A 126372-nucleotide genomic window follows, 5' to 3' on the forward strand; every position below is an offset into this window, starting at 1 on the left:
CCTGGTGCTCACTCTGTAAACCAGGCAGACCTCAATCTCACACAGTTGTGCCTCGTTAGTGTTAGAAATACAGATGTGAGCTAGCACACGTCTGTGATGTTTGACTATGGAAATGGAGGCTTCCAATCTTTAGGAAGAGACCAGAGCTAAGGCAAAGGCTTTACTTAATAAAAACAAACTTCTCTTTTGCTGGGTCGTGGCTCATGCCCACAGTCCTGCACTCAGAAGACAGAAGCTGGAAGATCAGAGCTCTGGGTCAGCTTTGGCTACATTGTGAGTTTTAGAGCAATCTTTGACCTCAGCACCCACTACAATTTCAGAGGACTAGAGTTTGATTTCCAGGAACCACATAGGAGCTGCTAACAACTACTTGCAACTCCAACTTCAGGAGATCCAAATGTCCTGGTCCCTGCAGGCACTCATCCACGCGCGCGCGCGCGCGCACACACACACACACACACACACACACACACGAGCGCAATTAAAACCTAAAAGTAAAACCTTTTAACAAAACAAAAAGTGTTCATGAAAATTATTATCTCTCTCTTTTACATAATTTATTTGTATTTTAGTTTATTTAGTTCATTGGTGTTTAGCCTGCATGTGCGTCTCCCTGGAAGAGGAGTTACAGATGATCGTGAACCACCACTCGGTTGCCAGGAACTGAGCCCTGGTCCTCTGGAAGAGCAGCCAGTGCTCTTAACCTCTAAGCCATCTCTCGAGAACCCCTGAATCATCAAAAGAAAAGAAAACAACCCCCCTCAAAAAAAGGACAAACGAAAGGGGGAAAAAAGGAAAAAGGAGAAGAAAATGAAAATGAACATTTTTAAGAATCCTGCTGTCCAGATCTCTATATTTTTGTGGACTGGGCTTATTAGGGGAGCTTTCCTCTTAGCTGGGGAAACTAAGATAGCTGTCTATGAAAAGAAAGGCCATGAGCCAGGTGTGGTGGCATGTGCCCTTTATCCAGGACAGGCAAGGCTACACAGAAAAACCATGGCTCCAAAACCAAACAGTGATAAACTGGGGGCTGCAGAGATGGCTCAGTGGCTACAGGATTTGTTGCTTTTGTAGAGGACTCAGCTCCCAGCGCCCACACGATGCCTCACAATCTGTAAGTTTAGTCCCTGGGGGTCTGACATCTTTTGGACCCCGCTTCCACCAGGCATGCACGTAGTACACAGACATGTTTGCAGGCAAAACACCCATTCAATTAACCTAAGTTAGAAACTGGCCTCAGACGGCATTTTCAGGTTGTCTTCATCTCTAGATAGATTTTCTCATCTGAATGTCTGCTGAGTTTCTTTCCACGCATAGGAAATGTTCCCACTCTCGTGCAGTGTGCTATGAAAAGAGGTGGTGGGACGCTGCAGGGGAGTGACACCAGGCTGGGCTGAGAACAGAGCAGGATTCAGGCTGATATTCCTCTGAGTCCTGGCTTTGCTTCTTCAGAAACCCAAAACCAAACTGCCCCTTAAGCTATCTCCATTGGGCCCCATAACCTAAGTATGCAGTTGTGCAAATAGAATTCTTTAGAAGTGGGGATACTTTCTCTGCTGTCCTCTGTTGCTTTCAAGTGGCTCTACGAGGAGAACCCTGGCTTTGTTGGAGCTGATGTCCACCGGCTCAGCCAGAGCTGTCCCCCAACAGCCAGGTCTGAGCTGAAGACTGCAGCTGCCTCGCGGACAGCTGCTTAAGCCCGAGCAGCTGCAGCAGCTGGGACTCATCTCATAGCCACCACACGACACACATCCTTCCCTGTTATACTCCTTGGCTAGCCCACCCCATCTCAGAGATTTTGTTTTCTCGGGGTCTCATTACGTAGCCCTTCTATATAGCCCAGCCTGGCCTTGAACTCACAGATCTCCTCCTGTGTCTGCTGGGATTGAAAATGTGTACCACCATGCTGGACTTAAGATCATCTAAAGTCTTTTAGAGTGGGTCGTAGGAAGTTTTATTTTTTAAACTAAATGAGCTATGTTTCCTACCTACTTCTCCCTGGTATCACTGGCCCAGCCCCCTTGGACCTCAGTAGGAAGCATTGCATGAGTTTGCCTGAGTCTTACAATTTCCCCTTTCCCTCCCTCTTATAAACTCATAAAAATGGAGTATTTTAGTATATGGTGTAAGAATGGAGTTTGGTTTTCAGTGATAAACTTGCCTAGAGGTGAAAACTCTGCCTGGTAGGATAAGAAGGTAGGTTGCATTTCTGTTCCCTTCAAAGACCATGCTAAGTCCTGGAAGTTCTCTTGGCAGTGTCTGGGGGAGACTGGGCACCATGCTAGAGGTCCTCACTTTTAAACTGGTTGCTCTTGGTGGGATAGTGATTATGCATCTAAAGGCAATAGAGCGGTGTGTACTTTTATATTTTTAGGTTCTTGGCTTGTTTTTAGTTTGTTTTTTGAGACAATGTTTCTCTTTGTAGCCTGAGATCCCCCTGCCTCTGTCTCCTGAGTGCTGGCATTAGGCATGCATTGCTACATTGCTATCGGCTGCCTCCTCTATCACCTCTGCCCTGCATATGTCTGTCTGTCTGTCTGTACATATTTATTTATTCTGTACTTTTAGGCTCTTCTCCAACACTTGTGTCCATAATGAAATCACTTTGTTTGGGGATGCCTAAGGATATGGTGATGCGCTGCCAGGAGGCTGGAAAGAAAGTACTGGTAAGATTTAAACAATTAATTAAACAATTTAAACCAAAAATGTGAATTAACATGCAGGAAGAGATCAGATCTGGAGACTTGCCTCTCCTTGCTGCAAATGCTTATGAGGCTGCAATTGCTAATAGGTGTCACCCTGCACTAAGGATATCCACCTGTCCACATTTCCAGCCACAAGACGGTCTTGGCGTCTTGCCAGCCTCCAGCACCTGGCTCCACCTGGGCATCAGTGCACCACCCCTGCCTTAACCCCAATAGCCGAGACTACAAGTGTCAGCTGCCATACTTGGGAGAAACTATATCTTTTCTTTCTTTCTTTCTTTCTTTCTTTCTTTCTTTCTTTCTTTCTTTCTTTCTTTCTTTCTTTCTTTCTTTCTTTCTGTTTTTTGAAACAGGGTTTCTCTGTGTAGCCCTGGCTGTCCTGGAACTTACGTTGTAGACCTGGCTGGCCTCGAACTAAGAAATCTGCCTGCCTCTGCCTCCCAAGTGCTGGGATTAAAGGCATGCGCCACCACTGCCCAGCTCAGGAGATTTTCAAAATGAAGTTTTTGGTTTTTTGTTTTTTTTAGATTTATTTATTATATGTGAGTACACTGTAGCTGTCTTCAGACACACCAGAAGAGGGCGTCAGATCTCATTACAGATGGTTGTGAGCCACCATGTGGTTGCTGGGATTTGAACTCAGGACCTTCAGAAGAGCAATCAATGCTCTTAACCACTGAGCCATCTCTCCAGCCCCAAAATGAAGTTTTTTTTGAGTAGGTACATTAATGCAATTAAGTTTTAGGTCTGGGGTGGGGGATGGTAAATCAAACTTGAGCTTTAAAAGGTTCCAAGCTTTGTTTGAGTCCCAGTGTGGTGACATGCCTGCTCTTTCTGCTGTTATAGAATCAGGTGTTCATGGACCTGCTCAGGAGGCTGAATCTGAGCAATCACGGGTCAGGCACCTTGGGGCTGTAAGTTCAAGGCCAGCCTGGTTACCTTAGTATGGCCCCGTTTCAAGTCATAAATTTAAAGATCTATTATGTTTATTTTATGAGTGTTCTACCTGGATGCGTGAGTGGATGACATGTGTGTGCTTGGTGTGAGCAGGGTCCAGACTGCAGCAGACTTCATGGTGCTACAGTTAGGGATGGCTGTCAGCTGTGTGTGGGTGTTAGAAACAAATATCCCTGAGACTGAATGGAGACTTGGGAGGGAGCTAAGATGTGAGTGGAGAAAGGGTAGAACCGCAGAGATGTTTTCTCATCGGGCAGCAACAGAGATGGAAAGAGTACAACAGCCGTGAACGTGGATTGGCGCTATAGCTCAGCTGCTAGAGTTTTAAACACTCTACCCCAGGATTCAATCAATCATTAGCAGCACAGATCCTCCCAGCTCTCTGGAGTCAGAAGCAGGAGCATTGCAAGTTCAACAGGTTTATTTTCCTGCACCCGTATGCATGGCAGCTCACAACTGTGAGTCTCATTCCGGGGTCACATGCAGGCAATCCATCTATATACAGTAAAAAAAAAAAATTTAAATAAAAGTTCAGGCTCATCCTGGAGGATTCGAGGCTGGCTATCTGAAGCTATCCGTTATTTTTGCAAGGCAAGGTCTTGTTATATGGCTCAGGCAAGTTGGGAACTCATGTTATTTTATATGTGGTGGCTGTGGTCCCTGGATTGAGCACTTTCCTTTAGAGGAACTAGCCACTTGCCACTTCCAGGGCCCAGAGCCCAAGAGGCCCTTGCCTTCTTATGCATTTCTACCTCCCTGTGGGAAAGTTCAGGCTTGATCACTCATTAATGAAAGACACATGAAGGGAGTTGGGGGTGGGCAGAGGCAGAGACAGAGACAGAGACAGAGAGTCTGACTCAGCCAATAGTCAGCACACAGGCCCAGATACTCAAGGTCCTTCTGGACTTTCTACTTCCGTTGAGACTTCAACCCCAGGAACAAATACAGGACAGGAAACAAGAGAGCTGCTAATTTCAATCACAGATCCCCGAGAAGGCAATCACTGTTTTCTGGGTCAGCAGTTGGAAGGAGAGGCAGGTGCATCTTTGTGTGTTCGAGGCTAGTTAGGGCCTATGATCAACAGTGCTTTAGGCCAGCTAGGGCTACATAGTGCCTTAAAAAAAAAGGTAAGAAAGCTTTTCTGCACTCACCTTTATCCTAGCACAGGAAGGCAGAGGCAGGCAGATCTATGTGGTTTCAGAGCCAATCAATTCCGGGAAAAGTCAGAGCTATGTAGAGAGATCCTGTCTCAAAAAAACCCAGACCCAATCCAAACAACAACAAAATACAAAAACAAGAAAAATCTCCCCAAACTCCATACTGTTTTAACCCATAGCTACTAAGTGATAGTGTTTATTATTATTATTGGTTTCTTGAGACAGGGTTTCTATGTAGCCTTGGCTGTCCTAGAACTCACTCTAAACCAGGCTGGTCTTGACTTCACAGATCTGCCTGCCTCTGCCTCATGGGTCCTGAAATTAAAGGCATGTCAGTGCTGTTTATGTAATGATGCTTGTTATACACCAAGAAGGAGGTGAATTCTAAGCTGTGGAAAACAAAGAAGTCCTAGAAAGTATAGTGTTAAGTCAAAAAAATATTTTTAAAGATTTATTTATTATTATATGTGAGTACACTGTAGCTGTCTTCAGACACACCAGAAGAGGGCGTCAGGCACATTACAGATGGTTGTGACCCTCCGTGTGATTGCTGGGATTTGAACTCAGGAACTCCGGAAGAGCAGTCAGTGCTCTTAACCACTGAATCATCTCACCAGCAGCCCCAAATCAAAATTTTTTATTGCTGTGGCCAAATAACTGAGAACAACACACTTCAAGGAGAGAGAGAGAGAGAGAGAGAGAGACACTCCTCTTTGGCTCACAATTTCATACAGCTAGTCTATAATCACCCGGCTCTAAGTTTGTGCCCGCTAAGATGCAGTCTCCCAGATAGTGGAGCATATGGCCGACGGCAGACAAAAGCAGGCATACAGGAAGGGCCCAGAGTGAGCCAGAGCCTCAGGAGCGCCCTCCACCAGTGGCCGACTCCCTAGATTCTAGTTCAAAGGGAGGGATGAAACCACTCACTGATTAACTTGAAGCTGTCTGTGACATACTTGCCGCCCTAAGGTTCTGAGTGTGTTTGTGTTCTGGGCACCGAAAACAAGACTGGCTTCATGCAACTCCGAACTCCGAATAAATTTAAATGCCAGGAAAACAGATGTCATATTTATCTCTTTTAGTGAGCCTGCAACACTGTCTCGACCAGAGCATGTAGAATGTGGGCAATAGCCTTTCTCCTTTTTCTAAGACAAGATCTCTCGGGCTCAAACTCACAGTGTAGCTGGGGCCATGGAAGTTTGGATGCCTGACCTTCCTGTCTTTGCCTCTTAAATTCTTCGATTATAAACCCAGGCTTTTCTTTTCCTTTTTCCCTGTTTTTGGGACAAGGTCTTGTGTGGCTTGATCTTGTATAGCCCATGCTGGTCTCAAAGTCACAGCATCCTCCTGCCTCAGTCAGTATTTGTTGAATAAATGAGTGTTCCGGGTATGATAAGGAAACCTGAGACTGAACACACACTGAAGCAATTTCTCCAAGAACAAGAGAACCCCAGTTCTGTGAAAACAGAGGCCTAGAACCCCCGACCCCACCCCGCTCCTGAGAATGGTTTTCTCTGTGTAGCCCTGGCTGTCCTGAAGCTCACTCTGTCTATCAGGCTGGCCTCAAACTCTGAGATATGCTCCTCTCTGCCTCTAAAGTGCTGGGATTAAATCTATGCTTCAGAGGCCTAGAATCTTTTCAACAAAACCTGTAGCCCAAAGCCACGTGTGGTGGTTCACCCCTCTGATCCAGTGGGGGTCGTAGGCAAGTGGATTCCTGCGAGTTTGAAGCCAGCATGGTTTATAGTTATAGGGAGAGCTGTAGGTCAGCCAGGTTACACCAGCAAGACCCTGTCTCAAAAACAAATAACCACAACGGAAAATTTTCCTTTTCGTTTTGTAATTTCACAACAGGTGTTTCCCATCTGAGATTCACAGCTTCTTTGGCTAGGCAGCAAGTACCTCTAGGACCCCGAGTTCCTTTCTCTTTATGAATGAACAGGCTCAGGACTACGCATGTGCAACTCCCAAAGATCCCGCTCCACGTGAGACCCACCCTTCCCTCCTGTGGGTGACTCCGCCCTCCTCCGTTCTAATAGACCAATGGGGAGCATCGTGTGGGGCGGAGCCGGGAGCCGCCCGGCTAGGTATCCAGCTCCTCTTGTCTCCTCTCCGCCCGCCCCCCCGCCCCCCCGCGCCGGGCTCTCTAGCGTACAGCCCCTGTGTTATGATCACGTGGGCTACCCGGGGCGCGCGGCTTGTTTTGGTTTTCCTTGAGCTTGCTCAGTGTAGCTTCGGTGAGCCGCTGTCCTTCCCCGGGTCCACCTCGGCCTGCATCTTAGTTGATCTTCGGGCTCCCTTGGCCCCCACTCTTAGAGCCTCGCGGGGTGGCGTCCTGTCATGCCGCTGGTGCGCTACAGGAAGGTGGCCATCCTGGGGTACCGCTCCGTAGGTGAGTCCCCGCCCTCCCGAGAGCACCGTGGCTTTGTGGCCAGAAGAGGCGCGCTGTCGCGGAAATGTGACACGAGGACACAATGTGGCTTGGGAAGAAGCAGGGTTTGCAGCCAGGAGATGGAAGGGTGGAGGGATGCTGGAAGAGGAGCGCGCAAGGGTTAAGTGTACCGGGCTGAGGTTGCACCAGTCCCCGCGTTGCTCTGGGAGCGGGGGTGGGATCAGTATTTGAAGGCGTGGTGGAGATATACGCGAGGTAGACAGTCGCAAGTTTCCTTGACCTGGTGCACTAGATCCTGGGTAATCTTTTCCTAAGGTTGAGATGGGGTGTGGCAGGAAGGGCTTCCTGCGGCGTCACTGAAAGCATCGAGTAGCCAAAACGCTGCGGAGTCTACTTGTAAGGATGGTGGTAATAAAAGACCAAGGGAAAGCATTGCTTGGGAGCTCCCACAGTCTGGGACGCTGATTTGGGGTGCCCTTTGGCCCTGGCCACAGTCAGGACAAAAGGTGTGAATATGGATGGGTGATTGTATTACAACAATCTCTGGTCCTTAAAGGGAAGACATCTTTGGCACATCAATTTGTGGAAGGCGAGTTCCTGGAAGGCTACGATCCTACAGTGGAGAATAGTAAGTAGTTGCCGGCCCTCCCCTCCCCCGCTTTTTGTTTAGGAGACAGGGTTTCTTTATGTATCCTTGGCTGCTAGAGCTAGCTCTGTAGACCACCTTGGCTTCAAAATCAGAGATACTCCTGCCTCTGCTTCTGGAATACTGGAATATGCCACTACCACCTGGCATGAGTAATTTTCTTTAGTGTGAAGTGGATGGGACCTAGATAGACCGGGTCCCCTCTCTAACTCCATAATCTAAGATTTCTTTGTTTTGCAAAGAGGCTGGTTTATTTATATGTTCCTCTAATCAGTTCTGGGAATCCTGTTCTAGGGTCTAGAGAGTGGAGTTTGCCAGGTTCTAGTACAGGATAGTATAGATCAGTTGTTTTCAATCTGTGAGTTGAGAGACCCCATTTGCAACTCTGTACCTCCAAAACTATGCACATTGCGATTCAAAACGATAGCAAAATCATGGCTATGAAGTAGCAACAAAAATCATTTTATGGTTGAGGGTTATCACAACTCAAGGAAGTGTTTTAAAGGGTCATAGCATTAGGAAGGTCGAGAACTATAGTTGTTGATGAAGACTATAAGGCTGTGTGTGTCCCTCCTGGGGTCAAGAATATATATATATGTAGCCGGGCGTTGGTGGCGTACGCCTATAATCCCACCACTCTGGGAGGCAGAGGCAGGCGGATTTCTGAGTTCGAGGCCAGCCTGGTCTACAGAGTGAGTTCCAGGACAGCCAGGGCTACACAGAGAAACCCTGTCTCGAAAAACCAAAAGAAAAAAAAATGAAAAAAAAAATATATATGTATTAAGAATGTATATAGGAATGTACATCACTGGCATGACAAAGCACCTCATTGTTTGTTTTTCCAGCTTACAGCAAGACAGTGACTCTTGGCAAAGATGAGTTTCACCTACATCTAGTGGACACAGCAGGGCAGGTACCAGTTGTGGTAGGGTGCCCAAATAGTATAGTTCAGCCCTATATAATGTTTGGTGGTGTGCGTGTGGTTCATGTGGGACATAGTATGAAAAGAAAGGCATTTAGTGGGGCTGGAGAGATGGCTCAGTGGTTAAGAGCACTAACTGCTCTTCTAGAAGTCCCAAGTTCAAATCCCAGCAACCACACAGTAGCTCACAACCATCTGTAATGGGATCTGACACCCTCTTCTAGTGTGCCTAAAGTACAGCTACAGTGTACTTACATATAATAATAAATAAATCTTTAAAAAAAATTTGTATATATCTGGAGAGATGGCTCAGAGGTTAAGAGCACTGACTGTTCTTCCAGAGGACCTGAGTTCAATTCCAGAAACCACATGGTGGCTCACAACCATCTGTAATGGGATCCGATGCCCTCTTCTGGTGTGTCTGAAGACAGCGACAGTGTACTCATATAAAACAAATAAATAAATCATTTTAAAGATAGGAGAAAGGCATTTAGCTGTTAGCAGTGTGCAAGGCTCAGCAGAGCTGCTTCATAAAAACTCGTTTGATGGAGGAGACTGGAGGGAGGAGTGTCCCAGGGAGGGTCACTGTGTGCCGTGCCACCAGCGTATGGCGTTTGAGGACATGGGTGTAAATACCTGTGCTTTTGTGTGCTGCTAGGATGAGTACAGCATTCTGCCCTACTCGCTCATCATCGGGGTCCATGGCTACGTGCTCGTGTACTCGGTCACTTCTCTGCGCAGGTATGTGACTGAGATTTTGAGTGGGGGCTTGTCAAGATGGAACAGTTATCTTAGAACTAAAACCATAGCTCTGTTTCTTATGTCTGAAGCTTCCAAGTCGTTAAGAACCTGTATCAAAAACTACACGAAGGCCATGGTAAGACTCGGTAAGTAGCCCTGGGACACAGAGACACGAGGGCGTAGAAGAAAGCAAAAGGGAGACCTCTTCAAGGAGGCTAGACGCAGGCCATGGCGGCTCGTTTGGAAAGTGTCTAGCCTTGCTGGAGTGGGAGTAGTTTGGGTCCATGGAGCATGGGGAAGGGAATCGTACAAACATAACTGTGGTAACTAACCTGCTTTCTCATCCCAGGCTGCCCGTGCTGCTTGTGGGGAACAAGGCAGATCTATCTCCAGAGAGGTGGGTAAGACTGCTGCTCGGGCAAAGGAAAGTGACTTGTACCGGGGATCAATCAAACTGTATTTCTCCCCAGCTCCGATGCTTGACTGAAACAATTTTACATCTTGATTGGTTTTTGGAGACAGGTTCTTCACCACGTAGCCCAGGCTGTCTTTTTTGTTTGTTTGTTTTTTGTTTTTTTGTTTTTTTGAGACAGGGTTTCTCTGTAGCCCTGGCTGTCCTGGAACTTACTCTGTAGACCAGGCTGGCCTAGAACTCAGAAATCTGCCTGCTTCTGCCTCCCAAGTGCTGGGACTAAAAGCTTGTGCCACCACTGCCTGGCTAGGCTGTTCTTTAACTCCTGATTCTCCTCTAGCTTTCCAAATAGTGCTCGCTGGTAGGTCACCACGTCTAGCTGTCCCCCCCCACCCCACCCCGCATGCTTTTCTTCCTTACTTTGAAGGTCACTTAAGGATAATCCTATCATAATTTATATTTCAGTCTTATATATATTTTCTCTTTCTTCACCTCCTCAAACTGTGGGGGAGGGGTTGTGAATCATCAGAAGGAATCTAAACCCTAAAAAATTTTCAGAGAACTTGCTATCTGCTCCCCATCTTTGTATGTTCCAAATGTGCTTCCAGGGAGGTGCAGGCAGTTGAAGGGAAGAAGCTGGCAGAGTCCTGGGGTGCAACGTTTATGGAATCATCTGCTCGGGATAATCAGGTGCTGAACGGAAAGATAAGACTCTAGCACCAAGGTTAACTGTGTCTACCTTACACACCCTTGGCCATGGGCATAGTTAAGAGGCCCTGTGTTTGCCTCGGGGCTGGTATTGCCTCTGACCCAACTGACTGACTGCCGATCTCATTCCTTGTAGCTAACTCAAGACATCTTCATCAAAGTCATCCAGGAGATTGCCCGTGTAGAGAACTCTTACGGCCGGCCGGACCGCCGATGCTACCTTATGTGAACCCTTGACATGGAATAACCCGCCCTGTTTCTGCCGCGGGCATTGTCCAGCCTGCAGCAGTGGGGCAGACCCTCAGGACTTAACTGCTATGGTTGCTGTGTCCCTCGTCCTCTGGGCACACAGTGTGGCACCCTCATTTTTGCACACTCATCCCAGGTTCTGGTAGCCTGGATGTTAATGTTTACAAAGGGGCAAGATGTCTCAGGGACACTGGCTTCTAACGCTTGTTTGCTTGCTTCCTTCCTTTCTTTTTCTTTTCTTTTTCCTCCCGAGACAGGCTTTCTCTGTATAGCCCTGGCTGTCCTGAAACTCACTGTGTAGACCAGGCTGGCCTCGAACTCAGAAATGCCTGCCTCTGCCTCCCAAGTACTGGGATCAAAGGCGTGCGCCACCAACTCCCAGCACACTTTGGTTTTCTAAATAAATTTTTATAGTCTGTACAGTTGGGATACGAGCCTTGGGCATTGATTTCCCAGGACCCACTCCTGGGTGGATTTTAGGTGTTTGTTGGGTAAGGGTGTTGGTTGCTTGGTATTTCTGAAGTAGAGCTGTCTGCTGGGGTAACAATGTATATTTCCAAATAAACTGAGAAATTTTTTGTTGTCTTTTTTGTGTCTGGGGGAGCTGAGGACTGCTGTCTCCCATGGACTCTTGTCTTACTCCTCACTAAGGACCCCACCCTAAGACTTAACTACTCCTACTTGCCTTTTTCATCGATTTTGGTGTTTCTTTTTTGTTTGTTTGTTTGTTTGTTTTTTTACTTCACCAAGTTCTATTGAGCTGCCCCACCCATCTAAGTTTGTGGGTTCTAAAGATCCCCTTAACTACAGATACACCGCCCTCTAGTGGCTAGTTGCCATATGCTGATTAGTTGTTGTCCTGGGACCTTAGCATTTGGGACCCCTCATTTCTAATGTCATGAGAGTAGAGGCGGAGACTAAAAGTGTGTGATGATCCAAGAAAATTGAGTAAAGAAGGAATGTGCTTGGCGTCCATGCCCTCTGGCAACCTTCATATACCTAAACCCCCCTCTTTCTTACCCCCTACCCTCTCCCCTCTGCGGGGTTTCTCCGTGTAGTCCTGGCTGTGCTGGCATTCATAGGGATCCCTAAACACTGCTTTATAGTGAAAGGGACAGACCTTGTCCCTTTGGAATTGTGCTATAATTTTTAGGTGTTAAAGACTTGTTTTTGTCCTTTCAGAGCCTGAGGCAGTAGGATGGCTGTTTGCTAGTAAGGGGCAGGTCTTCTTTTTAAATTATGTGCTTGCATGTGAATACAGGTTCCTGAGGAGGCCACGGGCATCAGATTCCTTGGAGCTGTCACAGGTGATTGTAAGCCACTGAACATGAGTCCCTACTGCTTGGCAGTTCTGAAGTAGAGCTATCTGCTGGGGTGACAATGTATATTTCCAAATAAACAGAAATCTCTGTACACGGGTCCTAGGCACAAGCAGTGTGTACTCTTGATAATTGCTGAGCCATCTCTCCAGCCCTCGACTATTCACAGTTCATTCTCAGAGTTGTAAGGGTGACCTAAGAACTGCCACAGCATGGTAGAGGACAAAGACCTCTGCTGACTGGGAGAAGTTGACATTTCCAACAGGCCTGTTTCCATTTGTGTAGTATGGTTGAATAGGCTTTAGAAGCGCACACATAAACACACACACACCCTGTATTCCTAGGGTTTGAAGGCTGAGGCAGGAAACCATCCTGAGCTGTATGTAAAGAGGTTACATGCTAGCCAACTATTCTACCACTGAGCTATAGCTCTAGTCCTTTCATAAAAGTGTGTATGTGTGTGTGTACCATAGCATTTAAATGGAAGTTAGAAGGCAACTTGCAAGAGTTGATTTTCTCCCACATGGTGGGTCCTGGGGCTCAGACTCAGATCTTCAGGTTTGGCAGCAAGTAGCTTTTAGTCATCGAGCCATTTTGTCAACTCTTTAGAGAGTTGTGGGGTTTTTTGTTTTTGTTTTGAGACAAAGTTTCTCTGTGTAGCTCTGGCTGTCCTGGAACTCATTCTATAGACCAGGCTGGCTTCAAACTCAAGAGATTTGCCTGTCTATGCCTCGCAAGTATTGCAGTTAAAGCCCTGTGATACCAATACCAGGTGCCCCACTTTTTTAAAAATAAGATTTGTTTGTTTATTTTGTTTATATAAGTAAATTTTAGCTGTCTTCAGACACACCAGAAGAGGACATCAGGTCCTATTACAGATGATTGTAAGCCACCATGTGGTTGCTAGGAATTGAACTCAGGACCTCTGGAAGAGCAGTCAGTGCTCTAAACTGCTGAACCATCTCTCTAGTCCCAGACTTACTAATTTTTTTTTATCTTTGAGTGTTTTGCCTGTATGTTTGTCTGCACCATGAATGTGCCTGGAGCCTATAGAGTCTGTTATCCATTTGGCCATCTTTGTGCCTTGCACACCCTTGGAATTGTGTTATATATTTTTTAAGTGTTATCAGAAGAGTGCATCAAATCCCACGGAACTGGAGTTATAGACCATTGTGAGCCACCATGTGGGTGCTGGGAATGAATCCCAGGTCCTCCAGAGAAACAAGTGCTCATTAACCCCTGAGCCAGCTCTCCAATCATAAACATATTTTTTTAAAGATTTATTTTTAAGATTTATTATTTATTATATGTAACTACACTGTAGCTGTCTTCAGACACCCCAGAAGAGGGCGTCAGATCCCATTACAGATAGCTGTGAGCCACCATGTGTTTGTTGGAATTTTAACTCAGGACCTTCGGAAGAGCAGTCAGTGCTCTTAACCACTGAGCCATCTCTCCAGTGCCTTAAGATTTATTTTTAGCTAGTCTGTGGTCGCACAGGCCTTTAATACAATTATTTGGGAGGCAGAGGCAGGGGGATCTCTGAGTTTGAGGCCAGCCTGGTCTATAGAACAAGTTCCAGGACAGCCAGGGCTACACAGAGAAAACGCCTGTTTTGAATAAACATTTTTTTTTTCTGTGAATGGGTTTTTTAGTGTTTTTGCCTACCGAACATCTAAAGACCACATGTGAGCAGTGTCCTCTGAGGCCAGAGGAGAGCATCAGATCTCTTGGAAATGCAGTTAGGGATGGGTGTGAGCCCACCCAGTAGGTTCTGGGAAGCAAACCAAGGTCTGCTGGAAGATCAACGGGGAGTGCTCTTAGCCACTGAACAATCACCCCAGCCTTTGAAGGTACTGAAATAGGGTCTCCCTAAGTTTCCCAGGCAGGCCTAGTCTGCTGATCCATCTTTCCCCTTCCCAGTAGCTGGAATTACAGATTCCCAATTGTGAATCACAGATTGTGAAATCACAAGCATGGTGTTTCTTTTGAAATTTTTGGTTGTTGATGAGATTGTGTGTGTGTGTGTGTAACAGGTGTGCTGTGGTGCAAGTGTGGAGGTCAGAGGGCAACTTTCAGGAATTGGTTGTCTACATCTACTATGTGGGTCTTGGGAGTCAAACTCATAAGGCGTGGTAGCAAACTACCTATGGAGCCACCTCAGCTCAGAGGGTGACTTTGAAGCCTTCCCATCCCAAGTGCTTGGTCACAGGACTGTAGTGCCAGACTTGGCATAAGAGCTTGGACTGAAGGAGTCGTGGAGCTCAGTGGTTAAGAGTGCTTAATGCTTTTGAGAACCTAGGTTTGGTTCCCAGCACCTACACAGTGGCTCACAGCCACCTGTAACTCCAGTTCTAAGGGCTCTGATGCCCCGTTCTGATCTCTGGAGGTTCCTGCATCTATATAGTACATATAAGTTCACAGAGCTACACAGAAATATCCATGTATTGTAAACAAAACTTTTAAGGCAGTCCCAAGAGGATTAAAAAGGGAAATGAGGGGCCAGGTGTGGTACTTGTCTTTAATTCCAGCTCTCAGGAGGGAGAGGCAGCAGGAATCTCTTGAGTTGAGAAGTAGCCTTGTCTACATGTTGGATTCCAGGTCAGTGTTACATAAGACCATTGCACTCTTCCCCCCATGCAAATTGAGGTAATATACCCAATGTTAAGGACAGTCCATCATAGATTAATTAGTATTATCTTCTAGTGGGGTGGGGATCTGCTTTTCATTTTTGGGTACAGGCAGTGGGGAGGTGCCTTCTTTTTCAATTCCTAGTTAAGCTTGGACTATAGCTGAGACAGCTGTGGGATTACCTGAGGTTTCTTTTTTAGAAATTTTGTTGAAATTGGCTTCAGTGATCAGACTAGAAACTTCGATGCTATGCATAGATAGCAGGATGTGTCTACTATTGATCTCTCTTACAACCATGGCCAGATCCACAAGGTCCAGGTTGGAAGATAACACATGGTTAGGTCTAACATGGTTATAATTAAGTTACTGAGTTGCACCACGTTTCAAAGTATTTGATAGCTCCATGTATCTAATGGCAAAGTTCCTGTAGATATTGCACATTTCCACAGAAAGAACCACGCTGTACTTTTCCCGGGAAAAAGTAGCCTCCGACCTAATTTGCAGCTTCATCCTACTCTTTTCCTCTTAAATCTTTTTTTAAAAATTACGTTTATTTTATCGTGTGCGTTTGTGTGTAGGGGCATCTTGAGCCTGTGAAGGTCAGGGAACAACTTAGATCCAGTTCTCTCCTTCCACTATGTGGGCCACAGGGATGGAACCCAGGTCTTAAGCCCTAGCAGTAAGTGCCCTTTACTCTCTGGGCCATCTTATAGGCCCTTAAATCTTTTTTCTTTTTTAATCTATGGGTGTGTGTGTTCCCTTTGGTTTGCATCATGGGTTAACGTCTCAAGAGTGATTCCTTAGGCGATTTCCTCTTGTTTAGCCTCAGCCTTTTCACCTGTAATATGGAGATAATTCCACAATGTTGGTGAGGAAAAAGGGGGCTATAAAGTATCGAGTACACAGTTAATTTGTCTCAACCTGCTTACTCCATGTATACAGTCTATGCAGAAAGGTAATTCTAGTCTTCCTTTCTTCCAGACTTGGGAGTGAGGGAGCTTGACAGGGTCTTATTCAGATTAACAATATTCCAACCAAGTAGCAGAGTATTTAGCTTAGTTTAAGGAAGAAAAAAAAAAAAGACGGGCTTAGAAGATTTTCGGGAAAATTAAATATGGGGTGGGAACACTCTACATTGATGTTTTGGTAGGGAAGTGGTTGTTTGGGGATCGTGAGGACACCGAGAGTACTTCTGCACCAAAGGGTCTCGGAGTTAGAAGACCTGAGAGTCGTCCAGCTTTCTTCCGGCCCCCAAACGTGGCAAGAACCCACCCTTTGCAGCGCCAGGCACCGTGCCTCACTTTCTCCATTTGCGGACTCCAGTTCCCAGGATGCAGAGCTGCAGCCAATCTCCAGGCTCTCTTTTCACCCCTCACCCCCCCTTGGCAAAGATTGTCCCCAGCCAAAGCAAGGAGTTCCAAGGGTCAGTGACTTTAGGGAACAGTATTTAAAAGTGGCCAGAATCCTAGCTTTACCACCCAGAAGGTAAAGGAGGCAGCTCCTGGGCCGCGGCGTAGAAGAGGGGGGCTTTATTCCCACGTGTCTGCCCGGCAGCCAGCCTGGCGCAGTCGGGGTTAATCTGCGGCGGAGGGATCCCGAAGCGTGTGCGTAGAACTGCAGAGTCACAGCCTTTCCTCCAAGAGGGCTGTACCCCTCCGCCGCCCCGCTCCAACACAAAATAGGGCCTCCTCTTCTCCTTTCTCCCCTCCTTGAGTGGGGTTCCCCAGGCAAAAGGCGCCCCAGGATCTTGCGCCGGACGCTCCACGAGTCTCTACGACCGCTGCCCAGATCCAAGGCGAGGAAAGAGCTTCTTCGCAGGAACCACCCTACCGGCCGAGCAGGAGGCGGAGGGGGGAGGCGGAGCGGCGCCGCGCTGCACTACTTTCCTCTCCGGTTGCAAATGGCTGCCTCGTTCCCCACTTTCCGCTCAGTTTCCTGACCCCCCGGCGCCGGGAGCCGGGGTTGGACCATGCACCTCTAGACCCCCCGCGATCAGAGCCTGCCGGGGGTCTAGGGGGTGCTGCGGACCACAGCCGGCCAGGCCGGGGGCGGGGCAGCTCCCGAGGCCAAAGGGGAAGGGAGGCGAGCGCTGGGCCTGGAGCGGCCGGAGGGGAGCGGGCAGAGGGCTCGCACCGCCCGCCCCTTCCTCTTCCTCGCCCACCAACCCTCCTCCCTTCCCCGGGGGGAGCAGAAGGTGGGGGGCTCGAAGCCGCCGAGGGGGGACGCTCGGGGTCGCGGAGCCCGGCGCTGGGTGTGTGTCAGGTTCGGCCCCGCCGGCTCCGCGTCGCCGTAGCTCGCGCGGCCCCGGGGCGCCGGCCGGGCGGGGAGAGGGGCTCGGCGCGGCTGCGAGGGGCTCACGTTCCATCCGGGCCCGGCGCGCGGCGCGGCGCGGCATTCCTTCCGGGCTGCTGGGGAGGCGCCTCGACGTTCCATCTGGAGAGCCTCGACGTTCCGCCCGAACCCGGCGCGGGCGGCCGGGGCGCTGGCCGGGCCCTAGGACTGCGAGGCCGCCCCGCGACGCGGATGCGGAGCCTGCTCGCCCAAGATCAAAGCCACCGGTGCTCTCTTTGTGTCCGCTCGGGATTCGCCGCCCTGGGGCTGTTCATGGAAACCTAAACTGCTGGAACCTAAGGCAGAGAACCCCTCTTGGATTCTTGCTTTTTTTTTTTTCCCCCGGGGGAAGGGTGACCACTCCGACCTGGATTTACCGTTCTTGGCCTCCCTAAGCCCCCCCGAGTGGGGGGCGGCTGTGCTCGCTCTGGCGGTTGGAGGTCGGGGAGCGGCCCGGGCTCTGGCCATGTTCTCGGATGAGGATTTCTGGATCGCCCTGTGAAGAGGTGAGTGAAGTCCGCCCGGCCTGGGCCCAGAAAGGGTTGGACTGGGGGCACAGCCAGATGGACTATCTTGGCCGGTGCTGGCCTTTAGGTTGGAGAAAGGGGTGCCAGAGCTGGGGAGGGTTCCTTTGGCAGGGTCTGTCAGGGGAATCTGAGCCAGTTGCCACGGCAGAACTGAGGCCTGGTTTCTTGGGGTGTGCCTCTTTAAAGATTGGGGGCTCAGGGAACTACAGGAGTTTGGGAATATGTCCAGATAGCCTCTCTGCCTGTTTATTTTTGTGTTGAGGGAGTTCGACCAAACTAGGACCCAGGCCCTGATTGCCAACACCAGTCCTAGGCTGCTGTCCCCCACCCCCACCCCCTGGGTTCCTTGGGACAAGCAACTTGGTTGGGGGGGTGCCACTGCCAGGTCGGACTTACTGCTAGATTGGACTTTAATGCTGTTCCTACCTAAACGGGCACCCAAAACAATCTGTGGGAAACTCAAGGAGCCCTGGGTCCTTCCCCAGTGGGAGGGTGGGTGGAAACTGGTGCTACGAAGAGGGGAGCTGGGGCAAGAAGGAGGTGGGATTGAGGCAGCTCTACCCCTGCAGTTCAACTTAACTGCCTCTGCCTGGCAAAGTGACCCTGCAAGGCCTAGTGCTGTCTTAGGCTGCTTCGCTGCCCCTCCTCTGGGGATGGACATAATCTCCGGGGGATTATAGAGGAGGCCGTTGAGATCTGTTCTCTATGAATGTGGGCTGCAAAAAAAAAAAAAAAAAAAAAATGGCTTTTGTCTCTTGCTTTCCCCGGGCCTAGTGTAGAGTTAGCTGCCCATGAGTCTCTGGCCAATCCTGAAAGCCCCCGCCAGATCTCTACAATGCTTTTCTGGCTACTGAATGGTAAATAGTTCTCAGGTGGTCTCCTAGCCCTGCAGAATAGGGTTGCTTGGACCCCTTTGATGGAGACATGGCTTCATTTGTGCTCTTTTCTGCTGGAAGCCAGTGTTTCCAGCCCTGGTAGGAGGTGCTGGGGAGAAGGGGTGTGTGTACAGCAGGAAGGTGCGCCTGAGCCTCCTGCCTCAGCCTCTGAGCCCTGGGCTGGGACAGCCTCTCACACCTGTCATGTTGCCCAGCAGGGATTTGGCTAGTGCATTTTGCTCCCTCATTCCACCCCCTCCAAAATACACTTGCTAGGTCTCCTTGAGTCTTGTCTCAGAAAGGGGAAAGTAGGGGGTTTGCCCTTGAAAGATTCCTGGGAGATGGCATGGAGTGTGGAGTGAGGCGAGCTGTCATCTCTGGTCGCTGCCTGCCTCTCTCGTCAGCTCTTAGATAACATCCTTAGGTGGGACTGTACCTTGTTAGCTCTGGCCCCCCCAGGCTATGCAGGGACAGTGTGTTACCATTTGGATCCTTCCTAGAGGGCTGACCGAAAATGGGGGTGGAGAGAGGTGTGGTTTGATTCTCTAGCTGGGAACCAGGAAGTCCTGAGTCCCACTGAAGAGCTGTTCACTCAAGGGCCTGCTCCAGCCTTTCACCCCTCCAAGCCTCCATTTCCTCCCTTGCAGAGAAAATGGAGTGAAGTCTGTTGGTCTCGGGTGAACACAGGAAGGAGAGTGGTGGAGGGAATCTCTGCCACCTCACTTGCTGGTTGGGGTGTTTTTAGATGTAAGACTCGGGGGTGTCAGCTCCCTAGCTCAGAGCAAGCCTGGCCCAGGTATTAGCCTAGTTTCGATCCAGGGAAAACCCCCCTGGGATGTATGTGTGTCTCTGTTTACTGTCTGTGAATGATGGGACGGGGGAAACTTTTGCCTTTATTTGCTCAAATGCCTCAGGGACTTGATGCTATGGCACTTGGTATTTTGGTATAGATGCTGGGCTGAAAGCTTGCGTAGTTAGGGGCTAAGGTTTCAGGCTTCTTGGAGATGTCCCTGGGTTCTTTATGGTACAGAAAAAGGACAGTTTGCTGCTCAGTCTTGGACCTTCCATGACTCTGTGAGTGGGGTGCTATCTTTGCCGGGGTTTTTACTCTGACCCTCAAGGCTAGGTGAAGACGGTAGTGTCTGTACCTTCTTGGGCAGTGCTAGCTTTAGCAGCCTCGCGAGAGAGCTGTGCTTGGGGGAGGGCCGAGGAATGTGTCCCTCTGGCTTGTGTCCGGCGGCCCTCCTACCCACTGGATTATCACTGTTGCCTTCTATTTGTTGCTGTTTGTGGCTCCCTTGGCCTCAGCTCTAAGAACAAAGTTGGTGGAGGATGTTAGGGAGACACGGTTAGATGCAGACGTGTAGAAAACTTTAAAGTCCCCTTGGACCTTCGGTGCACCCAGGCCTTGAGTGACTGAATAGGTCCTGGCTTGAGCCTTGGCCGCCCCCCTTCCCCCAGTTCCCATTTCCCACAGGTGGCTTGTCAGGGCCTCTTGAAGTTCAGAGCATGCTCTGTAAGCTGGCCAGATAAGCATCCTGCTTTCCTGCAAATGGATTGTTGTGCATGAGGCTTGGGAAGAGGTGGTTTGGGAATGGTGGTAATAGGTGTCAGGTGGTGCTGGTGCTCTGTCCCTGGCAGGTTCAGAGCATTAGGGGGAAAGGAAAGTGGCTTTTTTTTTTTTTCTTTTAAACTTCTACATGGCTCAAGAGGGATTGCCAACATTTGGAAATGGAATTGTGAGCTTAGGGAAGGTAACTGATTCTGTGTTGACTGGGAATTGATTTACTGATCATCGGCACTTTGAGGGCTCTCCTAGTTATTTAGCCCCATGTGATTGACTGGGGTATTTGCCTCCCAGTTTTAGAGGACGGGATTATCTGTACCCAGGTTGGTGTGATCACTGACTAAACAAGGGGAGTGGAAAACAGGGGATATGGAGTTCTCAGACCTTTATCATTTACAGTTGTTAAGGGAATCTTCTTACCTCACACCACCTTTAGAAGCACTAGACACTGGTTGAGAAGAAGGCCCACCCTTCTCAGCAACAGCTGCAAGCACTAATCCTTCTCATCTTTCTTATGTGGGGTTGCTTTCCTATTCATAATCTTGGGAATTCTTGTCTGTTTAAACAGTTTCACTGTGGAGCTCCGGTTGGCCTGGAGCTTTCAATGTAGACCAGGCTGGTCTCCAACTTGCCTTTGATCCCTCTGCTTCTGTCTTCCAAGTAATGGTGTTGTAGGTATCTGCCACCAGGCCTAGCATCTCTGTAATTCTTACTCTTGACTCCTTTTAGTCTTTGTTGTACTCAAGTGTGCTGCCTTGGAGGTCAGGGAAAATACACTCAGTGTTGTGTAAGTCTTAAGCTTTCAGATGTAGCTTTAGCATGTTTCATTTGATTTTGAGATACACTAGACTTTATGAAAAAGGAAGGAGGGACCGTTAACTCTTCGAGTATGAGTATTTGGAAACCCGGCTTGGCTTAAGAGGAAGGAAACTATTCTGCTCTGTTAAGTCCTGCCCCATTTAGTCCTCCTCCAAGTAGCAATGTGCTTCCTGAGACTACAACTCCCAGCATGCTTAGCCCTGGGCCTGCTTACACATGCTCAGTAACTCTTAAGGCCCACTTCTGTTAACTACTAGGAGCATCTAAGGAAGAAGGGCAGTTGGCGTTGCTAAGGGCAACAAACCTGAGGCCTTCATGCTAGGTGAGACCCAGGGCTCATTTAGGGCTGAGGCCAGTGGTGGTCCTGAGTTTCATATGCCTGGCAATTGAGGTTCTTCCTGTTGAATTTGGGATATCCTTGTTAAAAGCAGTGGAGATCCATTCACAGCTATCCTTTAGTTTAGTGTAGTGTTGAATCTCTTGCAACACCCCAGGTCTCTCTTTGCGAGATAGACTTCTGGGTCAAGTGGGTTGCTACTTTCAGGCCTGTAGGATGGTAGCGGACCTGAGATCTAAGAATAAAGGCCAAGGGATAGATAGGGCCTGGGAGTTAAGATGAAACAATGGATGTAGTTTGAGTTGGAATGATTGCCCTGGGAACTGTTACAGAGGAGGGTAGAAGTGGGAAAATGGAATAGATGCCTGAGAAGGAGGTATGTGTTTGGAGAAGTGGGTAGCGGGCTAAGAGTCAGAAAATGAATTCCCTAGTCATTACGACAGAGGTTTGTGGACAGGGTTTGTCTCTGATGTCTAAGGGTCTGCTTACCATTAACTGACTCCTTATAATGGGAAAAGGGCTCACTGGGGAAGCTTGGTGGTGGACATACAGGTATCTTTTGGTACCAACAGGTCTCCCCGAGAGGGCCCTGCCCAGTCGGAGAGAGGGATGGACAGCCAGAAGCCGCCTGCTGAAGATAAAGATTCAGACCCGGCAGGTGAGTAGAACACATTTCCCAGTTTGCTGACAGCTTTCAGCTCCTCATGGGTAGCTCATGTAGCCCTTCATTTCTGGTCCTGGCACAAGTCCTGGCTTGGTCTGAAATACACAGGTAATTGAAGAACTTTGTTCGAGACAAAAGTTTAAATGCCCTCTCCTGTCTGTTCACTCAGCTGATGGACTTGCAGCCCCTGAGAAGCCAGGTGTCACTGAGCAAGCCCTTCCCGTTCTGTGTATCGGGGAGGTCTCTGTCCCCAGTTCTGGGGGATCCCGGCTTCAGAAGCCTCCTCATGACTTCAGGTAATTTGTTTGTGGAAAACAGGGCTTTATGGGCACATGGGGATGTGATTGGCGAGGTGAGGGCTTTCCAGGAGTGTGAGCAGGATACATGGGTGTGCCAAAGCATGGGGTTATGGGGCTGGGGGGGGGGTGCTACCGCCATGGTCTGCTGCTGCTGATGTCTGCGTGTCCACAGTAGGGGTCCAGCACGGCGGTGTGCTCTCTGTAACTGTGGGGAGCCCAGCCTGCACGGGCAGAGGGAGCTGCAGCGCTTCGAACTGCCATCTGACTGGCCTGGGTTTCCAGTGCCATCCTCTGAGGGAAGCTCAGGTCCCTGCGAGGCAGTGCTGCCCAATGAGGATCTGTTACAAATTGGTTTCCCTGAGGGCCTTACGCCTGCCCACCTAGGAGAGCCTGGAGGTAAGTTGGTTTGGAAGCAGGGTAGAGGCTGGGCCGTCCTGAGCTGCTGGTCACAGTGCTAACCCATTCCTCCTGTTTTCTTTACCCCACTTATCAAGGGCACTGCTGGGCACATCATTGGTGTGCAGCGTGGTCAGCAGGTGTATTGGGGCAGGAGGGCCCAGAACTATGTGGTGTGGACAAGGCCATCTTCTCAGGGATCTCACAGGTATGGTTAAGGTTAGGATCAGATGATTGCGTCGGTGAGGGGAGTTGGCAGAGTGGGCAGGACTGGGGAAGGGCTAGTGGCTCACCTTGTCGTGAGAGCCGGCAGGCACTGAGGCTCTGTGGCTCTCCCTCCCTTGCAGCGCTGCTCCCACTGCGCCAGGTTCGGTGCCTCCGTTCCTTGCCGCTCGCCCGGATGTTCCCGGCTTTACCACTTCCCCTGTGCGACTGCCAGTGGTTCCTTCTTATCCATGAAAACCCTGCAGCTGCTCTGTCCCGAGCACAGTGACGGAGCTGCACATTTGGGTGAGGAGCAGATGAAGGCCAAGTGGGCCATAGGTTTTGGTACTCCACAAAGCCTTTCTTCATTCTCAAATGATGGTCTTTCTGTCCCAGTAAAATGGTTGTGAACTTTGTGAGTACAGGGCTCTGCCTCTGTGTGCCTGTATGCAGACACTCCGGCACCTGCAGAGCCTAGACTAGTGTCCGTGCCAGCTCTGCATCACTCCATACTGACCCGCTCTTTCCTTCCCTTGCTCCTGCAGAAGAGGCTCGCTGTGCAGTATGTGAGGGGCCAGGAGAGCTGTGTGACTTGTTCTTCTGTACCAGCTGTGGGCATCACTATCATGGAGCCTGTCTGGACACTGCTCTGACTGCCCGCAAGCGTGCTGGTTGGCAGTGCCCTGAATGCAAAGTGTGCCAAGCGTGCAGGTAAGAATGTAGCCGTAGCCAGGCGGTGGTGGTGCACGCCTGTAATCCCAGCACTCTGGGAGGCAGAGGCAGGCGGATTTCTGAGTTTGAGGCCAGCCTGGTCTACAGAGTGAGTTCCAGGACAGCCAGGGCTACACAGAGAAACGCTGTCTCAAAAAAACCAAATCCAAAAAACCAAAAACTAAACAAAACAAAGAGTGTAGCTGTAGCCAAGTTGGGGCAGGAAATGAGGCTAGGGGGGTCCCACACTGTACCTGTGCCTTTTAGGAGACCTGGGAACGATTCTAAAATGCTGGTCTGTGAGACGTGTGACAGAGGGTACCATACTTTCTGCTTAAGACCACCCATTGAGGACCTGCCTGCTCTCTCGTGGAAGTGTACGGTGAGTATCTTCGGTCCTTTAGCATCTCCGAGGTGGCTTGAGCTTAACAAGTCACATTCCTGCCTCTGCCTCCAGCTGAGATTTGACTAGTGCCTGGATTGCTTTCTCGGTTCCCTAGACATGCCGGATATGTCGGGCCTGTGGGGCCGGCTCAGCAGAATTGAATCCCAACTCTGAGTGGTTTGAGAACTATTCACTCTGTCACCGCTGTCATAAAGCCCAGGGAAGCCAGCCTGTCATTTCTGTCGCTGAGCAGCACCCAGCTGTCTGTAGCAGGTAAGTAGTGTCAGCTGAGATGGATCGAGACAGGGCATTGAGAGGGGTGAGACTGCAGGGCTGTGTTAGACAGGCGGGCCGTCAGCAGTGCAGCCCCCCGAGTGCCGCCTCATCCCCGTGGGCTGGCTCTCTAGGAGCTGTTAGCTGGAGAGCCACAGCGCCTGCTCCCCTTTACCCTCTGCAGGTTTTCACCCCCAGAGCCTGGTGAGATCCCCATTGATGAGCCCGGTGCTCTGTACGTAGCATGCCAAGGGCAGCCAAAGGGTGGGCACGTGACCTCTATGCAACCCAAGGAGCCGGGGCCCCTGCAATGTGAAGCCAAACCACTAGGTGAGTGGGGCTTGAAGGGTCCTGAGATCAATCCTTCGTTCTGGGGCAAGGAGCAATCTTTGCTTTGCCTCAGACCCTGCACTTTTTGTGAGTTAGATCTGAACTAGGTAGGAAGATGATATGTTGTGTCTACAGGGGGAGCAGGGACCCAACTTGAAGCCCAGTTGGAGGCTCCCCTAAATGAGGAGATGCCACTGCTGCCCCTGCCTGAGGAGTCGCCCCTGTCTCCACCACCTGAAGAGTCACCTACATCTCCACCACCTGAGGCCTCTCGCCTGTCCCCACCAACTGAGGACTCACCCCTTTCTCCACCACCTGAGGCCTCTTTTTCTCCACTGGAGGGGTCCCCCCCATCTCCTGCACTAGACACACCCTTGTCCCCACCGCCTGAAGCCTCGCCCCTATCTCCACCATTTGAGGAGTCTCCTCTGTCCCCCCCACCAGAGGAATTGCCCTCTTCTCCGCCACCTGAAGCATCTCGCCTATCTCCACCCCCTGAAGAGTCACCCATGTCCCCTCCACCTGAAGAGTCACCCATGTCCCCTCCACCCGAGGCCTCTCGTCTTTTCCCACCATTTGAAGAGTCTCCCCTATCTCCTCCACCTGAGGACTCTCCTCTGTCCCCACCTCCAGAGGCATCACGCCTGTCCCCACCCCCTGAGGATTCCCCCATGTCTCCTCCACCTGAAGACTCACCTATGTCCCCCCCACCTGAGGTGTCACGCTTCTTGCCACTGCCTGTCCTATCACATCTGTCGCCTCTGCCTGAGGTATCACGGCTGTCTCCACCACCTGAGGAATCTCCCCTGTCCCCGCCACCCGAGGACTCCCCTGCCTCACCTCCACCTGAAGCTTCCCGACTGTCCCCACCACCCGAGGACTCTCCTGCCTCACCTCCTCCTGAAGCTTCCCGACTGTCCCCTCCCTGTGAAGACTCACCTGCTTCACCACCACCAGAGGACTCACTCATGTCCCTGCCGATGGAGGAGTCACCTTTGTCGCCACTGCCTGAGGAGCTGAGACTCTGCCCTCAGCCCGAGGAACCTTACCTGTCTCCTCAGCCCGAGGAGCCGCAACTCTGTCCCCAGTCTGAGGAACTGCCACTGTCCCCACAGTCTGAGGAGCCATGCCTGTCCCCTGTACTTGCAGAACCGGGCCCATCTTCCCAGTCTGAGGAGCTATGCTTGTCCCCTGTGCCTCAGGAACCACACCTCTCCCCTCTGCCTGAGGAACCACACCTCTCCCCTCCGCCTGAGCAACCACACCTGTCCCCTCTGCCTGAGCAGTTGCAACTGTCTCCCCAATCTGAGGAGCCCTGCCTGTCCCCGCGGCCTGAGGAACTAAACCGGTCTTCTCAGCCTGAAGAGCCTCCTGAGGAATCAAGCCAGTGCCCTGCCCCTAAGGAGCTGTCCTTGTTTTCCCCAAGTGGAGAGCCACCTTTATCCCCCATGCTTGGAGAGCCATCCCTGTCTGAGCCTGGGGAACCACCTCTATCCCCACTTCCTGAGGAGCTGCCCTTGTCCCTGTCGGGGGAGCCAGTCTTATCACCTCAACTGATGCCACCAGGTAAGGAGGTGGTGATGTTCTCTTACCCTGAGGGCAGTCTTAACACTTTATGGCACATCTAATCTAAGAGCCTTTTTCTCTTCTCCCCCAGATCCGCTTCCTCCTCCACTCTCACCCATTATCCCAGCTGCAGTCCCCCCAGCCCTGTCTCCTTTGGGGGAGTTAGAGTACCCCTTTGGTGCCAAAGGGGACAGTGACCCCGAGTCACCATTGGCTGCCCCCATCCTCGAGACACCTATCAGCCCCCCACCAGAAGCCAGCTGCACGGACCCTGAGCCTGTGCCCCCCATGATCCTTCCCCCATCTCCAGGCTCCCCTATGGGACCTGCTTCTCCAATCCTCATGGAGCCGCTCCCTCCACCCTGCTCTCCGCTTCTTCAGCACTCGCTGCCTCCCCCGACCCCTCCTCCTTCCCACTGTTCACCTCCTGCCCTGCCGCTCTCTGCTCCCTCTCCACTGAGTCTTGTGCAGAAGGCAGTGGATGTCTCAGATGAAGCGGAGCTGAACGAGATGGAGACTGAGAAAGGTCCAGAACCTGAGTGCCCAGCCTTGGAACCCAGGGCCACCAGTCCTCTGCCATCTCCTATGGGGGACCTTTCTTGCCCTGCCCCCAGCCCTGCCCCAGCCCTGGATGACTTCTCTGGCTTGGGAGAAGACACAGCCCCTCTAGATGGGACTGATGCTAATCCATCACAGTCACCGACTGGACAGGTCTCTGGCAGTTTGGCTAGTGAACTTAAAGGTTCTCCTGTGCTCCTGGACCCTGAGGAGCTGATTCCTGTGACCCCTATGGAGGTCTATGGCCCAGAATGCAAGCAGACAGGGCAAGGCTCACCCTGTGAAGAGCAGGAGGAGCCTGGTGCACCAGTGGCCCCCATGCCACCCGCTCTCATCAAATCCGACATTGTCAATGAGATTTCTAATCTGAGCCAGGGGGATGCCAGTGCCAGTTTTCCTGGTTCAGAGCCCCTACTGGGCTCTCCGGACCCTGAGGGGGGTGGCTCCCTGTCCATGGAGCTGGGAGTGTCTACGGATGTTAGTCCAGCCAGAGATGAGGGCTCCCTGCGCCTCTGCACTGACTCGCTGCCCGAGACGGATGACTCCTTGTTGTGTGACACTGGGACTGCAACTGGTGGAGGCAAAGCTGAGGGGGACAAAGGGCGACGGCGCAGCTCCCCCGCCCGGTCCCGAATCAAGCAGGTGAGAGACTCTTGCGTACCTGGATGTGCTCAAACTCTTGCTGCCGTGATCCCAGCCCGGTGCTACCTTTGTGCTTGGCTTCCTGCAGCCTGGGCTATAGATCCGTCCTTTAGCCCAGCTCTGCCCAGCTGCCTGCTGTGCAGAGAGGAGCTAATGATTTACCCAGGTTCATGGCCTCAGACATACAACTGGGACCAAAATCTTGGTGCTCTGAAGTCATTTCTTGCCTTTGCTCTTCTTTTGCAAGTCCACTGTGCTGGTCTTGGAAGGCGAGGTTGTTCAGTTGTTACTCTCTTCTCACTTGTCCATACTGGAAACTTGACTTTTGTCCTGTCCTCCGAGTGGGACACCTGGGTCATTTTTAAAAAGCTGTCAAACTTGTCATTTGTCACCTTTCCCTCCAAGCCTGTGGGCCCAGCACACGCAGTCCTGTAATGGGCCCCTTCCATCACTTAGGGTCGGAGCAGCAGTTTCCCAGGACGACGCCGGCCTCGTGGAGGAGCAGCACATGGAGGACGAGGGAGAGGACGGGCCCGACTGAAGTCAACCACTTCTTCCATTGAGACACTGGTAGTAAGGACAGGCTTTGCACCCCAAGCGCCTCACACGCGCCTTAGAAGTTAAGCATGCAGCTGGGCGGTGGTGGCGCACGCCTGTAATCCCAGCACTCTGGGAGGCAGAGGCAGGCAGATTTCTGAGTTCGAGGCCAGCCTGGTCTACAGAGTGAGTTCCAGGACAGCCAGGGCTACACAAAGAAACCCTGTCTCGAAAAAAAAAAAAAAAAAAGAAGTCCAGCACACTTAGAATCCTGTCATTTCATTGTTTGCTAGCAAGAGCCTGACTCCTCGGCTCTGAGGATTCTTGAAACCTCTGCCACTGGGCCCCAGCGCGGGGATCCGAGTGTTCAGGGTTAGATCATCAGCTTAGCCAGGCACTCACACTTCTTTCTGAGTATGGGAAAGAGGGCAGCTTAGCTGAGGCTGACTTGTTTTCTTTACTTTGTACACCTCTCTGTTTATTAAGGTGGCTGATATTGATAGTTCTCCTAGTAAGGAGGAGGAGGAGGAGGATGATGACACCATGCAGAACACTGTGGTTCTCTTCTCTAACACAGACAAGTTTGTTCTGATGCAGGTACTGTACGGAGCTGGGAGAGAGGCATGCTGAGTGCACTCTTTCTCCCCTGCCTGTGTGTGTGTGTGTGCGTGCGTGCGTGCGTGTGTGTGTGTGTGTGTGTGTGTGTGTGTGTGTGTGTTTATGTGTGCTTGCTCTTGAGCTTACTTTGCTGAGAAGGTGGATGGGAAAAACCAGGGATCCAGTTTGCTTGGTGAGATAGCTGGTTAGTGAGGTGGTGGATTGTAAATGCTGCATTATGAAGAGAGCAGAAATGTAGCCCGGGGAGCCTGTAGAGCCCATACAGTCACCCCCAGATAATCTTGAGGCTACTTTCTTTGTTGTTACATATAGCTCTTACTGGACAAGTTTCTACCCTACCTGGTCTTCCTATAACTTCTTAAATTGGTGCTAGTCTATATTTCTAGTTACTAGATCAGACCGGGAAGATGTCCTAGGTAGGTACAGCTTCTCTGAGGGAGACTCAAGGGACCCCTGGGAACCTGGTGACTGAATGCTGTGGGATAGGCTTCTGATCGACTCCCTGGTCTTTGGCTGGGACCGGGGACAACAGACATGTTTGCAGGGCTGGGTAAATGGCTTTGGAGGAATGCTTGCTCTGTAAGCAAGAGGACCTGAGCTTAAATTCCTAGGACTTATTTAAAGCTGGCTGTGGTCAGACACCCCCCCCCCTCCCCCCCCCCCCCCCCCCGTACCAGTGTTGAGGGAGGAGAGAGGTAGGTCCCAGGAAGTTGTGGGCCAGCCAGCTTAGTAGGAATTGTGAACTTTGGGTTCAGTGAGAGGCTGTGTCTCAAAAAAAGGGGGTGGAATATAATAGAGGAAGGCCTTGACTCCCTCCATATGCTGTTCTCATCCCCCACCCCAAGACAGACAGACATAGGGATGGAGAGACAGAAGGCAGAGAGGCAGAGGCATGCTTGCACGTTGGGGTTTTTGTTCCTCTGCAGGACATGTGTGTGGTGTGTGGCAGCTTTGGCCGGGGCGCTGAGGGCCATCTCTTGGCCTGTTCGCAGTGTTCTCAGTGCTATCACCCGTACTGTGTCAACAGCAAGGTGAGCCCTGGGCCTGGAATGTGTGGGCGGTGGGTAGACTCGCTTCTCCATTACCCTAATCTCCCACACTATGTATTTTTATTATTTTACTACATTTCTCTGGTGGGGGAAGGGAAATACATGTGCCAGGATATAATTGTTGAGGCCAGAGGACAACTTGTAGGACCCTGTCTCTCCTCCCACGTGTGGGCTCCAGGTGTCACACTCAGGTCATCAGGCTTGGTGGCAAGGACATTCATCTGCTGAGCCACCTCACAGCCTGACATGTGGCTCTTGGACGTCACTGATCGGTTTGTCAGTCCTGTCAAACTCAGGGAAGGTGCTTTGGAATTTATAGCAGACGTTGTAGCTTCTTTCCATAGGCCAAAACTTGCCAGTGTAATGTAGTCCGTGTATAAATGCAGACCAATTTACAGTAGAAAACATGCTCTGTGGCCAGGAATGATGGCGCATATCTTTAGTCCCAGACAGAGGCAGGCAGATCTTTGTGAATTTGAGGTCAGCCTGGTGGACATAGTGAGCTTGAAGTAGCTAGAGCTACACAGTGAGACCCTGTCTCAGACAAACCAAACCATGGTACAGTCTACACAGTGAGACCCTGTCTCAGACAAACCAAACGATGGTACAGTCTGGAAGTAGATCAGAGACTTGAGACTGCAGCTCCACATGTACAAACAGATAGCATCAGCTTTAACCCAAGGTATAATCAGTCCTTTGGGTTTTTCTAAAAACTACCAATTTATTAATTAATGCACTAGTAACATTTACTAGCTTGTTTTAGTAGCAGGTTCTAAAAGGTGAAGAAAAATTGAGGGAAATAAACCTTGTTCTGTCATCAGTTCAGTGCCTACTTAGTGACAGCTGTGTTGTCCGCTCAGTGGGGCTGTGGTTGGAGGTTCTCTGTGCAGCACAGCTCCTGGAAGCCCCCGGAGAGGCGCTGTTTGGTGTCAGAGAGTGAGCTCTGTACAAGCCTCTCTGTGCTCAGAGGTCTGTCTTCAGCCGCGTAAGCGCTATACATCCTCCAGCTGAGGCATCTCCTTTTATCCCCCAGATCACCAAGGTGATGCTGCTAAAGGGCTGGCGCTGTGTGGAGTGCATTGTGTGTGAGGTGTGCGGCCAGGCCTCCGACCCCTCACGCCTGCTACTCTGTGACGACTGTGACATTAGCTACCATACGTACTGCCTGGACCCTCCACTGCTCACTGTGCCTAAGGGTGGCTGGAAGTGCAAGTGGTAAGGAGAAGCAGCCTGAGGTGGTCTGTCAAGCTGTGGGGCATGGGCCTCAGATACAGTTAGAGCAGACACCATATTGGATGCATGGTACCCTGTGTTAAAGGGTTCTCCGTGGGGGCACCTCTGCCATCCTAAGTTGGGTGCTGAATGTCTTTCTGCTTCCAGGTGCGTGTCATGTATGCAGTGTGGGGCCGCCTCCCCTGGCTTCCACTGTGAATGGCAGAATAGTTACACACATTGCGGGCCGTGTGCCAGCCTGGTGACCTGTCCTATCTGTCACGCTCCCTATGTGGAGGAAGACCTGCTAATCCAGTGTCGCCACTGTGAACGGTGCGGACATCTCTCCTCCTCTCGTCAGCTCCATGTGCTGCTGTCGGTGGCTGGGCCTGTGCTCACCCTCGTCTTCCCTCCCCCAGGTGGATGCACGCAGGCTGCGAGAGCCTCTTCACAGAGGACGAGGTGGAGCAGGCTGCCGATGAGGGCTTTGACTGTGCTTCCTGCCAGCCCTATGTGGTAAAGCCTGTGGGTGAGTATCGGGTTGGAGGAAGCTGAGGACGTGAGTGTCTGTCTTTGGACAGCGTCCTAAGCGGCCTTTGGTTTGCCCTCCTTCCCGTAGTACCTGTTGCCCCACCAGAGCTGGTACCTGTGAAGGTAAAAGAGCCAGGTAAGCCACAGACATTCTGATACTCAAACCATCTAAGACCATAGACCATCTTCTCTGCTCCAACCTCCAAACTTTAAAGACCCAGTGTAAATGACCAAGTCAGTGGCAAAGTTGTGATTAGAGCCAAGGCTTTCCTCTCCCAGACATGGCTCCTCTCACCAGGCACATCAGCTTTTTTACTGCAGGAGTCTCAGTCAGGAGAGCACTGCTTTCTTCTCGCAGAAGGGACAAGGCCATCTTTTCTGCCAGTGTGGGCACCACTCTTAGAAAGTATGCTGGCGCCGGGTGGTGGTGGCTCTCGCCTGTAATCCTAGCACTCTGGGAGGCAGAGGCAGGCGGATCTCTGAGTTCGAGGCCAGCCTGGTCTACAGAGTGAGTTCCAGGACAGCCAGGGCTACACAGAGAAACCCTGTCTCGAAAAAAAAACAAATCCAAAAAAACCAAAAAAAAGAAAAAAAAAGAAAGTATGCTGGCCTTCAGCGAGTAGCATTCTTCTGTCTCTTGACAGCTAGAGCGTCTGCCCGGTGACTGTGGTTAATAGGTTCTGGACAGAGCTAGGCTTTGGCAGCAGCAGGCTCATCTCCGGATCCCTCAGTCACTGGTAGAGCCTTCAGTGGCCTGCTCTCTCAGCCCTTAGAAAGCGACGGGACTTCTCTGTCACTGCTTGTGTCTCAGTTGGGAACATGGGTTGACATGTGGAGTTTTGGTTTCCCTGGGGCCTCTGTCCAGGGATCATATGTTCTTCCCTGTTGTCCAGAGCCCCAGTTCTTTCGCTTCGAGGGTGTGTGGCTGACAGAAACTGGCATGGCGGTGCTGCGTAACCTGACCATGTCACCACTGCACAAGCGGCGCCAGCGGCGAGGACGGCTAGGCCTCCCAGGCGAGGCAGGGCTGGAGGGTTCTGAGCCCTCGGATGCCCTTGGCCCTGATGACAAGAAGGATGGGGACCTGGACGCTGACGAGCTGCTCAAGGGTGAAGGTTGGGCTGGGGAGTCTCAGAGAAAGGCAGATAGCGGGAGAGACACGGCCCATGAGTCGGGATGCTGGGTAGGGACTGCAGAGCCACTCCTGTCAGCCTTCTGCTAGCACTTCGTCTTGCTCAGGTGGCACTGTGGCAGGTTACTGGGTTCCCTCTTGCAGCGTGACAATGATAAAAGGGCCCATTTCTCTGATCTGCCCGTCCTCTTCTGTTACATGCAGGTGGTGTTGAGCAGATGGACTGTGAAATTAAGCTAGAAGGCCCCGCCAGCCCTGATGTAGAGCTTGGCAAAGACGACACAGAGGAGAGCAAAAAGCGCAAGCGCAAACCCTATCGGCCGGGTAAGGCCTGGAGTGGGCTTTTGGGGCAGTCAGGGGTAACTCACAGGTTCTAGTGCTTTCTCATCATTATTTTTTAAAGATTTATTTAATTTATATGAGTACACTGTAGTTGTCTCCAGACACACCAGAAGAGGGCATCAGTCCCATTACAGATGGTTGTGAGCCACCATGTGGTTGCTGGGATTTGAACTCAGGACCTCTGGAAGAACAGTCAGTGCTCTTGACCGCTGAGCCATCTCTGCAGCCCCCACCTTCTCATTCTTAATTCTGCTTTCTCACAGGCATTGGTGGTTTCATGGTCCGACAGCGGAAATCTCACACCCGTGTGAAACGGGGGCCTGCTGCCCAGGCGGAGGTGTTGAGTGGGGATGGGCAGCCCGAGGAGGGTGAGACGGGTGAGGGCTCCCGTGGGGCCTGGGAAGAAGGTGGGGGTCACAGCACATGGGGCAGTGACAGTGAGGCCAGGGTGTGAACTAATGTGAGAAAGAAAGCAGGTGGAGAGGCGGTGGTTGGGGAATGAAGACAGGAAGAGTTTTCCAGCAGAGTTGAAGCATGCCCAGTGTCTCTTGAGCCTGAGTCCTTCTCTTTTGTCTGTAGTGATGCCTGCTGATCTGCCTGCAGAGGGCTCTGTGGAGCAGAGCCTCACTGAGGGGGACGAGAAGAAGAAGCAACAGAGGCGAGCGCGCAAGAAGAGCAAGCTGGAGGACATGTTCCCCGCATACTTGCAGGCAGGTTCACACGCCCCGGGTGAGGTGGGCAAGGTGGGCAAGGCAGGCTGGGGCCGGGTCCACAGCACCAGGAAATCATTCCTTTGACTTTGCCTGCAGGAAGCCTTCTTTGGAAAGGAACTGCTGGACCTGAGTCGGAAGGCCCTGTTTGCAGTTGGGATGGGCCGACCAGGCTTCGGACTGGGAACCTCAAAATCCCGGGGGGATGGAGGTTCAGATAGGAAGGAGCTTACGACAGCCTTGCACAAAGGTTAGTTAATACAAAGATGTAGTGTTCTGGGGTGTCCAGCCTGCCTTGTGCCTCGTAGCTGGCAAAGGTGTCTGGAGGTAGGGATGGGGTAGGCCGCCCCCCCTCCTCCTGGGCATCAGGCATCACCGGTCTGATTGGAGTGGGCTGTTGCTCATAGGAGATGATGGTCCAGAAGTTGCAGATGAGGAGTCCCATGGACCTGAGGCCACAGCTGATATACCAGGTGAGGGCTGCGGGGGGATGGGGTCCCATCTCAGTCTTGCTTGCTGTCAGTTGGCTCTGCCCTGAGCAGTGCCAGAGCTGGGACTTGACCCTGGTCTGTGCTTCCTGTGGTTCATGCCGGCCTGGGTGCTGTGTCACGCCTCCATACCTCTGATGGTAGTTTTCTTCTGGTATTATAGGGCTTGAGGATGGGGGTATAAAGGCATCCCCAGTGCCTAGTGACCCTGAGAAGCCAGGCACCCCAGGCGAAGGAGTGCTTAGCTCTGACTTAGACAGGATTCCCACAGAAGGTGAGGCTTGCATGGTGTCTTGTGTGTGTTGGGGTCCTCCATGGGAAGGAAGGCCCCATCTGGAGGAGGTCTGGACTGCTCTAGCATGTGAACCTCCGTGGCCACGCCCTGCACATCTGTGGTATTGTGTGAGCCTGTCTTACGCAGCTCAGCAGTGTGTGTACCTTTTCATTCCCCTTCAGAACTGCCCAAAATGGAGTCCAAAGACCTGCAGCAGCTCTTTAAGGATGTCCTGGGCTCAGAACGAGAGCAGCATTTGGGTTGTGGAACTCCTGGCCTGGAAGGCAGCCGTACACCACTGCAGAGGCCCTTTCTCCAAGGTGCTCATAGCAGAGTGCTTGTTCCCAGTCTGCCGCAGCCAGCCTTGTTACCAAGCCGAGTCGGTCGGTGGCTTCCTTCCCTCTGATCCTATTGCTTTTGCAGGTGGACTTGCCTTGGGCAATCTCCCCTCCAGCAGCCCTATGGACTCCTACCCAGGCCTCTGCCAGTCCCCTTTCTTGGATTCTAGGTTGGTATCTGCGCTGAACTGTCTTGGGTGGCCCCTGTTGTCCTTTCCCTCTTGTGGGTGCCTGCCTTGCCTCCTTTTGACTTCGAGCTACTAAAGAGACAGCTCTCTTGTCTGCCCTGCCTTCCTTAAGTGGGGCAAAATGGGCTGGGGTTCTGCAGTTTGTCTGGGGTGAGGCTTGAAATCCCTGCCCTGTGTGACTCTCTGCCCCTGCGCCCCAGGGAGCGCGGGGGCTTCTTTAGCCCAGAACCCGGTGAGCCAGATAGCCCTTGGACGGGCTCCGGGGGTACCACGCCCTCCACCCCCACCACGCCCACCACAGAGGGTGAGGGCGATGGGCTGTCCTATAACCAGCGGAGTCTGCAGCGTTGGGAAAAAGATGAGGAGCTGGGCCAGCTCTCCACTATCTCACCTGTGCTCTACGCCAACATTAACTTCCCTAACCTCAAGCAAGATTACCCAGGTATCTCTGGGCAAGGGTGAGGGAAACAGTCTGACAGGTGGCGGGCGTCTCCTCTGACTTGACCTTTCTGCTTCCCAGACTGGTCTAGCCGATGTAAACAAATCATGAAGCTCTGGAGAAAGGTTCCAGCTGCTGACAAGGCCCCCTACCTGGTAAGACCGCAGGGGCCAACTTGAGGCGTGGGGTAGAAGCTTCTAGTGGCTTACCTCAGGTCCTTGTTCTCCTGTCATCCCCTAAGCAGCTGGGTGAGGAAGACTGATGTCTGGGGAGGCGGTTTGATAGCAGGGATGGGAGCTGGGCTTGAGGCTGAGCATGAAGCCCTGTGTTGTGTCATGTGTTCCTCAGCAAAAGGCCAAAGATAACCGGGCTGCCCACCGCATCAGTAAGGTGCAGAAGGTGAGTGGGCCCCTATTGACTCCTCGGCCCCAACCACCCCCCACTGAGAGCAGCTGTGCCCCGCCTCCTCAGTCACTGCCCTCTGACCCTTTCTCCAGAGTGCCCGCTAGTCCTCAATCCCAGTCTAGTTCCCAGTCCCCCTGACTCCGCGCTCTAGGGCTGGGGACGTGGGTCCTGCCTGCAGGCAGCAGCTGACTGCCCCACCTGCTCTCTCTGCAGCAGGCTGAGAGCCAGATCAGCAAGCAGGCCAAGATGGGCGACACAGCCCGCAAGGCTGACCGACCAGCCCTCCATCTCCGCATTCCCTCCCAGCCAGGGGCACTGGGCAGTCCGCCCCCTGCTGCGGCCCCCACCATTTTCCTTGGCAGCCCCACCACCCCTGCTGGCTTGTCTACCTCTGCGGACGGGTTCCTGAAGCCACCAGCGGGCACAGTACCCAGCCCTGACTCACCTGGTGAGCTCTTCCTCAAGCTCCCGCCCCAGGTGCCCGCCCAAGTGCCTTCGCAGGACCCCTTTGGACTGGCCCCTGCCTACGCCCCGGAGCCCCGCTTCTCTGCGGCACCACCCACTTATCCTCCTTACCCAAGCCCCACTGGAGCCCCGGTCCAGCCCCCAGTGCTGGGCACCACAACTCGACCTGGGACTGGCCAGCCAGGGGAATTTCACACCACCCCACCCGGGACACCCAGACACCAGCCTTCCACGCCTGACCCCTTCCTCAAACCTCGCTGCCCCTCATTGGACAACCTGGCTGTGCCTGAGAGCCCAGGGGTAGCGGGAAGCAAGGCTTCCGAGCCTTTGCTCTCACCCCCACCTTTTGGGGAGTCCCGGAAGTCCCTAGAAGTGAAGAAGGAAGAGCTTGGGGCATCCTCTCCTGGCTATGGTCCCCCAAACCTGGGCTGTGCTGGCTCACCCTCCTCAGGCCCCCACCTGGGCAGCCTGGAGTTAAAGGCACCTGATGTCTTCAAAGCCCCCCTCACCCCTCGGGCATCTCAGGTAGAGCCCCAGAGCCCAGGCCTGGGCTTGCGGGTACAGGAGCCACCCCCTGCCCAGGCTTTGGCCCCTTCTCCTCCCAGCCACCCAGATGTCTTTCGTTCTGGCCCATACCCCGACCCCTATGCCCAGCCCCCATTGACTCCTCGGCCCCAACCACCCCCCACTGAGAGCTGCTGTGCCCCGCCTCCTCGGTCACTGCCCTCTGACCCTTTCTCTAGAGTGCCCGCTAGTCCTCAATCCCAGTCTAGTTCCCAGTCCCCCCTGACTCCGCGCCCTCTATCGGCAGAGGCTTTCTGCCCATCCCCTGTTACCCCGCGCTTCCAGTCCCCTGACCCCTATTCTCGTCCACCCTCACGCCCTCAGTCCCGCGATCCCTTTGCCCCATTGCATAAGCCACCCCGGCCCCAGCCCCCTGAAGTTGCCTTTAAGGCTGGGCCCCTAGCCCACACCCCGCTGGGAGCTGGGGGCTTCCCAGCAGCCCTGCCCTCTGGCCCAGCAGGTGAGCTGCATGCCAAGGTCCCAAGTGGACAGCCCACCAACTTTGCCCGGTCTCCTGGGACAGGCGCGTTTGTGGGCACCCCATCTCCCATGCGGTTCACTTTCCCACAGGGGGTAGGGGAGCCTTCCCTAAAACCCCCTGTCCTTCAGCCTGGTCTCCCTTCACCCCATGGGATCAACAGCCATTTTGGGCCTGGCCCCACCTTGGGCAAGCCTCAAAGCACAAACTACGCAGTAGCCACGGGGAACTTTCACCCTTCAGGCAGCCCCCTGGGGCCCAACAGTGGGCCCACAGGGGAGGGCTATGGGCTGTCCCCACTACGCCCCGCATCCGTTCTGCCGCCTCCCACACCTGATGGATCCCTCCCCTACTTGTCGCATGGAGCCTCACAAAGGGCAGGCATCACCTCTCCAGTGGAAAAGAGAGAAGACCCAGGAGCTACAATGAGTAGTAGCTCTTTGTCAGCACCTGAACTCTCAAGTGCCCAGGATGCAGGCATATCTAGCCTCAGCCAGACAGAGCTGGAGAAGCAACGGCAGGTGAGAGGCTTCCTACAGCTGGTCCCAGCGTGCTTCTACCTTCTCCACCAGCCCTGTGATTAGAGTGGATTGGACTGACTTGTCTGTTTTCCCCGACAGCGCCAGCGACTACGGGAACTGCTGATTCGACAGCAGATCCAGCGGAACACCCTGCGGCAGGAGAAGGAAACAGCTGCCGCAGCCGCAGGTGCAGTAGGGCCTCCAGGCAACTGGGGTGCTGAACCCAGCAGCCCTGCCTTTGAACAGCTGAGCCGAGGCCAAACCCCTTTCACTGGGTCTCAGGTAGGTAGATTGGCAAAGGGTGGTGGGGCCAGCGCCCTGAAGGTGGCTACACCTTCATCTGCTTCTGTCTTCTAGGATAGGAGCAGCATTGTGGGGTTACCCTCAAGCAAGCTAGGCGGTCCCATCCTGGGACCAGGAGCCTTCTCCAACGATGATCGGCTGTCCCGGCCACTTCCACCAGCCACACCTTCTTCCATGGACATGAACAGCAGGTGAGGTTCCAGGAAGGGGTGTGTGTGTGTGTGTGTGTGTGTGTGTGTGTGTGTGTGTGTACCATCACTGTATTCTGCCTCAGATCTTTTCCCTATCACTGATCCTCACTGTTTCTTTTGTCTTTCCTCACTAGCCTAAGCCTCTGTTCTTGCCCTCCCTGCTGATTGATTCTCATAGACTACTGCATATTTTTCCAGGCAACTTGTTGGAGGTTCCCAGTCCTTCTATCAGCGAACACCCTATTCTGGATCCCTGCCCTTGCAGCAGCAACAGCAACAGCAGCAGCAGCAGCAGCAGCAACAACAACAACTGTGGCAGCAGCAACAGCAGCAGCAGCAGCAGCAGGTGGCGGCAGCAGCAGCAGCAACCTCCATGCGACTTGCCATGTCTGCTCGATTCCCATCAACTCCTGGACCTGAGCTTAGCCGCCAAGCACTAAGTTCCCCCTTGGCAGGAATCCCCACACGCCTTCCAGGCCCTGCTGAGCCAGTTCCTGGTCCCGCTGGTCCTGCTCAGTTCATTGAGTTGCGACATAATGTACAGAAAGGACTTGGACCTGGGGTATCTCCGTTTCCTGGTCAAGGCCCCCCTCAGAGGCCCCGTTTTTACCCAGTAAACGAGGAACCTCATCGACTGGCTCCTGAAGGTCTTCGGGGCCTGGCTGTTTCAAGCCTTCCCTCACAAAAGACCTCAGCCCCGCCAGCCCCCGAGTTGAACAACAGCCTCCATCAGACATCCCACACTAAGGGGCCTGCCCTCCCAGCTAGTTTGGAACTGGTCAGTCGCCCACCATCAAGCACTGAACTTAGTCGTCCCCCTCTGGCTTTGGAAGCTGGGAAGCTGCCTTGTGAGGATCCTGAGCTGGACGATGACTTTGATGCCCACAAAGCCCTGGAGGATGATGAAGAGCTTGCTCACTTGGGTCTGGGTGTGGATGTGGCCAAGGGTGATGATGAGCTGGGCACCCTGGAAAACCTGGAGACGAATGATCCCCACCTGGATGACCTCCTCAATGGAGATGAATTTGACCTGCTAGCGTATACTGACCCTGAGCTCGATACTGGGGATAAGAAGGACATCTTTAATGAGCATCTAAGGCTCGTGGAGTCAGCAAATGAGAAGGCTGAGCGAGAAGCCCTGCTGCGGGGGGTAGAGCCGGCATCCTTGGGCCCTGAGGAGCGTCCTCCACCTGCCTCAGATAACTCCGAGCCTCACTTAACATCTGTGCTCCCTGAGGTGAAGCCGAAAGTGGAGGAGGGAGGACGCCATCCTTCTCCTTGCCAGTTCACCATTAATACCCCCAAGGTGGAGCCAGCTCCTCCTGCCACTCCCCTCAGCATGGGTCTGAAGCCAGGGCAGACTGTGATGGGCAGCCGGGACACTCGAGCAGGAGTAGGTTCGGGACCGTTCCCCAGCGGTGGGCACACAACTGAGAAGGGCCCATTTGGAGCCCCAGGAGGAACACCAGCTCACCTGCTCAACCCCAGCTCGCTGAGTGGCCCAGCTGGATCCTCTCTTCTGGAAAAGTTTGAGCTAGAAAGTGGGGCCCTAACCTTACCCAGCACACATGCAGCACCTGGGGATGAGCTGGACAAAATGGAGAGCTCCTTGGTGGCCAGCGAGTTGCCCCTGCTCATTGAGGACCTATTAGAGCATGAGAAGAAGGAGCTGCAGAAGAAGCAGCAGCTTTCAGCACAGACTGTGCTGCCTGCGCAGCAGCAGCAGCAGCAACAGCAGCAGCAGCAACAACAACACTCTCTTCTTCCCACAACAGGCCCTGCCCAGGCACTGCCTTTGCAACATGAGCCTGGGCCGCCACAGCAGCTTTCTCTGGGTCTTGGAAGTACCCGACAGCCAGGCTTGGGCCAGTCAATGGTGCCCACGCAGGCACCAGCTCATGCCCTTCAACAGCGTCTGGCCCCATCCGTGGCTATGGTGTCTAACCAGGGGCATATGCTAAGTGGGCAGCAAGCAGGGCAGACAGGCCTGGTGCCCCAGCAGAGTTCACAGCCAGTGTTAGTGCAGAAGCCCATGAATGCCATGCCAGCGTCCATGTGCATGAAGCCCCAGCAGCTGGCGATGCAGCAGCAGCAGTTGGCTAACAGTTTCTTCCCAGATACAGGTAACGTCACATTGGCATGTAGATGCTGCCACTTATCACCAAGTGGGCGCTGACTCTAGGTAAGGGAGGTGGGACACTGGGGACCCTGGCTAAACAGCAAAGCCCTGTAAATAGAAAGTTGGAGCTTTTTAGAAGAGAGATGGATGGATGGATGGATGGATGGATGGATGGATGGATGGAGCCTGATTAGCAGAGGCTTTATGTTTGGTTAAATTTGGGACTTGGAGAGAAGTACTAGGATATGCACTCCAGGTATATGAAAGGGTAAATAAAGCGGTAGAGGCAAGAGAAGCTGTGAAGAGCAGTGAATGGTGAGGCTGGGACTTCTGGAACTGAAGGCATTATTAAATAGTTACTGTGTCAGGTGCTATTTGCTACTAAACGCTTGATTTCATAGCAGAATCATGAAATGGGTCTAGTTGGCTTTGGCTATAGAAGAGGGTACTGAGGCATGAAAGTTAAGTAACCTGTATGAGATTATACAAGTAGGAGAGCTAGATCTGAACTTAATGCATTAACATTTCATGAGAGTGAGATTAATTAGTCCTTTACAAAGCTGAGAGTCAATTTTCTGAGCAGGGGATTATGTATATAAGTGTAGGCTGGGCATGGTGGTGCAAGCCATAGTACTCGAGAGACAGAGGCAGGAGGATCGCTCAGCTTTTTTTATTAATTAAACAGAGCACTCCAAAAGTGTAAACCAAAGAGTAGGGTTTTAGATTTGTTTTCTACTTGTTTTATGGGTTTGTTTGTTTGTTTGTTTGTGGGGAGAGGGGATAAGAGTGGGATGGCAGATGAGATAGGATCTCATGTACCCCAGGCTAACATCAAACTCACTCTGTGTATGAGGATGTTGTTAAATGTAGGATTTTCCTGTCTCACCCATCAAGTGCTGGAATTATAAGCACATGCCACCATACCTGGTTTATTCTAGTTTGGCTTGTCTTTTGAGGCGTGATCTCACTGTATAGCACAGGCGGGCCTTAAATTTAAAATCTTCTATGGTAGCCTCCATGTGCTAGAATTACAGATGTGCACCACTATGCGCTGTTAGTTTTTTGGTGTTTTAGTTTTTTGCTTCCCTCACTCCTAGACTAGCAGGACAGTGGACTGCTGGGTGATGGTTTTGTGTCACAGACAGCTGCTGTCTAAGGCTTTGCCACAGTGCTTCCACCTTGGGTAACTGGGCTGTGTTGGTTATAGAATACTACTTGCAAGAGTTCTGTCTGGCTCAGAAAGCATGCCTTTATTGTCACATGAACCTCTCTAACACCAGGAGGTAGGCAGAGTAGCTATCTTCGTCTCTCATCAAGTGAGAGAAACTGAGGCTTCAACAGTAGAGTGGTGCCGGCTGACTGAGCAGATGCTCACTGGTGCCGTTTTCTTACAGTGCAGTGACATGAGAACTGTGTTTCAGGAGCATTAGTGCCACATCACCAAGTTCCTGGCTTAGCTGAGTGGATTTGCCACATTATTGTTCTTTCTGTAGAAGCCAGGGCATTGGGAAAAATGGCCATCATGCTACGGAGTCTTGACTCTCAGCTTATTTCTCTCCTTTCCTTAGACCTGGACAAATTTGCTGCAGAAGACATCATCGATCCTATTGCAAAGGCCAAGATGGTAGCTTTGAAAGGCATCAAGAAAGTGATGGCTCAGGGCAGCATTGGGGTGGCACCTGGTATGAACAGGTGAGACTTGGGACTGGGGTGGGGCTGACTTTCCTATGACATCTGTTGTCCTGTTTCCTCCCAATATGGCCACTGCTTTGTGTGTGACCTGTGCCCTCACTGACACCGGAATCCCCTACGCTTTATAAACTGTAGGCAGCAAGTGTCCCTCCTGGCGCAGAGGCTCTCTGGAGGGTCTGGCAGTGATCTTCAGAACCATGTGGCACCTGGGAGTGGCCAGGTGAGGGGAAAGTTGGGACCCCTGTGCCATCTCGCTGGGCCTTTCTTAGGCCTGCCGTGGAACAATGACCTTCTGGAAATCTCTCTTACCACAGGAACGGAACGCTAGCGACCCTTCCCAGCCCCGTCCCAACCCACCCACTTTTGCCCAGGGAGTGATCAGTGAGTATGGGCAAGGGAGGAGGGTGCCAAGCAGTGGTTGGGGATCTGGAAGGAGGACACCGTTGTGTGGATCCTAACATACACGTTCCCTTCGCAGACGAGGCTGACCAGCGGCAGTACGAGGAGTGGCTGTTCCACACGCAGCAGCTCCTGCAGATGCAGTTGAAGGTGCTGGAGGAGCAGATCGGCGTGCACCGCAAGTCTCGCAAGGCTCTGTGTGCCAAGCAGCGCACTGCCAAAAAGGCTGGCCGCGAGTTCCCAGAGGCCGATGCCGAGAAGCTCAAGCTGGTCACGGAGCAGCAGAGCAAGATCCAGAAGCAGCTGGACCAGGTGGGGAGAGGAGAGTTCAGCTCAGAACCCCGAGGCCAGGGGAAGGGACGGCAGGGTGGGCAGTCTTCAAGCTGACTTCTCCAACCCTCCTATGTTAGGTCCGGAAACAGCAGAAAGAGCACACAAATCTCATGGCAGAATATCGGAACAAGCAGCAGCAGCAGCAGCAGCAACAGCAGCAGCAGCAACAGCAGCAGCAGCACTCAGCCGTGCTGGCTGTCAGCCCTTCTCAGAATCCTCGGGTACTCACCAAGCTCCCTGGCCAGCTGCTCCCTAGTCACGGGTTACAGCCACCACAGGCCCCTCCTGGTGGGCAAGCTGGAGGTCTGCGTCTGCCTCCAGGGGGTATGGGACTACCTGGACAGTCTGGCGGCCCGTTCCTCAATACTACCTTGGCCCAACAGCAGCAACAGCAACATCCTGGTGTGGCTGGATCTTTGACTGGCCCCTCGGGGAGCTTCTTCCCTGGTAATCTTGCTCTCCGAAGCCTTGGACCTGACTCAAGGCTTTTACAGGAAAGGCAACTACAGCTGCAGCAGCAACGAATGCAGCTGGCCCAGAAACTACAACAGCAGCAGCAGCAGCAGCAGCAGCAGCAGCAGCAACAGCAACACCTCTTAGGGCAGGTGGCAATCCAACAACAACAGGGTCCCGGAGTACAGAACCCAGCTCTGGGTCCTAAGCCTCAGGGCCTTCTGCCTCCCAGCAACCACCAGGGCCTCCTGGTCCAACAGTTGTCCCCTCAGCAATCACAGGGGGCCCAGGGCATGCTCGGGCCTGCCCAGGTGGCAGTGCTGCAGCAGCAGCAGCACTCTGGAGCTTTGGGTCCTCAGGGCCCTCACAGACAGGTGCTTATGACTCAGTCCAGGGTGCTGAGCTCCCCTCAGCTGGCACAGCAGGGTCACAGCCTTATGGGACACCGGCTACTCACAACTCAGCAGCAGCAACAGCAGCAGCAACAGCAACAACAGCAACAACAACAACAACAGCAGGGATCTATGACAGGGCTTTCCCAACTTCAGCAAGGAATGCTGTCACATGGTGGACAGCCCAAAATGAGTGCTCAGGCCTTGGGTTCTTTGCAGCAGCAACAGCAACAGCTACAGCAGCAACAGATGCTACAGCAGCAGCAGCAGCAACAGCTACAGCAGCAGCAACTGCAGCAACAACAGCTGCAGCTACAGCAGCAGCAACAGCTGCAGCAGCAACAACAACAGCAGCAGCTGCACTTGCAGCAGCAGTTGCACCAGCAGCAACAGCTGCAGCTTCAGCAGCAGCAGATGGGCCTCTTGAACCAAAATCGAACTTTATTATCTCCGCAGCAACAGCAGCAGCAGCAACAACAGCAGCAGCAACAACAGCAGCAGCAACAACAGCAGCAGCAGCAGCAACAGCAGCAGCAAGTGACACTTGGCCCTGGCATGCCAGTCAAGCCTCTTCAACACTTTTCTAGCCCTGGAGCCCTAGGCCCAACCCTCCTCCTGACAGGCAAGGAACAAAACAATGCAGAGACAGTGCTTCCTTCAGAGGTCACTGAGGGACCTTCAACACATCAAGGAGGGCCACCAGCAGTGGGGACTATACCTGAATCAATGTCTGTTGAGCCAGGGGAGGTAAAGCCCTCCATTTCCGGAGATTCACAACTCCTGCTTGTCCAATCCCAGGCCCAATCTCAGCCCACCTCAGTGCAGCTGCAGCCACCACTAAGGCTCCCAGGACAACCCCAGCAGCAGGTGAACTTGCTTCATACAGCAGGTGGAGGAAGCCACGGGCTAGGGAGTGGATCCTCCTCTGAGTCCCCATCTGTACCCCACCTGCTGGCCCAACCCTCTGTTTCCTTGGGGGAGCAGTCTGGACCTATGACCCAGAACCTTCTGGGCTCCCAACAACCCCTGGGGCTAGATCGACCCATTCAAAATAACACAGGGTCACAGCCTCCCAAATCAGGACCTGTCCCTCAGTCTGGGCAGGGTCCTCCTGGAGTTGGAGTCATGCCTACACTGGGTCAGCTTCGAGCACAGCTCCAAGGAGTCCTGGCCAAAAACCCGCAGCTGCGGCACCTGAGCCCACAGCAGCAGCAGCAGCTGCAGGCACTCCTCATGCAGCGGCAGCTGCAGCAGAGTCAGGCAGTACGCCAGACTCCACCGTTCCAGGAACCCGGGACCCAGCCCTCTCCCCTCCAGGGCCTCCTGGGCTGCCAACCTCAACCTGGGGGTTTTTCTGCCTCTCAGACAGGACCCCTTCAGGAGCTAGGGGCAGGGTCTCGACCTCAGGGCCCACCCCGGCTCCCTGTCCCACAAGGAGCCTTATCTACAGGACCAGTGCTTGGCCCTGTCCATCCCACACCTCCACCTTCCAGTCCCCAAGAGCCAAAGAGACCTTCACAATTACCTTCCCCCAGTGCCCAGCTAACCCCAACCCATCCAGGGACTCCAAAGCCCCAGGGGCCAGCCTTGGAACTGCCTCCTGGGAGGGTCTCACCTGCTGCTGCCCAGCTTGCAGATACTTTCTTTGGCAAGGGGCTAGGACCTTGGGACCCCTCAGACAACCTCACAGAAGCCCAGAAGCCAGAGCAGAGCAGCCTGGTATCTGGGCATCCGGAGCAGGTGAATGGACAGGTTCTCCAAGAGCCATCCCAGCTGAGCATCAAGCAGGAGCCTCGGGAAGAGCCGTGTGCCCTGGGCGCACAGACAGTGAAAAGGGAGGCCAACGGGGAGCCAGCGGGGGCATCAGGCACCAGCAACCACCTTCTAGCAGGCTCCCGCTCAGAGGCTGGCCATCTGCTCTTGCAGAAGCTTCTACGGGCAAAGAATGTGCAACTTGGTGCTGGGCGGGGGCCTGAGGGGCTTCGAGCTGAGATGAATGGACACATTGATAGCAAGCTGTCAGGGCTGGAGCAGAAACTACAGGGTACTTCCAGCAACAAAGAGGTGAGTGCTTTGGGTAGAGTGCTGTGGAGGTGGAGGTCAGGTGAGCAGGGCTGGGTCAGAATAAGTAAGGGCAGCTGCCTTCACGGTGCTCTCTGGTGTAGGACGCAGCCACAAGGAAGCCTTTGCCAGCGAAGCCTAAGCGGGTGCAGAAGACGAGCGACAGATTGGCAAGCTCCCGGAAAAAGCTGCGGAGAGAAGATGGGCTCAGGGCCAGCGAGGCCTTACTCAAACAGCTCAAACAGGTGATACCCAGGAGTCAGTCCCATGGTCTCCCTCAGCACAGGAGGATGGGCAGCCTGTCGTCCCAGTCTGACAGGTAGCCATGAATGCCGAATCTTACCAGCATTGTCACCTTGCCCCTCCTAGGAACTGTCCCAGCCTCCGCTGACGGAGCCCACCGTCACCGCCAATTTTAGCCTCTTTGCTCCCTTCGGCAGTGGCTGCCTGGTTGGGGGGCAGAGCCAGCTCAGGGGGGCCTTCGGAAGTGGGGCTCTGCACACCGGCCCTGACTACTATTCTCAGCTGCTCACCAAGGTCAGAAAAATGGCAATACTTTTTGGGAATAATAAAATTGTTGGGGTTGGAGGTGGGGATGAGAGACTGGAGGAAAATGCTGGTGTCATGTGGGGCCAGGAGATTATTCCAGTCTCCCTATGCCATCTTGCACACAACACCCACCCCACCCCCCCAGAATAACCTGAGTAACCCGCCGACACCACCCTCGTCGCTGCCCCCCACCCCACCCCCATCGGTGCAGCAGAAGATGGTGAATGGTGTCACTCCCGCTGACGAGTTGGGGGAGCACCCCAAGGAGGCAGCCTCAGCCCAGGACAGTGAAGGAGCGCCGAGGGGTAAGTGAGAGGCTGGTCTCTTGGGACTTGACGGATGAGTTCTGGACATGCGGTGGTGTCCTGCCACTCGGTATCAGAAAATGAAAGGGTTGCATACTGCCTTGTGCACTCACTGAGACATTTGGTGGGAAGGTTGTGGGTTTCTGGAGGCTTGCAAAAGCAACAGGGTGAATCTGAGGGAAGTTTATGAGAAGCAGCAGTCCAGTGTGCATGGATACGGGACTCCAGGCTGACCTACATCTGCACTCCAGCTCATGAGTGTATTTTGCTGTGATGCTTGGACCCAGTAACTTGATTGGCTTGTTCGAGCCATGATATCCTCCTCATGAACTGGACATTGTAACGTCCGTCTCATGGCTGTTAAAGGAGGTAAATATGGAGTGGTGGTGTGACTCAGTGCCATGATCCCGGTCGGAGCTGAAGAACAAAGACTAAAGAGTTGGAAGTCAGCTAGCCTGTGCTACATAAGTGTCCTGAAATGAGTGTGGCACACAAGAAAGGCTCAGTGTGCTGGTTCTCCTGCCTGGCTGTCAGCTGAGTAGATAGTTATCAGATAGCTGGTTGAACTGAGGTGCTGGGGACAGAGCACCTTTCTACACTCACCTTGACCATCCTCCCTCCCACCCCTCAGATGCTGCAGAAGTGAAGAGTTTAGACCTGCTGGCTGCTCTGCCGACACCCCCTCACAACCAGACTGAGGATGTCAGGTGGGGAACGGGGAGGAGGGTTTCCGTTATGGCTGCACCTCCTGGTCTCTGACTCTTGAGCGGGAGAATCCCTGAGGCTAGACCAACAGTTTTCATCCACCCTGCAGGATGGAGAGTGATGAGGACAGTGATTCTCCTGACAGCATTGTGCCGGCTTCATCCCCTGAGAGCATCCTGGGGGAAGAGGCCCCGCGGTTTCCTCAGCTGGGCTCTGGCCGGTGGGAGCAGGACAGCCGGGCCCTCTCCCCTGTCATCCCCATTATTCCTCGTGCCAGCATCCCTGGTATGTGCCTCTCGTGGTGTAGGCCCGGTACAGTATGGGTTAGGGTTAGGGTGGCTGGGTGTCAGCTGGGACTAGGGTGATGGTGGAAAGTGACTGACTCTGCACACTTCTCTCTCTGTCAGTCTTCCCAGATACCAAACCTTACGGGGTCCTTGACCTGGAGGCCCCTGGAAAGCTGCCTGCTACAGCTTGGGAGAAGGGCAAGGGAAGTGAGGTGTCAGTCATGCTCACAGTCTCTGCTGCCGCCGCCAAGGTGTGTCCCAAGGGTACCTTGGGTCAGAGGACAGTCTTCAGAGCTTGCCTGGATAAAAAAAGTTACAACTGTCCAAATATGTGTTCTGAGTACCTACTTTTTTTTTTTTTTTTTTTTTGAAAAGCTAGGCTAAGGACTGGGCTCAGTGAGGGAAGTAGGGCTCTTGTAGGGTTAGTTCATCTCCATGGATAAAAAGATGATCAGGCAACAGACTGTCAGGTGACAGATGCTGCAAGACCTCACTCCCAGTCACAGTCAGTGGCGCCTTGCTGTAGGGTTCTGTGGTCAAAGAAAGCTGGAGAACTGTTAAAACCACAGTAGCAGTGTCTGCAGTGGGCATTCCCATTCTCTCTGTGAAGCTCTGTGTACCTGCCCCGGAAGGAGAGCTTCAGTGGACCAGGGAGCTCTGAGCACCCGTCGTGCCTCGGGTTTGCTGGGTCCCTGCTTTACTGAGCAGTGCTCACCGCAGACACTGCTCACACCCTCTTCTGCCCCAGCAGAACCTGAACGGCGTAATGGTAGCAGTGGCTGAGCTGCTGAGCATGAAGATACCCAGTTCCTATGAGGTGCTGTTCCCAGATGGCCCTGCCCGGGCAGGCCTTGAGCCCAAGAAGGGGGAAGCTGAGGGTTCTGGTAAGCAGAGCAGGGGAGCCCTTTCAGGCCAGAGAGGAGTCTGGCAGGAGACTAACCCTTTTCCTTTTTCTAGGTGGGAAAGAAAAGGGTTTGAGTGGCAAGGGCCCAGACACTGGACCTGATTGGCTAAAGCAGTTTGATGCAGTGTTGCCTGGCTACACCCTCAAGAGCCAGTTAGACATCTTGAGCCTCTTGAAGCAGGTGGGTTTGGGGGAGGAGGATCTGTTTTAGGAAGAAGGTACTCCCAGGGCAGAGAGGTCCCAGGGCCACTCCCACAAAAGTGGCCTTTTGAGGGAGTGGAGTCTGGTGGAGAGCAGGAAGGGGCTGGTCGGCTGAAGAAGGGGCACTAACACCAGGGCGTTCCTGTAGGAGAGCCCTGCCCCGGAGCCACCCATCCAGCACAGCTACACTTACAATGTCTCAAACCTGGACGTGCGGCAGCTCTCGGCCCCGCCTCCTGAGGAACCGTCCCCGCCTCCGTCCCCCTTGGCCCCCTCTCCTGCCAGTCCTCCCGCTGAACCCATGGTTGAGCTTCAGGCAGACCCGCCTGCTGAGCCACCTGTCCCTTCACCTCTACCACTGGCTCCATCCCCTGAGTCTGCCCGCCCCAAACCCCGGGCCCGGCCCCCTGAAGAGAGCGAAGATTCCCGTCCCCCACGCCTCAAAAAGTGGAAAGGGGTACGCTGGAAGCGGCTGCGGCTCCTGCTGACGATCCAGAAGGGCAGCGGTCGGCAGGAGGATGAGCGGGAGGTGGCGGAGTTCATGGAGCAGTTTGGTACAGCTCTGAGACCCAGCAAGGTGCCGCGAGACAACCGCAGATGCTGCTTCTGTCATGAAGAGGGGGACGGTGCCACTGATGGGCCCGCCCGCCTGCTCAACCTCGACTTGGACCTCTGGGTACACCTCAACTGTGCCCTGTGGTCCACGGAAGTGTATGAGACCCAGGGTGGGGCACTGATGAATGTGGAGGTGGCCTTGCACCGAGGACTGCTAACCAAGTGCTCGCTGTGCCAGCGAACTGGTGCCACTAGCAGCTGCAACCGCATGCGCTGCCCCAACGTCTACCATTTTGCTTGTGCCATCCGCACAAAGTGCATGTTCTTCAAGGACAAGACTATGCTGTGTCCGATGCACAAGATCAAGGGTCCCTGTGAGCAGGAACTGAGCTCCTTCGCTGTCTTCCGGAGGGTCTACATTGAGCGGGACGAGGTGAAGCAGATTGCCAGCATCATCCAGCGGGGAGAGCGGCTACACATGTTCCGGGTAGGTGGCCTTGTGTTTCATGCCATCGGACAGCTGCTCCCACACCAGATGTCTGACTTCCACAGTGCCACAGCACTCTACCCTGTGGGCTACGAGGCCACGCGCATCTACTGGAGTCTTCGCACCAACAATCGTCGCTGCTGCTACCGCTGTTCCATCAGTGAGAATAATGGACGGCCTGAGTTTGTGATCAAAGTCATTGAACAGGGTTTAGAGGATCTGGTCTTCACCGATGCCTCTCCCCAAGGTGAGCACCACAGTGGGCCTGGGCAGGGTATTCCAGTAGTCACTTTACAGAGAAAGAAGCTGTCTGTATAGCTTTTATATTGTGGCCTGCCCCTATATAAACTGCTTAAGCGCACAGGATCTTAAAACCCCAGATAACGGGCTTCCGCCTTTCTCAGTCACTTAAATACCTTTGCAGTTGAAAGTGTTTTGTTTAGCCAAGCTTGCTGCCTCACGCCTGTAATCTCAGTACCTGGGAGATGAAGGTCGGGAGGGCCTCAGTTGAGCACCCTCCTCAGCCACCTAGTGAACTGGAAGTCAGCCTGGGAGACCTTGTCTCAAAATACAAAGTTTTGTATTTTAGCTTTTTTCCCATGACCTTGGTAAAGTAAATGCTGTGTGTGCATGCACATATAAAAGTGCATGTCCATACATGTGTGTGTGCACGCACCCGTGTGTTTGTGTGTATGGGGGGGGGGTTGTATGTATGCATGTGAATGTGTATGCTTTAGTTTTTGTTTTCTTTGTTTTTTTCTGAGACAGGGTTTCTCTATGTAGCCTGGCTGTCCTGGAACTCACTCTGTCGACCAGGCTGGCATCGAACTCAGAAATCTGCCTGCCTCTGCCTCCCAAGCACTGGGATTAAAGGCATGCCTGACCATCAGAATCCTTTTATCCCCATATATAAAATCTTTTTAGAGTTTTGTTTTTGTGGTGCAGGGGTAGAACCTAGGAATCCGGACGTGCTCTGCAATCTCACACCACTGAGCTACAGCCCTACCTCACCCCTGCAAACATTTTTTTTTTTTAATTTAAAACGTTTTTGGTTTTATTCTTTTTTTCTTTTCTTTTCTTTTCTTTTTTGGATTTGGTTTTATCGAGACAGGGTTTCTCTTGTGTAGCTCTGGCTGTCCTGGTACTCACTCTGTAGACCAGGCTGGCCTCTAACTCAGAAATCCGCCTGCCTCTGCCTCCCAGAGTGCTGGGATTACAGGTGTGCGCCACCACCGCCCGGCTTGGTTCTATTTTTCTAAACAGGGTTGTTATACAACCCTGGCTATCCTAGAAATAGTTCTGTAGACCAGGCTGGCCTTGAATTCAGAGATCCGCCTGCCTCTGCTCCCAAATGCTGGGATTAGAGTGTGGGTGTATGGGTGTGTGTCTGTGTATGGGTGTTTTTTTCCTCAGGTATGTCTGTGTGTTTTGTACATATAGTGCCCACAGAGGCCAGAAGTAGGTGTTTTGGATTCCCTGGGAGTAGAGTTAAAAGTTACTGGGGACTGAACCTAGATCCTTCAGAAGAGCAGTTTTTGTCCTTAGCTGCTGAGTCGTTCCATTTTATCTTTGTGTCTGTACTGATGATGACTAAGGCAGCAGGAAGTAGGTTTTAGTGAGCATGTGCTGTGTGTCGCGGTTGATGTAGAGGAGCAATTCCCACAGGTTGTTCTGTCCACTGCGACCTAGAAGGTGAGCCTTGTGACACGAGTGTAATGCGCACATGAGAGTCTCAGTCCCATAGCCATTACTCAAACTTCCACATACTCTATTCAACTCCAAAGTGTGTCTGTCCGTTCAGTAAGAACTGTGGCTTCAGCCAGGCGGTGGTGGCGCACGCCTGTAATCCCAGCACTCTGGGAGGCAGAGGCAGGTGTATTTCTGAGTTTGAGGCCAGCCTGGTCTACAGAGTGAGTTCCAGGACAGCCAGGGCTACACAGAGAAACCCTGTCTCGAAAAAAACCAAATCCAAAAAAACAAACAAACAAAAAAAAGAACTGTGGCTTCTTCTAGGTCTCTGGGCCCTGCTCTTACCTCTCAGTATCACAGGCTCTGTCATTTCCCTCCACCTCCACATTGAAACTTCTCTAGGAAATGAGGAGGTTCCTGAAGAGCCACAGGGCAGTGATGGCCTTGTGGTGGGAAGTGATCCCCAGGGGCGGGCTTCGGTTGGGGGTCAGGATGCCAGTGTTACCCTAAAGGGCACTGTCTGCCTCATACCTAGCTGTGTGGAACCGCATCATTGAGCCAGTGGCTGCCATGAGGAGAGAGGCCGATATGCTGAGACTCTTCCCCGAGTACCTGAAAGGCGAGGAGCTCTTCGGGCTGACAGTGCACGCTGTGCTTCGCATAGCTGAGTCGGTAAGCAGGCAGCAAGGAGCCGGGGGCACAGGGCCAGGGCACGGGGGCATCGGTCCTGTGTCTGAGGAGTAAGGCATGTCCCCTGTATGCACAGCTGCCTGGGGTGGAGAGCTGTCAGAACTACTTATTCCGCTATGGGCGTCACCCCTTGATGGAGCTGCCGCTCATGATCAACCCCACCGGCTGCGCCAGATCAGAACCGAAAATCCTCACGCACTACAAACGGTGAGCTTGTGCGGCTGGGCCACGGGCTATAGGTGTGGATGTGGGTAGGCTTCTCTGGCTGCATTCTGAGGGCTTGAGATGCAGATCAGAGTGGTTTCTAAGAACCTGGGGAAGCCCTCTTAGACCTGGTTAGAGGTACACAAATCTTCCTGGGGTATCCCTTTCCTCTTCCCTAATGAGCTCAGGTGTACTGGGCTGACCAGGGAAACAGGACAGATTACCCTTGGGTACCTGGGAATAGCTGCTGGGTGTCCTTAGTGGACAATGGCTAGATGGATGTGGGAGCTGGTCACTTCTTTCTTCTTTGGTTTTGCTTCCAGAGGGGCTGGCGATACTCCCAAACTTCAGACACCCTTAGTGACTAGGGCACTTTCACTTCCCAAAGCTGAGTTGCCTTAGAAATAAATAACTAGAAGTGTTATAGAAAAGCACTGCGACCTTCCATTTGTATAGCACTTTATACTTTTTCTTTCAAAGCGTTTTCACATCCATTATCTCATTTGATCCTCACAACAACCTTATGAGGTAGGTAGGGCAGGTGGTATGATTCCCATGTTATAGCTGAGAAATCTGAGTCCCAGAAAGACTGCGTGACTAGATAAGGTCACACAGCTGGGACTAGGCCCTCCTCTTAACTTGTGGGTTGCTGGTCTTTCTGTGTACCACAGTAGCCTAACCTTGGTCCTTGGGTAGAGGGAGGCAGAACCCATGGTAGCAGGCTTTCCATGAAGGCCTTTGGTGGCTTGAAGGCTGTCATAGAATGTCAAACACTCTACCCCTAGTTAGCCCTAGACCTTGATGCTCTACAACAGTGGTTTTCAAACTATAAGTACATGTTCCCAAAGCCCCAGAACACAGAAGCCAGTGGGCAGACTTGCCCTTGTGTGTGTAAGTACACCTTCTTAAGATTGGACTTAGCCAGAGGAACTCTGTTTTTACCTGTGGATTGGAGTTACCATCAACATTTTGCTGAAGAAAAGAATCTGCTAAATAAGACAGAAATGCACCTGAGTGTTTGAAAACCACTGCTCCGGGCAAGACCTTCCTAGGGTGGTGAAAGTCTCCCGCCAGGCAGCAGTCTTTCCCCTGCACTGAGCCGTCTGCACAGAGCCCAATGCTGTGCCGCAGAGCGGGATGGCCTGAAGAAAGGCCGCTTAAAAATCAGATCGAGCCACTGTGGTACAGATGGCCCCCGTTTTCAGGGCTTACAGCATATGTAAGAGGTAGGACTCATCCGATGAAACAAACCATCAGCTTAAATTCCGGGCCTTGGGGAAGACCGCCAAGAGTATGGCATTGAACATGGTTTGGCGGGAGGATGGTAGACAGTATGAAGTGGGAGAGCGGGCTCAGTGAAGGGGAATTGGTGCCTCTTCCCTCTCTCTACCTACTCCCTCCTGGGTGGTCTCTGCTACCCAGGGTGTCCAGAAGGGTCCCAGTAGGGAGTTGCTGCCTCTTCCAAGCTGAGACCCAGATGCCTCCACTCCACTCCACAGCAGCAGGCACTTGTACGACGTGCTGATAGCACATTCATTCTCAGGGAGGGGTGGGCAAGGTCAGCTTGGTCTGTCATGTCACGGACTGTATCACCTCCCAGGCCCCACACCTTGAACAGCACCAGCATGTCTAAGGCATATCAGAGCACCTTCACAGGCGAGACCAACACCCCGTACAGCAAGCAGTTTGTGCACTCCAAGTCATCTCAATACCGGCGCCTGCGCACCGAGTGGAAGAACAATGTGTATCTGGCTCGTTCTCGGATCCAGGGCCTCGGGCTCTATGCAGCCAAGGACCTGGAGAAGCACACCATGGTCATCGAGTACATTGGCACCATCATTCGCAATGAGGTGGCCAATCGGCGGGAAAAAATCTATGAGGAGCAGGTACTGCAGGATGGCTGGGGTCTGGTGTGGTGCAGGGTCTACCCTCTGCCTAGGAGCATGGGGGCAGGTTTGATTCCAGGAGGCAGTTGGAAAACTGTGTAGGGAGGGAGAAGAAAAGGAAAAATTTGGTCATGTGAGCTAAGCCTGCTGCCTGGTGTGCTCGCTAACATCGCTAACATCGTCGTTGCGACTGCCTTTCTAGAACCGTGGCATTTACATGTTTCGGATAAACAATGAGCACGTGATTGATGCCACCTTGACTGGAGGCCCTGCCAGGTGAGAGGAAGGATTTAAGTATTGGTAGCCGTGTTGTGGGCGTCACCTGCATCTCTGACCCTGACTCTGTCCTGCCGTCCAGGTACATTAACCACTCGTGTGCCCCTAACTGTGTAGCAGAGGTTGTGACGTTTGACAAGGAGGACAAAATTATCATCATCTCCAGCCGGCGAATCCCCAAAGGAGAGGAGGTGAGAGGAGAGCCGTGCCCTGCAGCCCCCAGAGCCTCTGCGGCCCTCTGCACACATCTTCAGAAGCTTTGCCTTGACTCTGTCTCTCTTTTCTTTCCAGCTGACCTATGACTATCAGTTTGATTTTGAGGACGATCAGCACAAGATCCCCTGTCACTGTGGAGCCTGGAACTGTAGGAAATGGATGAACTAAGAAGCTTTGAGGCTACCAGGCAGGGGAGTTCTCCCCACTCCCACCTCTTCCCTGAAAGGGATGAGGGGGAAGAGAGGTAGCAGCCAGAGCCAGGACCCAGGGCTGGGGCTGCCGGCTGACCGGAGTCCCTGGAACAGGAGGCTGGGGTGGAGGACCCTAGGCCAAGCCTACCCTGGGCACCAGGGACAACCTCCTTCCCTGCCCTGCCACCGGTCCTTAGGCTGGCATCTGCCCAGTCCCAGGAGGGGACAGACAGGAGCAGCCACTGGGCATCTCAGGTTTGAGGGGGATATGGGCCGGGACTACCCAGAAGTGTCAGGGAGCAGGGAGGGGTGTGCGGCCGGGCCTCACAGCCCTGCTGCCTCCACTGACCTCGCTGGCCCAACTCAAGGCTGCAAAGAGACTTGACTAAGCTTGACAATCCCAAAGGCCGGGTCCCACGCCTGGCCCTGCCTGCCGGGTCCTGCCCCTACCCTCACCCCCATCCCCTTCCTCTCTATCTGTCTCTGTCTCCCTCTTTTCCTCTGTGTTTCTGTCTCTCTCTGGGTTGTGTTTCCTTGTTTTCCACTCTGACAAATGCAACATGACGGGAAAGAGGCATCCAGATGCCCAGGAGGGCAAGCCGGGCAAGGAGACCCCGCACCCACACCTACCTCATTTACGTGTTGGATTTTTTGCTGTTTTGAAATGTGAGACCCTCTCCGAGCCCCTACTGCCCCGACTCTCTCCCCCACCTCACTGCCCTCGTCTAGTGGGTGGAAGGGGGGGTAGGAGAAGGACAACAACAACAATAACAACAACAAAAATCCATCTTTGTTTTTAATTCTGGGCGTGGGATGGCGGCTGAGGCAAATGGTGATGAAGATTGGGGTGACTGGTCCCTAGTTGCTCGAGGACCTCCTCCTCCATCTGGACATGGAGGCGGGAGGGGCGCTAAACCTAGGACCAGGAGCTCGCTCTCCTGTTTTCCCAGCCTCATCCTGAGCCCATCTGCCCTCCAGCCCCTGGACGGGGTGTGGGGGGTAGGGTGAGGGCTATCCCTGAGTGGCATGCCCACACCCAGTGAGGCAGGGTGTGGCCCAGAGCTCTCACTTGCCCTCAGTCACCAAACTGCTGCTGGTCTGGTGGGAATGGGTGGTGATGTGGGGGTGGGGAGCTTAGAGTCAGCGCGGGGAGGGTGGGGGGTATTTATCTATTTATACATGGGATTGTACATAGTCTTGAGGGGCATGGGGGAGCCGGCTGGAGGTGAGAACCCTCCCCTCTCCCCCTACCCCCGGGGAGAGCAAATGTAAAACTACTAATTTTTGTGCTTTATATATTCTATATAAATATATCTATTTTCTTTTTACAAAACCAGTTTATAAATGGTAGGGGGTGTGGGGTGGACACATGGAGCTCCCCTTGTGGGGGGGCCCCTCCACTACCCTACCTACCACCCTTTCCCCCCTTTCCCCCCCCCCCCCGGCCGTGACTGCTGTAAGGTGAGGTGTAGAGGGAAGCTGGGTGACTCTTACCCGGGTTGTCTAGGTGGACTATGTTATAACGCACAAAGGAAGCTGGCCCCAGGGGAGCCAGAGGGGGACGGGTACCCTCCTCTCCCTTCTCCTTCCTCTGCCCAAGCTTGTGCTGCAGTTGGACCTCTTCCTGCGGGGGAGGGGTCGGTAGGGCTGAGGACATGCGAGGCCTCAGACCCCTCTCTGCTAGGGAAGCCAGCGGACGGGTGAAGTGAAGCTAGTATGCAGTTCTCTCCCGGGGCTGTGGGCAAAGGGCATTTTGTAATTAATATTTTCAAGAATCAGATTATCTGGATTGTAGAGATGGGCTGGATGGTGGCAAATGGGCAGGCCTGCTGGAGGGGTAGAGCGGTTGCTGTTGTGATTTTAGGTTTTTTTGTTTTAAATTTGGGGGATTGTGGATTGATGGGGGTAGGGAGATCTTTTTTTCTGGCTTTTTTTTTTTTTAAAGCTGCTTCCTCAACTGTTTCAAGCTGCAAATGTTAATGAGAATAACAACTCCCCCACACACTCCCACAGAAACCATTGTAATTAGATCAGACAGTGGGAAAACTGGGCTTGCTGTCCCCAAAGCCACAGAGCTGAAAGGTCTAGGCATTAGGTGTGGGGGGAGATTGTCTCCTGTGAGTCAGGCTCTGGTTGGGGCTTGGGCTCTAGAACTGGGAAAGAAGGGGCAGGCTTTGTAAGCATATGCTAGGTATCCGATAGTCCTGTAGAATTTAGTGAAGAAACCTTACACAGTTTTTAATTTTTATATAAACTATAACTCAGACCCACGCTACAAGGTTGGAATTTTGGTTGTTGTTGGTTTTTTTTAAGTACCCCGCCTGTATAATTGCATCAGAATCCCACCCCACCCCACCCCCTGTGTTTGTATTTTGGGTTGGTTTACACTTGCACATACTCAATTTTCAGTTTCTCCCTTTTTACCTTCTACCCTCACCTCCAGGACCCTCCCCCTTTTTAAAAAAATAAATCGCTGACAAGTGTGAATCCCGTGAAGAACTTTATTTTGTGTTGTGTGTATCCTGTACAGCAAGGTTGGTCCTTCGTAACAACGGATGAAATGGTTCCCTTTTTTAAAGAGCTCTCTCTTCCTCCACCCCCAGCGCCCCCGTCCTTGGCATGTTTTGTATCAGCGATCATTCTGAACTGTACATAATTTATGTTGCGAGAGGCAAAGGGCAAGTTTTGGATTTTGCTTCTTCAAAGTTTGTTTTTAAACGATAAATAAAAAAAAGAACATTTTAAATACAAGTGCCTCTGTCCCATGACCCTCGCCGTTGGCCAGATCTTAAGGTCCCGGAGAGCTGGGGGAGGAAGGTTATCCAAGCCAGGCTCAGCCACGGCCGGAAGGGTGGGTTCCCCGCCTTCCGCCCTGGGCTGGGGTGTGACGTAGGCGGAAGTGGCGCACGGTACCGGATGTGGGGCGGGGTCTACTGCAAGGGAGCTTTCCAAGCTGAGGTACTGGCAGGCGCTAGCAATGGAGTCGGTGAGTGGCGCAGGAGGGCGGCGGGGGGCGCTGTGGAGCCAGAGACCCCCGCTAGGAGCCAGGGAGGGCTGGGCCCCACTTGGCGCTGGAGTCCGGGACTCCCCTTCCTCTGCTTAGGTGGGAGCCTCTCCTAGGTCTGGGCCACACCCGTGCCCGCCTAGGGTCCGCGGTACTCAGAGACAGGGAGCCGGCTGTGAGCTTGGAGCCTGCGAACACCGCGATGATCTTGGCCCGCCTGCTTCTGAGTGCCTCAAGTCCTTTCAGAAGTTTGCATGAGAGCAGGGTTGTGATCACGCTTACTAGGTGAGCGATCCCGGCTTGCAGAACGCTCCAGGACCTCGTTTGTGCGACTGCTTAAGCAATTCTTGGCATGGACACCTCAAAGACTATACTGCATCCAGCGAGGTTCCATTCCTTTAATAAGCCCGAGAATTGAGTTTTCCGTGAAGGAAGGAATCCAGGAGGCCACTGTGTCCCTTGGACAAGTTTAGGTCGTGTCCTGATCAGTGACGCTATGCATGCATGTTGACAGCTCGGTCTTGGCGAGCAGTGGTGACCAATGGTAGCAGATCCTCGTCGGCTCTTACAGATGCTGTAGGTTATCTGCTACTTGTTTGACCTACCTCACAGGAGCTTTTCTGTGCCACACCGAAGGCCCTCCCATCGACTTCCTGCTCCGTAGTTTTTAACTGAGTATCTTCTGAGGGCACTTGGCGTTTGTCTTCCCCCACGTATATCCGTGTAACACTTACAAGTTCGCTCTTAGAATTTTTTTTTCTCATTTTCTTTGAGTCAGTTACTTGGCCTGAAGTAAATCTCCCCTCCCCGCCCCCCCCCCCTTGTCTGCAGAGGAATAGTGTAACTTAATTTATAAAGAAGGAAAGAGACAGTGGTAAGATGGCTTGCAAGTGGTCATCTAAGCAAGGATTTCCTTTTCTTTCTTTTTTTTAATATTTATTTATTTCATGTATATGAGTACACTGTCTCGCTGTCTTCAGACACACCAGAAGAGGGCATCGTATCCCATTACAGATGGTTGTGACCTACCATGTGGTTGCTGGGAATTGAACTCAGAACCTCTGGGAGAGCAGTTAGTGCTCTTAACCACTGAGCCATCTCTCCAGCCCAGGAATTTCATTTTCTACAGAGAAAGCATTTTCAGCAAAAGTAGTCTGATTACATTAAATTTAAAACAACACATGTTTTAACTTGTAAGTGTATTATTTACATAAGTATAAATAATAAACTGTGAGTATGTAGTTTAAAAGCAACCTTTCTGTATGTTTCGAAATTATCCTGTTGAGAGGTACGGGGAAGGCTGTTAGTTAAGGTGGACTGTAGTAAGTACTGCCTTAGGATACAGACACCTGAATAAAGGAAGGAGAAATTACTATGAGCCTAGGAGCAGAGTCCAGGCTCATGGCTCAACGATGCTGTAAGAAAAGTTGGCTAAAACCAAGTTGAAAGTGTTTTACACACACACACACACACACACACACACACACACACGTTTTTCTTTGAGACAGGGTCTCAGTAGGTAGCTCCTATCTTCTGCATCAGTGTGGGCATGAGCCCACAACTTGGGCTTGTGTAGTAAGGGGACCAGTGGGAGATTTATGAGCAAGGCGGGGATGTGCTTTTGAGAATATCCTTAGCAGCTTTATGTGAATAGACTAAACCCCTTCAGAAAGTAAGGTTTGTTTTGTTTGATTTTATTTTATTTTGAGTGTGTGTGTGAGTGTGTGTGTGTGTGTGTGTGAGTGAGTGTGTGTGTGTGTGTGTGTGTGTGAGAGAGAGAGAGAGAGAGAGAGACAGACAGACAGACAGACTGGGGTGGGAGAAGGTGCATCTATGCCATGGAATAAATATAGAGGCAGAGGACAATTTTCTGGAGTTGCTTTTCCCTTTCTGCCCTAGTGTAGGTTTGGGGATCAAACACAGGCCATCCAGCTTATGGGCTAAGCTCTTTTATTCACTGAATCATCTCACAAGCCTTGGGAAGTATTTTCTTTTTAACGCGGTTGAATGTGAAATTTTCTCCAGATGAGCTACTTTGGCTAGAGAACTTGATCAAAGTCTAAAGCAAGGAGGCGATGGATGTGGAGCAGGGACACTAAGGCCAGGCGTGCTGGGCAGATGGGGTGTGGCTTCCTGGAGGACTCTTCCCCTTGCACACCCAAGGCTCAGCATTCCAGTGCATTCGCATTGATGAATGTTCTGGAAAGCTTACTGGTGGTGCAGAGCGAGAAGCAGAGCCCAAGTCAGGGCTGTGAAAACAGATGGCTTAGGACAGACAGTTCTGACCTAGAAAACCTGTCTTACCTATAAGGAATGCAGAGCTACAGTCCCAGACACTGGAAAGATGGCAGAGTTGCGTTGAAGAAGAAAAAGTCACAGGCTAAGACAGGCTTGAAGGACAGATATTCTGTATTAAAGTATTACAAGCCATAGAATTTATTTTTTAAAAAAACTGTAAATTATGTTCAATGTCCCATGCTAGGGGAGGCAAATACAAAGTATAAGATAGTTGAAGGCTTCTGGGAATTTATAATCTGTTTCCATAGATAATGTGCATAGATAGTCTTTGTAAGGTGTGGCTGGAATAATCCGTTTCCATAGAGAATGTGCATACATAGCCTTTGTAAGGTGTAGTTGGAACACACCTTGAGTTTGGAAAGCAGTTGTCTTAGCATCTGATCTGGCCTCCATCTCTGTAATAATACTTTACACATGTGTGGTGGTACAGTACTATATTTTGGGCTCCCTAAGATGGTCTAATGTAGCACAGACTAACTTTGGAGTCCCTCTGTAGCTGAGGTTGGCCTTGAACCCCTAATCCTTCTAACTGCGCCTCCTGAGCACTGGGAATACAGTTGTCCACAACTACCCAGAGTTCTCAGCCCCTTCTTTTTTTTTTTTTTTTTTCCTCTAGATTTGGTGTTTTTGAGACAGGGTTTCTCTATATAGCCCTGGCTGCCCTGGAACTCACTCTGTAGACCAAGCTGGCCTCGAACTCAGAAATCCGCCTGCCTCTGCCTCCCAGAGTGCTGGGATTACAGGCGTGTGCCACCACTGCCTGGCTCAGCCCCTTCTTATTAAAGGAAGAGGGTAGTGGCCATAACTCTCCCACTTGTGGAGAAACAGGCCAGAAGGATGAAATGGTGTTTTGTTTCTGTGGTGTTTAATTGTGTCTGACTGTTAGTGTTATCAGCTTGAAGCCACCTGGAATCACCGGGGAAGAAAGTCTCAAGGTGGAGTTATCTATCTACATTTGGTTGGCCTATGGGCATGTCTGTAGAGTATTGTTTTAGCCAACTGCTGTGGGAAGACCTAGCCCACTGTGAACAGCACCATCCTCTAGGTAGATGGTCCAAAGCTGTATAACAGTGGAGAAAGGAAACCGCGCAGCAAGCAAGCAAACATGAATATGTCCGTCCATTCTTCTCTGGTCTTGGCTGCATGCGATCAGCAGCTGCCTGAGGTTCCTGCTGCTCTGACCTTCCCACAGGGATGGGCTGTCTCCTGGAATTACCCTCCCCTAAACTGCAAATTGCTTTCTATCCGGGAGTTTCACCACAGCAACAGAAAAGGATCTAGCACTGTGGCCAACTCTCATGATATCTGTATCTCCAACTGGGCATCTCCTTCATCTCTTGGTCTTAGCTTTCTGTTCATATCTGTTTACACCATTATGAGAGATTTTTTTAACTGTAAATTATGTACAGTGCCCAATGCTAGGGGAGTCAAGTACAAATTATAAGATAGTTGAAGGCTTCTGGGAATTTATAATCTGTTTCCATAGATAATGTGCAAAATAAACTGTAGCACCGTGTCCTGTGTTTATGTGATAGGTGCCATCACTTGCAGAAGTAGCTGCTTCTGTGCCTTTGTGTTGAGCACGAGAGCTGTTGTTGAGTGTGCATCTTTACTGTGAAAGTGCACTCTCCAGTTTTATTTTTGTTTTTTTTCAAGATTTATTTATTTATTATATGTAAGTACACTGTAGCTGTCTTCAGACATGCCAGAAGAAGGAGCCAGATCTTGTTACAGATAGTTGTGAGCCACTGTGTGGTTGCTGGGATTTGAACTCAGGACCTCTGGAAGAGCAGTTGGTGCTTTTAACCACTGGGCCATCTCTCCAGTTCACCACACTCTCTAGTTTTAAACAATGAGGCTGTTGTCATTCTGATAACCTTGCCAAAAAATGCCAGAGTAGACTGATAGTTTTATCAAGCCCAGAGGAGAGAGAGAAGTAGTTACCCACCCAGTATCCTAGAAAGACACTTAGGGCTGTCGTCCGTCCCCCCCCCCCCCTTCCCAGCCTGTCCCCCTCCCCCTCCCATTTCCCAGCTGTCTCTCTAGGTTCAACACCAGGCTTTTTACTTCCTGTCTCTACACAAACTGTAACCTAGAAGTCATGTTCAAGTTTATGTAGGGCACATTACCCAGAGCAGACGGAGCCAGAGTGTGACTGACCGTACACACTGGCGACCCTGCTTCCCGGACAGCAACACAGTTTCCGAAGGCTCCGCTCAAAGAGTGCTCTGTGAAAGCTGGCTTGTGTAGGATCGCCTTAATCCCAGACTTTCTCAGGAAAGGAAACTCTGCCACCAACCCTTTGATTCCCAAGGGTGCTGAGAGAAGTCCAGCCCCCAGTTGCAGCCGGTCCTTATCATTCAGCTTTGGGTGGGGGGATGGGGCGCTGCTTGGATCTACCCCGACATGTCCCTCTCGCAGCAGTGAGGGGCATGACCATGGCTCCAGTGCTATGTTCCTGAGTGTTTGGGGAAAGCCGTGTTATCTAGGGCATTCACGTGGGTTTGAGGCTTGTCTCAAGTCCGTATCATAGCCCAGACTGGCCTCAAATTTGTAATCCCCTGCTTCTGCCTTTTTAGTGCCGGGATTGAGGTATGTAATACCACGCCGAATGTGCTCTTGTTTTAATGAAGTAGATCTGTGAGAACCTTTCAGCACCAACCTTAAGCTCAGATATTTTAGTCTTAAATCTGTGTTTGCCTTAGGATTTTTTTGAGAATTTTACTGTTGTAGCCCTGGCTAGCCTATGCAGACCAGACTAATCTCACACTTGTTATGATGCCCCTGTATCTGCCTCCAAGAGCACTGAGATTGCAAGCATGCTCTGCCACAGCTGGTTTAGACTCGATGTTCTGGTTTCTTTGTAATGCACACCTGTAATCCTGACGGCAGGTATGACAGATAAGGCCGGAGGATTTAAGTGCAGCATAATCTACATGTTGAAACACTACCTTAAATAACCAGCCAACCAAGCAAGCCCTACTGTTCCTTTGGCAGTGTGTTGTATGAGGACAGAGCAGTGTTCAGGCCCCTCCTACTCCCTTGTCTTTTGGCAGCCTTCCCGCCTGGACAGGTTACCTACTGACTCTTGAGTCTCATTGTTCTACTATTAATAACATTGTTTACCTCAGAGTTGTTTTAAAAAAAAAAAAAAGCTAAATGAGATAATCTGTTTCCTCTGTTCTTTCCAGGGAATGTTGAGGCAGAGTCTCGTGTAGCCCAGGCTAACCTCAAACTTGTTGTGTAGCTAAAGCTTGTTTCAAAACTGATCCTCTCTTCCTCACCCTCCCAAGTGGTGGGTGCCACCATCCTCACCTGAACTAATATTTCTTGCAGTGCTTTGTAAGGGAGATCATTAGTTCACCAGCCACCACTCTATCTCCCTAAGCCACCACTCTATCTCCCTTTCTTTCCTTCTTTCCTTCTTTCCTTCTTTCTTTCTTTCTTTCTCTTTCTTTCTTTCCCTTCCCTTCTTTCCTTTCCTTTCCTTTCCTTTCCTTTCTTTTCTTTTCTTTTCTTTCTCTTTTTGAGATGGAGTTTTGCTTATGTAGCCCAGGCTGGCCTGGCTTCAAATTCATGATGATGTTCCCACTTAAGTCTTCCAAGTAGCCTTTTCCTAATGTAGCGCTAAGATGGAGTCTCAGTCGAGGTGACTGTACTTCTCTTGTCTTCCAGGTTGCTGCAGAGAGCTCCCCAGCTCTAGAGAATGAACACTTTCAAGGTATGTTTACCATGAAACCCGCCAAGTAAAGGAAACCGAAGTGAGAGCCAGAGCCCGGCCTGACCTCAGTGGCACTTTCCAGTCTCTTGGGTTTCTCCTAGGGACAGGCAGGATTTTGGGGGGTGTAGTTCAGGGGTGGAGCACTTGCCTGCCTAGCACATGTGAGACCTTAGATTCACACCCCAGTCCCCAAATGAGTGAATGAATCAGTTTGCTGCCTCTCTGGGGAAGGATCAGAAGCACCCTCATTCTTCCTGAGATATGTCATCTTTGTTGTATTAAGACATGCATTTTGGCTCAAAGGTTGAGAGCACTGACTGCTCTTCCAGAGGTCCTCAGTTCAAATCCCAGCAAATACATGGTAGCTCACAAACCATCTTTAATGAGGGTCTGGCGCCCTCTTCTGGCATGCAGGCACATATGCAGACAGAACACTGTATACATATATACTAAATAAATAAATGTATGTTAAAAAAGAGAGATACATTTTCTGAAAAGTTTAAAATAGAGACAGTAGAAATTTCTAGAGATGGTTCAGGGTTTCGAGCTCTTCCTGTGCAATAGTGAGGACTAGAAATCGAATCCCATAATAAGCCCGGCATCTCACTCCTCCCACATCCCAGACTCGGAGGGGACAGAGACAGAAGGCTTGCTGGCTACAGAGATGATGTGAGCTCCAGCGTCAGGGAGAGGCCCTGCCTGGGAGGAATAGGTGAACAGTGACAGTGGCCCTGGCACCCTCCTCCTGACCTCTACACCCATCAGCTCATGATTGTGTCCCTGGGGTTGATGGTTCTCAGTCCTGTGACTCGTATTATGTAGACTGTGGGCCTCCTACACGAAGCCTCCCGAGTATCTTAGCATTTTATTTTACTTTTGTCTCCTGTAGACCAGGCCTGGCTTAGCTTAACTTTGGCTTGTAGCAGTGCTCTCTACTCCTGTGTCAACTCGACACAAGCTAGAGTCTTCTGAAAGAGAGCCCCTCAATTGAGAAAATGCCTCATAAGATCTGGGCTGTCAGCAAGCCTGTAGAGCCTGTTCTTAGTTAGCGACTGGTGGGGAAGGGCCCAGCTCATTGTGGGTGGTACCTCCCTTGCTGGGATTTGAACTCAGGATCTCTGGAAGAGCAGTCAGCACGTTCAACCTCTGAGCCACCTCTCCATCCAGCTGGATTACTTTTTTTATACTTAAAAATTTTTTTTTTTACCGGCTAGTGGTGTCACATGCCTTTGATTCCAGCACTTGGGAAGCAAAAGCAGGCGGATTTCTGAGTTCGAGTCCAGCCTGGTCTACAGAGTAAGTTCCAGGACAGCCAGGGCTACACAGAGAAACCCTGTCTTAACCCCCCCCCCCCAATTTTCTTTTATACATATGAGTGTTTTGTCTGCATGTATGTCAGTGCCCCATGTGTGTGACGGTGCCTGCAGAGGCCAGGAGAGGGCATTGGATCCTCTAGAACTGGAATATTAAGATAGTTGAGAAACGCCTTGTGGGTGGCGAGAAGACAAGAACAAGAAATTCTCTTAACCACTAAGCCATCTCTCTGTCCCCTACACTTTCTTTAGATGTTTGCTAATCCTTGGTTTAAAATAGGAAGGCTTTTACTTTAAAAAGTGTGAGGACTGGAGTTTGAATTTCCAGAATTCACATAAAAGTACATTAGGCATGGCTGATAATCCTGGCAAAGATGGAGGATCCCAGAGCAAAGTGTTTTGTGCAGACAGGTCAGACCAAGCGAGAGGCCTTACTCAGTGACAGGTCAGAACTAGTGAGAAGCCCTACTCAGTGACTGACAGGTCAGAACTAGTGAGAGGTCCTACTCAGTGACTGAGGTGGAGGGTGAGTGACCTATCAAGGAAGACACTCAACATCGTTTAAACTTGTACACGCACATGCATGAACAAGTTCATTCACTTACAGGCACGGGAAAAATAGGATTCAAAAATTCACTCCAATGCACAGAAACATAAAACTAAAAAACAAACAAACAAACAAACAGTCTAGTATCTAAAAATTCCGAGGACGTATTATTAAGACTTGTATGAGTTTTTTACAAGAAGTTTAAATTATTCTGCTTTAGTGGTGTTAAAAAAAAAATCATGGTGACACATGTCTTTAATCCTAGCACTTGGGAGGCAGAGACAGATGGCTGAGTTCCAGGACGGCCAGGGCTACACAGAGAAATCCTGTGTTTTAGCCAGGGTTTCTACTGCTGTGAGGAGACAACATGACCATGCCAGCTTTTATAAAGGAAAATATTTAATTGGCGTTGTCTTACAGTTCAGAGGTTCAGTCTATTATTGTCATGAGATACATTGTGAGACACAGACAGACATGGTACTGGAGAGGGAGCTGAGAGTATTACACTCTGACAGCCGGTGGGGGTGGGGGTGGGGATGGGGGCTCTGGTTTGAGCATTTGAAACCCTGAAGCCCACCCTAGCACACTTCTTCCAACAAGGCCACACCTACCCCAACAGTAGTACATGAGTGTAATGCCACTCCCCTAAGCATTGAAATGTGAATCTGTGGAGGCCATTTTTATTCAAGCCACCACACCCTATCTTGAAGAACAAGACAAATAAAACAAAAAATAAATAAATAAAACAAAAATCAATGCTATCATATGTTATATTATCCAGATACTTTTTTTTAAAGATTTATTTATTATATGTAAGTACACTGTAGCTGTCTTCAGACACTCCAGGAGAGGGCATCAAATCTCATTAAGGATGATTGTGAACCACCATGTGGTTGCTGGGATTTGAACTCAGGACCTCTGGAAGAGCAGTCAGTGCCCTTAACCGCTGAGCCATCTCTCCAGCCCGTCAAGATGCTTTTTATAATGGAGTACTGCACATGATCTCCATGCCTGCTGTATGTTTCTGAGCATGTCTGCGGGAGCTCCAAGGTAGGCGGCAGAAGCTCAAGCTTGTTTGTGTAGATCCTCTAGATGAGGTGGGGTAACCACGACAACCTAGCACCGTCCAGGTCTCCTTACAAGGAGGTAGCTACTATCTGTATCTGCTCAGTTAAGACCTATTTTTGCCAGATTTCATTTTTGTAACGAAGCTGAGAATTTGGATTTTTATGTAAATCTGTAGAGTTTTTAAATTTGGAAACTGATTTAAATTATTTTTAAAACTGGGAAACCCAAATTCATTATGTGTGTGGGCTTCTGGCTTAACATGATAGCAGCACCTAACTCAGGGTAGCATATCTTCATCTGGTATCCAAAGCCATGTCTTGGTATCTGTGAGGTCTGTTTTCATGTTTGAAAACCATGTGAGTCTTCCAGTTAACATGGTGGATTCAGTTCCCCCCCCCCACACACACACTTCAGCCCTTTGCAAAACAAAACAAGGGGCTCAGAGACGGTTCACCCATTAAGAACACCAGGGGCTCAGAGACGGTTCACCCATTAAGAACACCAGGGGCTCAGAGACGGTTCACCCATTAAGAACACCAGGGGCTCAGAGACGGTTCACCCATTAAGAACACCAGGGGCTCAGAGACTGTTCACCCATTAAGAACACCAGCTCTTCTAGATGCCATTCCATTCCTAGAACCCTTCAGGCAGCTCCAACTGTCTTTGTGTAGCCCCAGTTCCAGGGGATCCGATGCCCTCTCCTGGCCTCCACGGACACTGCATGCATACAACAGGCCAACATAGACTCAGACAAAACACCCACAAACATAAAATAAAAGTTAAAATCCTGGGTTGCTGAGATGTCTCAGCAGACAGAGGTGCTTTCCATGCAAGCCTGGCAACCGGGAGTTTGTTATCCACAACCCATGTAAGGGCGGAAGAAGAGAACCACCTCCACACAGTCCTCCTCACATGCTGTGGCACATGTACACACATGCACGCAGGCACATACACAATCACACAGCCACCCTAGAGGACTTCTTTTAAAAAATGCAAATGCACAAAAATAAGAAATGGATTTTGGAAGCTGTGAAGCACGTGGGAGATAGTGAGATGACGTAGCTGGTCTGAGTCGAGTAGTAACGAAAGCTTGAAAGCACGAGACGCCAACACCCAAGACCCAGTGTCTCACTGCACACTGCTGAGCTGAGGCAGCCCTCCACCCAGGCCAATGCTGGGGCTGTGGAGAGGGAGAGGGGCTTACATACTGCCCTGAAAACCAGAGCCAGAATTACACTGTGCTGAATGCTGAGCCCTCCCACCTGCCCTCCAAATCCAGCTTCCAGAATACTAGCAGGAAAGACAACAGTCTTCCAGGCTCAGAATTAAAAATCATTAGACTCCTCGGTGGGAAAACCTCCAAGTGCAAGTCCTAGATGTGCCCACAGTGGCTTACAGGCGGAAGATCTGTGTACACGTTTAGAGAGCCAGCCAGTATTCAATTGTTTGAACTGAAGATATGTTCTAGATAAAAGGATCAAATATAGAATCTGAATCCTGTTTCTCCCTGCGTGTGAGTGCCAGGGACATACGTGCTAGCATGTGGGGGCCCGAACGTGATGACAGGCCTCCCTCAGTCTGTATCTCCACCTCCCCTGTACTGTCCGGGACGGGGTCTCCCTAAACCTAGGGCTCAATGGTTACTACTGTCTAGTTGGCCAGCCTGCCCTGGGGTCCTTTGCCTGGACTAGGACTTGATCACACTTTCATACAGGCTCTGACACTTGAGGTAAGGCCTTCATCACTGAACCACCACCCCAGCCCCTGAATCCTGTTTTAAACCAAGGATTAGCAGACATCTAAAGATATCTTTTAAAGTCTTTAAAAGGTGATCTAAGTGGTCCCCTGTGCCACAAGGAAACAAACAGAAAAGGTAACTAAAGCTTTGATGATGGGGCTGGAGAGATGGCTCAGCGGTTAAGAGCACTGACTGCTTTTCCAGAGGTCCTGAGTTCAATTCCTAGCAACCATGTGGTGGCTCACGACCATCTGCGATGGGATCCAGTGCTCTCTCTCTGTGATGGGATCCAGTGCTCTCTCTGAAGACAGCTTCAGTCTACTCAGATACATACAATAATTTTTTTAAAAGCTGCACATTCAAGTGAGAGGGCGTGCTGAGCCCTGTGTGGTACTCACCTTTAACCCCAGCACCCGGGAGGCAGAGGCAGGAGGATCTCTGTGAGTTTGAAGTCAGCCTGGTCTCCATAGCAAGTTCCACGACAGCCAGGCTACACAGAGAGACCTTGTCTCAAAAAGAAAGTCCCCAGCAGATCTGAGAGGCTCAGTGTGGAAATCCCAGTGTCTAAATCCTATGTCACAGAAAGAGAATAACGGCCTGACAGAGGGAAGGGCGAGTCAAGACAACGGTGACAGCATCCCAGAGCTGAAAAACACCAGCAGTCAGTAGCCAACCAAATTATAAACCAACAGATGGGGTACAACAGTAATCTTACAGGCCCCAAACACGTCCTTTTATACATGCGCCTTCCCCAGGGAGGTACTGAAGAGTGTTTCTCTCAAAACAAAGGAGCAATAATAAAGTGTGCAAAGAAGGGATATAAGAAACAAGAGTCCAAACAGAAGGGTGTGGAATGCCCCTGGACAGTAGGGAAGGAGGCCCCAAGGTGGCAGGTCAGAAGAGACACCTTCCAATATTCCAAATTCTGGATTTTCTGAGATTTAAGTAATTGGAGAGTGAATCAATTGTGAATGTTATATATAGAAATTATATCATATATATATATATGTATATACACACACACACACACACACACAAAAGAATGAGACCTCTGTTAACTCCAGGGATGATAGTGCCAAAGAAAATGTTTCTTTCTAAACTTATTTTTTTATTATTTCCAATTGTGAGTGTATGTGTGTGTCTGCCAGCACGCATATCAGAGTACAGGTGTCCACAGAGGCCAGAGGTGTCTGATACCCCTGGAGAAGGAGTCACAGGTGCTCGTAAGCCATCTGATGACTAGTACTAAGAATCAAACTTGGGGCTTCCCGAAGAGCAATACGTGGTGTTAACCACTGAGCCCCTCTCCAGCCCCAAGGAAAAGGTTCTTACTTAGCTAGGACATATTTACTCTAAAGGGTTAAAATGGTAACAGCATCAGCTCTGATTCCTGGAAGGAGGGGGGCTTCAGAACGGGAGGTGCTTGGCCATTTTGAAACTGCTTGTCTTTGTCAGGAAGGCAGTGATTGAAAGGAAAATTAAGTCAGAAAAGCCAGTGCAAGCACGTCACCCAAGACACAGGAATAAGGAGAGTCTGGGTATGGGGCACACACCCATGATCAGCACTCAGAGGTTGAGGCAGGAGAGTTTGAGACTAGCATGGTCAATATAGCAAGACCCCTGAGTCACTAAAACAAGGGGCTGGAGAGAGGACTCAGTGATTAAGAGCGCTGGCTGCTCTTCCAGAGGACCCAGGTCCCAGCACCCATGTGGTGACTCACAAGCATCTGTAACTCCAGTCCCAGGGGATCTCATACTCTCTTTTGGCCTCTGAGGACACCAGGCATGCTTGTGATATTGAGACATACATGCAGGTAAAACTTCCATACACAAAGAATAAATAAACTGTGAGGAAAAGAAAAAACAGAGCACCATTAAGTCCCCTCAAGAAATACTCCCTCTGCTGGCTGGGGGCGTTATTACATTCCTGTGGGAGATAAGGCAGAAAGGTCAGGACAGGGTTGTTGTGGCTACACATGAGTTTGATGAAACTGACAGGAGCCATGTGTGGTGGTGTTTGCCCACAGTCCCATCACTGGAGAGGCCAGAATGGGTCTGGGCTTCCTATCGAGTTCAGGACCAGGCTGAGCAAACATCACGGGCTGGGGTAGTGCAGGGTTTAGTGTGTGACTAGCATTACAAGGCCGGTCTGCTTCCTAGCACCGAGAGAGAGAAAAGTTACTGGAAATCATATTTTGTTTGTGTTTTTGAGACAGGGTTTCTCTGTGCAGCCTTGGCTGTCCTGGAACTGACTCTGTAGAATAGGCTGGCCTCGAACTCACAAATCTATTTGTCTCTGCCTCCTGAATGCTGGGACCGAAGACCTGCACCACCACTGCCAGCTAGATAGCGGGGGTTTTGTTGCTGTTGTTGTTGTTGTTGTTAATCAGCTGGGTGCTGGAAGTATGGTACAGAATTAACTCAGTGATATGACCTTGAACAGTTCATTTAACTGATCTGCATGTTTTCTCATTTATTTTTTTTAAAAGATTTAGTTATTTATTTTATTTATATAAGTACACTGTTGCTGTCCTCAGACACACCAGAAGAGGACATCGAATCCCATTACAAATAGTGTGAGCCAGACGGGCGGTGGTGGCGCACGCCTGTAATCCCAGCACTCTGGGAGGCAGAGGCAGGCGGATTTCTGAGTTCGAGGCCAGCATAGTCTACAGAGTGAGTTCTGGGACAGCCAGGGCTACACAGAGAAACCCTGTCTCGAAAAAACCAAGTAAAACAAAACAAAACAATGTGAACCACCACGTGGTTGCTGGGAATTGAACTCTGGACTCTTAACTGCTGAGCCTTCTTTCTAGCCCCCATGTTTTCTCCTTTAAATCATGAGGACAATGCTTACTTAATAGACCAGTTAGGATTCCGAGATTCAGGGTGAATGCACGGGTACACACCTTTAATCTTAGCACTTGGGAAGCTGAGGCAGGTGAGTCTCTGTGAATTCAAGGCCAGCCCAGCCTGGTCTCCGTAGAGAGTTCCATGTTCTTTACAATATACTTTTAAAATAATGCATCATTAACCCCTCCACACCCTTTTCTCCCCATTTTTCAAGAAAATCTAGAATGCTGTTGTGAAGGGTCGCCTTTTTAGTTTAGAGCAAGCGGTTAAAACCACAGACTGCCAAGCGGTTGCAAGCGGTTAAAACCACTATGCCAAGGTGTTGCAGGCAGGGTGTTGCAGGCCTGCTATCCCAACACTTGGAAAACGAAGGCAGGAAGATTACTACAAGCTCGAGGCCAGGCTGGACTAGATAGCAAGGCTCTATCTCAGGTAAATGAAGGGCTAGAGAGTTTGCTCAGCACCAGAACACTGGCTGCTCTTCCAGAGGGCCACTGGTCGATTCACAGCTCCCACGAGGCAGCTCACAGCTGTCAGTAAGTCCCAGGGCCGCGGCAGGCACCAGGCACACGTGTGCACAGGCGTACAAGTAAAGCAGCCATTCCCAACAAACAACCCACCCCCTCAAAAAGCACAGTTTTAAAAAACCCCTACAATTCCTTACAATTAAAAACAAACAAAAAACTGGAAATGCACAAATCCAGAAGAGTGGAGGGAAAGCCAGGCAGGCTCTGCTGTTTGGATTCCTGACTCACAGGGTGGCCCTCAGTGCTCTGGCCAAGCTAACTGAACACTTAGTATTGTTAGAAATGGCCTCACCTGGACCATGAGTTCTCCACCTGCAAGTCTTCAACAAATCTAAAGACGCTTGCTTGAAACTTCATCTTCATTGAGAATAAAGCAAATGAAAATATGCTAAACAGCTTCTAATATATATATATATAATCTATTTAGCAAGACTCTATCTCAGGTAAATGAAGGGCTACAATATTATATATATAATACTCTAATGAAAAAGACGAGGCCGGGCAGTGGTGGCGCACGCCTGTAATCCCAGCACTCTGAGAGGCAGAGGCAGGCGGATTTCTGAGTTTGAGGCCAGCCTGGTCTACAGAGTGAGTTCCAGGACAGCCAGGGCTACACAGAGAAACCCTGTCTCGGAAAAAAAAACTGAAAAAAAGAAAAAAGAAAAAAAGAGTTGAGAAACAAAAAGCCATTTTGGTTTCTGTCTCTTTTGATCGTGAGTTCTTACATAAAAGAAATGCACCAACTTTTGCACCCTGTGCAGAGACCCCAGAATCGAACAGTAGTGTGTATACCTCCTTCATGAAGTCTCATCGCTGTTATGACCTGATTCCCACAAGCTCCAAGTTGGTCGTGTTTGACACTTCGCTGCAGGTGGGTAGAGCCCTTCCCTCTCCTGCATTCCTCAGCCATGCTGGTCCAAAGCCTGTCAGCATACGTCATACTTCCCCACACACCAACCCCATTCTTCCTCGCAGCTGTGCCCTCTATTAGGACATTACTCTCTTGGCCACAGGTAAAGAAAGCCTTCTTTGCCCTGGTGACTAATGGTGTGCGTGCCGCTCCTTTGTGGGATAGTAAGAAGCAGAGTTTTGTGGGTAAGCAGAAGTTTCTGGAATACAGTTATTGGCATCCTTTGCTGGTCGGGGAGAAAAGCTCTGGGCAGTGCTGAGGGCTCTCGTCTTGGCTCCTAGGCATGCTGACCATCACTGACTTCATCAATATTCTGCACCGATACTATAAATCAGCGCTGGTAAGGAACCTGAGTCTCCAAACCAAAAACCACAGCCCCTGCCTTTGGGTCCGTTGGGCCTGGTTTTCCCCTCCAGGCAAAGCTCCGTGAGTTAATGCAGGGGGAGATGGAGTCTCAGATCTCCGCTTCTGCTTCTAGGTGCAGATCTATGAACTGGAGGAGCACAAGATAGAGACTTGGAGAGGTATGGGCGGGCCTCGGCAGGGAAAGGGTGGAGGGTGTCCTGGGAAGCCTTACCTGGCAGTGTTTTGTGACCCCCCCCCCCCTGTTCTCTTCAGAGGTGTACCTGCAGGACTCCTCTAAGCCACTCGTCTGCATTTCTCCAAGTGCCAGGTGAGTCTTGGTTTGCTGTTTGTCCCTAAACACCTGAAGACCCAGAGGGCAGGGACATGAGAGAAGAAAGACTCCTCCTGGTGCACGCTGCCATGCGTGCGTTTGTTTCAGAAAACGACTCACAACTAGCCAGGACTAGCCTTGATCTTCCTGTAGGGCCCCGGCTGTCCTGAGCTTACAGCTCCTCTGTCCTAGTGCAGGCAGGCATTGAGTGCGTCACCAGGCCCAGCTACACACACAGCACTTTGTCTGTTGGAGCACTGACCATGAGGGTTTTTTTTTCTGGCTATAAACACACTTTAAGGGCAGTGTGCAGCTTGGCTTTAGCCCTGTGGAACCTAACTATGATCTTTCACCTTTTCACAGCTTGTTTGATGCTGTCTCTTCATTAATTCGAAATAAGATCCACAGGCTTCCAGTTATTGACCCAGAGTCAGGCAATACCTTGTACATCCTCACTCACAAGCGGATCCTCAAGTTCCTCAAGTTGTTTGTAAGTACACCTCAGTCCATCACCCGTCCCATATGCTGAACTGCAGACACATGCACAGCAGTTTGGGGCCTTGAAGGTTGAGCTGACAGATGAGTGGTTTTGGTGCTGAGGATGGAACCTGGCACCTCACGCTCTACCAGGACAGCTCCTGAAAGCTGATGCCCCCTTTCTCAGATCACCGAGTTCCCCAAGCCAGAATTCATGTCTAAGTCTCTGCAAGAGCTACAGATTGGCACCTATGCCAATATTGCTATGGTCCGTACTACCACGCCCGTCTACGTGGCTCTGGGCATCTTTGTACAGCATCGAGTCTCCGCCTTGCCTGTGGTGGATGAGAAAGGTGAGCGGCCGGCCAAGAAGACAGAGCGGCCAGGCTCGGGTCACTCTCCCCGCAGCCCATCCTGGAAGGGGATCCCATGGGGAGGGAGAGCTTTGCTTGCCGCATTCTGTTCTGTTTTCCTGAGCTGCCTCTGTTTCCCTAGGGCGTGTGGTGGACATCTACTCCAAGTTTGATGTGATTGTGAGTGGTGGTGGAGGGGCTGGGAGGTAGGGAAGGGGAGGGGTGTTGGATGTGGAGAGGGAGCAGAAGGGGTCTCCTCAGCCTTGGCTTGAATCCTACCTGAACAAGCTGACAGAACTGATGGCTCGTGAGCAGAGCTAAGGGGTGCCCTCAATCCCTCTAGGGAGGCTGGGTTGGTCCAGGGTTTGGAAACTGACTCCCTTTCAAAGCCCCTCCCCACCAACTTCCAGAATTTGGCAGCAGAAAAGACCTACAACAACCTAGATGTGTCTGTGACAAAAGCCCTGCAGCATCGGTCACACTACTTTGAGGGTGTTCTCAAGTGCTACCTGCATGAGACTCTGGAAGCCATCATTAATCGGCTGGTAGAAGCAGAGGTAGGTAGCTAGCTGCCCTCGAGCAACCAGTGGGCAGCGGCCCTGAGAGGGCCGGGGCTGTGGCAGTGACCCCACCTGAAGCTACCATTCACAATACTTATTGTTCCTCCTCCATGCCAGGTTCACCGTCTGGTGGTGGTGGATGAACATGACGTGGTCAAGGGCATTGTGTCGCTGTCCGACATCTTACAGGCTCTGGTGCTCACAGGTGGAGAGAAGAAGCCCTGAGCATGGAACAGGCAGAGCCTGGGGAGATGGCCCCCTCACTGCCTGCCGGAAGCGCCAGGAATCAGATGGAACCCTGGGAGAACTGAGTCTTCCCTCAGGAGCTCCACACCCACTGTCTAGAACTAGAGAAGGGGAAAGGAGGAGAAGGACTGTTAGCCTCCCTTATGTCATGTTACACTTGAGAGAACGTCGGCCTAGCCAGTCCCAGTCCCTTGACACAGCCCCCTTCCGGGTGAACCACGGGCTTTGTGCTCCTCAGGCAGATTCTGATCTCTAAGAGATCCTAGACCTCACCACACCCCACCTCTGTCTCTGCCCTTCCTCCACCTAAGATAATAGCTCTGCAGAAGTCTTCGTAAAATATTTTTATTCATGTTGCTTCACGGTGTGGAGGAGGCTGGGCCCATTTGCTGTCCTTCCCATGAGTCTCGGAGGCGCGTCCGGGTTCCTGTGCTGTGCAGACAAAGGCAGATGGCTATGTGGAGGAGGGCGGCGGGTAGGTAGCCAAGATTAATGCTTTTTGTGGCGAATCTAATTAAATGACAAGATTTCATCATGGTACTGCAGTGCTTGATGTCTGCATTTGATAGACACTGTTTCGCCAGCCTCCCCACCTCATAAAGCTGCCTGGCTCACTAATAAGAGCAGTAATGACGCACACACAGAGACCACCGCATAGTCTCCCGCCTCACCCACACGGCCAAAGCGCATGGCCTTCCGAGTGCCATGGTTTGGGCAGAATTTATGACTTTTTTTTGAAACAAGACTTTGTACCATATATAGATCAAGCTGGCCTCAGATTGTAGCAATCCTCCTGCCTCAACTTCCTAAGTTTTGGGATTTTAGTCATGTGGTCAGACTTTATTTTAAAAAAATAAATTAAAAAATACATATATATTTGTTTGTGTGTGTGTGTGTGTGTAGGCATATGGAGGCTAGAGGACAGACCTCTGGATGACAAACAATACTCAACTTCTGCCTTGGTTGAGACAGGTTTTTTTGTTTCTTTTTTTCTTTTTCAAGACAGGGGTTCTCTGTATGGTCCTGGCTGTCCTGGAACTTGCTCTGTAGACCAGGCTGGTCTCAGATGTGAGATCCCTCTGCCTCTGCCTCTGCCTCCTGAGTGCTGGGATTAAAGGTGTGCACCACCACTGCCTGGCTGTACAACAATTTTTTAAAAAAAGAATAATCTTTCTCTGAGTAATGGAAAGCCATGGGAAGATTTCTAACACTGCAGTTTTAATGCATTCCAAAAATGGAGGCAAAGAATTTTTTTTTAAAGATTTATTTATTTATTATATGTAGGTACACTGTAGCTATTTTCAGACACACCAGCAGAGGACATCAGATCTCATTACGGATGGCTGTGAGCCACCATGTGGTTGCTGGGATTTGAACTCAGGACCTTCCTTGAACTCAGGAAGAGCAGTCGGTGCTCTTAACCACTGAGCCATCTCTCCAGCCCAAGAATTTTTCTTAAGATTTATTTATTTATTATATATGAGTACACTGTAGCTGTATTCAGACACTCCAGAAGAGTCAGATCCCATTACAGATGGTTGTGAGCCACCATGTGGTTGCTGGGATTTGAACTCACAACCTCTGGAAGGGCAGTCAGTGTTCTTAACCGCTGAGCCATCTCTATAGCCCACAATTTTTTTTTTTGAGAGAGTCTCAAGTGTGACCCTGGCCGGCTGAAGCTCATTATGTAGACCAGGCTGGGCCTTGGACTCCGAGATCACTGCATCTCTTTCACATAAGTGCTGGGATTAATAATGTGTGCCACCACATTCAGACTGAATTTTTTTTAGGTTTATTTTTAAGGATGCATGTGTGTACATGTGTGTACATGTGAGTGTGGTTGTCCGAGGAGGTCAGAGGCAGCAAATCTGAAGCAGGAGTTATAGGCAAGCCACGTGACTGCTGGGATTGCGCTAGGGCCCTCCGAGAGAACAGTACACACTCCTAACATTTGTACCATTCCCCAAGATCCTAAATGTAATTTGTTTGGAATTATGTGTGCAGATGTTTTGTCAGCACATATGTCCGTGCACTGCATGTGTGCCTGGTGCACATGGATGCATTGGGTATCTAGGCCCAGAGTTCGGACTGCTGTCAATGGTCATGTGAATGAGAAACTGAACCTGGATCCTTTGGGATCCAACCTGTGCTCTTAATTGCTAAGCCATTACCCTCACCACCGGCCCCACCTCATTTACAACAAGGTTCATTCACCTCAGTGAGGATGGATGTGTGCGCAGGTGTAAGGGGAAGACAACCTTAGGCAGTGGTCCTCAGGAGGGACTCCTGGGGGTGGGGTTGGGGGTGGGGGTTGGGGTTTCACCATGTAGACAAGGTCGGCTGGCCAGCAGGGATCCATGGGATTGGAAAGCATGTGGCTTTTTATGGCGATTCTGGGGATTGGACCTGGTTCCTCAGGCTTTCAAGACGTGTTTTACCAACTGAGCCATCTCCCCAGCACCGTTTCCAGTTTCAGGAGAATTTTTTAAACGGAAGCACAGAGACTCGGTGTGGCCCAGAGCCACACTGCTAGTGAAAAGCAAAATCACTTGTCGTGCAAGCTTAGTCACCTGAGTTTAGTTCCCAGGTCCCAGTGCTGGTTCTGTGTGCCAATTGACACAGCTGGAGTTATCACAGAAAGGAGCCTCCCTTGAGGAAAGGCCTCCCTGAGATCCAGCTGTGGGGCATTTTCTCAATTAGTGATCAAGGGGGGAGGGCCCCTTGTGGGTGGTGCCATCCCTGGGCTGGTGGTCCTGGGTTCTATGAGAAAGCAGGCTGAGCAAGCCAGCGGAAGCAAGCCAGTAAGGAACATCCCTCCATGGCCTCTGCATCAGCTCCTGCTTCCTGACCTGCTTGAGTTCCAGTCCTGACTTCCTTTGTTGATGAACAGCAGTGTGGAAGTGTAAGCTGAATAAACCCTTTCCTCCCCAACTTGCTTCTCGGTCATGATGTTTATACAGGAATAGAAACCCTGACTAAGACACCATTTAAAGTTGGGAAGAGAAAACAGACTCCAGTCTGACCTCCATATGCACATGACATGTGCACCAATACATACATACAACATCATGTGTACAACATGTACACATGAGTAACATGTTTTAAGGCAAAGCATGGAAGGATATGCCTTTAGTTCCAGCATTTGGGAGATAGAAGCACACAGAGCTCTTGAGTTTGAGGCTAGCCAGGTCTACATATATAGCAAGTTCCTGGAACTATACAGTGAAATCATGTCTATTTAAAAAAAAAAAAAAAGCCAGGCGGTGGTGGCGCACGCATGTAATTCCAGCACTCTGGGATGCAGAGGCAGGCGGATTTCTGAGTTCGAGGCCAGCCTGGTCTACAGAGTGAGCTCCAGGACAGCCATGGCTATACCAAGAAACCCTGTCTCGAAAAACCCAAATCCAAAAAAAAAAAAAAAAAACCAACCCCCCCCCAAAAAAATCCAGGTGGTGGTAGTACACACCTTCAATCCCAGTACTCTGGAGGCAGAGGCAGGTAGATCTCTGAGTTCAAGGCCAGCCAGGACTACACAGAGAAACCCTGTCTTGAAAAAACAAAATAAAAAAAATGTTAGGGGCTGGAGAGATGGCTCAGTGGTTAAGAGCACTGACTGCTCTTCCAAAGGTCTTGAGTTCAATTCCCAGTAACCACATCGTGGCTCACAACCATCTGTAATGGGACGGATGTACTCTTCTGATGTGTCTGAAGTATACTCATATAAATAAAATAAATAAATCTTTAAAAAATTTTAAAAACTAGCATTTAAATTTAAACTGTCTGGTTCGGGTTTTAGGCCTTCCTACCTTTGCCCCAGACTTCTGTCCTCTCTAATCTCTGCTGACTTTTTCCACCTTATTTCCCATAGTTACTCTCCCCTACTTTTTCTGTTTGGACCATAGTTAGCTAAGACCCATGCAAACTTCCCTAACTTGTCAGGTCTCTGGAAAGTAGCAAACTGATTAGAATCTTTGGGCAGAGAGATGCTAAATCAGCATTTCTAAGGGAAGGTTGAATTGTTTGGATATTGCTGGACTGGTACTCTGTTTCAGCCCACGATTCCCTTGCCTTTCCTCTAAGGTAGAGAGCACGTCATGTCATGGAGGAATACCAAAGCTGGGATCAACCCACTTAGACCCATCATCCATGCTGAGAGTGATGTCACACGCCTTGAGGATGGAGGACCTCCAGTCTCTGTTCCCTTGCTGATAGGACAGTTAGTATCCAAGCAGGTTCTGAGCTATCCCCTGGCTTTTCCTTCTCTTGCCAAGCCTTCAGAGGAACCTAGACCGCACTAGTCAGTGCTCTTACAAAGCAGGCTTCCCGGTGGAGCACAGGGAGCACATCCCATCAGGGCGCTGGCTGGCTCGCTGGCTGGCTCCTTGCTGTTAGAGGTCAGCTCCCCTGCTCTGCTGGAGCCCCTGCATCCACAGTTTTGCTCTCAGCACATTCCCAAGCTTGGGGGAGGGAGGCCTCCAAATGATTATAATTAGAGCATGTTTGTGTGTGTGTATGTGTGTGTAGGGGGTGGAAAGGACAAATGTCTCCTTGTGCCACATTCCTTCATCAAGGAGGATTTGTCCAGGGAGGAGGCAAGGCTTTAAAAGCTGCGGGATTCTGTTGGGCCCTGGTAGAAAACAGTGCCTGCAAGCCATCCTCAGAGCAGCCCGGAGGTAGGTGAGATATGGGATGCTGGGGAGTGGGGACAGCAGAACGGGTCAGGGTCTGCTTTGCTGTCTCTCAATGAGTGTGCCCTATAACAGTTCTTTTGGTCCCTGTCCCCTTAAAAAGAAGGCTCTGTATCCAAATGCTCCGTGTACTTTTATGAAAAAACCAAAAAACAACTGGGATCTTTCAGTCTCTCCCATTTACCCCCTAAGAACCTACCAAGTCTCAGCCTGAGGACAGCAGCTGAAGAAGACAAGGGATACAGTTTGGAAGCCCGCAGGCTTCTGTTCTTAAAGTCAGGAGCAGCAAATGGTCCCTTCTTCGTCAGGAGCTGTTGCCACCCTCTCATCCTGCTCCCTACCCCCCTCCCCTCCACTGAGCTGCTGCTATGGTTGCCAGGCATGGTTGCTAAGTCTCTGCACGGAAGGGTTGGCGTGGGCTGTGCTGCCACTAACATTACCATGGTGAATCAGGGGACACCTGGTACAGGCTTGGGGGGGGGGATCCTGAGGGTGCAAGCAGGACCCCCCCAGCCCCAGAATAGAGTGAGTCCAAAAGGTCAGCTGCACTTGGGGCAGTCAAGTGAACTAGGCGGGGTGACTGTCATGAGCAGAAGCCCCAACCTAGCAAAGAATGGCCACTTTTATCTCTTCTGTTGCTAGGGGATTTGACTGCCACAGGAGCATACTATCCATCCCCCTCTGTTAGGGGACAAGTGTATATATGCGCTCTCTACACCCCACGTAAGGCTTGGCAGAGCTGTGTGGGCACAGAACTGTGTAACCCTAGAATCCTGGCTTCTGGGTTAGGGGAGCTAGCCCACAGTCATGGAAGGCTCTGTGGGTGCGCAAGGACACCCATATCGAGGGTAGGAGTCGTCCTGCTGTTTGGTGGCCAGGATAGACAGAGTTCTGCCTCAGCAGAGAATGCTGAGGGTACAGGTGTGCCTTTCTGAGGTCTTGGGGGAGCAGCTCTCCCCCAGAGTCGCACAAAAGCCTCCTGAAAGCGGCTCCTCTTCTCTGTACTGCTTAGGAACTGGTTACTCATCTCAGCTGCACCCGAATGCCACCGACACTAAAAATAGCCCGCTCCCCCCAGCTGTGGGCCAGCCTCTCTTGCACCCCAACCCCATGGAAACCAGCCGCGAGTGGCAGGCAGAGACCTTGAGTTCTGCTCTCACCACTGTCAGAGAAAGGAGCCCAGGCGGGCAGGGATAGAGAGAGCACTGGTGGTCAGGCAACCTGACAAGCAGGGAAGCAAAGGGTTAAAACTTCGGGAAGGATGAAGAAATGGGGGCTGGAGGAGGGGGCACCGTGAGCTCGACAACAATCAGAAGTCTCTCCCCGCCCACTCGCGGGTCCCACTGGGCTTGGGGGACCTGAGCAGTGAGTGGGAAGGGGCGTCCAATCCCAGGCCCCAGGGGGCGGCCGTGCACATGGGGGAGGAAGCAGCGCGGAGCCGTCCACGGCGGCGTGTCACATGCGCGCGCGCTCGCGCACTCGCACACACACTCACACACGCACAGACAGGCACACACGTGTGCCCGGGTATATATAGTTGCCAGTCCCTGGGCCTGCCGCTCTGCAGTGGGCGCCAGCTCCCTGGGTTGGGAGGGGGCTCACGGGGCGGGTGGGAGGGTGGGGGGCCGGGGTGGGGTGGGGCAGGATGCTGGATGGCCCGTTATTCTCCGAGGGGCCCGACAGCCCCCGGGAGCTCCAGGATGAGGAGTCCGGCAGCTGCCTCTGGGTGCAGAAGTCCAAGCTGTTGGTGATTGAAGTGAAGACTATTTCCTGTCATTATAGTCGTCGCGCTCCTTCTCGACAGTCCATGGACATCCAGGCCAGCTACTGGGCCCGTGGGCCCCAGAGCCGCACGTGAGTGAAGGAGGGGTGAAGGGCAGCAAGTGGTGGGGCGGGAAGTGGGGTCCAGACCTCCCCGCTGGCACCAGCGTTGCTGCTGGCCCCTTCTCTTTCCCGCGCCTCCCTCCCCCACTCGTCGAGGACTGGGGCCTGAATCACTGAGCGCTGTTTAGGGGGACAGGAGTGCTAGTGGTAGGCGGTGAGATGGGGCAGTCGCTGTTAAAGTGTGCATGGAGAGATGACGAGGAGTCTCATTTCGACTTCAGCTCTAACATATACGCACGTGCACTCGCTCAGACACTCACACGAACCCTCCCACATGGCTGCCCCAAGTGGTCTCCAGTGCTCCCAGCTCCCCGGACCTCGGCTCTCTGTCCCCGCAAACTGCTCACCTGGGTTCCTACTCATTGTCCCAGGTGTAGGCTGCGCCCGGGATCCCCTGAGCCGCCACCTCGCCGACCCTGGGCCTCCAGGGTGCTGCAGGAGGCGACCAACTGGCGGGCGGGACCCCCCGCCGAGGTCCGAGCCCGGGAACAAGAGAAAAGAAAGGCGGCGTCGCAGGAGCGGGAGGCCAAGGAGACCGAGAGAAAAAGGCGCAAGGCTGGCGGGGCCCGACGGAGTCCCCTAGGTCAGCCCCGCCCAGAGCCCCGGAACGCCCTTAGGGCGGCCCAACCTACAGGGTTTCCAGTTTTCTCCAGACCAGAGCGCTTCGGGCAGGTGGGGCGAGCGCCCCGACCATCCGCTCTCCCGCAGGGTGACCCAGGGGTTGCATGGGCGGGGCCATGGGGAGCCAGAAGGCCAGGGCCCCCTAGCTACGAGGCTCACCTGCTGCTGAGAGGCGCTGCAGGCACAGCCCCAAGACGCCGCTGGGACCGGCCGCCACCCTATGTGGCTCCACCTTCTTATGAAGGTCCCCACAGGACCCTGGGGACTAAGCGAGGCCCGGAGCTCTCCCGGGCGCCCACCTCGTCAGCCCCAGTTCCAGCCACCACCAGGACAGAGGGAGGGCGCACGAAGAAGAGGCTGGATCCTCGAATCTACCGGGATGTTCTAGGAGCTTGGGGTCTCAGACAGGGACGGGGACTCTTAGGAGGAGCTCCAGGCTGTGCAGCAGCCAGAGCTAGGCCAGAGTCTTACAAAGGGGCCATAGAGAAGAGTTCAGGCCTAGCTGCTGCTGGCCTGAACGGCGGTGGCAATGATCATCCCCAAGTCAAAACGACCTGCAGCCCAGGCGTGGAGGCAGCTCGCCCTGGGTCTACGATCAGCAGCCCGCCACGTCCAGTTCCCAGGTCCAGGCAGCAGCTCAGCGGGTCAAGGAAAGGAAAAGAAGGACGGGAGCAGATATGGCTTCCCACATGTTGGCTTTCCTCCCCTAAAAAGCCTCCAGTTAGGCATAGCCAGACTCTCCCTAGACCCTGGGCTCCTGGGGGCACCGGGTGGAAAGACTCCCTGAGTCAAAGAGAGGGGACAGAGCATGAGACCTCGGAAGTTTGGAAGGTGACCCGTCGTGCCCACACCCTGCCCCGCAGTTCCCGAGGTCTCGCTGGTAGAGAAGGCATCTTTGTCATTGACGCCACATGCGTGGTGATAAAGTCCCAGTACGTTCAGACCCCTCGAAGTCAGCAGGGGCAGCTCGTGCCCTCTGGGGAGTCATGCACGGTGAGCGACAGCCTCAGGCAAGCCAAGCCCTACCACGGGGAGGAGGGCGAGGGCGCCGCCGCCAGCCCTTCAGTTTGCCAAACGCGACTGTTGAGCAGTCGAGTCTTAAACCAACCGAGCGAGGGTCGCGAGTGCGAGGCTGAGTGCAGACAGCAGGGGGATTCTTCATTGGAGGAGAGCTCCTCCAGCGGTTTGGGGTTCCCTGTCGGCGAAGTGAACCCGCGAGACGTCCCCACGCAGCCAGGTAGCCCCGAGCACCCGACCTTAGGCCCAGCGGCTCTGGGATGTGCGGGCGGCGTGAAGGGCTCGGAAGCGGCTGGGGTCCCACGGCGCGCGGGCGGGGGCTGGGCGCGGACTCCAGGGCCCTACGCTGGGGCGTTGCGGGAAGCCGTGTCCCGCATCCGTCGCCACACCGCCCCAGACTCGGATTCAGACGAAGCCGAGGATCTCAGCATCCATAGTGGATCCTCTGATGGAAGCGACACAGACGCCCCAGGCGCCTCCTGGTGGAATGAGAGGAGCCTGCCTGCGGTTGGGAGCACCAGGCCCAGGGAAGGCGGGAAGAGCGACAGAGTCCGGCAGATTCTCGATGTCACCAGTCAAACCGAGGAAGGCCTCGTCCGAGAGGACACCGGGAGAACGCCACAGGGACATAGAGAGAGGGAGTGAGCGAAGCCCTTCCTTGTTCTCGCGCCGCTCAGCCCGCCCACCCTCGGGCTCACCGCCCTCCTTTCTCTCTTTGCTTCCTGGTCTTTCCCACCTATACCTGTTCCCACACTTGAAACCGAGGAGAGGGGAGGAACGAGGGAAGGTAGCATTCGCCAACTCAAGGGTTAGCTTCAGGGAAAGTGAGGGTGGGGTGTGGAACTGCTCAGAGAGACAACGCGAAGGGTCGGGGATGGTGGCTGCGGTGGTCAGGGCAGGGTCCCTGACTCCCTGTCGGGAGAGAAAAAGGAATGGAGTGGCTTTGAACCTAGTGACTGGGCGGAGGAGACAGAGGAACTGCCCACAGGGCAGAGAAGAAATGAATGCATACACACAACCAGCAAACTGGCCGGAGGGCTCTCTCTCTTTGATGTTACAACTCCAGTGTCAAGTCCCGCTCTGCCACTGACCTAGTCGGTGGACCTCAGAGTAACTATTTTTGCGCCAGCCCGCCCGCCCGCCCGGGCACCCCGGACTTCTGTAAATGTAAACTGAGCGCTCTCTGCCTCCCATTCTTTTGCCCCTAGGGTTTTTGTGAAGTAGACTCTGAGGGTTTCTTCCCACTTGGGTCAGGTCATCCTCAGTTCAGAAGACTGTCAAGGTTTTCAGATGTAAACGGACAAAGGGCTTCTATTCCAATTCCCCAGGTTTAGGTGAGTGCTCCCCAAAGCAGAGCCGGATAAAGGCCCCACCACTGCCTCTGGCCTGCTGTGCCCCAAGCTGAGAGGGAAGGTAGCCGATGAATCAGCTTGGGACACTATTAGGCCTTCCCCTTCCCCGCCATCTCCGTGTCCTTAGTGATTCTCTGAGTGTTACGGGGATTTTCCACGCAAACGGTATCGCCCACCGGACAGGACCCTGACAATTTCTGTGTCTCTCCAAGGAAAACAGCCGGGCAAGGAGGAAGGTCGATCTTCAGCAGACGGTGCGGGGTGTGATACTCGCTGTAGCCACTACGGGGCGCGCGCAGGTCGCGGATTCCCCCGGTTGCTGGTGCTCGAGTGCCCCTACACCAGCACTGCCAGTTACCTGGATCCCTAGCTACCTGCCGGGCGCCGGCTTCCTGCCTCGACACCTCCAAACCGCGCGCGGGGCCGGGAGCAGGCCTCCGGTCTCCCAGACTTCTGGGCCGCGCCGAGCCCTTCTTTGTATTAATCCACGCCAACCGGCTTGAGACTGACATTTAAGCCTTTTTTTTCTTCTTTTTCTTTCTTTTCTTTCTTTCTTTCCAACCCCGGGCACTTCCTCTGTGTCTGCTATTTACTAGCCATGTGACCTTGGCCAAATCACTTCACCTCCCTGAGCCTCAGTTTCCTCATCTGTCAAATGGGGGTTTATAAACACCTACCTCGCAGGGTTGTTGTGAGGATTTAATGAGGTAATGTATATAAGGCGTCTTGCACAGTGCCTGGAACATAGCAGGCGCCCAATAAATCTACTCGTCCTTTATGCAGCCGTGGAGTCTCTCTTTCGCTGACCTCTCTCCTCTGTGTCCCTCCCTCGGGGCTTTGTGACTTCTTCCCGCTCTTGTGAGGGGGAGGAGGACTCCTCTCTGGTGGAAACTTCCAGTTCACCCTGTTCCCTGGCTGGGACTCTCCCTTCCTTGCCCCCCACCCCACCCCTGCCGGCTCTTCCCTCTGCCCGGTGCACTCCCCCCACCCCTCATTCCGGGCAAGGGCTGAGTCAGTCTAGGTAAATTTAGCCGCCGGCTGGGCAGGAGCGGGGGCTTCGCCCAGACTCAGTCGCCAGGTCGAAGCCTTCCCTGGGCCCCACCTCTGTTCCTACTCCCGCTAACCCTAACTCCAGCAACTCCTTAGCCGACTCTCAAACCACTCATGCTTTCAGCCTCCAATTAGCTCGACATCACACCCAGAGAGACTCTAAGGCAGGATGTAGAGGGGGCAGGGCTCCCAGACCACAGCCTTGGCTGGCCTTGATTCAGCGGATGAGGGTCTCCTATTCGGGTTTCCCAGCTCACTGGCCGGAGCTCTGCACGAATATTCAATCACCTGCGATCCTGTCTGTAACCTACACATTTCCTGTTGCTTAGTGGAGGAGGCCAAGGAAGCCGGGTCACCCTGGGCAAAGATCAAAGATACCAAAGGTCTTAACCACTTAACCATTGCAGTTCTTACTGCTGCCAAGCGAAACCTAGCATTTACTGAGCGCTTCCTAGGAACGAGACTCTGGGCTGGGCTCAAGGGTAGAAACGGCAAGGCTTGACTGACAGTGAGGGCGATCCGTGTCAACTTCTGGAAAGAGTCAATCAAGGGAGATCCTAATTTTAGGAGATTCAGGGAGCCTTCACAGAGGAGGTGGCTTTTAGATTAAAAGTTAGTGGAAGAAGCCCGGTTGGTGGCCCTCACCTTCAATCTCAGCACTCAGAAGGCGGAGGCTGCTGGGTCTCTGCGTGTTCAAGGCCAGCCTGCTGGTGTACAAAATGAGTTGTGTGCCACCCAGGCAAAAGAAAACATATGTATTAGAGAGAGAGAGAGAGAGAGAGAGAGAGAGAGAGAGAGAGAGAGAGAAGCCAGGCACAGGCACGGTGGGGCTTTGCTGTAAACTGGGGTCAGAGGTAAGAGGACAGTCCAAGGCCAGCCTGGTTTACATAGCAAATTCCAGCCTACCCCAGTTAGGCCCAGCAAGATTCTGTCTCCAAAAAAGAAAAAGGGGAGGGGGAAGGGAGTGCAATCCCTGGGGAACAGGGTTGGGGACAGGGTTGGGGACAGGGGCTCAGCATTAGCATGCTTGACTAGAATGTGCAGTCCTGAGTTTGGTCCCCAGCATTGAAAAAGACACATCCTGGGTTAAATAACAACCGCCATTTTGTGTGTGTGTGTGGGGCATTTGGGTATTTAGGGTGTCAGGGCAACACGTGTCTCCTTCCAGAGGATAAGTCAGAGCCAGTTGCCAAAGTTCTGGGAGAGAGAGGGGAGTGTCTGCAGGTCTGAGGGCCAGACCCTGGAAGGGGTAGCTCAGGCCCCATGGGGCCCTGTGGGTGGCAGGTTAGCGACTCCCTGCTGTGAAAATGACTTCTAAATCTAGCTGTGTCTGCCAGCCACCCAGCCTTCTGAAGGAGGGCACAACCACCCCCTCCCTGGAACCGCCCGGTCCCTTGATCAGGAGAACAGGCCCAGGAGGACTGCTCTGTGGGATCTTAGGTTAGCAGGGGACCCCAGGACTCTTCCAACAGCCAAATTCTTCCTGGGAGCACTTTCTTTTCTTCTTTCTTAAAAGATCTGTTTATTCTATGTATGTGAGTACACTGTCACTGTCCTCAGACACACCACAAGAGGTCATCAGATCCCATTACAGATGGCTGTGAGCCACCATGTGGTTGCTGGGATTTGAACTCAGGACTTCTGGAAGAGTCAGAGTCAGTGTTCTTTCAGTGTTCTTTTTTTTTTTTTTTGTTTTTTTTCGAGACAGGGTTTCTCTGTGTAGCCCTGGCTGTCCTGGAACTCACTCTGTAGACCAGGCTGGCCTTGAACTCAGAAATCTGCCTGCCTCTGCCTCCCAAGTGCTGGGATTAAAGGCGTGTGTCACCACCACCGGGCTCACACTGTCTTTTTAAAATATTATTATTTCTATTTATATGAGTACATTGCAGCTGTCTTCAGACACACCAGAAGAGGGCGTTAGATTTCATTACAGATGGTTGTGAGCCGCCATGTGGTTGCTGGGATTTGAACTCAGGACCTCTGGAAGAGCAGTCAGTGCTCTTAACCACTGAGCCATCTCCCCAGCCCCTGGGAGCATTTTCTGACCCAGAGTTCTGTTGTGCTTGATAAGGCGTCAGGGGAGCCCTTCCCTTTTCAGACTTGGGAGAGCTCTGAGGTATCCTGAGCCCCTTACAAATGGGTGGGGAATCCAAGACACAGCTGTCACTGCAACATCCGAGAGACCAGCGATGTGGATGTGTTTGCCAGAGAGGGGAGCTGCTCGACACAGCATCCCGGGATGAGTGCGGACCGTGCACTGAGGACAGGGCAGTGTTCTCAGTGATTACTCATGTGTCCACTTGCCCGTTGACTGTGTGTGCCAGGGACATGGAGGAGACTCGGGCATACCTTCTACCTTTGGGGAGCTCACATGTTCACTAAATTTGGATCAATGGAGGGAGGATTAGCACAGTGCCTCTGCAAGGAGAACGTTCAAATTTGTGACCCCTTCCATATTTTATGGGAAGAAGTGGGAGGAGGACAGGAGAGGGCACCTCCTTGACTTGGACTGGCAGCGATGGGACATTATATCTACAAAGCCTCTGGGAGGCAAGTCTCCAAGGGTGCACAAAGAGAGGAAAATTTAAGCGAGGGGTGTTCCTGCCTCTGCATGGAGTACCATGTGGTAGGCTTCTTTCTTTGAATCGCCTTGTATCAACTAGAATATGCAAGTCATCTGTGGATGGATGCTCCATCCGTCCATCCATCCATCCGTCCGTCCATCCATCCATCCATCTATCTATCCACAACCCATCCATCCATCTATCCATCTATCCACAACTCATCCATCCACCCATCCACCCATCCATCCACCCATCCACCCATCCATCCATCCAGTCACCCATCATCCATCCATCCATCTACCCACCTATCCATCCATTCAGTTATCTATCCACTCATCCATCCAGTCATCCATTATCCATCCATCCACACACCCATCCATTCATCTACACATCCAGCCAGCCAGCCACAACCCACCCATGTACCCATCCACCCATTCACCCATTCACCCATCTACCCATCCATTCACCCAGTCAGACATCCACCCATTCACCCATCCACCCATCCACCCATCTACCCATCCATGCATTCATCCACCCATCCATATATCTATCCTTCCTATGCATGCATCTATCATGCATCCCACCTTGCACTTACTGATGTATCCACAACTCATCTGTCATCCATCTGAGCACCTCTCTCTACCCATCTATCCATGCATCTATTTCTTCATCCATGAATCCACTTATTTATCATTTGATGAGGGCATATAATGCCCCTATCAGGTGCTGAAAGGATGGCAAAGCGAGAGGCGCCTGGCCTGGTCCTCAGGAAGGTGGAAGCCTGCTCTACTGCACACATGGATGGCCAGCAAGGCAGTCCAAGAGCTCAGACAGGTCAGGTCACGCTGCCAAGGGAAAGCTGAAGAGCGATGTCTGAGGCAGTTCTCACCCAGGTGATGAGGAAAGAGACGTGTCCAGAGTGTGAGAAGACATACAAATTCCACAGGGAACACGATCCCTGGAGAAGAAAGAGGATTGGTCACAAAGAGGTTACTGAAGGCAAGGATAAAGGATTTGACTAGGGACAGAGACATACATCTGTAGCACCAGTGACATGGGGGGCTGTGGGTGGGGAACCCCTTGAGCCCAGGGATTCCAAGCCAACATGAGCAAAGCAATGAGGCTCTGCCTCTGGCTAAAGAAACACAGGAGCTTTAGTGAAGAGAACTGAAAGAGCTGGAGAGATGGCTCAGTGGTTAAGAGCATTGACTGCTCTTCCAGAGGTCCTGAGTTCAAATCCCAGCAACCACATGGTGGCTCACAACCATCTGTAATGGGATCTGATGCCCTCTTCTGGTGTGTCTGAAGACAGCTGCAGTGTTCTCATAAAAAATAGGATAGATAAATAAGAAAGAGAGAGAGAAAGAAGAGAGAGAGGAAGGAAGAAAGAAAGAGTGAGCTATGACAGATAGTTTTGAGGCGGGAGCATCTTATTGCATTTCAGTGCCAAATATGAATACTTTCCTGATTCTCCATCATGACCTTTGCTATGTTTTCTTTTTGGTTGTTTGATTTGGTTTGGTAGCAATTGGATAGATAGGTAGATTGTTGGATGCATGAGTGGATGGGTGGATGGGTGGATGAATGGTTGATTGGTTTGGTAGTGTTTGGGGGCTGTATTGGAGACAGAGTCTCACCACACAGCCCTGACTCACCTGGAACCCTCTATTTAAACCAAACTGCCCTCTAACTCCCAGAGATCCACCCTCCTCTGCTTCCCAAATGCTGTGAGGAAAGGCATGTGTCACCACGCCTGCCTGCTATCTTTGTTGACTTGATTACCTATCCTTTGAAATTTGCTACCAGAGTACAATTTACTTACGGATCATGTTTGACTCTGTAGCTGCTAAGTCTTAGCATGGGACACGTCCTCCAAAAAGGATTGTGTAAGAAGGGGGAAGTGAGGCAGGGGAATGTAACTCAGTTGATACTTGTCTAACATTCAAAAAGCCCCACAGTTGGTTCCCAGAAGTCTATAAACTGGACATAGTAGCCCCATAAACACTAGCACTCAGGGGGTGCAGGCAAAAGGATCAGCATTCACCGGTATCTTCAGCACATGGGAAACTTGATGTCTGGGGTGCGTGATACATTACTTCAATACATGGAGGAAGGACTTAAAAGTTGTAAGACCACAAGGAGGACCGCTGCTGCCCAGCCAAAGCCCCTGCAGCGGCTAGCGTCTCCAGAAGCTCTCCCAAGATTTACCACGAGGTGGCGCTGCTCGAGCTTTAGCTCTGCGCTCTACCAGGATCCTTCAGCTGGTCAGTTGCCCATCCCGGACTGTCCAGGAATGTTCTAGACATCTCTTTTTACCAAGAACTAGGTAAATGAAAAGCCTGGGGACAGACGTTTAGCAGAAGATCTGACAAACAGCAACTTCTATGCAAGTATAGGCCTTATGTATTCTGTCCTTCGAGGAATAAATAATATTAGGATCTTGTAAAAATAACAGTGACCAAAAAACATAATTTTTGCCATTAAGGATCTCAAAATCAAGTCTTATCCAAATTTATCCTTCTTTATTATGTCTTAAACACACACACACAGACATCACACAAGCACACACACATGAGTTCACACACATACATGTGTACACACCACACAACATATGCACACACACCATATGCATACACACACCACTCATACATACATATACATACACGATGACATGCATAAGTTCACACACATACATGTACACATGCACACACCACATGCACACACACACACACACACACACACACACCACGTGCACACACACTTTCACACATTTGTTCCCCAGGACTATTCTCTTGACCCAGAAGGCCATCTTCGCATGACATCTACTCTTTGGGACGACCTACATATCTAAACTGGGTTTTTCTCCAGCTTACTGAACGGTGCTAATTAAAGGTCATGTTGGTATGGCCCCTGGGAGATGTTCTGACACTAGATTGCTTCTTCCCAGGATGCTTCTGCATCCTGCCCTTCTGCTCCTGGTCACGCCCTTTCCTGTTCTAACTTTCTCCCACTCTGGTAGCTTCCATTTCCAGAACCTCTTCAGAGGACATCTAGTAGGGAATAGTATATGCCCCTAACACTCCAGAGTCCTGTCGGCTGCAGGGATACGGTGAAAGGCCCTGTGACACCTTGGTGCTGTTTACCCAGCAGCGAAGGGGGCCAGCCTGGATGTGGTCTGAGGGTTCTGTGGGACAAGCCTGCCTGCCTTCTCTCACCAATGCTAGGAGAACCAGGTTTCTCCTCAGCACAACTCCATAGTGGTGGCGGCTTTGGGAGACACTGCTTGAAGGTGGAACCTTGTGGGACATTGTCCACTTTCCCAACATGCTCCAGGGCCCATCTTGGCCCTTGGCGCGTTTTGGAGAGGAAGGGAGGGAGGATTGGTGCTGAGTGGGAGCCAGGCCCATCGAGGTCCCAGGAGTGAATGGGGCATTGTTGGCCAGGCCAGAGTCACAGATAATTACCTCAATTAGTGACAATGGGAGAGTAATAAATACAGGCTTAGTGTCTCCTACCCCACCAGGGCTCCGAAGATTAATCCAGGCTGACGGGCGGGCCCTGAAAGGCGTGATGGACAATTCATTAAACTCCCCAAATGCTGCACAACCTGGGCGTGAAGGCTGAGTTAGCCCCCTGGGGGCTGCGCCTTTGTCCTGATTGTGTGTCTCCGCCACAGCAGAGCCGAGCAGCCCCTAGAGAGCCGGGAGGTGAGTGGGGCTCCCTGGACCCGGCCAGGCGGAGGGGGGATTAGGCCTCGGTCTGGCCCTGGTTGCCCTGGCACACTGGCCCGACCTGACTGGAATGTCCGTCGGGGGGAGCGGACCGAGCGGAGGGGCGGGGCCGACAAGGTGGAGTAAGGGGGGCACACAAAACCAGGGGCAGGAGGAGTTAATTAGACGCCAGCCGAGGAGGGCGAGGGGCCACAATAGGGCTGAAGAGCCGCCAGGGACGGCCCCTTCACTTCCGAGGATTAATAGGGAGGAGGGAGGAGGGAGGCGGTCAGCCCTGGAAGAGGAGGGCTGTCCCTTTTGCCTAGATGGGCACCTACTTAGCAAGGGTCTGGGAGGCAGGAGTTCTAGTAGCCTGGTGGTACCCTCAGCATCCCACAGAATGGCTGTCCCTTCCTCTATGTTGGTACACAGCAGTCACGCAGAGGATGGTTGGTAGGAGAGGAAGAGAAAGATCTTATCCACCAGGAAAAGCAAAGGGGGCAGCATATTCAGGGGTCTTCTTTAGCCCCTCACATAACCTACTGTGGCTCAGTGCTAGCTCTGAATGGCACCCTTCCGTCCCTTTCCCTAGGAGGTTGCCAGGAGCGCAGAGGCTGGAGCGGATGCGGTCCCCTCCCCAGGAGGGTGGATATGCACAGGTCAGGTGACTGCAGGTGTGCGCGGGCACCGCACTATGCCCGCCCGCTCGGGCGAGTGAACGAACACACCAGCTAATTTTCATAAGGGGGTAAGGAAGTGGCCCAGGGCTGCATCTTGACACTGAGCGCCTGGCTTTGAGCCCTTTCGCGATGGCCATATACCAGGGAAGACGGGGAATCCCACGCCTGAGGTAGACAAAGGTCCAGCCAGGGCACGCGTCAAAGGTGGCGCATTCACCTGGGAAAGGTAAAAAAATATCAATAAATATTTCAGCAGCAGGTTGGAAGCGCCACTTCCTCCAGGGCCTCAGGGAAGAGGGCAGCCCTGTCTCCTCCCTAGGTGCCACCCGCCCCACCCCCTCCCAGGGGATGACAGGGGAGCGAGTTGGCGGCAGTTCCCTGGGCATATTTATAACCTGCTGCTCTCTCACCAACCCAGTGTGTCTGCTTTTAGCCCAGACGGGGGAGGGGGCAGGGGGTGGTCTGTCTCATGCCTGGCCCTGGCTTGGTGTGGAAAGAGTGAGTAAGGTTGAGAGGTGGGTAGCTCTGCGCGGATATTCCTGCTCATACCACAGCCAAACAGCTTATTTTCTCCTCGTTTTGTTATTTTCTTCCCTGGAGCAGAGGCCTGAGCCTCCCTGGGGCCGTAAGGAAGGGGGGCCGGACCCTCCGGAATTTGCAGTTACCACTGACAGGGTTTTTCCAAGGTGCTAGTGTCAGGGTGTCCAGGGAGTCAGCATGCTGACCCCCCAGGGACCGTGCAGCCCAGCCCACTGGCCGTCTCTGTCCTCTCAGCTTTTCCGCCACCCCTGGGATATTTCAGGACTCAGTCCCTGCAGCTCTGACTGAGGTCAGCTCTGTGTCCAGGGTCCCTGTCCCCTGGTGTGTATTCGTGTGGCATCTGAAGATCAGGAGTGGGTGGAGGCGTCAGGAAGTGCGTCAGGGATGTTTCTGATGACATCTTACGGCCATCATCCTGTGTTTTGAGCCCTGAGACTCTTTCTAGGTCTGACCAACCGACTCCCCCTTAGGATCCAGTTGAGACTGAGGGCAGCAGAGATAACGTGATAAGCGTCCTCAGCTCCTAGACAACACTCAGAGACCCCCCAGCCCTTCACCCCACTGCCGCCAAGCGCTGGGCTCCACCGTCCTTCCACACACTCTACCATCATGTCACACGTTTCCAGTTCTTTCACCGGAAGTGTCTCCTTTTATTTGTGCGTGTCATGTCGGGGGCCTGGCCTTATTCTGCATTTTCCCATGGCACCCTTCTTCCAAGTTCCAGCCCCTGGAAGAGATGGGTGCTTGCGGTGCTGAAGGCTCTCCTGAGCTCACCGAGGGCTTCCCCTGTATGCCTCTGTTAGGCTGACAGTGTTGGTTGGTGTGGTTGACTCCTGGCTGGACCTCTGGCTTGTAGATCAATGCACTGCCAGCATTAGACATAGGGCTGTTACAGAAAAGGTGTCAGCAGGTGTCTACACGACCCAAGCTGTCGCAGACACTATGTCATTTGAAGCCTATCACCTCCTTAAGTGACACTGATGAATATTTGAATATCCTCAACTAAGGGTCAAGCAAGGTGAATGAGACTGAGAAGACAAGAGATGTGACTGAGAAGACAAGAGATGCCCTAATTTGGGCAAAAGAGGGCGTGGTCTTTTTCCAACTCCTGCTCAGCACAGCAGTTTCCAGGTCCATAACTTCACTTCCCGGGGTTAGCATTTGGGTGAGATTGCTTGGAGATGGCTCCATTGGTTCCTCCATCCTGTGTCCTGCTCCTTCTCCCTAACACTGGCCGTTGAACTGCAGCAGCCCAAGCTTACACACTCTCACACACGCACACACGAGCGTGCATGCACACACGTGTGCACACACAAACCCACACAGGCACACACCACACATGTGCAACACAGCACACACATGCACATATGCACGCACGCGCGCGCGCGCGCGCACACACACACACACACGCATGCACACGTCAGCACACACATGCACATATGCACACACACACACACACACACGCACATGCACACGTTTGTGCCCGTCATACTTTGGGAGAGCTGGGGAGCCAATAGCTCGGGTTAGGATGGCTTGTCTCTGCTAGATGCTCTTCAATGGAAACCCAGAGCCAAGTTGGGTCCACTCATCAGAACTGAGCCGGTGCTAGCTTTGCCAATGGAGAGAAAGGGAAAGAAATGTCACTACGCGCTTGAGCAGGCCTTGAGTCTACTTCTCTACCCACTCACAGAGTCCAAAAACCAACAGGGTCAGAGTTCACTGCAGCCCGGACCCCTCCCCCCCAGGGGGTGATAGCCTGTAGTGACTGCAAAGGATTCTGGGAAGAAGAGACCGGTTATGGCTCTTGCGAAGGTGGGGGGGGGGTGTCCTCTGTAGCTTCCATCAATGTCTTTCGGGTCCTCTCTTGTGGGGAAGGGGCTATGAAGAAGGTCAGGTATTAGAATTTAGGAAGGGTTAGTGTTCCCTGAGTCTGGAAGGAAGGGAGGCGGCAATGACTGGTCAGGTTTAGTACTGTGAGTAGGATATATATATATATATATATATATATATATATTTTTTTTTTTTTTTGAGACAGGGTTTCTCTGTGTAGCCCTGGCTGTCCTGGAACTCACTCTGTAGACTAGGCTTGGCCTCGAACTCAGAGATCTGCCTGCCTCTGCCTCCCAAGTGCTGGGATTAAAGGCGTGCGCCACCACTGCCTGGCTCTGGCTCAGGATTCTTACCCTACTGAGTGGTGACTGTGAGCACAGGGTGGCCTGCCGCAGGTAAGGAAGACTCCTAAAGGGATCCTCATTCTGCCTCTTTGTGGGTGTGGCTAGTTTACTGATTTGGTTGTGGACCAATCACTCTTGATGGCTCCTTTTGATAAAGCTCTAAGCCCCGCCCTGCTGGGTGCTAAGCTTTCTACTCCTTTCTTCTTTCCTCTGAGCATCTTTAAGCTTTCTGGTTGGTCCAGGTCTAGGACCCACTGTTAACCCCTGACTTTAAAAAAAGATTTATTTATTATGTATACAGACAGCATTCTCCCTCTATGCACACCTGAAGGCCAGAAGAGCACACAGATATCACTATAGACAGTTGTGAGCCACCACGTGGTTGCTGGGATTTGAACTCAGGACCTTTAGAAGAGCAGTCGGTGCTCTTAACCTCTGAGTCGTCTCTCCAGCTCTAGCCCATGACTTGTTATTTGGATACTTCTTACCTGTAGGCTAGAGGTGGGGTGCTCTGAGTCTTGTAGGAGAGTGTAGGAGGCAGGCCTTCCCGTTGCTCAAAGCTCAGACTCCAGTAGAGAAGAATGTGCACCCCAGGGGCAAGGGCACCCTTTCTGCCTGGGCTTTTAGGACATGGTCATGGCTCTCATTTCATTGTAGCTATCCTCCCCCCCCCAACTTTTTTTTAAAAATAAAATATTTATGGAGCTGGAGAGACGGCTCAGAGGTTAAGAGCACTGATTGCTCTTCCAGAGGTCCCAAGTTCAAATCCCAGCAAGCACATGGTGGCTCACAACCATCTGTAATGAGATCTGAGGCCCTCTTCTGGAGTGGCTACAGTGTACTTACATATAATAAATAAATAAATCTTTTTTTAAAAAAAGAAAAATATTTGTTTATTTAATTTATATGAGTACACTGTCTCTGTCTTCAGACACCAGAAGAGGGCATCGGATCCCATTACAGATGGTTGTGAGCCACCATGTGGTTGCTGGGATTTGAACTTGGGACCTCTGGAAGAGCAGCCAGTGTTCTTAACCACTGAGCTGTCTCTCCAGCCCTCCCCCCAACTCTTGCACTAGGGGAGCTGGACTGTTGCTGGGTCCCCATCAGGCTCTCTGCTGCTGCTAGAACCGGAGGAAGAACCCGCAGGAGCCCCTGAGCAGGCCTCTCTCTCAGGAGACCTGGATCCCTAGTCGGCCTCATTTAGGGTCATGCAAGGGTCAGGGTCTCAGGGTCCTCTCAGGCCCAGGAAGAGTTCTCCAACATCTCTATTTCTTCTGTTTGATAATGAGAAGAGAAGTAGGGGAAGAGGACACGGGGAGCCATGCTGTGTTCTGGATTCAAAGACCAGAGTCATTGATAAAAATAGATATTTTATTCCTCAGAGGAAGATACTACAGTGGTGGGGGCGAAGAGCCGCTAATAGCTACAGTGGAAGGAAATACTGATCTGGTGGCAAGAGCGTCTTTGAGAAGCTGGATAGAACAGAAAAGGTCGGATAACAAAAGGCCAGGCAAGAAGAACAGGAGCGAGTGGGGTGAGGGGGTCTCTGCAGCCCGGGCTGGAACCCGGCACAATAAATAGTTTTATTTACATAACCGAACGTGGCTCTGCAGCCACATTTCGGTGCAAATTATTTACACACTGATGAGGAGGCAGGACAGGAAGGGGTGGGAGGTGGCTGAGGGAGGCATGGTTCACAGCTGTTCAATGGCTCCACGGCAGAGACTAGAAGAACGCGGAGGTTTTTCCTGCTGGGTCCCCACCTCATTTCCCACGTCATCACAGCTTCCCCTGCCCTCTCACCTCGGAAACTCTTCAGCTACAGGTGGGAGGGGAAAGGCCTTGAAGCCCAGAGGTGTTGGTTAGAGAACACAAGGGACTTATAGGGACCCAGAGACAACAGGAAGTTGAGGTCACCGGGCACAATACATTAGGGTCGGCAACACCTTCGTGAGCTGACCCCTCACCCCCACCCCAAAAGAAGAATCCTCCTCTCACCCTCTAGCCAGATTGGGGGGCAGTGCAAAAGACGAAGGGAGGTAGGCTGGGGCAGGGCCCTCAGGATGATGGCAAAAGGGTTCGAGCCGCCTCAGGCAAGTGGTTTTAGGAGTCCCCAAGTAGGAGGTGGGAGAGATGGATCGCTATGAACCCCGGGACTGCAGCTGGACGCGCTAGGGTGGGCCAGCGAGTTTGTCTAAGAAGAACTGAAGAGAGTGTTCCCGGAGGTGCAGGGCCTCACAGACACTCGTGCAGTACGCGCGTGTGCGTGCAGTTGCGGCAGCTGACGTGGCAGCACCAGTGGAAGGTGCAGTTGCAGCGCTCCGTGACGCGCTGCGTGCGCGTGCGGTGGCCCCGGCCGCAGCACAGCAGCTCGCAGCCGTCCAGCGCGGGAGACGAGCTGTTGCAAGCTCGCCCAGCTGTGCCAGCTGTGCCCAGGCGGCCACTGTACGTGCAGAAGTTGGGCGATTTCTCGAAGTAGACGAGGTCGTGAGGGGAGGGCGGCTTGTGCGCGGGGTCTTCGGGCTCCAGGCGCAGCAGCTCTGCCCGCGAAGCGCGGTTGCTGCCTCGGTTGCCGTAGAGGACGCGGGAGGCGCCGTCGAAGCGGTCGCGCAGCACGTCGCCCACTGCGCGCAGCGTGGGCAGCCGCATCCAACACGTGCGCACCGTGCAGGAGCCGGACATCCCGTGGCATTTGCACTCTTGGCGCATCTCAGAGAACACGGTCTGGGGGAGGGGGGGACGAGGGAAGGAGGGAAGGAAAGGTCAAAGCCAACATCCCACGTACCACCACCCTTACCTCCCCATCCCCCACCCCACTCCGGTCATGTGGATGCTGTGGAAACCTCAGCCAAGGTCCAGGTGTGACTAAGCTCGGGAGAGAGGAAGTGCAAAATGGCTCGCTGAGACACCGACATTCTGCCAGACTCTGCTCCACGCCAGCAAGTCACTTTTAAGTGTGCAACGGAGCCATCGCAATCCCACGTGTTGAAAGCCTGATGACCTTTTCTGTTCTGTCATCAACTCAGGAATCCCTTTGCCTCAGCCACCAGCTCTTCTCTGTCTTCCCTCCTAGAGTCTCACTCCCCCGGGAAGCCCCTGTCCTTGTGAACCGTTACTTCCTCCCTGCCACTGGCTCCGGACGGACGGACACACCGGACACACCGACGTACCGTGCGCCCTGCCTCGTTGTTGTGAAGGTTCATGAGGAAGCGTAGGTCCCGCCCCTTCTCCCCAGAGTCCACGAACTCTCTGCCGAAGAGGCGGCCGAAATCGATGTTGTCGCTGCAGCCCCCCCAGTGCCAGTCGGGGCCCCCAGGACCGCGCCGACGGTAGTCGCAGGTACAGGACTCGATGGAGCCTTCGGAGCAGGAGCGCGCCACCGAATGTGTGACCCCGGCGGAGGTGATTGCGAAGATAAACGCTGTTTCTCTGCAGCCTGTGGGTGAAGCGACACCGCACCAGTTAAGAGAACGCGTGGGGCCAAGTCGGCATCCTCTTTGGAAGGCTCGGCACCCTACAGCCTAACACCCCTGTCCTGACAAGCCGGCAGACCGAGGTGCTGCAGAGCTGCTCTCGCACAGAGCGCAGGTGCAGGTGCGTGTGCGCGAACCACGAATACTCTCCTCTGTGCTTTACCCAGACTCCAGAGCCTTAGCGGGACAGCCCCAAGTAGGACAACTCTGCAAAGCCAAGATCGCTTTACCAGACCAAACTAGTACTGGTAGTGCAACTTTGCTGGGTGCGAAGCACAACCCTAGCCCTCGGAGATCAGCTTCCCAGGCACCTTTGAGGAAGGCTAGGGAAAAACAGCTGTCGCCCAGCGCCCACGATCCGGAATTCCCTTTCTGTGGGCCAGTGGCTCAGGAACGTTACAGACCATGCTCAAAACGCCTAGGCTAGAAAGAAGCTGGTGCTGACCTGTGTCAGCGCCCGGCGCCAGGCGATCCGCAGTTTGATCACATAACCCTGGGACGTCTTCCCTGCCTTCGCCCGCCCATGCCCTGGAGCTGACCCCGCTTTTTCCCTTAATCCCGGAAGCGTCGCTTTCCTCGGCACCCACCTCGGTTGACGATCTTGCCGAAGAGGTGGGGCCCGGGAGTGGTGGGGCAGTTCCAGCGGCGGTTCCGGAACTGCCACTTGCACTCCCGCACGGCGCTCTGCAGTCCTCCACTCACGCTGTGCAGGATCCCCGGGTTCTGGCGGATCAGCCGTCGCTGCTTGCGGCTCAGTAGCTGCAGACTGGGTTCTAGCACCAGCTGCAGACTCTTGGAATCCGTCAGCAGGTTCGTGGAGGAGGCAATATTCACGATGCCCCTGGTGGGACAGATAAGGCTTCAGTCCGGGACAGCGGACCTGCACCTTAACCATCCAGGCTGTGCCACCCGGCCCCATGGCCTAGAGAGAGATCCTAGAGGATCAATAATAGCGCCCCTGCTCTTGAGTCTGGTAGAACTGAGCTCCAGGAGCCCTGAGTCTAGAGAGTGGTCAGAAAAGGCGTGACCACCTTTTCTTCTTCTTCAAGCCAGCCCCTGAGGAGAAACCCCACCTTGAAATACTTAGGAATTCCACTCCCTTCTCAAAGCTAGAATCTGGATTTTTTTTTTTTTTGCTTCTGTTTTTGTTTTTATTTTGTTTTTGTTTTTTTTTCCGGTTCAAGATCTGAGGGACACCTGAGTACCCACCACAGCGAGGCTGGGACCTGTTGCTCAGCGGAAGCGGGTTGTATTAAGTGGGGATGTTCTCTGAGCCTGGTGTATCTGGGCTTCTGCATGCAAACCATGTGTCCCCACTTCAGCAGAGCTAGTGCTAGGTGAGAGCACTGTGGATGTGAAGTCACAGTGCATGAGGGAGGTCGGAGATCCCCACAGCGTGGGAGCTGGGTAAGGCTGGTTCCTGGCTCTTTGCCCCAGGACAAGTGGCGGACCCCTACTAGCTCACTTACCACCATCGGCCACTACTGTTGGCGGCCAGGGCTGCGGGCAGAGCGGTCAGTGCCAGTAGCAACGAAGCAGAAACCCAGCTGGGCAGCAGCGCCCAGAACCCCATGGCCTGCCTGGCCTTGCTGGTTCTGTGCTGCGGTTCTGGCGACTTTGGTTGCTGCCCGCGACGGTGGGACTGGACACAGCGGTGAGGGCAGTGGTGAGAGTTCTCAGGCTGGCTCTAGTAAGTCTGGAGGCGGGCCGCCGCAGGCAGCATGCTTCGCTGTCCTGGCTGGTGGGCTGAAGCAGCCACTGCGGGAGGCACCGCCTCTTATAGTTGCGGCGGGCGCGGACTGCTGTGAGAAGAGGCTGCCCCTCCGGGCCGCACTAAAGCACCAGGGCGCACTGGTCTGGGCCACAGACAATGAGTGTGGCGAGCGAAGCTGTGGCGCTAGCCGGTCTGAGCAAAGAGCTGACAGGCTAGCCGTCGGGGCTCACCCCCGCCCCCTGCCTGGTGGCCCCCGCCTCCAGGTCTGCACTGGCCGCCGACCCCTCCCCTTGGGGTAGCCTCCCACGCGCGCCGGCCTCACTCTTCTGCGCGTCCGGAGCCCGTCGGGGACCAGCATCCGCCAGGGGGCGCGGAGACAATGTGCTGGGGACAACCTGTTTGCAGCCTGGATTGCCTCCCCCCACGCGCCGGTGGGGCTGTCCTCTCGATGTCAGTCCTCCGTCCCCTCCGCCCCCCTACGCTGTGGTCTCTTCTCTTCCCTATCCTGAATGGCAGGATGAAAGTTGTGGTTCTAGCCAGCGACTCTGTGGAGACGCTTTCTCACCCAGGAACCCCGACGGCTGGACAGAGAAGGAAAAGAGGGAGACAGAGCATGGGTGGAGCTGTGGTCAGGGATTCCCGGGCGTGGCGTGGGGTGTAGGGGTAGATTGAGCAAACCGAACTAGTGGCAGAGAGAAACTGAGAAGCACGCAGCAATTTGCCTGTGTGGGCTGGTGTGTGTGTGTGTGTGTGTGTGTATGTGTGTGTGTGTGTGCAGTCATCTGCGTGTCACCCGTGAGATTAAGTGAATGTGTGTTCCGAGGGTGCACGCTCCTGTGTATTGCTGTATCCAGAAACTCCTAAAGAAGGACGTTTTGAGCCCCTTCCAAATAATTGTGTAATTTGGCTCAGGACGGGAGAGCATGAGGTCATTTTGTTACAGTCACCACTTAAAGCAGTGTATCAGGAAGAAGGTGGGGGCTGCAGCAGGAGAGAAGGCTGCATGCTTAGGTGTCACGCTCCGGGTACCCTGTGTCACCCTATGGCATGTTGAGTCAACCTGTGCTTGTCATTAGTGGAGAGAGTCATGAAGATGAGCCAGGCCTGCTTCTCTGGCAACTAGGCTCAGAAAGGATGGGGCAGCGGAGTGGCTGTCAGATGGAGCAGAGGCCTGAAGAAAGAATGCTTTGGGGAAGAAGCTGGTTTGCTTTGGTTTTGTAGCTGCTGCTGGTTTTGTGACTGGATCTTGCTGTGTGACTCTACTTCACATGAAGATTTACTATGTAGAACCTATGATGGTCACCTGACTGCTGGGATTAGAGGCCTGTGACACCACCGTTCCTGTCCAGCTCAAGATGAACAAAATTGGGGGCATAGAGAGATGGCTCAGTGGTTAAGAGCACGGCTGCTCTTCCAGAGGCCCCAGGCTCTGTTCTCAGCACCCACCCACGTGGTGGCTCACAGCCACCTGTAGTTCCAGCTCCAAGGAATCAGGGGCCATCTGAGCCCCACTGATACTAAGCATACACAGGTACACACACACACACACACACACACACCTAGGTGAAACATTTATATATACATAAAATAAATCTTCTAAAACAGTTTTGTTTTTTTTGAAAAGATTAACAAATTTATGCCTCCGTGTGTTTTCTGATCTTGTTGGATTTTTTCCCTCCCAGATTTCTGCAGAGTCCCCAACATCCCGATATTCCCCCAACATCCCCCCGCCCCCCGGTTTTAACCCAAGAGCCTCAACTCTTCTGTTGTGAATTCTACGGAAGGCTGCCAATCAATTCTCTCGATTCCAAATGATCTCCAGGGCCACGGCAGCCTTGGATTTTCATCAGACTGCTGTTCCCCGTGTGGGACACAGAGGGCGCTGCCAGCCTGGTTATCTTGCACCATTACCACATAGAGAAGCGCCCCCTCCCCAGGATCTTAATATTTCTCCTCTCTTCCATTTCACAGAGGGAACCCTTGGTGAGGCGGTGCTTCCTGCTTGGTTTCAGGTCCCAGCTAATACGTGGATCGATGTTAAAGCCACGCCCCCGGGGTGGGGTAGAATGTTTGCCTAGCACACATAAACCCCTAGTTTGGATTCCAGCACTGCAAAAGCTAGGAATTGGCAGCACATGGATATAACCTCAGCACTCGGGAGGCAGGAAGATCAGAAGTTCAAGGTTATCCTCCACCTCCCGGCATTCTAGAGACACTCTCAACAGCCCAAAGCAAGGCCTGTGGTGGTGCACTCTTTGAAGCCCAGCACTTGGGCAGCAGAGGCAGGTGGATTTCTGAGTTGAGGCTAGCCTGGTCTACAGAGTGAGTTCTAGGACAGCCAGGGCTTATAGAGAAGCCCTGTCTCAAAAAACAATTAATTAATTAATTAAAATAAAAAAATTAAGTGTAGGCTGGACAGACAGATGGCTCATTGGTTAGGAGGACTTGCTGCTCTTCCAGAGGACCTGAGTGTGTTTCCCAGCACCCAGGTCAGGCAGCTCCTACCTGCCTGTAACTCCTGCTCCAACTTCTTCCAAGGGTATTCATGCACAGGTGTGAGTACACATATAGACATAAATAAAAAGCTACAAAGTAAACCCTTTGAGTGTTTTAAATCTGTGAACAAATCAACAACAAACAAATAAAAACAAAAGGCTTCCCCCAAACAAAGAAGACCCAGCAGGTGAAAGTGTGTGCTGGCAAGCCAGTGAGCTGCCTTTCTCCCTGGGACCCATGTGATCAAAGTAGACACCTGACTCTAAAGAGTTGTCGTCCGATCTTGGCAAGCTTGCACACACACACACACACACACACACACACACACACACGCCCATGCACACACACACATACACACATGCTCTCACACACGCACATGCACATGAGCTCACACACACATACACACATGCACGTACACACATAATAATATATAAGAAGGTTGCTCCAAACATGAGACAACCCTGAGATATGTAGCAAGATCCCATCTCAAACAACAATAAGTAATAATTAATGAAAAATATAATAAGTAATCCCCAGACCAACTCTGTGTGGGAGTACATGCTTGCCAGTTCCAGAAGTTGGAAGACTGAGGCAGGAGGATTAAAAAAGCCTTGGGGACACCAAGTTTGGTGGCACCTGTCATTAATCCAGCACCTAAGAGGCAAGTGAGTCAGTCACATCTGTAAGTCTGAGGCTAGCCTGGTCTTCATAGCCACTTCTAGTACAGCCAGCCTGGGGTACATAGTAAAATCCTATCTCAAACCCAAACCCTTTTTTGCTTTTTTGTATTTTGCGGGATAGAGGGGTCTTATTAGTTTGTTTATTTGGTTTTCTGAGACAGAGTAGCCCTGGCTGTCCTAGAACTTGCTTTGTAAACCAAGCTAGCCTCAAACTCAGACATCTGCCTGCTTCCTGAGTACTAGGGTGCACCACCACCACTAGTCTTAGTTTTTTGGGTTGTTTTTTTGTTTGTTTGTTTTGTTTTTTTTTATGTGTTTTGAGTATTTTGTGTGCATGTATCATGTGCATGCAGTTCCTACAGTTGCCAGAAGAGGGCGTCGGATTCTCTGAGCCACTATGTGTGTGCTGGGAATCAAATCCCATCTCCTCTACAGGCTCTCTTAAATGTTGAGCCATCCTTCTAGCCTCTGTCTGGTTTTGTTGGTTGTTTATTTGTTGATATAAGGTCTTACGTAGCCTAGGCTGACTTCAAATTCAAGATATGGTCTTAGCTAGTCTTGAACTTCTGACCTCTCTGCCTCTCTCTCTCCAGTGGAGATTAGAGACATGCTCCCCAGACCTGACAGCCCCTTTGAACTCAAAGCCTGTGCACACTCTTTCTACATCATCAGTGGCTCAGTGACTGTCCGTTGTGAGGCAGAGCAGGCTGGGGTTCCTTTTTAGAGTTGACGCAGAAAGAGAGTGATTTTTAGATCTGGCCTGCCACCTTTATGGGATCTCCTGTTTCCATCTCTTCTGCTTTTTTTCTTTTTAAAGATTTATTTATTTTATGTATATGAATATGACTACACTGTAGCTGTACAGATGGTTGTGAGCCATCATGTGGTTGTTGGGAATTGAACTCAGAACCTCTGCTGCTCCAGCCCTGCTTGCTCTGGCCCAAAGATTTATTTATTATTATATGTAAGTACACTGTAGCTGTCTTCAGACACACCAGAAGAGGGCATCAGGTCTCATTATGAATGGTTGTGAGTGCCGGGTGGTGGTGGCGCACGCCTGTAATCCCAGCACTTGGGAGGCAGAGGCAGGCAGATTTCTGAGTTCGAGGCCAGCCTGGTCTACAGAGTGAGTTCCAGGATAGCCAAGGCTATACAGAGAAACCCTGTCTCAAAAACAACAACAACAACAATAACCAAAAAAAAAAAAACAAAACAAAACAAAAAAAATGGTTGTGAACCACTATGTGGTTGCTGGGATTTGAACTAAGGACCTCCGGAAGGGCACTCAGTGTTCTTAACCACTGAGCCATCATCTCACCAGCCTGGCTTTTCTGCTTTTCAAGTATGATTTCTGAATAAACTACCTTGATTCTCAAAACTGAGCAGCCTTTCCTGCTAAGGTATAAATCACTCTAAGGAAGAAGTGACTGATAAATTTAGTTACTGTTCCTGGGACACTTGTGTTTAACTTAAAATTTTAATCACATTGTGTGTGTGTGTGTGTGTGTGTGAGAGAGAGAGAGAGAGAGAGAGAGAGAGAGAGAGAGAGAGAGAGAGAGAGAATGCTATAGCATGCATAGTCAGAGAACAACTTGCAAGAGCTGATTCTCTCCTTCCAGTATAAAGATTCCAGGGAGGGAGCTCAGGTCATTATCAAACTTGATGGCAGGTCCCATAACCTCCCCCCACCCCCGAGTCATCTCAGGAGGTGTGAATGTGTTTAAAATGAGATGTACATCAACCCAAATGAAGCTTGGTGGAGTTTTAAAAATGATTTATTTATTTTCCTTCTACATGCCTTGGCATTTTGCTTATATGTATATCTGTGTAGGAGTGCTGGATCCTCTGGAACTGGAGTTATAGACAGCTGTGAGCTGCCATGTGGATGCTGGAAACTGAACCCAGGCCCTCAGGAGGAACAGCCAGGGCTCTTAGCCGATGAGATTTTATTTTATATTTTATTTTTGCTAATGGAAATGTCCTTCCCAGGCTCTCTCCTAGCCTAGTATACCTGCTTCCTCCAAAGATTAATTCCTGGGCTATGACGTGGAATGGTCCAGCATCTTACACAGGTCTATAAGCCAGGAGTTCTGCAAACAGCACACGGCACAGATGACTCAGGGGAATGAACAATGTACACAAGTAGCTTGACTGTGTCCCTGAGAAATTCCTCACCACTGAGGCCTGGGTTACTGTGATGGTTTGTATATGCTCGGCCCAGGAAGTACCACTCTTAGGAGGTGTGGCCCTGGAGGAGTAGGTGTGGCCTTGTTGGAAGAAATGTGTCATTGTGGGTGTGGGCTTTAAGACCCTCATCCTAGCTGCCTGGAAGCCAGTCTTCTCCTGTTTGCCTTCAGAATAACGTGTAGAACTCTCAGCTCCTCCTGCACCATGCCTGCCTGGATGCTGCCATGCTCCAGCCTTGATGATAATGGACTGAACCTCTGAACCTGCAAGCCGGCCTCAATTAAATGTTGTCCTTTGGGCTGGAGAGATGACTCAGTGGTTAAGAGCACTGACTGCTCTTCGAGAGGTCCTCAGTTCACTTCCCAGCAACCACATGGTGGCTCACAACCATCTGTAATGGGATCTGATGCCCTCTTCTGGTGTGTCTGAAGGAAGAGGCAGTGTACTCACATACATAAAATAAATAAATAAATATTTTTTAAAAATGTCCTTCTGCCAGGCGGTGGTGGCACACTTTAATCCCAGCACTTGGGAGGCAGAGGCAGGCAGATTTCTGAGTTTGAGGCCAGCCTGGTCTACAGAGTGAGTTCCAGGACAGCCGGAGCTATACAGAGAAACCCTGTTTCAAAAACTAAAAACGAAAAACTAAAAAAAAAAAAAAGAAAGAAAGAAAAAAGAAAAAAAAGTTGTCCTATCTCTTTCCTGATCTCTGGGGGTGGAATTCAGGCTGGAAGACAGGAGACTCTACCATCTACTATCATCTATGAGCACTACTGCTAAAGTGGGAACAGAGAGGAAAGAATGGCTGTCACTACAATGCACACTCAACAACCCCTCACACTAATGATAAATAAAATAAGAATTGAAAATAAGATGAAAATAAAAAAAATTATAGGGCAGAGAGAAATAGGAGGAGGACATCCCCTCTTGACGTCTGGCCTTTACATATGGACATATGTATGTATACATACAAACACCACACACACACACCCCAGACCCCCACCCATGACTTACCTAGCATATGTGAGGTCCTAAGCTTTACCATAGGTGTGGTAAAAATAAAAAGATAAAGCCATACAGACACACAACTGTAATCCTACCACTTGAGAAGCAGAGGTAGGGGTTCAAAGTCATAGTTAACTACATATTGAGTTTGAAGCTAGCCTGAGCTACATGTGACTCAAGAAGAAGAAGATGGGGGCTAGAGAGATGGCTCATGGTTAAGAACACTGATTGCTCTTTCAAAAGTCCTGAGTTCAAATCCCAGCAACCACTGATGGCTCACAACCATCTATCTGTACAGCTACAGTGTGCTCATATACATAAAATAAATAAATAAATCTTAAAAAAAAAAAAGAAAAGAAGGAGGAGGAGGAGGCTAAAGTATACACCCCACCCAGTTTAAGCTGACTGTCTTGGCCTAGTCAAACTCACATGGCAAACTATATGGCTTCAAGCTTCCTATTATTTATTTAATGTATATGGATGTGTGTCCATATATCACTTGTGTGTCTGCTGCCCATGGAGTTCAGAGGAGGACGTTAGACCCCCGGGGCTGGTGTTACAGATGGTTGTAAGCACCATGTGGGTTCTGGGAAGGAATTGAACCTTGGTCAGCTGGAGGAGTGGCCAGTGCTCTTAAGCCCTGAGTCATCTCTCCAGTCCTCATGATTCCCAATTATGACACTGGGTATAAACTCTTGTTGTTTACCTAACACTAAAGTTCCTCAAAGTAGTTCACATGGCAACACTAAATTCTTAATCTCTCCCTTGCTTAGTTTGCTCTCTCGTCAGTCATTTACATCTAGGTGAATGACAGCTCTGGCCTTCATCTTCATGGCAAAATTCTTCGCATTAGAAGCCTCTGCAGGCACCCGGCACACATGCAGTGTACAGAGTATATATATGTATATGTATGTATGTATGTATGTGTATGTACATGTGTATATGTATACATCTCTTATATATAAGATATATTATATTATATATTATATTTATTACTATATTATATCATATATCATATGTATATATATCTTTTTTTTTAAGATTTATTTATTTATTATATGTGAGTACACTGTAACTGTCTTCAGACACTCCAGAAGAGGGAGTCAGATCTCATTATGGATGGTTGTGAGCCACCATGTGGTTGCTGGGATTTGAACTCAGGACCTTTGGAAGAGTAGTCAGGGCTCTTACCAGCTGAGCCATCTCTCCAGCCCCATGTATATATATCTTAATTTTAAATTTTGTATCAACCTTGGCTCATCGGTTTTATACCTCATGTTAGGCTATCAGCAAACCTTCACCCTCTGTCTCTAAAAAACACATCTCCAGCTTTTCCCTTCCACCCCACAGCCTTCTTTCTCTAACTGCAGTCGAACCATCATTTCTTTTTTTTTTTTTTTTTTTCCAGACAGAGTTTCTCTGTGTAGCCCTGGCTGTCCTGGAACTCACTCTGTAGACCAGACTGGCCTTGAACTCAGAAATCCGCCTGCCTCTGCCTCCCAGGTGCTGAGACTAAAGGTGTGTGCCACCACTGCCAGGCTAGGAACCATCCTTTCTTGAAAACAAAGCTGGGGCCAGGCGGTGGTGGCGCACGCCTGTAATCCCAGCACTCTGGGAGGCAAAGGCAGGCAGATTTCTGATTTCGAGGCCAACCTGGTCTACAGAGTGAGTTCCAGGACAGCCTAGGCTATACAGAGAAACCCTGTCTTGAAAAAACCAAATCCAAAAAGAAAGAAAGAAAGAAAGAAAGAAAAGAAAAGAAAAGAAAAGAAAAGAAAAGAAAAGAAAAGAAAAGAAAAGAAAAGAAAAGAAAAGAAAAGAAAGCTGGGCTGGATGGCTAGGTGTTTGAGCATGCTCTGCTCTGACAGAGGTCCTGAGTTCGATTCCCTGATCCTACTTCATGTAGCTCACACCTGTCTGTAACCCCAGCACCTCTGGCCTCCGAACACAGAAACGAACACACACAATTTTAAAAGTAAATAGATAAAAATTTTTTCCCTGATCAAATCTTTCCAATGATTCCTTATTTCACTCAAACCCCAAAATCTTTACAGTGACTCGCTGGGCCTCTCCAGGTCGGACCCTGTCCTTTCTCCAGTCTTCAGTTCACAGCTAACCAAATTTCCCCTGTGAGTCACTGCTGCACAACCACACTGATCTTTCTGAGCCTTTGGTCATACCAAGCATGTTCCTTTGTCAAGGTCTATGCACATCTCTGCCTTTTGGAATGGTCCTCCCTTAGACATCTTGGTGTTTTGTTGTTGTTGCATTGTTTGGAGGCGGTCTTACTATATAGCCCTGCTGGCCTGGAGTTCACTGTGTATACCAGGGCCTGCCTCAGTGCCTGGAATGTCCACAGATCCTCTGCTTCTGTCTTTCCTGTATTCAAACTAAAGGCATGGCCCATGAGCTGACACTACTAGCTCTGGCCTCAAATTATTCTTTAAAATTATTTATTAAATTTATTTATTTTTCTTGGTAGTATGAATGTTTTGCCTGCTTGCATGTATGTACACCACACGCATGCCTGTTGGATCCCAAGGAACTAGGGTCATGAATGGTTGTGAGCCACACTGTGGGTGCTGGGGAATTGAACCTAAGTCTTCTGCAAGAGCAACAAGTGCTCTTCATTGCTGATCACGTTTCTCTGCTAACCTGGATTTTGTTGTTGTTGATTTTGTTTTTTGTTTTTTTGTTTTTTTTCGAGACAGGGTTTCTCTGTATAGCCCTGACTGTCCTGGAACTCACTCTGTAGACCAGGCAGGCCTCAAACTCAGAAATCCACCTGCCTCTGCCTCCTAAGTGCTAGGATTAAAGGCGGCATGCACCACTACTGCCCAGCTAACCTGGAATTCTTGATCTTCGGGCCTCTACTTCCTTATTCTAGGTATATGGGACCTGGAGCTTGCTGTCACTTTGGCTACAACTAACTAAAGGATTGAAGTAGAAACTCTATAGCAAAACACAAGCCTTGGACTGGATCTAGGAGAGCTGGTGAGGGTGGGTGAGAGCTTTGCTCGGACCTTGGGATTTAGAGCGCGAGAGAGCAGAGCTCAGAGTTCTTGGGCAAGCATTTGAAGAGCAGGCTGACAGCAGGCGCCACCCCCTCAGGCTGGGAGGGAGTAGCCCACCCGTCAATCTCTAGTAGACAAGGGGGTAGCACTCTGTCTAGGGTGATCCGGGAGATTTATTGGGGCTAACTACTGAATGTGGGGGCTTCTCTGGAATTCAGAAGTTCCTCTGCAACGTCTCTGGCGCCTCTGGGTGGTGGCCTTCGGTGCTGCAGTGGAAGAGCAGTGAGCGGAGGGAGGCACAGCTGAGCTCACCGCCGCAGGCAGCGCATCCATCCCTCCAGGGCCTATAATTTGGGTTCCCTGGGCTGGCCGCCCCTATCAGCGGCTTAGCAACAGATGAGTCACCCAAGACCCCAGCCAAGGCAAACATCAGGGGAGGGGGAGGAGGAGGAGATTCCCCAGTGTAGCTGGGCTTTAGCCACCGCCTCAGTTGCTTGATTTCCCCATCTCCAGAGGTCCCCACTCTTTTATTTGACACTCCCAGGCCGTCAGGGCCTCGACGTTCTTCCCACAGTGCTTTGCTACACCCCCATTCCCGGGAGAGCCAGAGGGGCCTTCCACGCTTCTCTCATCGAGAGGAAGGTGGACCAGGTTGTTCCCATTTCCTTCCGTAGCGATGGCAGCCCCTTTTTCTCCCCCCCTCTCGTCTTGGTCCCAACCCTCGTCAAGGTCTCTCTGGTTCCTGCCCCTCCCCTTTCTCGGAGCTGGCTGCGTGCTTGGGGTATTAGGCAATGGGTGTGCACCCACAGCCCTCTCCAGGCCCCGCCTGTCCCACCGCCCTCTAGCTGCCTGTGGGTCAGTGCTCAGGCCAGACAGTCGGCAGGAGGGCACCCTCGGCCACCTCAGGCCACCCACTGCCTGCCTGTGGCCTCTTATCAAAGAGCAAGACTTCAGAGAGGAAAGAGAACAGCAGTATGAGTTCTTAGGTTTGGGACACTTCAACTTGGGGAGCCCCCTGGCCACTAAGAAGGTGAATCTCTGGGAGCTAAGCTTTCTTAAGCCCCGTCATTATTATTATTATTATTATTATTACTACTACTACTACCACCATCATCGTCGTCGTCGTTATTGTCATCATCCTTATCACTACAGCGACATCGTCATCATCAGTTGTCTTGAGATAGGATCTCTCTACATTGCCCGGCTGTCCCAGAACTCACTATGCAGACAAGGCTGGCCTAGAATTCAGAGATCCCCCTGCCTCTGCCTCCCAAGTGCTGGGAGTAAAGGCGGGTGCGCCCCGCGCCCCGCCCCCCCAACACACACTTGCCTTAGCTCCTTCTTGACATCTGACTAAATGATAGATCTAAGTAAAGATCCATCAGAGAGAGGACAAATAGGAACAAAACAAAATCCAACACGTGGGTAGGAGCGCAGCCAAGGGGAGAAACATGAATGTCCTTGAGATGTTGGTGATGGATCTGTTAAATACCCTTCCAGGGGCCTGGATGAGTCCCGGACTGACAGGCAGGAGAGAGGATGGGGTGCTGGGGGGGGATCCTGGGATGGGGCGCTGGGGGGTGATCCTGGGATGGGGCGCTGGGGGGATCCTGGGATAGGGCGCTGGGGGGGATCCTGGGATGGGGCGCTGGGGGGGATCCTGGGATGGGGCGCTGGGGGGATCCTGGGATGGGGCGCTGGGGGGGAGGATCCTGGGTTCTGGAGGAGAGAAGTTACTGAGACACTGCTGGTCCATCTCAGAAGTCATGCATGGTTTAGCCTTCTTCCCCTAAACGGGAAAGCGCTCGCGGGCTGCCTTTCCCTACCCCAGAGGTGGAGGCATCAGAAAGAGGACCCTCCCCTGCTCCCCAGGGTCCAGGCTGTCTAGCCTAGGGCTACCACCCTCATCTCCGCAGCAGCACTCAGTAGTAATCCCCAGATACCTAACTTCCTCCTAATCAGACACCTAGCCAGGGATGCCCTTCAGCACAAGGTGAGACTTACAAGGATGGAGAGCAGGGCTGGCTGCCCAGCCTGCTAGCCACCGCCAATGAAGAGGTGGCTGTGGGTGCCAGCCCTGTGCTTCTGTTTCCTGGGGGGCCGGCCCTGAGTCGACAGACGTGCCTTGGGTGCACAGGGCCAGTCATGCTGTGCCTGGGGCTGCGGTCTGGCAGGGGCTGGGGTTGGTTGGGAAGCCTTGAGGCCCCTCTCTGGCAAAAATAGTCCGCAGTGGTTAGAGCTAGGAGGGTGAGTCAGGCAGGAGTGCGGTGGTGCGCATAACCCCTTCACTGCCGCCAGAGCTCCGCAGTCTATGCCTTTGCCCGGGCTCACCCAGGTCAGGTCTTCCCCCCCCCCCCCCCCCCGCTCTCCCCTCCCGCTGCCCTGAAGTTGAGCTCAATTTGGAATTTTAAGGCCTTCTTCTTCAGCTCTTGTGTAGCAAACGTACGAGCTTGGAGCATGCTTTGGGTTATCTCAAACATTCACCCAGAAATTCCGGATAGGAGGATGCCCTCCAGAGAAGGGAAGCAGAAGGGCTGTCGGGAGGTCTTAGGAGCTACTCGGGCTTTTGACCAAGGCCAAATTCTGAGGCCAAACCTGAGCCCTCCCAAGGGGCCGGCATAAGGCTCCGAGGTGGGCGGGAGCCAAGCCACACAGTGGCTCCTGACTCGCAGGCTCAGAGTGCCCTGGTGCGCGCAGGCTCGTGGGCTCTACAAGAGAGCATCAGAACCCAGGAGGTCGTCCAGCTCCGTCCTCAGCCCCAGCGTGTCAAAGGAGCGTTTCTGTCACCCACTCTCGGTGACAAACGGAGGCAAAGGACAACGATGAAAGATACTGTCATTGGGACCATGTCCTGGTCCCTTAGTCAGGGTCACCGCATTCTGCCTACAGCCTCGGGAGACCCAAGAGCAGGTGAGTGGAACTCCGACCACTTGCCCCTAGACTGGGGCTAATCGCGATCCCAGGCGTCGTGTGTGTGTGTGTGTGTGTGTGTGTGTGTGTACACGCTTCGGGGGGGAGCGGCTGCATTCTCCTGGTCAAGTCAGGGGGTGGGGTGCGTGTGGGGTGGGGATGCCCCGGGCTCTGGGAGGGGCCGCAGCTCCGTCAGCTGCAGCAGAACCACCCGTGAGTTAGGTCGAGCGGAGCCAAAGCCCCCGGTGCTTTGTCGCGGGTTCGCTCGCTAGCTATCTGGATCACTCCCTCCTTCTACCCTCCCTTCCTCCCGGCGGCCGCGGCGGCGCTGGGGAAGCGGCAAAGAGGAGTGGCCGGGCGCTGGAAGAATGCTGCTCCGCCGAGGGGGCTGAACCCGACACAGTTCCCCCACGGTATAAGCCCCACGAGCCGAGCCCGAGTGACTCAACCGCGAGCCTTGTGGATCCTGCACCTGAACCGCTGGAGGTAATGGGGTGGGAGAGAACAGAGAGGGCAGAGACTAGACAGGCACGCGGGCGGACAGACAGACACAGACAGACAGACAGACAAGCGTCCCCCCTCAAGAGCACAGATAGAGAAAACCAGATATAGAGCTACCCACAGAAGAAAGAAGTGCCTTCGGATTCAGAGGGCAATGGGGGTGGGGTGGGAATTGGGGTCAGACCCTTGGGGACTAGACGGTGTCGCACTGCAGAGAGAGCGTGTAGTTAGGAAAGGGGCTGGGGTACATGGTGGGCTTTGTGGCCTTGGCGCAGGGCACCTGGTTTTCCTCGGAGCCTTTGCAGCCCACTTTCCCCCTGGTGGGCTCCGTGGTCCCAGAGTGATTCTGAGAGGCTGGCCTCGGAGCCCTCTAACCTAGCTTGCCCGCTATTGCCAGCACGAGGAGGCGACACCCCTCCAGGTGGTGGGGAACCCCCTTCTAATCCCTCCCTCCCTCCAACCCTGTAAGGGCGGGCAGATCAGTCGTGGGGCCCACAGAGAGGGAGCGGTTGGTGAGGAGGGCTCGAGGGTCTGGAGAAACCGTCTCAGATGTGCATGTGAGTGTCTCAGGATCGTGTCTGACTGGGTCGGATTCCAGGGGTGCTCCGGAGCACAGCGAGCTGCTCAGACCCTTCCTCTTCCAGAACACGGACACTGGAAGTCAAGGGGTGACTAGTATTGCCCAGTTTGGGGAGGGGTGAGAAAAGCCAGAGGGGCCTCATTGGTGGCGTAAGGTGCTGAAACTGAGCACCCCAGGGTTTCTAGTCCTCATCAAATGTCCCTGTCCCCGCAGGCGCTGACTGACTCGCCCGCCGGAGCCTCCGGGCTTCGACATGCTGGAGGAGCCCCGGCCTCGGCCTCCGCCCTTAGGCCTCGCGGGTCTCCTGTTCTTGGCTTTGTTCAGTCGGTGAGCATTTTTTTTTTCCCAGTTTCAGGGGGGAAAGCACCGATCTGGGTTAGGGGAGTTGGGAGGGGGCGTGAGACTGGACCCCAGACCCTTGTCGCTTGTCCCCCAGGGTTCTAAGCAATGAGATTCTGGGCCTAAAACTTCCCGGTGAGCCGGCGCTCACGGCCAACACCGTGTGCCTGACCCTGTCCGGCCTGAGTAAGCGGCAGCTGGGGCTGTGCCTGCGCAGCCCCGACGTGACGGCGTCGGCGCTCCAGGGGCTGCACATCGCCGTCCACGAGTGTCAGCACCAGCTGCGCGACCAGCGCTGGAACTGCTCGGCGCTGGAGGGCGGCGGCCGCCTGCCGCACCACAGCGCCATCCTCAAGCGCGGTGAGCCTGATGGGCGGCTGTCTGTGCTGCTGCCCAGGCGCGGGGGGCAGGCCGAGGCGCGCGGAGGCGGGAGGGGCCCGGCTCACGGCTTCGGGAGGGGCCTCTCCGGGAATTTCCCCAGGAGCCGCGCTCAGCTGGGTCTGGTCACCCGGCTGGGCCTCTGCCTGCCTGCCTGCCACCTGCGTCGGTCGTCGCTGGCGAGGCAGCTGGCTCCCTGCTCCCCTACCCCAGGGCCTCCCTTTTCTGCCTCCACCCAGCTCGGATCTGGGATGCACCTGTGAACAAGAGATGCCCCCCAACCCAAGAAGCTTCAAACACCCCCCTCAAACCCCCTACTTTTCTCTCCCCTCCCTCTCCACCCAGACAAGTCTAGACTGGTGTCCCCAGAGTCTCAGCGGGGGTGGGGTGACGCCCCCAACCGTTTAAGGGTTAAACCTGCTCCCCTAATTGCTGGGGTTCCCAGGAGCCAAAGCTGGGAACAAAGACCCTGATGGCTTTGAAGCTGGGGAGTAGCCCCCTCCTCTGTGCTGTGAGGGCCCCAGGTGTCCCTCACCTGAACAGGTGAGGAATGGCTGGAGGGCCACTAAACAGGTCACTGCTGGCCTGGTCTAGAAGGAACGGTCTGGGAGGCTCCATTGCCTCTCCCTATATTCAACAGAAGTTTACTCCCAGAGGAGTAATGACCCACGGGGGGGGGGAAGTCTGGGGGGGCTCAGTGGGGGGGGTAGGTAGGGTAGTGCTTTGGGGACTATGGGGTTAATAGGCAGCTGCCATCTGCAGGGGAATTCCCAAGACGTGTGCAAACAGCTTCACCCTTGGATGGTTGGGGGATCTTGGGGCTGGCCCTGGAGCCCTAGATTCCCTGGTTAAGAGGGGCCTGGCCTCCAAACCAACTGTCTTTCATCTTCTCAGTACTCTTGCTTGCAAGTGCCCTTGCTTAAAAATGAAATGAGGGACCCCCGCCCCCCACTTTCTGCAGGGCCTGATAGAGTGGAAGGGTTTGACAGCCAGATGGTGAGGGTGGCTCTCTAAACCTGGGAAAGATGTGTCACCCCAAGCCTCCTCCTCCTCAGTGAACCCCCAAAACGTAACAAAGAGGCCAACCTTTTAAAAGGGCCTCGGGGAAAACCACTCCTGGCTCTCTCCTCGTCCCTGTATTTTATAAGGTAATAGCAGGTTAGAGTAAACATAGAGGGTACATATAAAGCTGGGACCTGGAAGGGGTTGGGCGGCCCCACATGTTAGGGTTGTTACTGCGGCGGTGGGAGCTCGGTTTAGAGAGTCCTTTAATAAGGTGGGGAAGAACCCCAAAGCCAAAGGTGTCCCCCAAGCTCCCTGCAGAGAGAAGTAGAACTCCTGGAACACACACACCTTCAGAAGTGCTCAGGACTCTTTCTGGGTTGTCTCAGATCCAGAGGTCTCTCTAGGCCAGTGGTTCTTGCCCTCTTTGGAGCCCGAGGGTTGATCCTGAGGGGTCAAATGTCAGATTTCCTGTATATCAAATATTTACTTTATGATTCATAGCAACATTACAGAGATGAAGCAGCAATAATTTCATGGTTGGGGTCATCACAGCATGAGATGAGGGAGCTTGTATTAAAGGGTCACAGTGTTAGGAAGGTTGAGAACCACTGTCCTGGGCTGTCTCTTACATTCACACCCCAAAATGACAGATTTTCAGAGGTTTGGCTTTAGCCCATTTTGATCCCATGGATCTCTTCAAAGCAGAGGGAGCTGAGGCCTGGTGTTTTTTTTTTTTTTTTTTTTTTTTTTTTTTTGTCTCAGGATGTCAAATCACTCAGTTGATAAATGACAGGGTTAGGATTCAGTTGGAAATTTCTGACATTGGCTGCTGCTGCTAGTGGCATAGCTCATACCTACAATCCTAGTGCTTGAGAAACTAAGGCAGGAGGACTTCAAAAGTTCCAGGCCAGCTTGGGCTATATAGCAGAGCTTATCTCAAAAAAAAAAAATTGCTACTGCCCCCCCCCCCACCCCCGCCGGCTCCCCTTTGCTGCCTGTCGACCTCACATCCATCCATTTCCTCGCCAGGTTTCCGCGAGAGTGCGTTCTCCTTCTCCATGCTGGCTGCCGGGGTCATGCACGCCGTCGCGACAGCCTGCAGCTTGGGCAAGCTGGTGAGCTGCGGCTGCAGCTGGAAGGGTAGTGGTGAGCAGGACCGGCTTCGGGCCAAGCTGCTGCAGCTTCAGGCGCTGTCGCGGGGCAAGACTTTCCCCCACTCCCAGCCCAGCCCCGTTCCTGGCTCAGTCCCCAGCCCTGGCCCCCAGGACACGTGGGAATGGGGTGGCTGTAACCACGACATGGACTTTGGAGAGAAGTTCTCTCGGGATTTCTTGGATTCCAGAGAAGCTCCCCGGGACATCCAGGCGAGAATGCGGATCCACAACAACAGGGTGGGCCGCCAGGTGTGTGCTACTCCTCCTGGGCCTTGCTGTGTAGTGCACGCCAGCCTCAGATTTGGAATCCTCCCAATCTGAGTGCTGTGACTGTAGGTGTGGCCACCAAGCCTGGCTTTTCTCAGTCTCTCTCTGTTCCTCCCTCCCTCCCTCCCTAGAGGCTCCGCAGAGTAATAGGGTGAGGTATGATGAGTGAGTGATCTTGTTACTAGCAAGCCCATCGCTAGCAGTCACCCAAAATATGTTTAGAATCTATAGCAAGCTGCCTGATGGCATTTACCTTATTATTATTATTATTATTTTGGTTTTTTAAGACAGGGTTTCTCTGTGTTGCCCTGGCTGTCCTGGAATTCACTCTGTAGACCAGGCTGGCCTTGAACTCAGAAATCCGCCTGCCTCTGCCTCCCAAGTGCTGGGATTACAGGCGTGCGCCACCACCGCTGGCTTTTTTTTTTTTTTAAAGGTACATCAGTGTTTTGCCTGCGTGCACCATTTGTGTATTTGGTGCCCTCCGAAGTCCAGAGAGGGCTTTGGATTGTCTGGAACTGGGGTGATTGCTGTGAGTTACCATGTGGGTACTGGGAATTGAACCCAGGTCCTCTGGAATAGAAGCAGCCAGTGCTCTTAACTACCCAGTCACATCTCCAGCCCCTCCTATACTGTATTCTATACGTGCCTAGTACTGCACGGATCGGACACTGCTACAACAGGTGCCCCCGCCCCCCAACGACAGACTTTAGGGGTATTCTGGTCTACAGTCTCCGTTTCATCCATGTTTATTCTGGAAAGAGCACTGTTGTGAGCTAGTGATCAAAGATGAGTAAATTCTTCCTTTCCACTCTGTTCCCTTCCTTGCTCTGTTCCTTGGTACCCCCCTCACCCCTTCCCTCTTTGTCACTCTGGTGTTGTAGGTGGTAACCGAAAACCTGAAGCGGAAATGCAAATGTCACGGCACGTCAGGCAGCTGCCAATTCAAGACGTGCTGGAGGGCAGCCCCAGAGTTCCGGGCCATCGGGGCAGCGCTGAGGGAGCGGTTGGGCAGAGCCATCTTCATCGACACCCATAACCGCAATTCTGGAGCTTTCCAGCCCCGCCTCCGTCCGCGCCGCCTCTCGGGAGAGCTGGTTTACTTTGAGAAATCTCCTGACTTCTGTGAGCGAGACCCCACCTTGGGCTCCCCAGGCACGAGAGGCCGGGCTTGCAACAAGACCAGCCGCCTATTGGATGGTTGCGGCAGCCTGTGCTGCGGCCGTGGGCACAACGTGCTCCGGCAGACGCGAGCAGAGCGCTGCCACTGTCGTTTCCACTGGTGTTGTTACGTGCTGTGTGATGAGTGTAAAGTCACGGAGTGGGTCAATGTGTGTAAGTGAGGGTGAGCTCGCCTCGACGACGACGGGGAGGAGGAGCAGCGTGAGGGCTGCTCTCCCTCAGCCTTTTGCTCGGATTTCTGTCTAGGGTTAATCGTGGCTCCTGGAAGCTCAAAGCATCCACCTGAGGGCAGCTCCGGGGGTACAGGTCTGGGGAAATCTGCAATGAGCAGCGTTTTGTGGGGGGAGGGGGGAGAGTGGCCTCCACATTCTGTTCTTAAACACCCGAGTAGACTAAGATGAAATGCACTGTGTTGTTGGCTTCTTCGCTACCTGTAGGGTCCCTGAGGCCCAGATTTCCACTCCTTTGGAGAGGGAGTCTATCTTTTGGCCATTCCTCTTCCTAGAAGGATAACACCTGGCTTTGTGGGGAGTTACTAAGTCCGTGTGTGTGTGTGTGTGTGTGTGTGTGTGTGTGTGTGTGTGTGTGTAGCAAGAGACCACTTCTTCCTATTTGTGGTTCTCAAAGTCCTCCACTGCAGCCCAGAACCTCCTCTTATGGGACCTAGGGTGACAATAATGAGAGGTTTCCGGTTGGAAAAGGACAGAGTACCACAGACCCTCAGACAGCTGTCTGTCAGGCTCTTGGGAGGCCTTGGGAGGCCTTGGGAGGCTTCTTCTTCCGTTCAGTTGTTGAAAGAGTCCCTCCAAGGGAAAGCTTTTATCCCTAACTCTCGGAGGCTCTTTTCCTTCTTCAGCCGGAAGGGTGGGAGTGGATAATTTATTGTACTGAGACATGTTCTTGGTTCCTGTTTGAAACTAAAATAAATTAAGTTACTGGACTACTGGACTGTCAGATGAAGATGGTGATATGTCTAGCCACACTCGGGGTAGCAGCCTGCGTTTTTGTTTTTTTGTTTTTTGTTTTTTTCTCTCTAGATGAAGTCTACACTCCTGTACTCAGTGACTGTTTATGTATATAGCCCAGCCCGCTGACTTCCACAAACTATTTGAAAGGCTGCTCAGTGACTGAGTTTAGGTTTTTAGTCTGGTAAACCAAGGTGGACTTCTGGGTGTGAAGGACTTCTAGATCCAAATGTACACAGACCCAGTTCACCCTGAGCCCTCAGCTCCTGGGTCACCTTCATTATTCCTCAGAACCAAAGCTGGAGATTGTTTACCCTTGTAAAGGGCTGGAGGGTAAACACGCCAGGCTGTCTGTGTCTGTATCATGGTCTGTATGTCAAGGACTCACGTCTACCACAGTTACTCAGTTCTTGACCTAAAATAGTTATGGCAGGGGGTGAACCAGAGCAGACGCAGACCATGTAAGTAGTCAGGATGCCTTGTTCAACACAACTCACAAAGCTGGTGTGCAGGGCCAGATGCGGTCCTCTGCCCTGGCTGCCATTTGTGGACAAGGCCACGTCTGCAATGGGAGTTTTAGGTCTTAAGTGTATCTTTTTGCTTTGTTTTGTTTTTGAGACAGGGTTTCTCTGTATGGCCCTGGCTGTCCTGGAACTCACTCTGTAGACCAGGCTGGCTTTGAACTCAGAAATCTACCTGCCTCTGCCTCCCAGAGTGCTGGGATTAAAGGCATTTGTTACCACTGCCCGGTTGTCTTAAATGTGTCTTAACAATTAAGTGGACTTAAAGGAGCAGGTACTGTTGTCTCTAAGTCCAAACCAGAGCATTGGGGGAGGGGGATGCACATCAAGGCTGATGGGAAAAAATGAGAAGATTCCTATGTTTAAAATGCAAACTGTGTTGTTTGTTGGGGAAGGGTCTCGCTGTGTACCCCAGGTTAGTCAGGAGGTCAGCATGTACCCTAGGCTGGCCTCAGAACCAAAGCTGGAGCCGTTGTGTCTCGAGTATTGGGCTTGCAGGTGGGCCTTCTTACCAGACCTGGCTAAAATTAGATGTTTCTAGCAAAACGAGCATCTCTGCGACTGAGTTATTTGCATATATATTTTTTGTCTTTCTCTATTCAATGTTCTTTTTGTATTTAATCTGAGTAAAATAATTTCGTTATCTTTTATTTTTCTACATTTATTTGTGTGTGAGCAGGCCCATGCATTGAAGCACACATACAAGTGGATGTAGGCATAGCATGGGGCTCCTATGGAGATCACGGGCGACTGCAGAAGCCAGCGTTCACCGGTTATCGCATGGGTTCCAGGGACTGAGTTTGGGTCTTTAGGTGTGGTTGACTCACCCTGGCCTGCTGGGTCATCCTGCTGGCCTCTCCCTCATCTTTTCAGATATAACTAGAGAGACGAGAATTTTTTTGTACAACATCTCCAATTCCTAGCCTAATGTCTTTGAAAAGAAGCACCTTTAACATGCAATGTGGAGGGCCTGGGGAGATGGCTCAGTGGTTAAGAGCACTCACTGGCTGTTCTTACAGAGGATCCAGGTTCAATTCCCAGTACCCACGTGGCAGCTGACAAAATGTCAGCAACTCCAGTTCCAGGGGATTTGACACCTTCACACAGACATACAGGCAAAAACACCGATGTACATAAAGTAAACAAATTGCCTGGTGTGTAAGCAGAGTTAGGGGGAGCCTCATGAGTTCAAGGCCAGCCTTGTCTATAAAGTGAGTTCTATGACAGCCAGGGCGTTACACAGAGAAACCCTGTCTCTAAAAGATAGATAGATAATAGATCTTTTTTAGAAAAAGATGCCATGTGAACAAAAGACCTTTCAGAACGCCTGCATAACCAGGGACTACAAGGCCTGCCTAGGGAGGTTGGAGACAGGCAGCACCTGCTGCTTTTACAGAGGATATGGATTCAGTTCCCAGCACCCACATGGCGGCTCACACCCATCTGTAACTCCAATCCTGGGGATTTGGTGCCCTTGTCTGGCCTCTGCAGACTCCTGCACACCCATAGCTCAGAGAGGGCAAAACACTCATACAGAAAATTATATATATATGTATGTATATATATATATATATATATATATATATATATATATATATGCCAAAAACATGCTTCAAGGGAGTGCAGTACTAACTCCCTATACTTCTCTAGGTGATGGCTATCTGGTGAGACAGGACCAGGGGGACCACGAGGACTGTTGAATCATGACAATACTCCACGGTGACGTTACACCTTTTTAGTTTGGGAGGCCAGGTATCATGGCACTCAGGAGGCAGAGGCAGGAGGATCTCTGAGAATTCGAGGCCAGCCTGAGCTACAAAGTGAGTTCCAGGACAGTCAGGGCTCTATATCCAAAAAAAAAAAAAAAAAAAAAAAAAAAGCCACAAGCAAACAAACACACAAAAAAAACAACCAAACATTTTTTGGGGGGTTGGGGAGATGGCTTTTGGTTTAGAGTACTCCTTGCTCTTGCAGGAGACCCGGGTTTGATTTCTAGCTCCCACACAGTTGCTCACAACAGTCTTTAACTCCAGTTCCAAGGTATCCAACACCCTATTCTGACCTCCAGAGGCACTACACATACACATGGTACGCAGACATACGTGTGTGTGTGTGTGTGTGTGTGTGTGCAAAACAAACACTCATATACACAAATAAATGTTTAAAAAATTATAAAAAATCTATGTGTATATGTGCATGTATGAGTCTCTAGAAGAGAGTCTTGAATCCCCTAGAATTGAAGTTTTAGGGTGTTGTGAGCTCTCTGGAATGGGTGCTGAGGACTGAACTCAGGTCCTTCTGAATTCAGTCTTTCTCTGGGCTCCATGACAACAGCTTATCAGGAGATGTCAGACACCTGCTAACCTAATGTGTGAATGAGGAGAGGAAGAAAGGAGAGGGGGCTGAAGTAAGATACACTTGGATACAACCAAGAATAACAGGGAACATCCAGAATGAAGGCGCAGGCGCCTTCCCTCTAGGAAGAGGCACTCTCTGCCACTGTGGTGACAGTCTCTTAACTTTCCTTTTCCTTCCCCAGTCCCTTTGCCTCCCTCCCTCTCTTTCCTAGCGTTTCTTTCCATTGTGCAGGCTCCGTGGCAAACTCAAGCCCCAAACCACAACCTTGACAAATTCCAATTGGATTTGGTCAGCAAGGCCAACGCCCCCTCCCGGCAGGCACACAGACACTGGGCTCACGCCCAGGACTGGGGTCAGCGATGGGGTGGGAGTCTGCAACCCACAGAGCTGGTGGGTGGCTACAGTTTCAGCTTTTACTGGGCTCCTGTGGCAGCTAGAGGGAGGGGAAAGCCCGGGAGCAGTAAGTCAGGATGCTGGCCCTCCTCCCACTCTGGAGAGCTTTGTCCTCTACCTTCACCAAATGGCTAGGAAGCATGGCAGGGAGCAGCTGGTTGCAGGGGAGTAGCACTCCTTGTGTCAGACCTGAGGGGGGTCTCCAGCCACACCTGCCATCTCTGGCAGCCCCTTCACTCTGGCATACATTTGTGGGAGGACTCAAGGTCTTCATCATTAGGTTTCCTCTCCTTGTTGGGGTTCCACAAGGCGAGGCATGCTATGGGGGTCACCAGGGAGTGGGGGGGGTGCGGTCGTCAAGTGTATGGAGGCAAGTGTTGGGGTATATAAACTGGTGGAGTGTTGTTACAAAGTGTTAGGTGAGAAATGGAGGTGTTAGCGACCACTCTAAAGGCAAGTCAGAGCACTGGCCGTATGAATGTGCAACTGTCTTAAGGTTTCTGTTGCTGAGGTAAACGCTGTGACCAAAAGCAAGCTGGGGAGGAAAGGGTTGATTTGACCTCACAGATTCTATAACTACTGAAGGACATCAGGACAGGAACTCAGGGTAGGAACCTGGAGGCAGGAACTGAAGCAGAGGCCATGGAGGAGTGCTACCCAGAGGCTTGTTCCCCATGGCCTTTTCTTCTTCTTTTTCTTTTTGATACAGGGCCTTTTCTTTGGAATCCTGACTGCTGTCCTAGAACTTGCTATGTAGACCAGGCTGGCCTTGAACTCAAAGAAATCTACCTGGCTCTGCCTGCGGAGGGCTGGGAGTAACGGTATGCCCCACCATGGCTAGCTCAGCTTGCTTTCCTGATTTTTTTCCCTTAACATCGGAACTTATTTTTCTGTGCACGAGTGTTCTGCCTCCATGTATGTTTGCACACGGTGGCCATAGAGGCCAGAAGAGGGCCTGGGACTGGAGTCACAGATGGTTGCTTGCCACTGTGTGGATGCCGGTGAATCAAACCAGGTCCTTGGGAAAAGCTGCCTGTGCCCTTAACCTCCGAGTGACTAGCCAGACCTCACCTGCTTTATAAAATTCAAGGGTGGCACTGCCCGCAGTTATCACAGTGACCTGGGCCCTCCCATGCCACGATCACCAAGAGAGAGAAATGCCCGGCAGGTCAGCTCACACTCTGGTGAGGTCCTTTGTTGACTGGGGTTTCCTCTTGTAACTTGTATCAAGTTGACATCAACTAACCAGTATGGTTGATCCCGTCTCAATATGACACACAAATACATCATTATTCAACCAGAACCTTTCCTTTCTTAGTTACCCCCTAAACTGGCATGTTATAATGGCATAAGACATTCCAAGGTTTCTCATAGTTGTTCAAAATTCAAACGTTTAAAGAAACTCAGTCTCGGAGTTGGAGAGATGGCTCAGCTGTTAAGAGCACCGACTGCTCTTCCAAAGGTCCTGAGTACAAATCCCAGCAACCACATGGTGGCTCACAACCATCAGTAATGAGATCTGGCTCCCTCTTCTGGTGTGTCTGAGGACAGCTACAGTGTACTTACATACAATAAATAAATAATCTAAAAAAAAAAAAGAAAAAGAAACTCAGTCTCTTTAGAAACATCCAAAGTCTCTTTTATTTATTTTATTTTATTTTAATTTTTTGTTTTTGTTTTGTTTTGTTTTGTTTGAGACAAGGTTTCTCTGTGTAGCCCTGGCTGTCCTGTAACTCACTCTGTAGACCAGGCTAGCCTCGAACTCAGAAATCCGCCTGCCTCTGCCTCCCAAGTGCCGGGATTAAAGGTGTGTGCCACCACCGCCCGGCTCTATTTTGTTTTTTAAAGATTTATTTATTTATTATACTTAAGTACACTGTAACTGTCTTCAGAAACTTTTTCTTCTCTCTCCAGCCCTTCTCTCTGGCCCTGCTTGGCCCAAAGATTTATTTAAGTACACTGTCGCTGTCTTCAGACACACCAGAGGAGGGCACCAGATCTCATTACAGATGGTTGTGAGCCACCATGTGGTTGCTGGGATTTGAACTCAGGACCTCTGGAAGAGCAGTCAGTGCTCTTAACTGCTGAGCCATCTCTCCAGCCCTCTATTCCACAGTTTTGTCTGACCTTGGCCTTTGTCCCAGATTGGCCTCAAAGTCAGAGATCCATCTGACTCTGCTTCCCAAGCGCTGGGATTAAAGGCCTGCGCCACTACCCTGGACTGCTGTTTCCTTAGTCACAGCTGATTCTTCAGCCCCAGGTGTCCAGTATCAAGTGTCCAAGCAACATGAAAGTTTTACTTTAGGGTTTTTTGTTTGTTTGTTTGTTTTTAAGATGGGGTCTCTCTCTATAGCCCTGTCTGGTCTGGAACTTACTATGTTGATCATGCTGACTGTGAACTCACAGAAATCTGCCTCTACCTCCAGAGCCCTGGGATGAAAGATGTGAACCACCACATCTGCACTTTAGTGGTTCTTAACTCAAAATGAGATGTAGACTCTTTTAGAGACTCTTGAATTTTTCCCTGTAACTTCCCAATCCAGGCTTCAGTTGTTTGCCCTTGGCATGATCATCGAAATCCTCACAACAGCCCACTGAACTCTGAGCACATGATGGCTTTTCCAGCCTGGACTTCAGATGCCACCACAATCCTCCCCAAAACACAGTCAGGTCTGTGACAGCAACATCTCACTCCTCCTGCCCAAATACAACCTGAGGAAGAAAGGGTTTATTATAGATCGTCACTGAAGTTGGAACTCAGAGTGGGAACCTGAGGCAGGAATGGAAGGAGAGGCCATGGAGGATTGCTGCTCAGCCTGATTTCTTATACACCTCACAACTGTGAGGACTTCTACAGTGAGCTTGGCTTCCTCAAATCACCGCTCAAAGAAAACGTCCCTCAGGCTTTTTTGTAGGCCAAGCGGATGAAGCAAGACCTTTTCTTTTCTTTTCTTTTTTCTTTCTTTTTTTCCTTTTTCCTTTTTTGTTTTGGTTTTTTGGATTTGGTTTTTTTTGAGTTAGGGTTTCTTTGTATAGGGCCTCGAACTCAGAAATCCGCCTGCCTCTGCCTCCCAGAGTGCTGGGATTACAGGCGTGCGCCACCACCGCTCTGCAGCAAGATCTTTTCTTTATTGTGGTTCTCTCTTCCTGCATGACTGTAACCTGAGCCCAGCTGACATAAAACTACCCAGCACAGTAACCATATTTTGGGGAGTGTTTTGCCTTTAAGAATACAGAATTTGGGCTAGGGAGATAGTTCAAAGTACTAATAAAGCAAGCCTGCCCCGAGTTTGATCCCCAAAACCTGTTTTAAAGGGTGGAGGGTGAAGAGACTTTTACTGACCATTCTTACCTGGAGGGCCTGGTTCCCAGCACCCAGGTGGGGCAACTCACAACTGCTTGTAATTCTATCTCCAGGGGATGTTACATTTTTCTCCCTGCTGCAGATACCCACACTTACAGGCACATACTCACACACAAAGACAGATGTGCCTATGCATAGTTAAAAATAAACCCATCTGGCTGTGTGTGTGTGAGGAATACCTTTAACTTAAGCACTCAGGAGGCAGAGGCGGGCAGATTGTATGTGAGTTCAATGCCAACTTGGTCTATAAAGTGAGTTCCAGGCCAGGTGGGGCTACATAGTGAGCCCCTATTCAAACACAATAATAACAAATATTTATTTAAAAAAGCTGGATGCCTATGGTGTAATGAAACGCATTCCTAAAGCAAGCTAGGGGATGAAGTCAGGAGAATTGCACAGAGGTAGCCTGGAGTGTTTACTATGGCAGCAGAAACCAGAGATCCTGGTTGGGTTTGCCCCAACAATTGAAAAGTCAAGAACTGACTCCTGAAAGGTGTCGTTTCTAATTTCGGCATCTTCCCAGGGCACAAGTGCACCCACGATCTCTCATACAAGCACACACAGGCTAAGTTAATAAATGGAGAAAATAAACTAAAACCAGAGCTTAACA

At 51.7% G+C, this 126372-nt stretch overlaps 6 protein-coding genes across 19 annotated transcripts; 5 read left to right on the forward strand and 1 right to left on the reverse strand.

The window, feature by feature from the left end:
- The first annotated feature begins 6962 nt into the window (after nt 1–6962).
- On the forward strand, nt 6963–11467 carry Rhebl1 (RHEB like 1). The gene is made up of 8 exons (XM_052160232.1): nt 6963–7211; nt 7768–7839; nt 8703–8770; nt 9438–9520; nt 9610–9666; nt 9870–9917; nt 10541–10622; nt 10777–11467. The coding sequence occupies exons 1-8, from the start codon at nt 7160–7162 to the stop codon at nt 10867–10869; spliced, it is 555 nt and encodes a 184-aa protein (XP_052016192.1). The 5' UTR covers nt 6963–7159; the 3' UTR covers nt 10870–11467.
- A 5728-nt stretch (nt 11468–17195) lies between these two features.
- Nucleotides 17196–57201, forward strand: Kmt2d (lysine methyltransferase 2D). Of its 11 annotated transcripts, none has more exons than XM_052160225.1 (56): nt 17196–17676; nt 21868–21953; nt 22129–22255; nt 22431–22654; nt 22753–22862; nt 23002–23164; nt 23404–23569; nt 23837–23951; nt 24070–24227; nt 24412–24557; nt 24693–26123; nt 26215–27323; nt 27780–27896; nt 28347–28457; nt 29405–29509; nt 30561–30742; nt 30908–31072; nt 31159–31268; nt 31359–31406; nt 32164–32385; nt 32607–32726; nt 33008–33121; nt 33324–33458; nt 33558–33704; nt 33862–33927; nt 34106–34216; nt 34399–34536; nt 34640–34724; nt 34943–35184; nt 35263–35336; nt 35530–35580; nt 35800–37614; nt 37714–37896; nt 37972–38108; nt 38307–40231; nt 41796–41919; nt 42055–42139; nt 42234–42300; nt 42398–42630; nt 42729–45560; nt 45662–45802; nt 45927–46094; nt 46318–46411; nt 47043–47118; nt 47226–47401; nt 47524–47654; nt 48155–48287; nt 48361–48488; nt 48657–49797; nt 51775–51911; nt 52006–52136; nt 52614–52661; nt 53734–54019; nt 54222–54295; nt 54378–54486; nt 54587–57201. In XM_052160225.1, the coding sequence occupies exons 2-56, from the start codon at nt 21905–21907 to the stop codon at nt 54677–54679; spliced, it is 16608 nt and encodes a 5535-aa protein (XP_052016185.1). In that variant the 5' UTR covers nt 17196–17676; nt 21868–21904; the 3' UTR covers nt 54680–57201. The 11 variants fall into 11 exon arrangements, with proteins under 11 accessions (XP_052016185.1, XP_052016174.1, XP_052016178.1 ...); XM_052160214.1 differs by having other exon boundaries at nt 17197–17676; nt 46252–46411; XM_052160218.1 differs by having other exon boundaries at nt 17197–17676; nt 35803–37614; nt 46252–46411.
- Nucleotides 57202–57579: 378 nt separating this feature from the next.
- On the forward strand, nt 57580–75863 carry Prkag1 (protein kinase AMP-activated non-catalytic subunit gamma 1). 2 transcript variants are annotated; one of them, XM_052160229.1, is made up of 12 exons: nt 57580–57688; nt 63680–63725; nt 72533–72642; nt 72785–72866; nt 72963–73021; nt 73160–73205; nt 73300–73354; nt 73721–73847; nt 74022–74187; nt 74330–74367; nt 74598–74744; nt 74865–75863. In XM_052160229.1, exons 1-12 carry the CDS (start codon nt 57680–57682, stop codon nt 74970–74972), a joined length of 993 nt encoding a protein of 330 aa, XP_052016189.1. In that variant the 5' UTR covers nt 57580–57679; the 3' UTR covers nt 74973–75863. The 2 variants fall into 2 exon arrangements, with proteins under 2 accessions (XP_052016189.1, XP_052016190.1); XM_052160230.1 differs by lacking the exon at nt 57580–57688 and adding an exon at nt 57780–57991.
- Nucleotides 75864–81326: 5463 nt separating this feature from the next.
- Nucleotides 81327–85316, forward strand: Ddn (dendrin). Its single transcript, XM_052160233.1, has 2 exons — nt 81327–81535; nt 81937–85316. Exons 1-2 carry the CDS (start codon nt 81327–81329, stop codon nt 83846–83848), a joined length of 2121 nt encoding a protein of 706 aa, XP_052016193.1. The 3' UTR covers nt 83849–85316.
- Nucleotides 85317–96663: 11347 nt separating this feature from the next.
- Nucleotides 96664–100628, reverse strand: Wnt1 (Wnt family member 1). Its single transcript, XM_052160234.1, has 4 exons — nt 100219–100628; nt 99337–99590; nt 98447–98712; nt 96664–98000 (listed from the first exon to the last, which is right to left on the reverse strand). The coding sequence occupies exons 1-4, from the start codon at nt 100320–100322 to the stop codon at nt 97512–97514; spliced, it is 1113 nt and encodes a 370-aa protein (XP_052016194.1). The 5' UTR covers nt 100323–100628; the 3' UTR covers nt 96664–97511.
- Nucleotides 100629–112971: 12343 nt separating this feature from the next.
- Nucleotides 112972–120297, forward strand: Wnt10b (Wnt family member 10B). 3 transcript variants are annotated; one of them, XM_052160227.1, is made up of 5 exons: nt 112972–113241; nt 114050–114163; nt 114273–114535; nt 116588–116961; nt 117864–120297. In XM_052160227.1, exons 2-5 carry the CDS (start codon nt 114090–114092, stop codon nt 118320–118322), a joined length of 1170 nt encoding a protein of 389 aa, XP_052016187.1. In that variant the 5' UTR covers nt 112972–113241; nt 114050–114089; the 3' UTR covers nt 118323–120297. The 3 variants fall into 3 exon arrangements, with proteins under 3 accessions (XP_052016187.1, XP_052016186.1, XP_052016188.1); XM_052160226.1 differs by lacking the exon at nt 112972–113241 and adding an exon at nt 113750–113813; XM_052160228.1 differs by lacking the exon at nt 112972–113241 and adding an exon at nt 113820–113924.
- The last annotated feature ends 6075 nt before the right edge of the window (nt 120298–126372 follow it).

This window comes from Apodemus sylvaticus, chromosome 17, assembly GCF_947179515.1.
Source record: "Apodemus sylvaticus chromosome 17, mApoSyl1.1, whole genome shotgun sequence".
NCBI lineage: Eukaryota > Metazoa > Chordata > Mammalia > Rodentia > Muridae > Apodemus > Apodemus sylvaticus.

Coding starts and splice junctions, on each gene's coding strand:
- Ddn (XM_052160233.1), top strand. CDS start 81,327: ATGCTGGATGGCCCGTTATTCTCCGAGGGGCCCGACAGCCCCCGGGAG. Junction 81,536..81,936: donor CGTGGGCCCCAGAGCCGCAC/GTGAGTGAAGGA, acceptor TCATTGTCCCAG/GTGTAGGCTGCGCCCGGGAT.
- Wnt1 (XM_052160234.1), bottom strand. CDS start 100,322: ATGGGGTTCTGGGCGCTGCTGCCCAGCTGGGTTTCTGCTTCGTTGCTA. Junction 98,713..99,336: donor CGGCAAGATCGTCAACCGAG/GTGGGTGCCGAG, acceptor CTTCACCCACAG/GCTGCAGAGAAACAGCGTTT. Junction 98,001..98,446: donor ACAACGAGGCAGGGCGCACG/GTACGTCGGTGT, acceptor CCCCTCCCCCAG/ACCGTGTTCTCTGAGATGCG.
- Wnt10b (XM_052160227.1), top strand. CDS start 114,090: ATGCTGGAGGAGCCCCGGCCTCGGCCTCCGCCCTTAGGCCTCGCGGGT. Junction 114,164..114,272: donor TTCTTGGCTTTGTTCAGTCG/GTGAGCATTTTT, acceptor CTTGTCCCCCAG/GGTTCTAAGCAATGAGATTC. Junction 116,962..117,863: donor ACAACAGGGTGGGCCGCCAG/GTGTGTGCTACT, acceptor CTGGTGTTGTAG/GTGGTAACCGAAAACCTGAA.
- Rhebl1 (XM_052160232.1), top strand. CDS start 7,160: ATGCCGCTGGTGCGCTACAGGAAGGTGGCCATCCTGGGGTACCGCTCC. Junction 7,840..8,702: donor CGATCCTACAGTGGAGAATA/GTAAGTAGTTGC, acceptor TTGTTTTTCCAG/CTTACAGCAAGACAGTGACT. Junction 9,667..9,869: donor GAAGGCCATGGTAAGACTCG/GTAAGTAGCCCT, acceptor TTCTCATCCCAG/GCTGCCCGTGCTGCTTGTGG.
- Prkag1 (XM_052160229.1), top strand. Junction 73,848..74,021: donor TCAAGTTCCTCAAGTTGTTT/GTAAGTACACCT, acceptor CCCCTTTCTCAG/ATCACCGAGTTCCCCAAGCC. Junction 74,188..74,329: donor GCCTGTGGTGGATGAGAAAG/GTGAGCGGCCGG, acceptor CTGTTTCCCTAG/GGCGTGTGGTGGACATCTAC.
- Kmt2d (XM_052160214.1), top strand. CDS start 21,905: ATGGACAGCCAGAAGCCGCCTGCTGAAGATAAAGATTCAGACCCGGCA. Junction 35,337..35,529: donor CTGACAAGGCCCCCTACCTG/GTAAGACCGCAG, acceptor TGTGTTCCTCAG/CAAAAGGCCAAAGATAACCG. Junction 42,140..42,233: donor TGGCACCTGGGAGTGGCCAG/GTGAGGGGAAAG, acceptor CTCTTACCACAG/GAACGGAACGCTAGCGACCC.